Source organism: Phocoena sinus, chromosome 6 (assembly GCF_008692025.1).
Source record: "Phocoena sinus isolate mPhoSin1 chromosome 6, mPhoSin1.pri, whole genome shotgun sequence".
In the NCBI taxonomy this organism is placed as follows: domain Eukaryota; kingdom Metazoa; phylum Chordata; class Mammalia; order Artiodactyla; family Phocoenidae; genus Phocoena; species Phocoena sinus.
Genome location: NC_045768.1, coordinates 47,921,203 through 48,065,381, shown reverse-complemented (window position 1 = coordinate 48,065,381; position 144,179 = coordinate 47,921,203). Strand labels below are relative to the sequence as shown.

Sequence of the window (144,179 nt, the reverse complement as noted above, 5' to 3'; positions counted from 1 at the left end):
TAGTTGTGGCATGCATGTGGGATCTAGTTCCCTGACCAGGGATCAAACCCCGGCCCGCTGCATTGGGAGTGCAGGGTCTTATCCACTGCACCACCAGGGGAGTCCCTTAATCAGTTAATTTAAATAAACAAAGCTGGCTAGCCCTGCCCTACCAACACAGCTGTGTCAAAACAGGTTGGACTCTGTTTAACCTCATGATGAATCAACAAATCAGTCAGTTATTTCCTGATACAAGAGATTTCACTTTTCACCATGAGATAATAAACATGGATTATTTGGTGGTTAGTGTTTATTTTTATTTTCCAAGTTAGAATGATGTAACAACTTGGTAAAATTTTCTGTTGTTGACTTACAAGATTTTAAATGAGATTCAAATGAAAGAGAAAGAGAGGAAAGTGAAGGAATAAAGGGAGAAATAAGAGGTAAAATTAAAAATAAGACATTTTTTCATGTGTTTCAAGGGGAATGTTGGAAAGAAAACAGCTATAAAGAATAATATAGTACCTAAGTCAAAACTTTTTTGATACAAATGTAGTGTTTTTAGCAGCAAAAATATGTTTCTCTTTTATTCTGATTAAAAAGTATCAATGAATCTTTCTTAACATGCATTTGAAATAGCTGAATAATCCAAATACAAAACAAATCAACACACTTGCTTGTAACATAGAGGTGAAAACATTAAAAAGGCTATCTGCAAAATAATTTGTAAAAGCCCCATTCCTTCCTGCTTCCTCTCCAATCATGATGTAAACTAGGTTCTGTAAACACCTATCTCTGTCTCTAAAACAGAGGGAGTGATTTTGGGCAAAAGCTTTTTTTTCAGATTTGCATCTGCATTTCTTGCATGATTTATGGTAGAGATTTGACTATTTTCTTGTAAACTTTGAGAATGAACTCTTTAGGAGAAATTCAATCTTCTCCGAATTACCCACTTTGGGGTAATTACTCAAGACTACCCTTGTCTGGATTATTCCCACTTTTTCTATGGATGTCCTGTAGCGGATGATAAATCAGATCATTGTTTTCCTGCCTTCATGTGTAATTAGATGCTATGTCCTCATGGTGCACTATCAGCCTCAAGTGAAGTGGCATTAGGAAGGTAAATCATTTGCCCAATTTATATCTTTATAGTTTTAATTTTCTTCTCATTTTACTTGTTTTCCTTTAAATTCTTGAACATATTTACAGTAACTTTTATATCCCTTGTTAGCTATTTCCATCATTTCTGTTATTTTTGGCTTATGATTTTTCTCCTGGTAATGGGCCAGATTTTTTTTTACATGTCTAGTAATGTTTGATTGGATGCTGGACATTATAAATGTTATATTGTTGCTGTTGAGATTGTGTTGTTCTTTTTAAAAAACGTATAAATTTGTTCTGGCTGGTAGTTAATTTACTAGCAGCTCACCTTGATTCTATTGAGACTTGGTTTAAAGCTTTGTTACAGTGGGTCTAGCACTGCCTTTATTCTGGGGCCACTGTAGCCTTACTACTAAGGTGTGACCCTTCTCAGCTTTACTTTGATGGCCCCAGATGTTCAAAAAAGTCTCTCTGGACAGCCCTCAGAATGGGAGAAAATATTTTCAAATGAAGCAACTGACAAAGGATTAATCTCCAAAATATACAAAGAGCTCATGCAACTCACTATCAAAAAAACAAACAACTCAATCAAAAAATGGGCAGAAGACCTAAATAGACATTTCTCCAAAGAAGATGTACAGATGTCCAACAAACACATGAAAAAATGCTCAATGTCACTAATTATTAGAGAAATGCAAATAAAAACTACAATGAGATATCACTTCACACTGGTGAGAATGGCCACCATCACAAAACCTACAAACAATAAATGCTGGAGAGGGTGTGGAGAAAAGGGAACCCTCTTGCACTGTTGGTAGGAATGTAAATAATATAGCCACTATGGAGAACAGTATGTAGGTTCCTTCAAAAACTAAAAATAAAATTACCATATGACCCAGCAATCCCACTACTGGGCATATACCCAGAGAAAACCATAATTCAAAAAGACACATGCACCCTAATGTTCATTGCAGCATTATTTACAATAGCCAAGCCATGGGAGCAACCTAAATGCCCACTGACAGACAAATGGATAAAGAAAATGTGGTACATATATACAATGGAATATTACTCGGCCATAAAAAGGAATGAAATTGGGTCATTTGTAGAGATACGGATGGATCTAGAGACTGTCATACAGAGTGAAGTAAGTCAGAAAGAGAAAAACAAATATCGTATATTAACACATATATGTGGAACCTAGAAAAATGGTACAGATGAACTGGTTTGCAGGGTAGAAATAGAGACACAGATGTAGAGAACAAATGCATGGACACCAACGGGGGAAAGTGGCGGGGGGGTGGTGGTGGTGGTATGAATTGGGATATTGGGATTGACATGTATACACTGCTGTGTATAAAATGGATAACTAATAAGAACCTACCGTATAAAAAAATAAAGAAAATAAAATTCAAAACTTAAAAAAAAAAAAAAAGATACATGCGCTGCAATGTTCACCACAGCACTATTTACAATAGCCAGGACATGGAAGCAACCTAAATGTCGATCAACAGAGGAATGGATAAAGAATATGTGGTACATATATACAGTGGAATATTACTCAGCCATAATAAGGAACAAAACTGGGTCATTTGTAGAGACGTGGATGGACCTAGAGACTGTCATACAGAGTGAAGTAAGAAAGAGAAAAATGAATATCATATATTTTTATGTATTTATTTTTAATTTTTAAAATTTTATTTATTTTTGGCTGCGTTGGCTCTTCATTGCTGTGCATGCGCTTTCTCTAGTTGCGGTGAGTGGGGGCTACTCTTCATTGTGGTGCGCAGGCTTCTCATTGCGGTGGCTTCTCTTGTTGTGGAGCATGGGCTCTAGGTGTGCAGGCTTCAGTAGTTGTGGCATGCGGGCTCAGTAGTTGTGGCCCATGGGCTTAGTTGCTCTGCAGCATGTGGGATCTTCCTGGACCAGGGCTTGAACCCGTATCCCCTGCATTGGCAGGCGGATTTTTAACTACTGTGCCACCAGGGAAGCCCCGAATATCATATATTAATACATGCATGTAGAATCTGGAAAAACTTGTATAGATGATCTTATTTACAAAGCAGAAATAGAGACACAGACGTAGAGAACAAAGGTATGGATATCAAGGGGGAAGAGGGGGTGGGCTGAACTGGGAGATTGGGATTAACATATACACTATTGATACTATGTATAAAATAGATAACTAAGGAGAACCTACTGTGCTACTGTATAGCACAGGGAACTCTACTCAATGCTCTGTGGTAACCTAAATGGGAAGGAAATCCAAAAAAAGGGGATATATGTATACCTATACCTGATTCACTTTGCTGTACAGTAGAAACACACAACATTGTAAAGCAACTATACTCCAACAAAAATTAAAAAAAAAAAAAAAGTCTCTCTGACCTGGATGGTTGGAATTCCAATGTTCCCAAGTCCTGTGTTAACTCCTCAGTCTGTTCTTCGCCTGGCCTTGTAGAATTTCGCTCTATGCGTACAAAGAGTAGTTAGTATTCAGCCAAGGAACCCAGGGAACCCTTGTGAAAATGCCTGGGGCGCTTTCCTTGTGCAGTTTGCTTCCCTACACTATTCTGCCCTGCAAATTCCAGCCTCCTCAGCCTCACCAAACTAGATTTCTGTCTCCTCATTCTCGTGAAATTAGCATGCTCCACTTGAGTTTTCTCCCTCTTTATTGTGGTTTAAAAATTGCCTCCAGGAGACTTCCCTGGTGGTCCAGTGGTTAAGACTCCTTGCTTCCACCACACGGGGCACGGGTCAGATCCATGGTCCAGGAACTAAGATCCCATGCGTGGCGTGCCAAAATGTAAAAAAAAAAAAAAAAAAATTGCCTCCAGGTAGGGCTGCTGGATTTAACAAATAAAATCCAATTTAACTAGACAGTCCATATTTTATCTGGCAACCTTACATCCAGGCAGAAAGCCAGGAGAATTGAGGGCTCACTTCAATTGTTTCTCTTCTCTTGGAACCATAATCTTGAGTACACTGTGGTCCCAATGTCTGAAAACAGTTGTTTCATATATGTTGTCCAGTCTTCTAGCTGTTTACAGTGGGAGGGCCATTCTGTACCAGTTACTCAATTCTTGGCGAGAAATGGACACTCATAGTGCATCTTTAAGCAAGCAGGCAAACAAACAAATAGGACGGCTGCCCTATCTGGAATTGTTCAAGGAAATCATTAAGAAACAGTAATAGAATCTAAACAACAACAACAACAAAATAACAAAAAAAAATGGTCATGAAGAACCTAGGGGCAAGATGGGAATAAAGACGCAGACCTACTAGAGAATGGACTTGAGGATATGGGGAGGGGGAAGGGTAAACTGGGACAAAGTGAAAGAGTGGCATGGACATATATACACTACCAAACGTAAAATAGATAGCTAGTGGGAAGCAGCCGCGTAGCACAGGGAGATCAGCTCGGTGCTTTGCGACCACCTAGAGGGGTGGGATAGGGAGGGTGGGAGGGAGGGAGACGCAAGAGGAAAGAGGTATGGGGACATGTATGTGTATAACTGATTCACTTTGTTATAAAGCAGAAACTAACACACCATTGTAAAGCAGTTATACTCCGATAAAGATGTTAAAAAAAAAAAAAAAGAAAGAAACAGTAAATAAACGTGTCACTTTTACCCATCCTGGAGTATGTTACAAAGAGTTGCTTATGTGAGGAAGAACTCAATTATAATTCAGAGCATCTGCCTTTCATTCAAGATTCTTATTTGAAATTCCCATTTCTCTTCTGCTTTATGGTCTCCACAGGCTTTTTTTTTTTTTTTTAATATTTATTTTTTTGGTTGCACCAGGTAGCACATGGACCCCTTACTCGTGACATGTGAACGCTTAGTTGCGGCATGTGAACACTTAGTTGCGGCATGCATGTGGGATCTAGTTCCCTGACCAGGGATCGAACTCAGGCTCCCTGCATTAGGACCAGGGAGTCTCATCCACAGCGCCACCAGGGAAGTCCCCCCACAGGCTTTAAATTTACCTCAGTCTTAGCTGCTCCAGACCACGTCAACGTATCCCTTTGGGACATCAAAAGGGTCCTGTAAGGTGAATTCTGGGCACTTCACACATTCTGTATTCTTAGAAAGACCATTTCAAATATAGCCTCAAAAGCAGTGAGATGCTATGCAGCCATCATCATATGAGAGAGTTCATTTTATTTACACAGATTACAATGACTGTCATTTCTTGGGAAGTTCAAAGAGATAGTGTTCATGAAACCGTAGTTACACAGATAGTAGAAGGAACTTGTGCCTTGTGAGGATGAGAGGTCAACTAATACTTATTGAGTGTCTATTATATGCCAAGTGTTCCGTATTCAGTGGTTTGCTGGAGCCAGCCTGTGACAGCTCATATGCGCTTGTGAGAGGCAATTGTTAAATATTCAGGAATCTTGCCAGCCAGTTTTTAAACTGTTGAAATCTTGAGATTGACAACAGGAGGAATATTTATAACATGGAAATCATCAAATGCTACAAATTCTGGCTCCTCCATCAACTCCAAGAGTTAACTGTTACGCATTTACCAGCACATCACTGTAATCTCATTTTTCATTTCATCTTATCTTCGGAACAACTCTGTAAGGTATTTATTAGAATGTGAAGTTTAAAGATGGAAAGAAGACTGAGGTTACATAAATAATATGTCCCAATTTTCCCAGAAAACAAGTACAAAACCAATTCTGCATAACTTTACGTCCTCTGCTTACAGCTCCACAGCTCTGAGCCAGGAGACCTAAACAGAGTTGTTGCCTTTACACTAATTGATTTTATGATCTTGGACCAGTACCTGACCTCTCTGGATTACCACTTGTTCATCTGTGAGGTTGGGAGCAAGGTCTCTTTTGGATGTAATTGTGCCTGTTGTCTACTAATTCTACCCCTGCCCAATTGTGTCAGAAACACTAAAAACTCCTACCAAATGGCTGCCAGAAAAAAAAAAAAAAAAAACGCTTGTATCACTAGGGGCTTCCTGAGACTTAAAGCTATGATACTACCACATTTTCTTTGCTCAAATGTCTACCATCAAGGAGATGTAATCAAGAAAATGTGTTTAGCAAGTTCATTTATTAAAAATTTGGTAGGGCAAAGTAACCTACTGTAAAAGTACCTGTCTTGTTTTTCTTAGCCTTTGATTATTACCCACCAGTGTCACTGGCAAAGCCCATTAACAATTCCTGGAAAATATTGAATCTGGGTGATAAAATAAAGTCCTACCTTTTTTTTCCTTTGTGCTTAGTCTAGTTTCACTTGCTCATAGGATACTGTGTGCAGAAGCCTTGCACCTGGCACTTCAGACCAGAGCTCCTAGTGCAAAATGGCTGCACTCATCCCCCTTCCCTGCTGACAAGAACCCTAAAAAGCAGCCCCACCAATGGCCTGTAGGATAGAGTGTGTACTCTAGAGCGCAAGCTTGCACCTCTCCATTCATTGCTCAAAGAATAAAGATTTCCTTTGCTTGTGAACTGAACTTGGTCTTGTTCTATTGGCTCAAAAGATACCAGGCAGAAGGACCCTTGTTGAGGACCGACTCAGGAGGGTCGGTAGCAAAATTTGGTGACTACAAAAGGGTGGACCTTCTGCCTGCACCCACCCACAGGGCTCCAGGCTCACTCTGGCTCCAGGGGGAGGACACCAGAAGGTTAGGGAAGTTTGAAGGTTAGGTGAGAATGACTGACTCTCACCTTTGAGTACACTCTGATGGGGTAGAACGGCAGCAGCTTTGATCCAAATCCAAAGCAATTCTGCCCAGCAACATGAAGACCCTGTGTGGTGCACACACAGCATAGCCCCCAGAGTAATCTGGACTGCGCCCCATTGAAGGAATTACTGTGACATCATTGGAGATCGAAGGCTGTAACTAACACATCTCTACCCACTGCCTCCGGCTGGCCTTCTTGCAGTACTGGATACCCGAGGATGGTGGCGTACTGTGGACAAGACAGAGCCAGTACCATCCTCTTGACCCCTGTACAAGGCAGTAACAGCTGCACCAGGGCTTTTTGCCTTCCTCCCCGACCAACAGTAGCATTCTCCATAGTCACTTTCGGTTTAGTAAAGGAAGGTGGCCAGCCCCGTGGGCCAAGAGGCAAGACCAGGAAAAAACCCAAGTAATAAGGACCTCCTTGACAAAACGGAATGAGGATACTCAATCCAAGTTCAGGAAAAGGCACTGGGGAAGCCCAAGTGCAGAAGGATCCCAAGGTAGGTACGCAACTGGTGACCTGACCTCTTCCAGTCAGCGCTAGTTGTTCTGAAGTGTTACAGGGGGCCGTGCGAGCCACTCACAAGACCAGGAACCTGAGTGGCAGGGAGATGTGTGAGCTGTTGGCAAGAACAGGCAACACCCACTGCCTGATCCTTCCTCCTTCCTCTGCTTGTGCGGTGAAGCCTGGGTGAGTCTTCATCGACTGAGATTCCACGGGCTCTCCACAGCAAACTGGTGAGTATCCCATGGGGATCCCTCATGCTTTTAGCTCTCACCCACCAAGAAATCCAAAAACTTCTCCTTTTTGGCCAAAAGGAGGAAAGAGAAGATTCCCACCTCACACAGCTGTGCCTCTCCCTAACGGACCAAGTTGGTTAGGAACTAACGTGGCTAAGCTGCTCTCGCCCGGAGGTGGTCCTGTCCAACCTCCTGTGGGATGGTCTGACTGAGGAGAGACTGTCTCAAGCATGGCTGTTACAATTCAAGGGGACCCCCCCCAGTTATATCAGAGCCCACGCCATTTGGACACCTCCTATTTTGGTCTTTTGAGGAATCCATTAACACTTTAGTGCTGGTTCCAAATTTCCAGAACAGGAAACCTTATTTGGGTAAAATCTTGTGCATTTGCATGCCAATAAATCACTCCAATCACCCCCCTCAGTAGTTTGAAACAAATCCAAAACAGAACATCTAAGGTATGGGAAATCAAACATTCACCATACCGAAGGAGCCCATTAGGGTACATTCTGCAGAACCGGAAGTTTTTCAGGTATCACCTCCAACCCTAAAACATTTAATCTTCCTAAGTAATACAGCCTAGCTCCAATACCAGCGGGGACATTGGGAAAGTTGGCCAGTTAATGGGTCTCTAAATTAAAACACCATTTTACAATTGGGCCTGCTATGCCGGAGACAAAAGAAATGGGATGAAATTCCCTCTGTTCAGTTTTTTGTGGCATTACATTAGAACAAAGGCCTTCAAAATGGTTGTGGTAATCCAAGGACCCCCCAGGAAAAGTACTCCCTTTGAGGCAGGTCCCTGGATAAAGGAGGGCTCATCCAGGTACATGTCCCATTTGCACTTCTGATCTATATAACTGGAAAAATCATGGTAAGGGGTTGAGGGAAGATCCAAAGGGGTTCCTGAATTAGGGGAACATTTCAGACCCATGACCCCACCTGGGCTGACATCCAGAGCCTCCTCGATGTACACTTAACAGGGGAGGAAAAGTCAAAAGCCTGGGAGGAAGCAGACAAAGAGAACAGAAACAATGCAGGTCATGCTATTTTCAGAATAAGGAATCAAGTGGTCCCAGATTACAAACCCAACTGGGATCACCAGGACCATGGGTAAGGGGTGGGAAGACAGAGGCTGACCAATTATAAAAATATCATCCTAAAGGGAATCCAGGCAGCAGGAAAGAAACCTGCCAATTGTCATAAGATAAAGGAAATCTATCAGAAGCCAACAGAAAACTGTTCAGCATTCCTACAGCCTCAGGGAATGCCTCCAAATCTATATTAGCCCTGACCCTGAGTCACTGGAAGGGAATGCAGTCCTGAGTTCATTTTCAATTCCTAAAGTGCTCCCGACATTAGGCATAAACTCAGAAACTGGAAATAAAACCAGATACCCCTACCTATCTCTTGCCTGGTCAAGGTTGTCTACTGGTGTTTAATAACCGAGATATAGAGGAAAAGTCAGAGGATAAAATGGCCCAGAGGCAAACCTACCTACTAGCTGTTGCCCTCCAATGTCAACCAGTTGGCAAAGGGATCTGTACTAACTGCCCACAGAGACTCGCTTCATTCTCACAGTCAGAGAAACCTACCCCAGGAAAGGGAAGAAGCCATTTGCAGCCTCACCCCTCCTAAAACTGCAAGACAGCTTAGGGGGTTTCCCGGGGATGGCTGGGTTTTGCCACTTCTGGATGCCTACCTATGGTCTAATAGGTAGGCCCCTAAATGAAAAGTTGAAAGGAAACGATGATGATCCTTTTGAATGGAATTCAGAATGCAAAGGGGCCTTTCAAGAATTGAAAAAGCAATTACTTCAGGTTCCTGCCCTGGCCCCCCCAGATCTAGCTAAACCCTTTGATCTTTACATTCAGGAGAGAAGGGGAATTGCCCTTGGGATATTAGCTCAAAAGCTGAGACCACTTACTCAGGTGATTGCTTATTTCTCTAAACAATTAGATCAAACTGCTAAGCGGTTGGCTTCTTGCCTGCAAGCAGTAGCAGCTACTGCAGCCCTGCTAAAAGAGGCTGAACAGACAACATTAGGTCAATCACTATATGGACTCCACACCAGGTTCAGGCTTTAGTAAGTTCTAATAGATATCAGAATAACTATCCCCTGGAAGGTCGATTCAAGTTTAGGCTATGCTGTTAGACAACCCAGTGGCTTCCATAAAAACCTGCCATATGCTAAATCCTACCACCCTGCTCCCTACAGAAATGGGGTCCCTGGAGCATGACTGTATAGAAACCACAGACATGATCTATTCCAGTCGCCCTGACCTAGGAAGTGAGCCTCTCCCAAATGCTGAAGAGGAATGGTTCACAGATGGGAGAGGGGAAAAGGCTAGTGGGATACATAGTGACATCTCAGACTCAAGTCACTGAAGCAAGAAGCCTACCCCCAGGGACTTCTTCCCCAAAGATGAAACTGATAGCCTTGAAGGTCAGGGAAGATCTTAAATGTTTGCACAGATTCCTGGTATGCATATGCCCTCCTACATGCAGAGAGAGGTATGCTGACTGCAGAGAATAAACAGGTGAAACATGGCTTAAACATGTTGAAGCTCTTAGGAACAGTACAGCTTCCAAAAAGAGTGGCAGTGATTCATTGTAAGGGTCACCAAAAGGGGGATGCAGAGGAAATAAAGGGAAACAACAAGGTGGACACAACTGCCAAAAGGACGTGGCCTTAGAACAAGTAACTTGGATACTACTCCTCATAGCCTGAAGGCAGATCCATCTAATAATTCTCCAATATACACAAAGGAAGAATTAGACAAAGCCCCAAAATGGGGCTTCAGTAGAGATCTAGGAGGCCATGGGTGGCTAGTTGATGAACAATATTTTCCCCAAACTTCAGCTTGTTAAGCCCATCAGGGAGGCTCATTAAGGAACTCACTACAGGAGAGAAGCCCTATATAACTGATTAGTTGAGGTCATGGTAACTCCTGGCATGAAAAGTGTAATCAGTCGGGTAGTTGAGACATGCCCCAACTGCACAATGAACAACCCCCAAACCAGACCCTTCAGAGGTCCCCAGAGAAGGCCCATTTAGACCAGAGAGATATATCCTGGAGAAGACTGTTAGACTGATTTCACTGTCCTACCGAAAGTACCGGGCAATTTCAGATATCTCTTGGTACTAGTAGACACATTTTCTGGGTGGATAGAAGCATTCCCAGCTAGAACTGAAATAGCAGCTGAAATAGCTAAGGCATTACTAAAAGAAATAATCCCCAGGTTTGAGCTCCCAGGATCCATACAAAGCGTTAATGGTCCAGCATTTGTGTCTCAAGTGATAAAGGGGATAACAAGTACCCTGGGCATAAAACGGACCTTGCTCTCAGCCTAGAGACCTCAACCGTCCATCGGGGAAAGTGGAGAGATCCAATCAGACCTTGAAATGGGCCTTAGCCAAGCTATGTCAGGAAACTCAAGAAAATTGGATTAAGTTGCTTCTGACTGCCCTTTTCTGCAAGCGGGTAGCCCTAAGGATAAGTTAAAGTTAAGTGCATTTGAACTCGTGTATGGTAGACCCATTCCCCAAGCCTAAGAAAAGGGACACCTTAACCCACTTGAAATGGAACAACTCAAGTATGCCCTCCAGGCAGGAGAAACGTTGAAAGCTCTCACGGAACATGGTGACCAGGTGCTGCCTGCACCCACCACCTGGCCCTATACCCCTTCTGGCCAGGAGACTGAGTGAACCTAAAAACATGGAAAACTGGCAGCCCGAAAGACCAGCGCATCCCTAAGTGGAATGGAACAGAAGTAGTAACAGAAGACGGACCTGAGCCCCTCAGTGCCCTTCAACAATGAGGAGCAACACAGAGGAGGGATTTGTCTCTGGCAAAGCCCATTAACAATTCCAGGGGAATAAAAATAGAATATGGGTAATAAAGTCTAACCTTTTTTTTCTTTTCCTTTGTGCTTAGTCTAGTTTCAGTTGCTCACAGGGTGCTGCATACAGAGGCCTCACACTTGGCACTTCAGACCAGAGCTCCTAGTGCAAAACGGCTGCGCCCAACACCTCAGCTCAGCCGACCGTGCGCAGAAGTGCTGCGCACGCCACTGCAATTCAACATGGCGGCGGCAGGCCAGGAGTCACGCCGATGCAGCCTCTGGCATCGCGATAGCCTGAGCCGCACAAATGTGCCTGCCCAGGGAGAACTCGGCCCCCTCCCCTCCCCACTGAGGAGATCCCTATAAAGGAGCCCCGCCCACAGCCTGTGGTGGTGGGGAGGCGTGTGCTCTAGAGTGAGAACTCCTACCTCTCCATTCTTTGATCAGAGAATAACGCTTTCCTTTGCTTCTGAACTGAATTCGATCTCGAAGGACACCAGGCAGGAGGACGCTTGTTGGGGACTGACTCAGGAGGGTCCGTAACACCAGCACCCTCTGATTCCAGAAGGACAGCCAAGCCTTTGTGCCATTGATGGGCTTATCCCTGAGGACAGCTACATGGATCTTTGTTTTTAAAGAATTCATTAAGGAGACTAAAAGTGGGAGAAAATGAAGGAAGTGTACTTCAAAGGTAGAAGAGGAAAATAATCTTATTTTAGAAGATGGATATATTCCTAAAAACTGGGAGAAGAATTGCAGGTTTGTAAGGTTCAGAAGACTAAGTTTATGGGTTGTTTATGGGAAGGACTGCTGGGTTGTCCATAGGAGCTAGGCACTAAGAACCTTGGCCTAAGGGCTCCAGCAAAGTTTCTAATAATTGGGCACCAGCAGAGTGAGCCTCTAGAACCACCACTAGCTCTTTTTTTTTTTTTTTAAATTATTTATCTGTTTACTTTTGGCCGTGCCGCATGGCATGTGGGATCTTAGTTCCCTGATCAGGGATCGAACCTTTGCCCCCTGCAGTGGAAGTGTGGAGTCTTAACCACTGGACCACCAGGGAAGTCCCAAGAACCACCACTAGCTTTGCATGGCCCGAAAAACTACTTCTGAAGCAAGTATAGACAGAAGCTGCTAATTTAGCTTCGGAGAGAGGAGTAAGGTCTGAAGATTGGCTGTTACTTGACTGGTGATTGGGCATTAAACTGGGTTTAATCTGGTTGTCATGAACAAATGAAATCTGTTATATACAAATACATATAATTCATAATATCTAAATATCATCAGCTGTTGGAGGATGTCATCAAGAAAGTGTGACTGCCAGTTTGACCTGATTGGTCGACTTTACCCCCTTCCATGTCCTTGGAACGTGTACTCTGATTGCCTTCCCCATCCTAGAAGCTGCTCAAGGACACAGCCTTACAAAAATGATGTGGTATTGAAACCATCAGGACTCGGTCCATGACTGAATACAGTTAAAGTTTCTACAGAAACTTTCAAGATTTGGAGGGCGGGTGCAGAGATCTCATCTTTCAGTGGCCCAAGACAGGCCTGGTAAATAAGTTCCCTTGCTTATTGAACCTGCCGCCTTCCAATCAAGAGTGGTCGGCCTCTTTCTTCAGTCTCTTCCTGCCCTCTGCATATGGGGGGTGGTTTCAGATTTTACCCAGGAAGCTCTGGAGGGGGTTCATGAACCAACATCAGCAAAGAGATTCCAGGATTATACCTATGTAGCAGAATGGAGAAAAATGATGATCTTAAATGCTGGTACCATAATTCTTTTTAAGGAGTATCTTAGTTCAGGTCTTCCAAGAAGCAGATGAAATTACATGTGCAATAGATTTACTGGGGAGAAAGACATGAAGTATAAGGGGGAGATGGGCAGAGTAGGCAAGGAGAACCTTCAGACTGTGATGATCTGATAACTGTGAGAGGAGACCAGAAGGAATAATTTGTAGGATGAGCCTCCTACTGCAGCACAGTTCTGAGAAAGTCTTGGCCAGGTCAACGGGGGCATCCCTTAGCAAATTTCATGGGAATTGAGAAGTCCCATGTCAGGCAAGAATGGCTCGCTCTAATAGCCTCACTGTGCACTCACTGGCTGGAGGCATCTTAGGGGAAGCATAGCCTCAGTGTGTGTAGGGTGTCTGTGTGTGTGTGTGTGTGTGTAAATCAAGGAAAAAAGCTTCCATTTCTGGATCAACAAGATATGAAACAGAGGTGCTGTGCATGGCAAAGAAAGACAATCTATAACTGAGTCAATTCTGAAGAAAGAGGAGTTCAGAGCCAGGGTGGTCACTAGAGAGCATAATCTCCCAGAATTCACAGAAACCTTGAGGCAAGCATTGGAAATTCCACAGATTGTGCAGTGAGAGCACTGGATGAATATTGTCTAGCTCTGCCAGGGTCAAGGAACATTGACTGCAAAGGTAAGGTCCTCATGCTTAGCCACTGCCAGAACAAGTATGAGATGTGAAAGACTGGTAAGATTAAAGAAGAGAAGCCAGGACTTCCCTGGTGGCCCAGTGGTTAAGAATGCACGTGCCAATGCAGGGGACATGGGTTCAAGCCCTGGTCCGGGAATATCCCACATGCAGTGGAGCAACTAAGCCTGTGCGCCACAACTACTGAGCCTGTACTCTAGAGCCCGTGAGCCACAACTACTGAGCCCACGTGCCACAACTATTGAAGCCTGTACACCTAGAGCCCGTGCTCCGCACGCACCTAGAGCCTGTGCTCTGCACGCAACAAGAGAAGCCACCGCAATGAGAAGCCTGTGCACTGCAACAAAGAGTAGCCCCCACTCGCCGCAACTAGAGCAAGCCCGTGCGCAGCAATGAAGATCCAGTGCGGCCAAAAATGAATAAATAAAATAAATTTATTAAAAAAAATAAAGTACTGTACATTATTTTTCCCAGTCTGCCAACAAGTTCTTTGTTTTAAATCTAGCTGGTCTGTTAGCACTATCCCACAACGAACCATCTGCCACAGACCTGGATTGCCTTCTTTTCTCACTTATTCCAATTTCAACTGGTGTTTTGAAGTTTTCCTGAATTAAAAATTACAACAATAATAATCTTTGTATGAATATCTATCTATCTATCTATCTATCCTTTCATGTGTATTATCTTACTAGATTCTTGAGAAGACCCAGTAAAGAAAGCTGGTCAGCAGTTATGTTGCAACCACTTACAGATGAGGACATTGAGGTTTAGAGAGGATTGCACAAAGTCACACAGCTAGTAAAATCATTTTAATGTGGATATTTCTTGGTCCAAAGTCCTCCTCCTTTCCATCGTACAACTTTTCTATAGTTCGTTCCATGTAGGGGATTTCCAAGATTCAGTGACTCTAGGAGCTACAAGTATATTTTGAGCAATGGCAGTATCTTTTTAGGAATACCTAAAAGTAGAAGTAGACTCTGAGACAAAAAATTGAGTGCAAGTAGTTTATTTTGGGGGATGAAGGAGACCCTGGAGGGGAATGAGGAAGTGAGACAGGGGGAAAATGTAGCCAATAAAGTCTATGAAATCATGCCAGCTAGGACTGTGGTGACTGGAGTTTAATCCCTTAATCCCTCTGTGGAAATTCTGGGAGCCTGTGTAGGACACACAGCTCAGAGTTATCCTACCTGGGAGGCAAGGCAACTGGAGTGTGCCCAAGCTCTGGTTAGTCTTTGGTTGAGGGCTGCTTCTAGCCAATTGGATAGCAACCTTGGCTCAGGTAGCAAGAGAAAGCCCTCAAGGAAATAAATACAAGTGCTGGCAGTTGGCAATTGAGCCTGTGTGCACTGAAGTGGTAGGGTGAGGTCATATGGGTGAGGCATCAACAGCATCTTATTGGAAGCATCAATGGAGTATTTTATACACAGTCATCATACTCACTTTTCTCTAATCATCATTATCAGAATGGATATAGCACAATAAACTTAAAAGCTCTTTCACATATTATCAAATACTTCTTTGATCTAAGCAGCATTGTGCAGATGGAAAATCTAGGTATAAAAAGTAACTTTGTCAATTGTATTGAACACCTTAGGATGAATACATTTTATCTCCTTCGTGAGAATTTCTCATAATTTAAAAAATGCTTCTTTTCTTATACCGAGTTGATTATTCCAAGTTCCAGTTTTCCTTATTTTGTGAATTTGCACAGCTTTTTTTGATGGGACAGGCATGGAAGCAGGAAAATTCAGGAGGTGTGGGGGATGGAGAACATTTTTGGACCCCCCCCAGTCTAAAAACCTCTGAGAAATAAGCTAGAACAGCATATTAGAACCTCATTTAAAACAAACATAAACAAAAAAAGATATCAATTGTAATTGGAAAAGATAAGCCATGTATAGATAGAGTTTAAATCAAATAAAATTTGTTCATTTATGCTATGTCACATTATGTAATAGAAGAAATATTTGCTTCATTAAATAGTTTAAATCAAAGTGTTCCTCCTTCCCCCTTCTACAAGTTCTGGTGAGATGAGCTTATTTCAAAGAAGTCACCACTGTGAAGCATTGGGAGAACTCTAGGACAGCCGAAAGAAGATTTTGTATTTATTAGCTTGTGTTTCAGGGTAGCTAAGTGAACAGTAACACTGCCTGGACAACCCTTTTAATGGGATTGTCACTTCTGGGTTGAACTGCTCTTTCAAAAAATTCTTGCATCCAAATCCACTTGTTCTTGGATAATGCAAAGGAGTGACCCTGCTGTCAACACATTATAATGAGAAGGCAAAGGACACAGATTATAAGAACTTGCAGGGACTTCCCTGGTGGCACAGTGGTTAAGAACCCGCCTGCCAATGCAGGGAACACGAGTTCGAGCCCTGGGTCCGGGAAGATCCCACATGCCACGGAGCAACTAAGCCCGTTCACCACAACTACTGAGCCTGCGCTCTACAGCCCATGAGCCACAACTACTGAGCCTCTGTTCTGCAACTACTGAAGCCCGTGCACCTAGAGCCCGTGCTCCACAGCAAGAGAAGGCACCGCAATGAGAAGCCCGCGCACTGCAATGAAAAGTAGCCCCCGCTTGCAGCAACTAGAGAAAGCCCGCGTGCAGCAAGACCCAACGCAGACAAAAATAAATAAGTAAATAAATTAAAAAAAAAAAGAACTTGCAGAGTTTCTTGTAAGTCATATTTTTGTTTCCTTATAAAGGGAAATATATTATGTTTAGAAATTAGAGGGTTTATATTTCAATCCTCCATAAAAGAGATTAAATCTTATTGTTTATTAACATGCTAGTAATTTATTAAATCTTTAAAGTTAAACATCAAACCACTAACAAATTAAATTTGAATAATTTTTATATCAGTGGAGAAGCACTGTGATTAAAAAGATGTATCAGGATTTTTTTTTTTTTTTTAAGTGAGCACTAAGAATTTACCATTATGGAGTAAATCTTTTCCAAAATCATGAGATTTCTATTTCAGCTGACCCAGTGTTATTTGTCTTGCCTCCAGCCTTTCTAGTTTAACTCTCAAAACTAAGAACACAAAGGCAGCATGTTTGGGGACAATAGGACACTTTGGAGCCAAAGTGTCACAAGAGCAGGGAAGGACTGGAGGAGACAAAAGGTGCATTTGCTCCCGTTTGCTATGGTTTATCCAGCTGTTGCTGCCTTCCTGGTAGGACCATTATTTTAAGGCGCAACAGACAGTAATTCCGGTTGCTTTAGATTCTGTCAGTCATATAAATATGACCAAAGTAAGACATGAGCCAGCTTTTATCACAGAGTTGCACAGACTCAGATTGCTCGCTGCAAATTCATTTGTAAATTGGCATATTGTCAAGAATAAAAACTCCCTAAAAATTATCTAAAAGTAGTTCATGGCCTGACCCTCTTCATTTCTAGATAGAGATCCACTTTTAGAACATAACCTTTTATATTTTTATATTCCTCTAGAGCACTAAAAATATTCCCACTTAGGATTCTCATTTAATCTTCATAGTAAACCTGCAAGGTCAACAGAGTGAATACTATTAATATCCCCTTTAACTGATGATGAAACTGTGGCTACAAGAGATTCATTAGTATGTCTGAGTTTTCAAAACCTACCTACCCTCTCTTCTCCCCTTGTACTGTTAATTTTGCTATTTTCTTCTCTAATATAATAATTTAAAGAAACGGAAAATATGAAGTCACAGCTCTGAATTATGAGGCTATTCTATAAAACTTTCAAATGAAGAAAAGGAAAAGTCTTACCTCCTTGGAACATTTTCTTCCCTTATATTAATTTAGGTGTCGGGGAGCTTTTAGTTACCAAGAAAGGTAAAGATATATAAAGAGGGGAAGATACATTCTCTGCCTTTCAGAGGTTTTCAATCTAACAGATAAGAAGGTAGCAGATAGCTTCTTGGAAGGCAGATCTGTCTCTCTGGGAATCTTTTTTTTTTTTTTTTTTTATGCGGTACGCGGGCCTCTCACTGTTGTGGCCTCTCCCGTTGCGGAGCACAGGCTCCGGACGCGCAGGCCCAGCGGCCATGGCTCACGGGCCCAGCCGCTCTGTGGCATGTGGGATCTTCCTTGACCGGGGCACGAACCCATGTCCCCTGCATCGGCAGGCACACCCTCAACCACTGCGCCACCAGGGAAGCCCAATCTTCTTTTTTTTAAAACAATGCTCTGCATAACACCCCGTTTAGAGAACTACCTAGAACTGGTAGGATCAAAAGGGATAGTACAGTGTCCAATAGCTCTTCTGTCTTACTCTAAGCGTTCTTGGAGGGGGGGCTTCGAGTAGATGACTTCTGGGAAACATTGGAAAGGATCTGAAACAATGGTGCAGCCACACAGCTACTGTTAGCTTTCCTTACGAGTCCTTTTACATTCTTTTAATCATTATTTTTGCTTATTTCTCTTAGGCTCTGAAGCACAAAAATACAGAGACAAAATGTGACCAAAATAAGGGCTTAATGAGTGCTAAAGAGGCAAAACGAATTCCTAATCACACTCCCCCCCCATTTTAGCCTGTTTCCAGCATCTTGAAACCAGTTCTACACTGTTTACTCATATTCAAATTAACTTTTTTTTTTTTTTTAAATTCAAGACCCATTTATTCTCTAGTTCTGCCCACATGGAGACACCCTCCTTGAAAAGGCGTTGAATCCTTCCGTTCACTTTAACACCTTGTGCTGAAAACATGTGTTCCGAGGTTTCACCTATGAGATCCACATTCTTAAAGCACTAATTCTTAAACCTCATCTAGATTTCTCCCCTTGGATGGGGGGAGATGACCCAAACACAGAGAAGAACAGCTCAGGACTGTGGGCTCTGCTCACCCAGAAGACTTTGCAGCTCCCCTGACCACCCGGCTGGAGCCAGGATTAGGGCCCTGAGACAAGGGGCACCTGGTGGGCTGCCACCTGCTGGGCTGCTGCCACTGCCACCAGCCCCCTAACTCCTGTCCTCTTCACTAGGCTGGCTGTCACCTCTAGTTTCCCTGGAGTTTGGGGATTCCAGAGGGTCTCTGCTCACACTTCTGTATCACGCCTGCTGCCTCAGAACTGCCGATCCACACCAAGGGGGAAAAGCACACAGAACTGCTTTTCAGCACACCAACGTTCCACACAAAAGTTATTCTATAAGCCTGCAGGTTCTTTTTCATCAGAGGACATTCCCAAGGCCATGACTTCCCTCGGCTCCCCACTGCCCTTACCAGCAGACTGGACTTGTGTGGCCGCCGTGCTGAGTCAGGCACACCCCCCTACCCCCACCCCCCGGCTCCACTCCAGCACACTCTCCTGGAGAACTGAGGACGGTGCCCTGGCCTCATCAGCAGGATCTGTCCCGAAGCCGGTCCTAGAGTGACAAGAGCCACACCTGCAGGTCTATTCCACTGACCAGCCGCACAGGACCGAGCTGGGCCCACGGACCTTGGTCTGGGTTGTGTTGGATGGTCGTTCTTGCCTAGGTTCACAGGCCAACAGCCGCCGTCCTTCCTTCCCTGCTCATCACCGCACCAACGGCTCACTCCTACCTGCTGTCGTCACACGCCTGGCAACCTCGTGTTCGGGGCCAGCCAAGAGCTGAGACCCCAGCAGGCCCCTAGTTCCCAGCAGGCAAACTCCCCATTAAACTACTGCTGCCTAGCCGTGTTCTGGAGGCTTCAGAGCCGGGAAGGTGCGGAGAGCATAGCAGGCCGCGGCGCCCCTGCCCCGGACCCGTGATGCTCCGTGAAGGCGCCGGATCCACGCCGAACCACCACACGCAACACAAGCGACTTCTGCGCCCGCCTGTCCCGCGGCCCCGGGCGCACCTCTGGCCACCGCGACCCTGGACGGGGGCGCGGGCGCAGGGCTCGGACGGCGGCGGGCGCTGCGTTGGGCGGGGACCGGGGCAACGGCCCCGAGGCCGCGCGGACCCGCCAGGCCCTCCTCCGTCCCCGCCGCCCGGAAAAACTCAAATTAACTATTAACCAAGTCTTTTTCTTTCTTTTTTTAACGTTGTTCTTTAAGTATCTCATGAATTGCAAAATATACCTTAATTGGCAAGGTGTTTGGACTCATACTTACCCTGCCTTGCTCTGATTATGTAGCTTTGTTTGGAAGGATACCGGACTCTTAGTAGCCCTACCCACCATGTTGCGCTGCTTACGAAATTCCTGAGCCCACTTGGGCGACGCCCACCTGGGCCATGGGACCTGTCCCAAACTAGGAAAGGCATCTGGCCAGTCCCACTCCCACCCTATAGAAGGAAGGAATATGTGCCTCCACTAATCAGAAAACGAAATTTTCACCTCGGACCATTCCTTTGTTTTCTGGCTATAAAAACTGATCAATAGCACATGTTTGGGCTCGACTCTCCCAGACTACTAGAAGTCTGCCCACAGTTCTGGCAGCGACCTTTCCCTCTAATAAATTCTATCTTCTTTACATTCTGCCTTGTGTCTGGAAATTCTTTTCCAACTCGCGTTAGGACCACGACAGTTCTATTCCATGTTCGTTGATGTTTTCAATAGCTCAACCTTTTGTCTTCATGATTCTAAAGAGAGCACTTTCAAATCCATCATTCCAGTCAATGATGGCTATTAATTAGTGCTAAGCTCAAGGCTGGTTGATGCATGCTACCACTTCATATGTTCTCTTCGGTTTCTCAGATTGGTAGTAAGTCATTTAGAAGCTACTGTTTCAACATTGGCAAAAGTTGGAAATGGTATGTTGCTCTGTTTCTTGAAAAGTCATGACTTTAAAAAAAAAAGAAACATAGAAGGTAACAGCAGTAACATTCACCAGAGAGCAAGCTCCTAGCAGCCAGCCCTAGAAATCCAGATCTTCTGGATAGAATCCGATCCGCTGGGCAGCCAGAAACTAATTCTTATCTCAGGGTGGGGGTAGCTTTGGTCTTGGCTGTCTGGCTGTAGCTCATAGCAGAGTCAGGGCCTTAAGCGGAACCATGTTGCTCTTAATTTAGACATAATTTAATAAGTTCAGTTTTCTGATATCCTAGATCATCTGAATAGAAACACAGAAACAGCAAGTTAGAGCAGAAAAAACAAGCTCACAGTAGCATGTAGTGACAGTTAAGACAGTGAAAGGACAACAGAGGAAATTGGAAAGCAAACAAAAATCTAAAAAGTAAAGCCTGGAAACGTTACAGCTTTTTCCATAACGAGCCTGGGGCTCGTTAACATAAGAGCAGATGACTAATTCTGTAATCTTTGCAGTCCTGGAACTGAGAGTACCAGGAGAGGACAGAAAGAAAAAGAACTTTTGAAAAATGGCAAAAACTTCTCAAATTTATTGAAGAACAATAACCTACACATCCAGGAAACTCAACAAGCTCCAAGTATAAATGCAAAGAGATCACAAATAGACACATCATAGTACAAAACACTAAATGGCAAAGACAAGGAGAACATCTTGAAAAAACCTAGAGAAAAACATCGCATCACTTAAAAGGAAACAGCTCACTTCTGGCTTATTAAGAAAACCATAAGGAAGAGAAAATACATGTACAGTACTGTACTGTCTTTATTGATACCACAGGTTTATATTGTCAGTTTACAAGATGAATCATCTCTCTGCCAATACCTATATCAGTATTGTCTTATATGACACAAAACACTGTAGATGTTATATGTATTACTAACACTAAATATCAAAACTGAAAAGATAATGTGAAAAAGAAATTCATATTTATTTACAGGTATAATGATTCATGCATTGATAACAAAGAAGCAGCAATATGTTTGCTTTATGGTAGCCTAGTGTAACCGCTACAATTGCTTCAAGGTAGACTAGTCTATACACAAATGAATGAACTGTTATAAAAATTGTTATGGTATACAGTATTATGGTCCTATTCATAATACAGTATTGGAAACAGTTATATTAAAAAAACTCCACTTAACCTGTGATGATAAGCTGATATGTATTTTCTCCAAATATGAGAGAGAAGCATACTGTACAGTAGTGTAATTCTTTGAAAGCAGTCATAAAACAGTAAGAAAACTAACATTATTAATTTTATATTAAATATTACTCACCTTATGCCTACGTAAGGATAGGCTATCCACTTCAATACAAGTCTTGCACACGATGTTCTATATGACGGATACTTAGGCAATGATAATGATGACACAAAAATGTCTCATACAGTTCTTGTCGTACAGTTATTAGACTTTCACATGAAGACACTCATACACAACAGATAAGTTTATTAACTATATGGCGTAATGATTATTTACTATTCACTAAGAGGAAGTGAATCATCATAAAGGTCTTCATCTGCATCTTCTTCATTTTGGGTAGGCTGAGGAGGAAGAGGAGAGGTTGGTCGTTTTTTCAGGGGTGACAGAGGCAAAAGAGGTGGAGGAGGTGTGAGCGGAGGCAGGAAAGGGAGGTGCACTTGGTGTAACTTTCTGCAAATACACAGTAATTTCTTTCTGATTTTTGCTTTTTCATTTCTTTAATGAAAAAAATGGTACCAATCCTTCCTCCACCATTTGCTTTAGTTTCAGTGCCCATATCATAGAAGGCCCATGTCATAAAAGAAGTCAAAAGCAGTCATGAATAATCAGAACCCTTCTGCCAGTTGTCTAGTGTCAGTTTGTTTTATGGCACTGCTTCCTCTACATCTTCTTCCTCATTGTCTGCTACTGGTTCGGAAGCACTCTGCCTGCCCCATCAAATTGTCTTCTGTTAATTCCCCGGGTGTGGTGTCTATTAGCTCTTGAATTTTTCTAATATCCATATCTTGAAATTCTTCACCCCCACTTTTTTGCCATATTCAGTGTCTTTCATGATTTCCTTGACTGGTTCTGTCGTAAATTCTGTGAAGTCATGCACAACATCCGAACAGTTTTCTCCAGCAGGAACTTATTGTTTGGCTTGATGACGTTTACAGCTTTTTCCATAATGATGGCATCTTTAATGGTGTAATCTTTCCAGACTTCCATGATGCGCTCTCTATCAGGGTTCTCTTCCGTAGTGTTGACAATCCTTTTCCATAGAGTACCATGTGTAATGAGTATTAAAAGTCCTTACAACTCTCTGATCTAAAGGCTGAATAAGACATTGTGTTTGGGGGCAAGTAGATCACTTTGACACCTTCAAGCATTGAAATTATTGGGTTCTGGATGGCCAGGGGCATTGCCCAATATCAAAAGAATTTTAAAAGGCAGTTCCTTACTGGCAAGGTACTTCCTGAATTCAGGGACGAAGCATCAATAAAACCAGTCCAGAAAAACAGTTCTCATTGTGCAGGCTTTCTTGTAGTGCAATCGAAGGACTGGCAGCTGGTATCTATATTTTCCCTTCAAGGCTTGGGGGTTAGCAGCTTTATAGACAAGGGCAGTCTGGAACATAAACCCAACTGCATTTGCACAAAACAGTAACCTATCCCTCCTTGTCTTAAATCCTGGTGCTCATTTTTCTTCCTTACTAATAAATGTCCTTTGTGGCATTTTTTCTTTCTCCTCAATGATAATTGGTATTCTTTCTCCTCAGTGATTTTCTTAATGGCATCTGGGAACTTGTTTGCTGCCTCTTGGTTGGGAGGAGCTGCTTCTCCTGTTATCTTGGCATTTTTAAAGCCAAACTTCTTTCTAAAAATTATCAAACGATCCCTGGTGGTGCAGTGGTTGAGAGTCCACCTGCCGATGCAGGGGACACGGGTTCGTGCCCCGGCCCAGGAAGACCCCACATGCCGCGGGGCGGCTGGGCCCGTGAGCCCCGCATACCGCAAACAAACAAACAAACAAACAAAAACATAGCAACATAAAAAGTTACCTTTCTAAGGAAAGGAAAAAACTCACCCACAATCCTATTACCTCAACACAATAATTTTTCTTTGTATTTATTCTCTTCTGGTTTTATTCCAGAGGAATTTACATTTTATTTTATGGAGGTATAACCATTTATATTTTTATTTTTTCAGTTGATATTACACTGGATACTTCAGCAAGTTTAATTATCATTTTTGAGAGCATCACATATATTCAGAGATATATAAGCTATTTTCTCATGTCTCACTCCCATCTGCCCATTCTATTTTCTATTGGTGGACTTAGAAGGCTCAAGATTTTCAGATTCAAACCAGCTAGGAAAAAATAGCAAAATGTAAAAACTTCGGTGAAGTAATATAGCCTCTTACTTTACCAAAGCTTTAAAACTGAACTTACACAATTTGAAATTGTTTAAATATAAATACAAGTTTCATCTGAATAAGATGTTTTTTTCCATCTAATATTTACAATGTAAAATGCTATTAGAAGTTAAAAGTTTTGATTTATAGTCTATGAATCCACCATACTCTGCAGGTAATCTGAAAAAGAACAGTACATTTAAAATGTTTGATTCAGATAGCCCTATATTCATAAAGCTACCTGCTACCTTTATTACCTCAACTAATATACTGCATTAAGCAGTAAATTTGGAAAAAGAAAGTTCAACTCTGAATTAATCAAGTAGTACAATAGTTGAAATTTGCATTTTTATCAGCACGTACAAAATATCACGAAGTATTTTAAAACAGCTTTTCTCCCAATTTTTCTAATATAAGTATGTCATTTCTTAAAGCATACTATTAAATTTTTTTTCTAGGAGTGTTATAGTTGTATTATGCAAGTTCAGTACGTGGCCTACAGGAGGAAATAAAAGAGGGAGAAAAATAATTTAAGGTCCAGCAGGCTTCTAATGTGATAACCAGTTTAACAGACTTTAGCTCACTGATATTTATAAAGACTCTATGCTTTACTTCCTGTTCTCCCCCCATCCCACCCCGGCCAAACTCTGTCAAGTGGGTCACTTCCAGGATAGAGGTATTTGCTTCCTTCCTTAGCATTACTCAACCAATTCAGCCAGAGGCATAACCATTTATAGATGCAGTAGACACCTCTCCGTTCTGCAAATTATAACTCAATTCCAGCTATCATATGCATAATTCCTTTTTTGGTTACTGGACATTTGGGATACACATTATTGTTAGAACGCAACATGCTGTCATGTATTTAAACATACTGCCTGTTTTAAACCAAAACAACACACTTAAAGCCCATCCATCACCAACTAGTAACAACCGCTTTGATGTTTTCAACATAACTGCTTATTCTTGGCATGCTATAATTTGTAGTAAATGTGCTGCTGAAGTAAACATTTGATTGTTTATTCATGTGACTATAGTTACCATCTTCACTAGGTTTTAACACACCAAATAGCTGTTACTGAGCCTTGTGAAATGGATTAGTGTTAAATACTTTAAATATAGAAATAATTAATTTGAGAAATGTTAAAGATACAACCTATCAATTTACTATTCAATGAATAACTAGCTGATATGGAGAACTCTAGGAGCCATTTAAAAATACTTATGATTAATGTTGGAGAGCAAATAAGTTTATGCTGTATTATAGCTCAAAATGATCATTGACATATTAGTCCAGATAAATTTGGTTAAGAGAAGATAATGAGAGATAGTACAATTCTTGACAATTAGATTGTAGACCTTGGCAAAGTAACTTCTCTTGTTTGGGCTTCCTCACTTGTAAAATGAAGGGATTAGGCTTTATTATGTCTAAAGTTTTTAAGATTTAAGAGTTTATCTGACTTCCCATAATAGCTGTTCTTGAAGTTAAGTTCTTGCCATATAGCATGTCTGCTTGCACCAAGAACACCCTATTTACATGACAATTAATCTCAGTTTACAATTAAAAATTCATTTTCATTTATTAAGCTTTCTTAAAGTGAGCAAAACCCATATATTTATAGAAATCACCAAGAAAAAAACTACTGTGGAATATATTCTTAGCTGGAATATAGAACTGGTGATTTTTATTAAGTTAGAAGTCTGGGGAAAGTGTGAAGATGATAAATCAATTTATTTAAGTTCTTATTCTGCTCATTGTAAGATATTGTAGGAGTTATGTACACTGCTGACCCTTATCCCAGGATTAACATTGCTATTCAAATTGCACAATGATGGTATGCACAAAAGCCACATATTGAAATATATTATTGGGGCTACTCTAGTCAAGGAAGGTTAAAAACTGATATGAGTCATTACATATGAATGGGGCTGAGATTTTCACGTTACATTAAAAATGTAAGGGATTAATCAGTTCCATCTTTTCATTTCTAGTAGGAAGTCGTGGTCCAAAGAAGTGACTTGCCAAGGTCACAGATCTAATTACTGTCAGTTGAGAAGAGTGCCCAGATCTGATTGCCAATTCTACATCATACTGTCCTTCTCCTAGATGCCAGAGCAGGCAATCCTTTGATTAGGTATAACTCCAAATGGAATATAAAATCTTAAAGGCACTTTAAAGGCAGTCCATGTAGCTCAACTTCTCATTTAAATCTGAAATTTCTTCTGTAACACCATGTCAGATGTCATTCAGCTTCTACTCCAGTGGTTAACATACTCATTTATCCTTCAGAGGCGATCCCTTTCCTTGATGGACAAAGAGCCATAAATTCTCTTACCCTGAGCTCTAATCTGCCATTTTGCAACTTTCACCTAGTTCCACCAAGCCAAAAAGGGTAAATTGTACATACCTGTCAAATATGTGAAGACAAAAAGGGTAAATTGTACATACCTGTCAAATATGTGAAAACAGCTATCATTCCTTAGTGATAATAATCCTTCAGTTATTCTTTGGGTTTCAGTTTATGGGATTCTTCCCAACTTGGTAAAACACCCCAGGATTTGCTCTAATTTGTGAATATCCTGTCACTGCATCCTGAAATTATTGCAGATGTGGTTTGACCAGCACTTTGTATATAAGATTTATTTCCCCATGATCAATTTTTCATCACCATCATCTTACTTCAGGTTGTAAACAATTGGCTCAAATATTATTTCCAGCAAGTTAAAATCTCTAGATATTTTCCTTTTTTTCTTAAATTGTTTTTGCTCCATAGTTTTTTTTTAAAAAATTGATTACTTTATTTTTGGCTGTGTTGGGTCTTCATTGCTGCGTGCAGGTTTTCTCTAGTTGTAGCAAGCGGGGTCTACTCTTCCTTGTGCTGGGCGGGCTTCTCATTGCAATGGCTTCTCTTGTTGCAGAGAACAGGCTCTAGGCGCACAGGCTTCAGTAGTTGTGGCTCATGGGCTTAGTTGCTCCACGGTATGTGGGACCTTCCCGGACCAGGTATCGAACCTGTGTCCCCTGCATTGCAGGCGGATTCTTAACCCCTGCACCACCAGTGAAGTCCCCAGATATTTTTCATCTATAAGCTCTTGACAAGTGTAGTTTCATATTTTTTTCAATGGTTTTCTACTATTTCTAGAATGATGATACCATATGTGATTGTGCCGCTAACTAGCTTGTCAGCCGCCACCCTCATCCCTCTGCCATCATTTCCCCTTGACCTCTGACCGGTGTTCTTAATTTCAAACGCACCATCCTTCCTCTAGGCTTCCACATATTGTTCCCCTCGGACCACCCAGGCCCAGTGTTTTCTTAGTCATCCTTCAAAGCTCAGTTCAAATACCACTTCTTTGTGGGACTCCTCCTTGCCCTTCTTCCCACGTTCCCTCAAAAGCACCTTTTACCTATTATAATACCCTACAAAGCTCCTTCAGCCTTATACAAACAGTAATAATACTTGTGCAATAAGGTGTCTGTCTCAGTTACACTGTGAAGGCTGCGAGGACAAGGTTGATGTCTTTTTTTTTTTTGATGTCTATCTTTATCTGGCATAGGGTTTTGAATGATTTAAACATTCAATAAGTATCTGTTGGATGAATGAGTGAATACTGAATTAGTGTGATCAATATTTTGATTTTCCCAGGTGATCAAAGAAAACAGTTAAACTCTAGGGTGTATGTTGTACAAAGAAGGAAACGTATAGGCTTTAAGACAATCTTGAGAAGGAAAAACCTCTCTAAAAGAAAGAAGGAATAATAAAATTTAGGAAACTATAGATCTATGTACTATAAAGATGAATGGTATTTTTTTTTTAGTCCCTGTACTAAGTAAGGAGTGAGGAGCATGGAAGAACAAAAACAAGCACAGCTGAGTGGCATATTTTTGTTTTACTGTTAATTTGACACATCTGAACCAAAGCATTCACAATACTTGATATACTTTGAAGAGAGTCATACACTATAGTCTTAGACATAACCACAGAACAAGCAGAACAATTAAAACTACATAAGGCCTTAAAATATATCCACAGTGTGTATTATTTCAATATTCACTCATTTACAAATTAGACTACATACCATTAATTTTATTTTTATTTTTCTTTCATTGTTTTATTCAAGCAGGATTCATTCAAGGAAAGGCAACTTAGTTTTTGTGTGAGCTTTATTTTTTTCACTACATTCGTTAATATAAAAGTTATGACGTTTTCTTATCTCCTGCATCCAGGAGTAAATCCATGAAATTCTCAGATAGTAATCCAAAACAACAGGTCCTATTCTTAAAAATAGTCAAAGTGAAAAGGGATCAAATAGCCAGTCTGTTTGTGGTCTTAAAGAACATCTAATGGACTTTCAGGTTTTCTAACAGTGACAGTATTGCATTTCTACGAGATTAGTCAAAATTTAAAACAACATTGCGTACAAAATTATTCTTGAAGCTCTAAATGCCTTTTAAATTACTAAAATGAAAATTTTAAGTAGTTGCCTCACAGTACCAAACTTATAAATCAAAACTAGTTAAAATTCAGTGCTATTGTGACTTTATCATTTACAAGGTAACTAGTGGGCAAATTAACAAATGGCATAAAAATTAAGACTTACATCATTTTTTTTAAAGGAGAAAATGTATGATAATCAGGGAATACAGAAAATTCAATGTATTTTACAATAAAATAACCTTTAAATCTCTATCCCTGTACAACAGGGTTTAGGTCATCTTTAGTGAACTTGCATGTTTTCATACGGTTTATTCTGAGTACTTTAATTGTTTAAGATATACAGCTTTCTATTGAAAGAATATTACATTTGTATACCAGGATAAGACTTAGTACATTGAGATGTTTTAAAAATATTTATAAATTTGTTTCTGATATGCAAAAGCATTTGGCAATACTTTCATAGCGTGTGATCTTATAGAATTAAAATTTCATACAGTACTCATCTTGATGTTTAAAAAAAAAATTCACAGAAAAAATATAAATTACATAGCCTGACTGCATGATACTTTTATTTCCAGTTTCTAGTTTGGTAATTAAAACCTTCATTAAGTCTGTTAACAAATCATTACCTGTACATTTATGAAGGCAACTGACATGATTTGCAAACAAAACCTTCAGGTTTTATGTTATTTACCAAAGAGTGCAGTTCAGCAAGAAAGAAAACCCAGTATGCAAATTTTCAGAATATTTTACAAATTTACCAGTTCCTGTGACACAAACTGTTTCAATCTTTCAAGATACTGTCCATAAAGTTCCACATCATTGTGACCTGCCCCTTCAACCCACAGAGGCTCCACAGGTCTTTGGCAACGCTCAAACAATGCGAGGCCGTGTGAGAAGTCAATGACTTCATCTTCAGTCCCATGAATTATTAATACTGGAGAGGTAATCTTAGAGATTTTGTCAATGCTGTAGGGAAAGAGGAGGAAAGAAGTCAACAAATTAAGTATGAAAAGGAAACAAAAAAAATTTTCTTGTGCTATATTAGATAATTTAAATATCAGAACCATCTTTGAATCAATTCAGAAGGGATAGATACCTCTTGGATTTCAAATATGATTCAAAAGTCATCTTTACATTACTCCCTACCTTAAGATTATCTGAGGACGTTAACTTCATGCACTTCTGTTTTGAGGGAATCACTCAATCGTTATAGTCATCCTACTTCGCCTTTCTACAATGTTGATATTTTAGCACAGAAACTTAGGTTGCAAGGAGAGGAAGAAACCAAGGACCATTTCAGCTATGTGCTAACTTCATACCTCTCTGCATTCACAATTTTTTCTCCCTCCCAATATCCTACTAAAATGATAAGCAAAATATTTTTTTTTGTTTTGGGTATTTACTACAAAATTAGGGAGAATATAATAAAACATAACATTTTGGAGCTGGAAAGCAGATGAATATGTGAGATAACAGATTAAAAGTATAGGAGAAAACATAATTTTTAAGAGGACAGAAGGGTAAAGTTAAGAACCAATCCAATTTATATCATGGAATACCCCCAGAAGGCTAGGAACTGACACGCAGATAAAGGCGGGTGATTCAAATCTACAGAATTTGTTCAAAGTCTGTTTAAGAAATAGTGTCCTGAACCCCTGCCCCCGCCACCCCAGTTCTTTTCTTTCCTCCTCCTTTTGCAGCTGGGTAAATGCCCTCTACCTAAAACTGGAAGGTCTGTGGACTAGGGGATTGCCGGACACAGTTTAAAGCAGAGGTACCAAATAGCAAGTAAACATATACATGTTGTTTGCTATGAACCCATTTTCCCTACTGGGCTCCCAGAATGCTGGCAGCCAAGCCTCCACCTTTTAAGAGATAGTTGTAGGGAGAGTCTTCTTTGGAGACTATATATCTGCCTTAAGAGGAAAAATAAATACTGACATCGGGGTGGGATCCCCAACTAACTGGCTTGGCCAGATCACCGGATAGTGAAACTCTCAGTCAACAAGTCTTAATTCCCCACACTTCAGCTCAGCTCTTTAGTTCCTTACTCTTCCATATGAGCACACAAGAATTATCAGACATCAGAGGAGATGTCACTTTACATATAAGACAAGGATCAAAATAAACAGTAAGAAAGGGCAACTTGGAAGAGACAAACAATACAAAGAAAAAACCTTACAAAGAACAATCTTTAAAAATTTTCTAAGAGAAAGAGGCGCAAGGCATAACTATAAAATGAGGACAGAATCTTGAAAAAGAAGAAAATCATCAATGAAATAATTCAAGGCAGCATTTGGTAAGGAAAAAATGCTTGGGTATATTATTTGGTATCAACTCTTCAATAGTAGAAGAATTAAATAAAAAAGGAAACGTATGATCTTTTTCAAACAGTTTACTGTTAGTGCTGCATATTCTGTTGGTGCAGCTGAAATGAAAGAGGGAGCTAAACAGAGATGTAACTTGGCAATAGTTTACCCCAATTGTCTCCCTATCATTTCTACCATTCAGCTACAAAGTATAATGCACATACCTTCCAATCTACCATTTTCTAAAACAAAAACAAACCCCCAATAAATGTAAAAACCAAAAACCTCCCACAGCCTGCTCTGGTGATAATATCATATGCTCCCATATGCTTCCCTACCAAAGTAACCCCTTACTGGCTAATGAAGAAAAAATTTGTTTTTGAAATGACCCTTGCTGTTCTTATAAAGAATCAAGTGGTGACTTGGCCTTTGGCCTATCTATCATTCACAAAGAATCTTTGTATTGCTACCAATTTGGGAAAGGAAATAAGACTGAAATTTGCTAGCCTGTCACTTCTTCCCTTCCTTTCTTTGAGAAAAATAGGCCGTCAATTTTTTGTAACAATGAAGAAGAGCTAGTGGGAACTACCATCCTATGTTGAGAAGCATGAGGATAAGTAGCCCTTCTTTTAAATTTGTCTAACACTTACGTTTGCAGACTTTGTGGGGGCAGTAATTATTCTGGCTCATTTAAGACTCAATATTTTCACAATTCACTTCCTTTGTAAATCAGATATCACTAATTAGACATCATTCATTCATTTTTTTACAGAAGATTTTTAAAACATTTTTATTTATTTTATTTTTGGCTGTGTTGGGTCTTCGTTGTTGAGCGCGGGCTTTTCTCTGGTTGCCGCGAGTGGGGACTACTCTTTGTTGCTGTGTACAGGCTTCTCACTGCGGTGGCTTTTCTTGTTGTGGAGCACAGGCTCTAGGCACACAGGCTTCAGTAGCTGTGGCACGCGGGCTCAGCACTTGTGGCTTGCAGGCTCTAGAGCACAGGGTCAGTAGTTGTGGCACACGGGCTTAGTTGCTGCACGGCATGTGGGATCTTCCCAGACTAGGGCTCGAACCCGTGTCCCCTGCATTGGCAGGCGGATTCTTAACCACTGCGCCACCAGGGAAGCCCCGTTCATTCATATTTTATGCACATGTGTCTCATTTTCCCTCTACTTGTTCCTCTCCTCCAGTATTATGCACCTCACTGGATGGTACTATCGTCCATTAGCAGCTCAAGTCAGAAACCTGGGAATTATATTCAAATTCTTTTGTTTAGCATCCTATATACAGTCTGACATTCAGTTCTATCAATTTTTTCTCAAATTCACTCTCTTATCTCCAATACTAGTGCCACCATCTGGGGTATAAGGCTCTCAGCACTCTTCACTTGGGTTACTATTGCTCAAACACTTCAGCCTTCTGACAGATGTCCTGCCACCACCTTCCTCACAAAGTAATTTTTCCACAATTGCTAAAATATATGTAAAATAGGAGCTCATGGCTGAGTGAACTATATCATGAATACCTTAAGTGATGGAAAAAAATTCCCTCAAAAGTTTCTTCAAATTAAACTATAGGAATATTAATACTTACTTTGGGAATGCATCAAAACAGTAGGTCTTCTTGGTATCAGGAAAAGCGACTCGCATTCCTGAGGTCAAAGGAGAATGAAGAATAACAGCAGCACTCTCATACCGAGCAGCAAGATCCACAGATGGTACTGTCCCTATACTTTGGCCATATATAATCACATTTTCAGGGCGAATGCCATATCTACAGAGTCCAGAAGTTTAAAAAAAAAAAAAGAGTTGGAGAGTCAGACTGGTATGAAGTGTTCAATCACTACTAAGGACTTACTCTTAAAAAAGAATGACAGAATGAGACAATGTCAATAAATTTATATTTAAAACTTAAGTTTCTTAGTCATCACTAACATATTTAATGCCACAATAAAATCTATATTATTTCATCTGTTTCAAGTCTATCTTTTGGAAAAATAATGGCTGAGGTCTCTTAAAATTTTAATCTTTTTTTTTTTTTTTTTTTAAATTATTTGCTTATTTGGCTGCGTCGGGTCTTAGTTGCGTCGTGCAGGCTTAGTTGCTCTGCGGCATGCGGGATCCTAAGTTCCCTGACCAGGGCTCGAACCCACGTCCCCTGCATTGGAAGGCAGACTCTTAACCACTGGACCACCAGGGAAGGCCCCTAAAATTTTAATCTTAAGGAATGAATTTATTAAATCATTTAGGCAGTTCAATGTAGCATATTATTGACTATATTTGGAACATACTATGTCACTAATATTTTAATGGACTGATATTTAATGGAGATTTAGTGTTTATTTTCCATTCAATGTAAAAAAGGTTCTTTATTTCTCTAGGCATTAAAAGTGGTTCATTTTATTTTCTGAAGTTGGTGGTCATAGTGATGAAAATGCAACATATAGTTACAGTATGGAATGATGAATAAAATGTATGTATTGTTTTAGCCAAGAGCAAATTACTTATTTTTCTTGAGATTTGCATTTATTTACCCATAGAAATGGACTAATGATTGGAAAGATCAATAGATGAATGAGAATTCCAAAAGCCACATGGGTCAGTGATTTATGAATACTTCCTTAAAAATGATTCAGATTTAAATATATGAACTCACTAACTCAATTATATTGGGTATATACTATGTTCCAGGCATTGTTACTTGTGTACAGTATAACTGTCCTAACTATAAACTACTGCAAGTGTAAGTGAGGTACTATAGGAGCTAATTACCTCTCCATAGTTTCTTCAAATCAGTCCTACAGAAGAATTTGGACCATGTCCCAAAGATTGGGTTCCATCTACTACAGACTGACTCTAAATGTAACTAAACTCAGAAAAACTTTTTTTGCACTTCCCTGGTGATGCACTGTTTTAAGAATACGCCTGCCAACACAGGGGACATAGGTTTGATCCCTGGTCTGGGAAGATCCCACATGCCGCAGAGCAACTAAGCCCATGTGCCACAACTACTGAGGCTGCACTCTAGAGCCTGTGAGCCACAACTACTGAAGCCTGTGCGCCTAGAACCCATGCTCCGCAATGAGAAGCCACCACAATGAGAAGCCCACGCACCACAATATAAGAGTAGACCCTGCTCGCCGCAACTAGAGAAGGCCCGCGCGCAGCAATGAAGACCCAATGCAGCCAAAATATATAAATAAATAAATAATTTCTCTACACAGAATCTTAAAAAAAAAATTTAAAAAAGAAAAGGTTTTTTCTTTGCAACAGACCTAGCTTCATAGGAATGAAGCAATTAGGAAAATGAACATTTGCAGCATCGCATCAGCATAACGCTTGGGGCTGCATGGATGCTGTTTAGCTGAACAGCAGAACTGTGGGTGGCAACGATGGGTTTTAGGCTAAAGCTAGCAATGGCAAGGCTCCAGAGTAGCTGAAGCAGCTGCCAATTTACTATCAGAGGACTCAAAGCAGTAACAGAATTTTAGAATAGTACACGTTACAAAGGACTTCAGAGACCATCTAATCTAGGTTGGCTGCTTACTGAGCAGATGTTCAAAGTCAGAGTAAGTTAATGACAGACCAGTAATTAGAACCCAGGTATTCTGACTCCAGGTCCAGTGCCTTTTCTATTATAGCACACAGATAATGAGCTCAAATACTGTGGGGGAAAGGCTGCATAGTGAATATTCATACTTTATTTTCTGTTGATCCATCAGAAGTTCAGAAACATGGTTACTATAGATATTCAATTATCCTTAAAGGGAGGTTATTCAAATAATAATTATTTAAGTTCATTATTTTTTCCCTTCCTGGTTACTTAAGCTCTTTTTTACTTTAATCAAGTAAACGAAATGAAAGGCATGAATTCTAATTACACACATTTTATTAGATGACAGAATTCAAGAACTGGAAAGAATCTTGGAGATCATTTAACTTAAGCTCTTCATTAAATAGACTAAGAAACAGAGGCTCAGAAAAATTAAATAAAATTTCCCCTTACTAACTCTTCCAACCATATTTAGAGTTCAACATAAGAGAAATTTTAAGTCTGAAATTCTATGCTAAACTAGTATGTGGGACTAGGTAGCAATCTATCTCTTCTATTCCTAGTCTTCATTCATACTGGTCGAGTGTATAAAAACATTAATTAACCCAGACTAGAAATCACTTAAGAAAGGTTCCTGTAAATTGATATCTGATAAGATTTAAAAAAAAATAATAAAGCTGACCACTTACAAGAGGGGATTCTTTTACATAAACATAGAAAGAACACTTAACTGGATACTAACATGTTTTGCTTGAATAATTTATACTTTTGTGCTACTTGGAAGCACTAATAATGAAGGCTATCTGCTTTTAGCACCTTTAAAAGCTATACTAATTCACTGAAGTTGAATTATAGTATGTGAAGTATATTGCAATAAATCTGTTATTAAAAAATTATCATATTTTCCTGACAGGTATTATATATACTATATTCAACTGGTTGAATCTGAAAGGGGGAACTCAGTTTTGTTTGCGGGTTTGAGGGGACTGGCATGAGTATAACCGAAGCTTTTTTTTTTTCTTTTTCGAAGCATATTTTGACTGTGGTCATTTAAGGTAGTTTTTTTTTTGTTTTTTTTTTGCGGTACGCGGGCCTCTCACTGTTGTGGCCTCTCCCGCTGCAGAGCACAGGCTCCGGACGCGCAGGCCCAGCGGCCATGGCTCACGGGCCCAGCCGCTCCGCGGCACGTGGGATCTTCCCGGACCGGGGCACGAACCCGCGTCCCCTGCATCGGCAGGTGGACTCCCAACCACTGCGCCACCAGGGAAGCCCTAAGGTAGTTTTTAAGTTTATAAATTTTTACTGCTCTGTGCCTGCCTTCCTCCCACTCCTAAACTCCATAATTACTACTTACCATCTATTTTTTTTCTTACTTGTCAGAAATATGTTTTCATATCATTTCAATTGACTTAAGAATCCCTTTTATACAGAACTCTGCTATGAGACTATAGTTTTACTATACATCTTGGAGGGGTAAATGTTTCTAAAGATTTTTCTAAAAAAGGTTATATCTACTAATGAAATTGAGAAAGTTCTTCCCAACTAACTGAAACCATTAATATTTAAACATTAAATTAGGAATGGTAGATTTTCTTTATGTACTCTAGCTTCAGTCTAAAATACTCTGGAGGGATTTCCCTGGTGGTGCAGTGGTTAAGAATCTGCCTGCCAATGCAGGGGACACGGGTTTGAGCCTTGGTCCAGGAAGATCCCACATGCTGCGGAGCAACTAAACCCGTGCACCACAACTACCGAGCCTGCTCTCTAGAGCTGGAGAGCCACAACTACTGAGCCCGTGTGCCACAACTACTGAAGCTTGTGTGCCTAGAGCCCGTGCTCTGCAACAAGAGAAGCCACCGCAGTGAGAAGCCCGCGCACTGCAACGAAGAGTAGCCTCTGCTCACCGCAACTAGAGAAAGCCCGCGCACAGCAACGAAGACCCAACGCAGGCAAAAAACAAACAAACAAACAAAAAAAACCTCTGGAAGTCAGGCAGCTTATTAATGTACAATGAAGAATAATTTGTACTAAGGTATCTTTCTGTTTAGTGTACATTAACTGATGAGAAAATACACTGAAGTATACAAAACTGCAATCTTTTTCAAGAAAAATTTATAAGTATTTTTGTGACTAGCAAAGATAAATGTTATTTCTATTTATTAATTTTTAATTATTAATTATATAAAATGATGCAAACCCTGCCTTAGGATTTTAACAATCTAGCCTCTTACTCTGTTAATGACAGATCAAGAGAATGATTAGCTAAATCACTTTTCTCTCATTCCCTTGAAATGTTGCAACTTTGAATAAACATTTTTATACCACAATCCAATAAGTTTCTAAAACTAAACATTTTTCACTGGCTTACATTTTTAGGAAAATCACACACACACACACAAGCTGTCAAACTCTTTTATGCTATTATACAAAATTTAAAATTACAATCTAAAAGTGTAACTCTTCATAGGTTTATACTGGTAAATATAATCTTTATTTAGTACTTCAAGATGTGTTACAAAAACAGATTTTATTCTATTCTTATACAAGACAATTTTATCAGCCATCACAAATGTGGAAAACAATTCCCAATCACCATTTACCTTGTCCTAAGAGCAAGCCAAGCAGCTTCTATGTCTGCATAGAGGTTCTTCTCTGTCGGTTTACCAGAACTTGCACCATATCCAGAATAATCATATGAAAATATATTACAATTAATCCGTGATCCCAGTCCTATGTAAAAACTGCTCATCTGACCAAGATCAACAGCATTTCCGTGTGAAAAGAGTAAAGTGTATTTGGCATTGGGTGAGCAACGCACAAACATGCAGGCAATTCTGTTGCCTTTACTGGTTCTAGTCATGAAACACTCAATAGCATCTTTTTCTCTAGAAGAATATTGCCAGTCTGCTCGCTCTGATAGGTGTAACGTCCAGCGACTTCCACTTTCATCACACATCAGCGTGTAAGTTGGATCAGGTGGCAAAAATGCTAATTTTGAAGCAATTTTCCCTGGACAAGGTGGACAGCAGAAGAGGCAACATAGCTCACTAAATGAAAGATTATTCATCTTCTGAAAAAGAAAAGAATAGTCATGTTTTAATCACTGAATGTCCATTCTGCATTTGCATACAATAAAAGTTAAAACAAAGACACCAGTAAATTCTTCTACTGGACAGTGTCTACTACTATTATATGAAGTATGCTTTCCCAAATAGATTTTTGGCATCTTTCTAGAAACACTTGAAATCATGAGGTGAGACAAATATTCCTGATCAGGAAATGGACTCAAATACTATGTGACATGTTGCAAATAGTAGTTGAATTTTTTTTTTTTTTTTTTTTTGCGGTACGCGGGCCTCTCACTGTTGTGGCCTCTCCCATTGCGGAGCACAGGTTCCGGACGCGCAGGCTCAGCAGCCATGGCTCACGGGCCCAGCCGCTCCACGGCATGTGGGATCTTCCTGGACCAGGGCACGAACCCGTGTCCCGTGCGTCGGCAGGCGGACTCTCAACCACTGCGCCACCAGGGAAGCCCAGTAGTTGATATTTTATAATACTTTACCAAAATATGAAAAATGATACTCTTACCAGAGAGTAGAGGTATAAATTTGTTATTTCTCTACAAATAACAACATAGTAGGTATGAAATATCTTTAGTTAGCTTTTAATTTCTGTGTAACTCAGTGAAAATTCTCAGAATCTTGTGAGAAGCTAGGGATTTAACCTAATATAGTAAATATATAATAATAGCACTTACTATTTGTCAGGCATTGTGCTAAGGGTTCTATGCATATCAGCATGTTTAATCCTCTAAGCAACCCTGTATGGTAGTCTGAGAAAAGAAACCTGCACAAGGTGAGGAAGTGAGGGAGCCAGGATTTGACACCAGGCTCAGTCATCGTCCTACATCACTGGGCTACATACACTGCTTCAAGGGCTCAAAACACTATTTGTCTCAGAAGCTTATTATTTTAGCCATATTTGTCTCAGAAGCCTATTATGTTAGCCATAGTGCCAACGGCCTAAATAACCTGTAAAACATTAAAATGTATATATGAAATTATTGCCCAAATTAAGAAGGCATTATTATGGAAAAAAGATCTGCTCAAGGAAAATTTCCTAAATGGTTAGATGGAAATGAACATAAGGTTTGAAGTCAGAGAGTTGTGGTAGCACTTACTAGCCGTGTGCCCTTGGGCAAATTATTTACCTTTTTGACCCTCACTGTCTTCATAAGTAAATGAGGCCAATGCCTACAATGAACACAGTGGTTGTGAAGAACAAATATAATGATATCGTTAAGGCACTTAACATAGTAATGGCCGTAGAGCTGACACACTCAGAAATGGTCCACTTTCTCCTATGCCTTTTTCATCAATATTTTAAAAGTATCCACAGCTCATATTAACTCAGAAACAAAATAAAGTACTACTTGTTTGCCCTACCAGCATTTCCTTCTAATTATCCTTTCTCAAATTCCTATCTCTTTTTAGCAGTAGACCATTGCTTAGGTTCCAGGAAGAAGGCATTCAAAACAAACACCTTCCAGAGGTTTGGTGGCACCTAATTTTCTCCCAAAAAATCTAAATAAAAGGATAGGGGAAAAAAAAGAACTTCATCCTACCAAAAATTGAGAAACTATCACCTCAGAAGAGTGACTGAAGTGTTGAGTACATATGGAAAGAAATGAATGCCTTTTTCATTAATTACTGATTCAAAATCTAGTTTGTTTTGCTTAATACAAATGTGTTAATTTCCCAGTGTAAACTAATTAGGTAGAAAGAAGCAGAAACAGCAGAGAGAAGAGTAGGAGTGACATGAAAGGCTTTAAAAGATGAGTAAGGGAAGGACAGAAAAATGTCTCTTGGCTAATGGGAAGCACCTTTACTTGTTATTCTATTTTTATTCCCTTTCGGCCTTCAAAATGAATATAGCCTGAATAAGTTAATGTCTTACTCTGGTTGGAACAAGAGTCAGATAGAACAAAAATGACAACTAGCTGTCATCCTTAGTGCTAACTCTAACTGGCTCCATGACATGTTGTACTGAGGATTCTGAGAGCATGTCCAGGGCTTAGCAGGCAAAGAATGTGTGATAAATTAGCAAAGTCTACTACAGAATTTGGCTACAAATCTATTATCCTGGTCAGGAGGATAAAGGATCTGGTGAAGATGGCAGAGAAGGGAGTTCAAAGGGTCAGTTCCAAAGGAGATGATCCCCAAACAAAAATACCTAAAATCAAAGGAGATAACCTGGAAAAAGAAGATGAGGTAGAAGGTACAATATATCAGTGCTATCCGTTTAATAATCTACCTATGGTCATTTCTTACCCCCAATTACCTTACACGCCATCAACTGCTGACCCTGAAGAGCATATTAAAAGCTTGATTAAGTAAACTGTATATAGCTATACTATATTATGTTCCTGTAAATTACCACTTGAACGTGAAGACTTTTATGTACTATATAATACAGTAATTTTGAAATAAACTGGCTGACCGAACAAATATAATGCTGCAGAGACGATTCTGAAGATGAACACCAAAGGAAAAAATTAGACGAGAAAAAGGTGCAGTGCCAGGGTCAAGTCAAATGAAAGACAATCTGACCTTCTTAATGGTGGCAGAAGAAATCATTCCCACCTCCACTGCCTCAAACCCAGACAACTGGTATCCACTTAATAACATAAACTTGGAAATTATCACTTTCCTAATGATAGGTCTGATATAGGGCAGCAACATAGACTTGCTTAAAAAAGTTATTCTCTCCTTTTCTATAAATGTGAAAATTTTCACAATAGAAAATAAAATAAATAAACCTATGTTTTAGTATGATCAGAGCAGAGCTGGGCAAACTACTGAGGGAGAATATCTTATTCTTGATAAATCACTGAAATATCTTGTTAAATTTAGATAATTTAAATCCAATTTGTTTCATATAACTCACCTGAATATAAACATTTTATTTACTAGTTATTTCTTGACAACAAAATCTTGAGGAGACAAGGCAGTGAGTAATCACAGATGGAAAACAGAGTTATGAGAGTACACAAAGGTCATACAACAAATTTAATAATTTGTAGCTGAATTTTTGGACCAGACAAAACAAGGATTTAAACTAAGTTATAATAAACCTATTTAAAAAGAGAGAGAGGGGGGCTTCCCAGGTGGTTGAGAGTCCGCCTGCCAATGCAGGGGACACGGGTTCGTGCCCCGGTCCAGGAAGATCCCACATGCCGCGGAGCGGCTGGGCCCGTGAGCCATGGCCGCTGAGCCTGCGCGTCTGGAGCCTGTGCTCCGCAACGGGAGAGGCCACAACAGTGAGAGGCCCATGTACCGCAGAAAAAAAAAAAAAAAAAAAAAGAGAGAGAGAGAAAGAGAGAAGGAGGGAGTGAGAGAGAGAGAAAACTTAAAGATGAAGCAGAAAAAAGTGTCAGAAAGAAAAGTTCAACTGGAATCCCTGGTATAAAAAAATCAGTATCTGAAATAAAGAATTAAACTGATGGGTTGGGTACAAATATTGATAACAGTTGAAGAACACATTAGTGAGCTGGAAAATCGGGTTGAAGAATTCCCAGGTATGGAATTTTTCAGGGGGACGAAGAGATGGAAAATATAAAAGAAAATTTAAGGAGGATTTCAGTAGAAATACCAATATCACTATAGGAGTCCCCTCCAAAAAAAGAGGAGAAAATAAAGACAATCTAATAATTTTTCAGAATTAAGAGAAAATTCAGATGGAAATAGCTCAGAATGCCAAATAGGTATTTAAGAAAACTTTTACAGCTAGACAAATTACAGTAAATATTAAAACTGCCAGGAACAAAAATCTGAACGTTTCCAAAAGGGAAGAACAAATTACTTACAAAGGAACAAGAATCAGATGAACATCTAACTTTTGAATAGCAACACTAGAAACCAGAAGACACTGAAGGGATAAGTTTAAAGTAAGGAAAAAGCTTTGAAGCTAGAATTTCACACAGATAAAATACCAATTTAGGGCTTCCCTGGTGGCGCAGTGGTTGAGAGTCCACCTCCCAATGCAGGGGACACGGGTTCACGCCCCGGTCCAGGAAGATCCCACATGCCGTGGAGCGGCTGGACCCGTGAGCCATGGCCGCTGAGCCTGCGTTCCCTGACCAGGTAATGCACCCATGCCCCCTGCAGTGGAAGCATGAAGTCCTAATCACTGGGTCGCCAGGGAATTCTCATTCTGACTCTTAATAAGTCAGACATAACCAGCATAAAAATGATACTTCGATACACCTGAGAGTAGTTATAGTTTTCATTACAAATGTCTAGCCTTGAGTATTTATCAACATGTTAAAACTCAAGAAGGAGTGTAAACACAAAGAAATAAGAAATTAATGGTAGATATCAACAAAATAGAGAACAAAATGCAACAGAAAAAGAGGTCATTCTGGACCTCTAGTGCCATGCAGAGCATCTAACACATAATGAGGTTTCTAATTATTTTTTAGATGAATGAGTTAGTAAATTATTAAGATTAATTCAACCCTCTGCACCTCAGAAGCCCCCACAAAAGAAGGAAAAAAGTTTACAAATCACATGTTAAGAAAGAAATCCAACATATTTTGTGATAATTACTTAGGTTTCTTGTATGGGTCAGAATAGAAGCAATCAAATAAAAATGTATGAACCTGAATGAGGGAGGGTTCACGCAGGAAAAGCATTGCTAGTTACTGAAATCATTCAGTGTGTTATAAAGCACAGAACAGAACAGTCTTCCAGGGAGAAGGAAATCAATTCACAAAATGAAAGGTCAGTTCAATATTAAACAGATGGCCCATTGTGAAAATTAAGGTTTTCCTTTTGGCAGGGGACTCAGAGTTACTTCACTTATATAGCAGGAGGAAGTTCCTAAAATTGCATGAAATAATAATTTAAGAACTTGCTTCTCCTGGTAACTTTTTCCTGCTCAATGACAAAGGAAAAGAGATGAACACCTGAGTCCTTTCTCAGCAAAACAGGAAGACTACTGTTAAATAATGTCCTTAAATAAAATGACATACTATAATCTCCCTTCCTTTTTTTTTTTTTTTGCGGTACGCGGGCCTCTCGCTGTTGTGGCCTCTCCCGTTGCAGAGCACAGGCTCCGGATGCGCAGGCTCAGCGGCCATAGCTCACGGGCCCAGCCACTCCGCAGCATGTGGGATCTTCCCGGACCGGGGCACGAGCCTGTGTCCCCTGCATCAGCAGGCGGACTCTCAACCACTGCGCCACCAGGGAAGCCCCTCCTCTCTCTCTCTTTTTTTTTTTTTTAAATTTATTTATTTTTGGCTGAGTTGGGTCTTCGTTGCTGCGCGTGGGCTTTCTCTAGTTGCGGTGAGCGGTGGGGGGGGGGGGGCTACTCTTTTTTGTGGTGCACAGGCTTCTCATTGCGATGGCTTCTCTTGTTGCGGAGCACAGGCCCTAGGCACATGGGCTTCAGTAGTTGCGGCATGCAGGCTCAGTAGCTGTGGCTCACGGGCTCTAGAGCGCAGGCTCAGCAGTTGTAGCACACGGGTTTAGTTGCTCTGCAGCATCTTCCCGGACCGGGGATCGTACCCGTGTCCCCTGTATGGCAGGTGGATTCTCAACCACTGCACCACCAGGGAAGCCCCTCCTTCCTCTCTTCTGACAGAAGAAATTACTGAAACGACTTCTATTAATTCCTGATGTAATAACATTTACTGAAAAAAAAATCTCCCTTTCAACTCTTTTGTAATAATTTCTTGGTAATGCAGATTGACTCATATTACTACCATCTACAAAGGACAATTGATTGATTCTTTTAGGGTTCAAGATTTTGTCATAATGAACAGTACTAGTACTCAATACTTTTTTTTTTTTAATACTCTTTTTAAAAAGGTTTTAGAGAAAAAATTTTAAAAGTATCAATACTTATAACTTTTCTTTATTTTGTGTGGTATTTTGACAATTTCACTCTAAATAGTATCTGAGCTGATTTAAAGTCTTACCCAATTTAGAGTGTAGTCAGTAAACTGCCTAAATTTTGATATACTAGATTTCATGTTAAGAACTACATTCTAAAATCCAAGATGAATTTCTTTGAATTTGGCTTCATGCATGGAAATCTGGGGAAGTAATATTACATATTCTGTTTTGTAGAACGTCAGAATTTGTTACCTAGAGAATCTGCAATTACTACTTTCAGTTAGTTATACATCTATCTATTTAGCAATCAGGCTTCAAGAAGTCCCAGTGATTCAGAATAACAGCAACACTTCCCAGAGATTAATTTTTTAAGATAAACAAATATCTGAGCATTCAAAGACAAAAAATAAATAAAAAAGGGAAGACTGCACAAAATGTAAAGACTGGTCTGTTTGCTACTGTAAAAACAACCCATTTTTGATGCTTATCTTTGGTTATAAAAATTAAAGCTTGATGTTTTTTAAACTGACAGAAGAACCCAGAAAAAATAAAAATAGATTTATAGCAAAGCCTGCTTAATACGAGAAATGGATAAACGAGGTAGATGTTTGATTATTAAGAGCAAGAGGTAGCAAAGATCAGAATGAAGTTCGAAGCGATGGCACAGAAGATACTCAACTATGAAAAAGCAGGAAAAAAAAAATCAGATTTTAGGTTAGTTCTGTAAAAGGGGGCCATGAGCGCAACACAACCCCAGTTGACTAATCCAAAGGAAATCACCATAATACTACTATATAAAGGGGGTCAATCACATACAGCTCAGTAGCCTAGGGGTGTATCTAAATCAAATTAAGCTCAGTTCAGTATCCTTGGAGGGCACCAAGGGAGTTAGGTACTGCCACCCTAATATCCAGCATGTAATCTGTAGTAGCATTTACCAAAGTACAGCAACAAGTGAAACCACATGTGTTACTGTTTTTAGAGAGCTATATATATTACAGAGTTTAACGTACACAGAGAAGCTGAATAATCACCATTAAAGAAGTTTGGCACCAGCCTTATTTTTCACTCAAGACAGAGTATCCAAAATACTCATAATGATCAAAATTTCTGCTAAATGTTACTTAGAAACTAGGTGTTTAGTACATGTCGCTTTAACACATTTTCTTATTTGTATATGTCTTATGTAGAAATACAGCTTATGTAGCCCTTATCTCTTTGGGGTAGGTTGTATTTATTTCTTTTAGATCATTATAAGAATCAGCAGCAGAAGTACTCCACTGTCTGTGAGATCAAAGGATTTGATTGGGTGATTTTGCTAGGAAAACTTGGAAGACAGAATGCATGGGTTATGTTACATAGGAATGGAAACTTAAAAACTTAGGAAAAGTTCTTTTAAAAGCACTATATTTTTTGTATTTCAAATGGGAAGGAGAAATTTGGCAAAACTATTTTCTTTTAAAGAGTCATGTCAGTTACTTTTAAAGATAGTTATAAGTTTTAAATACTAATAAGATTCTAGAGATACTTAGTACCTGGGCCAATGTATCACTTGAAAACACCTATGAAATGTGGTTTTTGTTGGTAAATTGAACAGATGCCTTAATAATTGTGAGTTTTATAAAATTTAGAGGAGTTTCTCAAATAGGCAAAACATAATGGGTATGTCAAAATAAGTTTCCTTTCCCGCTGGTGAGAAAAGTTGGGGTTAGACACACAAAGAAAGTTGAGGTCTACCAGAGGTACCAAAATAGTCCCAATCCTAGTGTTAGTATGAAGTTATTTATTTATTTTTTCTTCAGTAAAAGAAAGTTAAACAGTAAGAATCAGAATTGAGGAAACTGGATTTATGACAAGATTATACAAGATGGAAATTAAGGCTGAAGAGCCTATACGCTAGGCCAAGCAAACTAATTTGGCTCGGCACTCCTACATAGGTCAATGTAGCCATTTCTACAGTACTTATGTTTTCCCCTAGTTTCTTAATTCTTACTGCACTAATACAGGAGGCACTAACCACATATAGCTACTTAAAGTAATTAAAATTAAATATTCAGTTCCTCAGCCACACTAGCCATATGTTGACTAGTGGCTACCATATTGCACAGTGTAGAAGAAGCATTTCCATCACTGCAGAAAGTCCTAATTGGGCAGCGCTGAACTAAAAGCTTTTAAACCCAGGCAATGCAGAACTAAAACTTACATGCTTCATACCCATACTAGATTTAAATGTTGGAGCTCCTTCCTCTCCAGTCTTTCCATCATAGTACATATAAGCTATTTTTATAGGTCCTGTTGAACAATGTAACCACCCAGAACTAAATGAGTTTACCTAGATACTGTTTTAGAAGATTACTATCTTGACAAAAATATTACATCAAGCCCAACCTTAATGTAAAAGACATTTTATTTAAAACGAGGAATGCAAATCAGACTATCCATATATTTTAATGCATGGTTTTAAGTGTCAAAGGAATTCAATATTCCTTTTTGCGGTACGCGGGCCTCTCACTGTTGTGGCCTCTCCCGTTGCGGAGCACAGGCTCGGACACACAGGCTCAGCGGCCATGGCTCACGGGGCCCAGCCGCTCCGTGGCATGTGGGATCTTCCCAGACCAGGGCACGAGCCCGTGTCCCCTGCATTGGCAGGCGGACTCTCAACCACTGCGCCACCAGGGAAGCCCAGGAATCAATATTCTTGAAAGGTTCCTTGTATGCTGGAGTTGCAAGTAAACCATAAGAAGTTATTACTAGTTAACTAATTTCTGAACACAGCCCATACAGTATTCTAAACACTTAAAATCCTGATGATCCACTTAAGCAATGCCTGAACAAAGTGAATCAAGTTTTCCTGATTAAGTAGGACAGGCTGTTGACTTTTGCATATGCTAATATCACAGATTCCCATAAAACTCTTGGTGACTGGACAGTGTGTAATTTCAAAGTCACACCTATACATGTTGCTAAGCATAAGCTAAAACAGGCACACATTTCCCTACCCATAATCATCAATTTTTGGCACTTCTACTGAAAAACTTTCCAAAACATGCTTATTCTCAAAGTTCACAGAAAAGCTGTCAACGTACGTTGGTGAAGATATTCCACAAATATACATTATTTTCTCCACATTTATAATAAGTAAAATCTGTTTCTGGGACATTTTCCAGGTGAAAACACACTACACACCTTAAAATACCCATCTATAGCACAATATAATTAAAGTAGTCACAAGTTATAGAAAATTTAAGGACTATTGATGATTATAAATTATGAACACAATCTTCTTCAAAAAGAGGGCTTAGGGCTTCCCTGGTGGCGCAGGGGTTGAGAGTCCGCCTGCCGATGCAGGGGACACGGGTTCGTGCCCTGGTCTGGGAAGATCCCACATGCCGAAGAGCGGCTGGGCCCATGAGCCATGGCCGCTGAGCCTGCGCGTCCGGAGCCTGTGCTCTGCGGCGGGAGGGGCCGCAACAGTGAGAGGCCCATGTACCGCAAAAAAAAAAAAAAAAAAAAAAAGAAAAAAAAAAAAAAGAGGGCTTATATTACTGGTATCCCAATTCAAATTCCAAAGAGTTATAAAAGAGATTACAAAACCATTTACCATCAACAACGAACAAGTACCCAATCAGCCATTCCTTACCAAGTAGTAAATAAAATAAGCTGTTCCAATAAAGTAAGAAACTACTTAGCAACGGCAAAGTGTCTGTTCTCAGGCAATTGAATTGCTGTAAAATATCCTGTACCCAGAGTCAAAAGACAGAAATGTAAATGGTGATAACACTACTACTATATTCAAATAATTATTAAACAGGCTGCATAATTAAAATTACTAAAATACTAAAAAGTAACATTGTAATTATAAAAGTATTACAAGACATGGTTTTAAAAAAGTCAAAACACAAGTGGTTAAAAAATAAAAAGTTAAGTCTTCCTGCCAGGCTAAAATAAGTACTGGTTAAAAGTCAATTTAAGAATTCAGTTCCCTAGATACTCTTGCCAACTCAGAAGACCAGAGGTTTACATTGGAAGAATGTTTTCTGAGGAATCAGACTAATCTGAAAGAAAGATCGAACAATACTTATATGGCAGAGGTTACATGGGGAAGTTTTGGGAATGAGAAGGATGCGTGTTACACTAGGGGGCCTTCTGTAAGTGGGATGTCAACACATAAGAAGTAGCAATATAATACTGTTATCTAGCAGACATTGAGAATGGACGTGAGGACACAGTGGGGAAGGGGAGGCTAGGACTAGTGAGAGAGTAGCACTGATATACATACGCTACCAAATGTAAAATGGATGGCTGGTGGGAAGCTGCTGCATAGCATGGGGAGATCAGCTTGGTGCTCTGTGACCACCTAGAGGGGTGGGAGGGAGACGCAAGAGGGAGCAGATATGTGGATATGTGTGTGCATATAGCTGATTAACTTTGTTGTACGGCAGAAACTAACACAACATTGGGAAGCAATTATACTCCAATAATGATGTATAAAAAAATACTGTTATCTAGAGATATGGAGGTAAATATAAAAAGAATCCTTCAAAAAGTTAATACTCCTTGGGAAAGGATATATCAAGGAGACAGACAGGGCCCTGGCTTGCTAATTTTCACAACAAACTTTGTAGAATCATTTGGCTCCGTAACCATATGCTTGTACGAATTTAATAAAAATAAAGATTTAAAACAAAAGTCTCTTCCCTAATCCCACCCTAAACTCAAACCAAACCAGGTTCAATCCCAGAAATTATGACGTTGGGTCATTTGCTTTTAGATCTGATGTTTAATACAACACTCATGTATTTATCCTCCACTATCATAATGTTTCATTATTATGAAAGATTAGAGAATTTACCCTACTTTTTCCCTTCTCTGCTCATTCTGTTATTTTTAAGTTTTTATAGGTTATTTTTATAACTTTCAACACTATACTTGAATCTCCATTTCTTTTTTTTTTCTTTTTTTTTTTGTGGTACGCGGGCCTCTCACTGCTGTAGCCTCTCCTGACGCGGAGCACAGGCTCTGGATGCACAGGCCCAGTGGCCATGGCTCACGGGCCCAGCTGCTCGATCCTCCCGGACCGGAGCACGAACCCGCGTCCCCTGCATTGGCAGGAGGACTCTCAACCACTGCGCCACCAGGAAAGCCCTCCATTTCTTGTTCCATCAACTTTAGGATGTTTCCACTGGTTTCCTATGTAATCAAATACCATTATAATTGGCTATACAATTACCTTCACATTAAGTTTTATATCATTTGCAGTTTGTTTTGTAATTGTAAAATTTTTTCTGTTTTATCTATAGGTTGATTTTTTAAAACTGGGTAGCAAAAAGTATTTACAATGTTATCCACTGCCATCCAAGTAGTGGGATATTTTATGTCCCTAAATTCCAAGTGTGAAGGTGTTTATAACTCTGATAACTGCTCAAAAATAAGGCACATTTCAGTTTGTTTCATATTTGACTTTCTGAAGGCCTTTAATTTTCCTAGAGCTGCTGCCTTTTTAAACTTTTCATCAAGTTCATAAACTTTTATCACATTTAATATATTCCAACTTCTTATTCTTAGAATTTGTGCAACAGAATCTGTGTTGTTTCTGAAGATGTTCTTAGTCCCCAGTGAGTTATTTTGAACTGAAACAATTAAGTTCTGGGACAGTTCAAAGCCCAGGGGTCTGTCTAGCTAGGATTTCTTTTCATCATCCTTCTGTTGTTTCTTAATCTCATGTTTTAATTCTTCTGTGGGATTATTTTTTGTTTGGTTTTGCTAGAATACATCTCCAAGCATTTGCCCTCCCTCCCTCATAAGGGCCTAGGGGAAATAAAGCATATTTTAATGTACAATTTTAAAAAGTTCTTACTTCGGACTTCCCTAGTGGCGCAGTGGTTAAGATCCCACATGCCTCAGCGCAACTACTGAGCCTACGCTCTGGAGCCCGTGAGCCACAACTACTGAGGCCCGTGCGCCTAGAGCCCGTGCTCCGCAACGAGAGAAGCCACTGCAACGAGAAGCCCGCGCACCTCCACGAAGAGTAACCCCCCTCACCTCAACTAGAGAAAGCCCACGCACAGCAACCAAGACCCAACGCAGCCAAAAATATTTACTTAAAAACGAAGTTCTGGGCTTCCCTGGTGGCGCAGTGGTTGAGAGTCCGCCTGCCGATGCAGGGGACACGGGTTCGTGCCCCGGACCGGGAAGATCCCACATGCCGCGGAGCGGCTAGGCCCGTGAGCCATGGCCGCTGAGCCTGCGCGTCCGGAGCCTGTGCTCCGCAACGGGAGAGGCCCGCGTAACGCAAAAAAAAAAAAAAAAAAAAAAAAAAAAAAAAAACGAAGTTCTTACTTAGATTTCACAAATGGCAAACTAGGCATGCTTTAGAATTACAAGTTTTTAAAGAAATTTCCACCCCAGTTTAAATCATTGGCCCACATCTTCTAGCATACAATGTTGATTCCTAATACCAATCTGATTTTTGTTTTTTAAAGTAATTCCCATCTCTCTTCCACAAAAAAAACAAAAGATTTTTCTTTATCCTGAGCTCTGAAATTTTATGAAACTATATCTAAATGTGTTTTCATTCATTCTGTTGTGTATTTAACAAGTCATTTTGATCTAAAGCCTCAAGACTTTTCTTTAGCTCAAAGAATTTTTCTTCTGTTTTTTAATTCCCTCTCCACCTCTTTCTCTTTCTATCAGGAATTCCTATTATACGTACAAACTTTTCTTTCCTGTTCCCTTCTCTTTCTGCTCTATTTCCTAGGTAATTTCTTCTAGTTTATCTCACAGATCGCTACTTTGGTATTCGAGTATAATATCAATTTTAGCATTAAAACTTTTTGGTTGGGCTTCCCTGGTTGTGCAGTGGTTAGAATCTGCCTGTCGATGCAGGGAACACAGGTTCAAGCTCTGGTCCAGGAAGATCCCACATGCCGCGGAGCAACTAAGCCCGTGCGCCACAACTACTGAGCCTGTGCTCTAGAGCCCAAGAGCCACAACTACTGAGCCCACGAGACACATCTACTGAAGCCCACCCGCCTAGAGCCTGTGCTCGGCAACAAGAGAAGCCACCGCAATGAGAAGCCCGCGCACCACAGCGGAGAAGCCCGCGCACCACAGCGGAGAAGCCCGCGCACCACAGCGAAGAGTAGTTGCTGCTTGCTGCAACTAGAGAAAGCCTGTGCACAGCAATGAAGACCCAACACAGCCAAAAAAAACCAACCCCCCCCAAAAACCAAAAAAACCCCCAACTTTTTGGTTTATGGGTGCAATATCCTCTGAAATCTCTTAGAATACTAAGTGAGCCAAATTTTTGTTGTTCTGTCCATCTGTGTTTTTCAGATGTTTGTTCCTTCTGTTTGTTCATCTTTGATTTTCATGCTGTTAAGACTGCTTCTTCACTGACTGTTCACATTTATGAGCAAAGAATTAAATTGAGTATCCTTTATATTTGTGTAAGCATGCTGTCCCAGCAGACTTCTAGTCTGAATAGGACTGACTGGCTGCAGTCTCAGAACTCCTATAACTATGAAAATAAAGAGGATTTCTGGGGATAGGGTACTTTACTTGAGTCAGTCTCAAGTCTATCAATCTCTCCCATATACATCCATCCACCTCTGCCTATGGGAAAAAAAAAGTGTGTTCTATTTACTGTTTTCAATGGGAACAGAAGATACCTTACAAATATTCAAGAACATGGTACAGCTTTAATTATTTGGTCCAGTAATGCAATTAGGGATTCTACCCAGTAAATTATTCAAATGAGTACAGTATAGTCCAGAAACTATAAAGTGGGTGACTTTAGGGAAGTCAATCCCTTTAAATCTAATTCTCCTTTTAAATAAAATGAGAAGTTTGAACTAGATATTAAGATTTCTTCTAGTTCTAAAACTTTACAATTAAGCTTCATTTACAGTCAAAAGCTTCAATTCACTCAATCTTCCATAGCATGTAAAAGAGTGAAGAAATACATAATTTGAAAAACTTCAGAGATTTTCAAAGTTTCCCCCACCACTAAAAAAGTACCTAAACAAGCATGTTAACTTATGTTTTGCAAATTATAGTTAATGAGTTGTAATTTGGGGGAGGGGGATAGGCTAGTGACAATGTGGGGAGGGGAGTGCAGGCATTCCCGAGGGGGGTGAAAGATTCCTATTTCACACAGTTGCTTTTCAAAATGAGTGATCTCTGTGTCTCCTGGCCATTCCGGGGGAAACAATGTGCTTTTTAAAATTGTGGTAAAATATACATAACATAAAATTGATCATTTAAAGCATTTTTAAGTGTACAATTCTGTGGCACTAGGTACATTTATACTGTTAGGCAATCACCACTACCAGTCTTCTTCAGAACTTTTTCATCTTACCCAACTGTAAGTTTGTACTACTAAGCAATGATTCCCTTATTCCCTCCTTCCCCCAGCCCCTCCCAATCACCATCCTACTTTTTGTCTCTATGAATTTGACTACTCTAGTGGAATCATATAGTATTTGTCCTTTTGTGACTGGCTTATTCCACTTAGCACATCTTCAAGGTTCATCATGTTGCAGTATGTGTCAGACTTTCCTTCCTTTTAAAGGCTGAATAATAGTCCCATTTTATGTACATATCACATTTAATTTATCCATTAATCAATCTGCTGGACACTTTTGGCTACTGTGAATAATGCTTCTATGAACATGGGTGAACAAACATCTGTTCAAGTCCTTGCTTTCATTTCTTTTGGGGGAGAAACAATGTTTCAAAAAGTATAAAAATATTTTTAGTTTCATTCTAATGTAGATTTATTTTGTTTGAATTATTTCTCACTTCCCATCTATCAGAAACAAAATAAAGAAATGCTGTATCTAGCAAGCTGTATATTTAAATAAAATAAAACAAAACTAGGTTAACAATTCAAAGTTAATTTTTAAAATATGGGTTAAATATACTTTAAATTTTAATATGTTGAATATGAAAATTATACAGTCAAATATTTAAAATATTTTACAGTCCTAAAATAAAACTTATTTCAATTTTTCAAGAAATTTAAATTTTAGTATATACTCTGCAAACTCCTAAACTTCAAAATTTTTAGACATTTTATATCTGTACTACTCAGTGAGTTATCACTACAAAATTAAATTCCAGTCTGTATAGATTATTAAAAGGTATCTTCTAAAAGCATGGAAATGTATATGAGGGGCCCATGAAGTTCTATTCCAAAAGGAGCCAGACTTTTTGGGCTTAAAAATGTTTTTTCTTTATTGTACAATTCATCAGCTGAACCACTTTGTAAATTACCAACTATTTACTAACCACAAGGACATTTCTGTTTTGAACCATATCTCACACATACCCTTCATTGCATACACTCAACATTCAAGTATACCTACTTCTAGCAATGGCTGCCACACAGAAGTCACTCAAAAAAGCCAATGATAGCTGAGCTAGTTTGTAAAACAAAATAAATCAAACATTAGTATCACTTTTGACATTCAGAAATCTAAACCTGCAGGTATGATATTTTGCTAGGTTACAAAAGCCAAGCTAGTGTTTATTTATCAAAATACTTATATAGCTAGATCTTGTTAAAAAAAAAAACAAACAACTTCAGAAATAATCCCTATAACAACCCTATGAAAGAGATGCCATTATCCTCCCCACCAGCCCAATTTACAGATGAGAAAACCGAGAACTTTAGTTTCCCCCGGATCACTGTAGTGAAGCCAGGATTGATACTTAGCAGTTTGACCCAGAGTCCATGCTTTTAATCACTGAGTTAAGATTAGTATTGGGAATGAAATGTTTCGCTATGGTGTGGATGTGGAGAGAGTGTAACGAGTCCAGTGGAGAAAGAAGAACAAGGATGAAAGACCTTCCCATTTCATACACAAGAACAAACTAAAGCCAAACCAAATAAAATTTAAAAATCTAAGACTACGTGGAAAAAAAAAAAACGTTTGTTTGGGTGTTCAGAATATGAGACGATGTACCTGGGGCAAGAGGAAGAAAGTGGTCTTGGCCACCAGGTGGCAAAAAAGTAAGTAAAACCTAGACTGGCATTTATAAATTCACAGCTTTGATGTTCTTTTCTGAAGATTATGAAGTCACTGTTTAAAACAGGCAAATTGTACTTGTTACATGGAAGAAAGTGATATATTTCAGTGGCCTTCAAGTACGCAAGGATTTTAGGAAGTCTTTGGATATATGCTTTAATATTGTCAAATTTCTATTTCTTAAAATGTATCCAGGGGCTTCCCTGGTGGCGCAGCGGTTGGGAGTCCGCCTGCCAATGCAGGGTATGAGGGTTCGTGCCCCGGTCCGGGAAGATCCCACATGCCGCAGAGCGCGGCTGGGCCCGTGAGCCATGGCCGCTGAGCCTGAGCATTCGGAGCCTGTGCTCCACAGCGGGAGAGGCCGCAGCGGTGGGAGGCTCGCGTACCGCAAAAAAAAAAAAAAAAAAAAATGTATCCAAAATGGACTGCCAAACTGCTCTCAAAGGTGGCATCAGTTTCCAGTAACAACTATATAACCACCCAATGGGGATTTGTCATTTGGATTAACTTTGATACCTGATATTCTCTGGGATGTTGATGAGTGGCAATGAATCTAGAAATCAATTTGGGAAGAACTGAAATCTCTGAGTGTTTGTATTCCTGTATTCTCTATTTAACCCTTTTAAAAATACCATGTTCTAATTCTTTGTTAATGTATAGAAATGTAATATGTTTTTGTGTACTGACAGTATACAACAACAAGCTAGGAATATTCCTTAATGCCCAGGTTGAAGGCATATTCCAAGGTCAGGAAGTTATTACCAAAATTGTAATCTGGATTGTGTGCACTGCCAAAAGGGAAAAAGGAAATTGAAGTCAGGAGAATATAGAGCTGAGAATATTAACCATACAGAAGTGAAGTTTGGGACAAAATGAGCATTTACAGAATCAAAGTATAGGTAGGTTAGTGAATAAGACTCACAAAGCATAAAATGACTATGTAACAGAAATTCTAACTCAAGAACCACCAGATTTTTTAGAACAGAGTTTTCAGGTCACTCTGCTATTAAATGTTTTGGATCCTTTTTTCTATGTTGCATATAGTTTCAGGGTTCATAGAACCACACATATCCTTAATAGTGCTGTTGGTATCTAAGGTAATTTTCAGGTTTGACACCCAAGCTGATAGCACAGTAACTGCTTTTGCATGGAATTGATTAAATAGTACCTAGCTCTGAACCATCCTGCTAAGTGTTTGTCCAATGTCAATTCTTGAGAGAAATACATTATTATGTTATCCTGATACACTGCCATTTTGGGGTAGAAGATGTTAATAAGAAACAATTCTAAGCATTAGAACACTGACAAGGTGGCATTCCCATTGAAAATGGAAGTAGTCCAAACTTGCATATATATATATTAAACATCAATTCTCAAAATAACAGGCTCTTCCACTAGACCAGCTCTGAGATTTAACCTCTTAAAAATGTTTATTTGATGAAGGAGTGAAATTTAGGTTATTTAAATTAAGTCAGTTTTATCCTACCATTATTTAATAAAGCAGTACAGAGAAGTGAAACATACAAATCTGTTTAAGCAGGCAACAAAAAAACACAAAACCACATGGCTTCAGGGTGGATCAGGGTACAATTTCAAGTGTTCCTATAGATACGATTTTTTTTTTTTTTTTTTTTTGCAGTACGTGGGTCTCTCACTGCTGTGGCCTCTCCCGTTGCGGAGCACAGGCTCCGGACGCGCAGGCTCAGCGGCCATGGCTCACGGGCCTAGCGGCTCCGCGGCATGTGGGATCCTCCCGGACCGGGGCACGAACCCGTGTCCCCTGCATCGGCAGGCAGACTCCCAACCACTGCACCACCAGGGAAGCCCCCTAGATACGATTTTGAAAGAGGTATTTTCATTAAGCATTGGGACAAAAGAACCACAGAACTGCACAAGCAGCATACAAGTATATTCCTCATATCAATCCCTTCTCCATATTTTTAGTAGGGATACGGGGGGAATGCTGGCACTTATGAGGCCTTAATATAAGTACAACATTCCTTAACAAGTATCATTACCTCTCATATAGATTGTGTAACAAGCCAATCAATTCTTACTAATATGGCCTTCAGTTTGTCTATCAACACAACATAAACTGCCATCTCCACCGCTTCCTTTTTCTCATGGTTGCCAGCTGCTTTTCCTTAGCTATTCACCTGTTAAGTAAAGGTCTGAAGAAATACTACCACGCCTAGAAAGTGTGTAATAAATCCTCATGACTGTAACTTGTGCTTAATACCTTTACTGGCCTCAACAAATCAACATTTTGCCATCATTTCTTCAAACATGGAAGTTTTGTGCAAATTTTCTTCAGGAGTGCCTGATAAGAACTAGAATAACTATTTCAAAGAAGAAAGGTTTAAATGCCCAATTAAAGAAAATAAGAACAACGTATTTAACAGACTAAAAGTCAGTTTTAATTCTTTAAGACCTCGGGCAAGTAATTTAACTCTTATGTTTCTTCATTTGAAAAAATAAGGTAATTGGCCTAACATTCATTCAAGTCTCTTTTAATTCTTAAATTCATGTGTTCTTTTGTAAATTGGCTGTCAGTATTTTAAATGTATTATAATGAATGAATATATATATTATTAATAAATTAATGCTCTACAGGCTCTTTTCATCTTATAAAAAATTAAATGCTATGTAATACAGGGTAGACTTTAAGTTTCAGAAATCAGACGAAAGTAGGCAACACTTAGGAAAGACCTTATGAAGGAGTTAGAACTAAAAAGTCAGTAAATACAACTTCCAAAAGCAGAGGGAAAACCCTCCAGGCTAGGAGAATAATACATGTAAAAGTATGACAGTTGAGAAAGAACTAAGGCAAAGGTACATGGTAGAAAGGAAGAAAAAAAAACAGGGAAAGGGGAGGATTAGATAAATGAGAAATTTAAAAATAAATCTGTTTAACAATGTATAGAAAACCACTGTAGTTCTTTACACATGGAATAAAGAATGATGCAGTCATTTAGGCAACTGCATATAAGCCTGCACTGACTTGGAATTACATTAGAATCTGATAGTACTGATGATTTTAGAGCACAGTAACTTGGTAACTTGTGTACTACTGAAGAACTTTATTTATTTAAATCTTAAGCTTTCAAAAACAAACCTCAAACAGGCATACTCTTCAACCTGCTACATGGAGGTACATCAAACACACATTATTTAGAAAGCAGAAGATTTAACAAATGGCTATATGGTACACAATGTATAAACCACATCCTTTAATTAAATATCAACACATGACTACATTTAAAGGTAATTGTTTCTCCAAATTAGTAACACATAAAACTTTCTCCCACACAAAATAAACTAAAGGTATTCTTGATTTACTGGATATTTTAGTTAATAAAAATTGTCTTAAATTTTCCTTTTAATGAGGCAAGTAGCAAACAAAGTAAATACTGCAGCCATTTTTTTGTTTGTTTGTTTTCTTTTAGAGACAATTTCTAGAATAGGTCTGAAAAGTATTTTAGTAAAAGCTGATACAGAACAATGATGTTTCTGATGCTGTATGCCCAGTGATGCAACTGGAGAAAAGTGGGATGGTGGGAAGGGGAACAGAAGATTGCAAAAACAGTTGAGGCAAATCCTTGATACTTGATTTGAGAAGAATCTGAGAGCTAGTTTTAGATACATGTCTTGTGTATCTCTGGTGTAAATACTTGTTTGGGAGGAGGAAGAAAGCAAGCATTAAAGATGGGTAGTCCACTCATCCTTTCAAATGTCATCAACTGGGTTACTAAATATCATCTTAGGCATGAAATATTAAACTCATCTAATGATTTTTGGTATTGCATACAATTTTTACCTTTTGAAGAAGTCTTGTTTCACATTATATGTACCTCATTTTTATAAAGTAAAGGAATGGTAGAAACAGCACCAGCTGAGGAGTTAGGGGACTCAGGTTCTAGTTACAACTCTATTTAAATGAGCTCTTATGCCCCCAACTACCTCAATTTTAATGTGAGAAGATTCAATTATAACATCTAGAGCTTTTCCAGCAAGAATATTTTATTATGCTAAATCCTAATTCTCCTCTGTAATCTGCCTGGATTTGGGGAGCATTGTATCCTATGTTCACAATGTTGCTCTTTATACAACTGGATATAATTCCCTTCCTCTCCTTGACCCTATAGAAATTTGATTGCTTATTCTATTAAAAATACCAAGAATATAAAAATAGCCTCTGAAGTATAACATTTTTAAAGAGAACAAAAATTGTGAAACCTGTGGGAACATTATTGAAATTAAGTTAAAACAGTATCAAACAGGTAGTTTTCAATGACCTCGACCTCAATATTGTAAAGTCTAAATAAATACTAAACAGAGAGTTCAATTTGGAAAAACAATTTCTTTCATCCTTTATTGCAGATGAGAACACATGCAATTCCTTTGATTTACTGAGGTTACCTTTTCCACTTTTATAGTAATTCCTGGCTTTTACAAATAAAGGATTGACCAGGGTTATGTAGAATAACACAGCAGAAGGAACAACGTAGAATGTGTGAGTAAACAAACAAATGGAAAATATTTGAGAGTAAATGTGAATTTCTTCCATTCATATGTTCTCCTAACCTACAATTTCTTTTCTACATAGCCTACAAGGTAATCTGCTCAAGAACTCCTTGATAGCTTCCCGCTGTACCTGTAATAAAATCTAATTTCTCCACAGGCCCTTAAAGGCCTTGTGTGATCTGGCCTTTGCCCTCCAAACTTATCTTGATACTTTCACCTCTATGATTGCAGACTCCCTCACTCACCCTCTTTCAGTTTCTTGAAAGCTGTTTCCAAGTCAGGATTTGCACACTTGCCTCATTTGCTCCCTCTGACCTCTCAATATTCCAGTCTCAAATGCCACTTTTCCCAGACGTCTTAAAAGCCTCAAATCTAAATTGTTATTCTTCCTCATAGCACCCAGTTCTTTTCGTTTACAGTTGAATATTGTGATTCCCTGCCATGTGTGCTTAATTGATTAATGCCTACTGTCTTTACTATGACGTTAGTGACCATGTGTTTTCTTCAGTAGTATACAGGCAGCACCTGATCAATAATTTACTAATGAAATGAAAGAGAGTAAAGAAAATAAGAACTTTCAGTTATACCTAAAGACCTGACAGAACATAAACTGAGATAGATAATGCTAAATATAATTAAAATAGGTTTTGTTTTGTTATTCTGAACCAGGATTCACAACACTAATGTGTGTAATTTATGGCTTGAATCTTTCTGGAAACCATAATAATTAACAAATTATGCTTCTATTTACATTGCACTCTATGCATTAAAAAAAACACCTTCTGATATACTTAAAATCCTTAAGAAAGGTAGATAAATAAGCAGACCAGTAAGTTAAGGATAATTACCACATGTACATTTTACTAATGTGCTAATTGGGGATGTTTTATCTGGCTAATACCCATTAACTGCAATAGCAAATCTATTTTCCTGATTATAAAGCTATAAAACTATATTTTTCTATATTAAGTTATATCACGAGTATCTTCTGACAAGGCTAGAAAATCCTTTTTTAAAAGTTATTTGAATGGTGGCAAAAAGAAAAAAGTTGAAATGCTTCCAAGTTGATTAATTTGGGAACCATTTTAGCGAGCCTAGTTCTCATGAGTTACTTTGAAGAGTTAATTTAAATTTTGTATTGGCAAAAACTGAACATTCTCTGCTACTGACAGTTTCTTTTGGGATGAAATGTGTGCTAGTGGGAAGAATTTATATTCTTAAAGCATTCACTTTTAAATAATTTGGGCACTTAAAATAACTGAGTGATTCACTCCTGCAGCTCTCAGGTGGAGCATATTGTCCCTAAGTGATAAGTTATCAGTCAGTGAGTGCCCCACTGTAAGCCCCTGAACAGTGATTTTTTCCCCCCTGTATTACTAGTACTACTTTCCAGTGCCATCACAGGCAGAAGCAGAACTTCAAACTTAAAGAGAAGAAGATGGAACTAAGTCAGTTCTTCACTTTGATAGGAACTCTAAAAAAATAAGATACACATGTGTTGATTAAAGATGTACTGTTATAGCTGGTTAGGCAATATTTACACTTCTATAAGCAAATAAGTTTATACATCCAGGATAATATTCCCAAAGTGGGACAAGGTAGGGTAGTAAGCAATGGTACAAAATATCTGTTAGAGCAATTTGATTTTCTATTTCTGAAAGTATTTAGATATACAGCGGCTTTCAGCAATTTAAAAAATAAGCCAAAATACACAAAACCCAGAAGTATCTAAGAAATTTACAAAAGCAAACAGTTTGTGAATTAATGCTTTGAATTTCTAGGAGTTGCTTTTGTTTATCATTTTATTAATTTCTTACAAGTTTGGTAATGAGAACCCTTAGAAATCAATTTGCAGCAAAACAAAATATGAAAGAAGTTTCTAATATGGGGGAAATACAATATTAAGTTTTTTGAACACAATAAAATATTCAGCTATAACAACTGAAGTTTGTTATACAATGGTAACAATGTACTATATTTTTGTATATATATGTTTCATTTCATGAGTCTTTGTTGGCATGGGTGGTTTGAGGGCTGGTACTAGCCTATAATCAAGTTTTTACCATTCTTCAGCAAAATGAGAAAAGTTATGGACAAAAGTAGTGAGCTAATAAATTTAAAGGTTTGCCCTGTATTTGGAGATTATATCCTTTCAACAGTTTTCTAACATTAAAATATATCTTTTTTTTGTGAAAAATGAAACTCTTGTAAGAAACTAAGAAATGGTAATAGGTACTAAGTTTTTATTTTTGAAGTGATTGTACTGAGCAAAATTTCAATTGGTAGCCTCTCATTATCCTTCCCCCTTTTTGGGAATTTCACTGTTCCCCTCAAAAATAAAAATTTTTAGAACTACTGGGCTCAGTTACCTTCTAAGTTGTGTCGGCTTTAGACAAATCACAGTACTTCTCTGAGCCTCAATCTTACTTGTAAACTGTGCAGTTACTGGGAACATGAAATGAGACATCTAAATTCCTGCCATACTAGATGCAGAAAAGATGTTCTTTTTACTTGGAAAATGCAGGCATGTATTTTATAATCCCTTTCTGGACCCTCGAAATCAATCAAATCCTGACTGTGCGAAGTGTCACTCCCTCAGGACCGACTCCTCCACACATATTCTGGAGGGTTCCAATGCCTCTAGCATCTTCAGAGACCCTGCCTAATCAGTTATCCTCTCTGATGTTTCCTGTATCTTCAGCCTCTCCTGCTCTTCTGATCCATCTCTGCTGTTTATAAACATATTCAAGAGTCTCCTCTTTAAAAAAAAAAAAAAAGTGTATATATCTAGATTCTACTAAAAAAGTGTATATATCTAGATTCTACTACCTTCTCTGACTATCTTTCAAAATCAAACTTCTTTACTTCTCATTTTCCACTGTTCCCCATGAGGGCCAAAATGAATTGTGATCTAACATCTATCATGAAGTTGTTGATCCATTTAGGATTACCGGTAACCTCATAATTTCAAGTGCATTGGGTATTTCTTAGTCTTCCTTTTACACAATCACTTGTGGAATTAAACACCATCGTCCTCTCCTTTCCTTCTTGAAACTAACTTCCAATCTAGGTTTTTCTGGTGATCTTTTCAAAGGTTATACTATTATTAACAAATTGCCTTTTATTGTCCTCTTATCTTTTAACTCGCCCAAACCTATGCTTTAGCTACAACTTTGGTCTTTTGCCTTCCTGTCTTTTGTTCTCAGCCATACCCCTGGCTTTAACTACCATTTATACACTGATGGTGTCTAAATCTAAAAAACTAAACCTAAATCTCTAGCACAGACCTCTCCCTTAAGCTATAGACCCTGAATATCTAAATCTGTATTTCCTTCCCTCTTCCTCCCTCCCTCTCTCTTCAGTTTTCTCATTCATTCAAGGCCTAACTCCTAGGTACCTCTCCATCCCCTCAGCCACATCTTAGCTCGACCACTTTTCAACTTAATATTAAAAAGTCACTCAGTAGTATCTATCTCATACCCCTCTAATGCACATTCTACACTGTTGCCAAGTGATTTCATTTTTTTGTTTAAAATCTTTCAATAGGTCTTATACCCCTCTTGGATTAATCTAAACTCTTTAACATGTCATACATGATTCCCCCACCCTCCTCCCTTCCTGGCATCTATCCTTATTTCTGAGTACTTCCTTTTCCATTCATTCTACTGAGCATTTAGATAATCTTAGGTGCAACATTATTTTGTGTGTGCATATGCATGTATTAGGTCATGAAAGCAAAACTTCTTATGGATTTTAACAAATGAAAAATTGAAAGCAACTACCCTAGGGAATTCTATCAGAATGTCTTCCATGCATAATTTTTAAAGGTCTTCCTCACTCCCATTAACTTAACTGCCCTAAATCTTCATTAATAAAAGTGACAGTGAGGTCTGTTAAAAAGCTGTGAATGAAATGTAAGCTTGCCAAACCAAGTTACCGAATGGCATTATTTTCTCGCTAATAGCTGATGTGTGGAGAATAATTTTTACTTTTTAGGGGTGGAGATGGCAAAGCTAAAGAGTGAAAAATTATCAGTACACCAAGCAGGATACTAATCAGAAACAAAAAATCTAGGCTACAGTTTGCTGATGGAATTTGGGGGGGGGGGGGAGTTTATTACAGGAATTATTTCAACTGCTTTTAATTTTCAAAACACATTTAAGAATAATGTAAATTCAGAAGCCAAACAAATTTGTTGCATTAGATAAACTGATAATGTCTTCTACTTTTGTTCCTGGAGGCGTTTTCTTTTATTTCAGGTTTGTTGGGATTGGAATGGAGACTTGCCTACACCAAGTTAATGAGGTTATTTCAACGTCTTTCTTCTTCATCCTGACCTACATCAAGCATATACTTATTCTCTTAATCCTATTCTTTCACTGTGGCTACATTCTAAAAATAAATCTTAGTTAAATATGCTAAGACAGACATAATGAAAAGAATTTCTTTAGCAGTATGTATTTTTAAGGGTAAAGACCCCTATCTCTATTGCTATAAAAATAAAGTACAGAGTGCTACATGAAACTACATGGCAGGGGGCTGGGGCAGGGAGGGAAGGAGGTAGGGGCTTTTACTTGTTATCTCCTTTAATCTTAATAATACTTTTCTCAGGTTATCATCCCTTTACATATGAAGAAATCAAGGCTTCAGGTTAAGTCAATCAACTTGTCCAAGTTCACACAACTTATTAAATGGGAGAGCCAGGAACACAGTTTTAACTTAACTATATTCTGTCCACTCTTCCAAGACTGTCCACATGGTTAATGCCCTCACTGCACATTGTGCTCATTCTCCCCTTCTCAAAGGGGAGACCTATTTAATAGGTCAAAACTTCCTCATTTGATTTCCTCCTTACCATTCTCTACCTTTTCTTTAGAAGTTATTTATCGCTTTCTAACATATTAGATATTTATTGTGCATATTGTGTATGGTCCTCTGCTAGGTGGTAAGCTCTAGAAAGTTAGGGATCTTTATTTTGTTTACAGATGCACCCCTCAAACCTAGAAGAGTGACTGATAGTAGACACCGGCCCATTCTTCCTTTCCCACTTTTCATCTTTAACTGTACAAGGACTTGTTTAACCATTTTCACCTTTAATTCCTGGGAAAACAAAACAGGACCTACATCTGAGCCAAATTAACATTAAAATATTTGAATTTAGTCTGAAATTCTGTTAAAAAATTAGGATAAGTATCATTTAAAAAATTCTAGCCAGAATAAAAAGTGATGACAAGACACATAAAACAAACTGTAAAATGCGGATATGCAAATGATGAAAGATTAGTACCTTAGAGTACCTGCTCACTTTCTGTGATGTTTTAGAGGCCAAATGTGAGACACAGATGAAAAAAGGAATCAGAGTACTCTAAAAGCAGTGGTTCCCAAACCTTTTATTAAAAAAGTCAAACTGGGGACTTCCCTGGTGGGCCAGTGATTAAGACTTTGCCTTTCAATGCAGGGCGTGTGTGTTCGATCCAATTAAAAAAAAAAAATTGGAATGACAAAAGTTAACAAGTTTTAATTTTGCCACAAAGGGGTGTTACAAACTAAATATAATATACTATCACTATAATTTCATAAGCACACATTAACATAAAAATAATTTCAGTATAAAGGGTAGTCATTTTTACTGAGTAAATTTAGATTCACAAACACCTCATTTATAAAAGTAGCTCCATGTGTATTTAAGATTTACATGTGAAAAAGTAAAACTTTTAAAACAAACTATAACAGAATCTTTATAATCTCAAGATAGAGATTTCCTTTAAAGAGAAAAAGCATAATCATAAAAGAATTTGACATTAAAATTAAGAACATCTAGTTACCAAAAGATACCATACTTAAAGTGAAAAGGCATGCAAATGACTAGAAAATATCTGTAAAGCCTACCAAGCATTGCTATCCAGAATACATAAAAAGCATTTACAAATCAATAAAATAAACCCATAGAAAAACAGAATAGGCAATTCATAGAAGGAACATGAATAGCCAAAAAATAAATCCAAGTGTTCTCAACAGTGTGACTAACTGGGGAAGATACAAAAGAAACCTACAATGAAGTAACATTTCATACTCCTCATAATGTCAAAACTTAACAAGTCTAAAGTATCTGGAAGGTGAGAAAACAGACCCTTTAATCCATTACTGATACAAACACTCTGGAGAGAAAACTGGTAGTTATCAAATCAAGTTGAAGCAGCAGCTCCTACCCTGTGTTCTAGCAATCTACTACTGGATATGTATCCCAGTGCAATCTTTCTCAATAATGGCTTTTTAGTTGTTGTAACGAATGGGGGTACTACTGTATAAGATACCAGGGACACGAGGCACACTTGATGTGTAAAGATAATGCTGTGACACGTCCCATGACTTTTGAACATTCTGCTGGACAATCATTTAAGGGAACAGAAGGAAAAAATAAGGTCAAATATTAATAAATAGGATTTAACACAAAGTATATTTGTATTGTTTTAATATAGGTGAAGATTTTAAAGAATACAACCCTTGTGTAAAGAGAGAAAACTGCACTTTTATTTTTGTTCCAACTTTACTGAAATTAGTTATTTCAGAAACTCCCTTATCAGTATCAGTGCCTCTGTTGGTATTTGAATGGCCAATTCAACACACCTGTTTAATCTGCTTTAACAGCTGTCCTATTCATGGTGATCCTATCCGTGCAAAGTATCTGACTACTACTATTTCTTCTAGCAGTGCTTCTTAGACTTTAAGGTGCACTCAACTCACCTGGGAATCTTGTTAATATTCAGCACCTGAATCACTAGGGTAGGGCCTGAGGTTCTGATTTCTAACAAGCTCCCAGAATTCTAATGTTACTGGTCTACTATCACACTTGGTAGCAAGATTACAGTGTGGTTGAGCCTGAGCACTGACACAGTGCAATACATTACTTTGTTATAAATTACTTCTTTATTTTAGTCAGGGCATTACTTTATTTAAAATATGAATGTAAGTTTATTATTATGAATTTCATTTTAACAGTAATGAGGCAGTTGTAAAATATTTCTTTAAAAATGGGATATAGGAAAAAAAAATAAAAAAATAAAAATGGGATATAGGTTCAAGAACCACTACTCTAGAGGAAGCCTTGCACATGCACCTAAGTAAACATATACCAGAATATTCCCTACGCACTGTTTAATAAGCAAACAATTGGAAACAACTAAAATGACCAACAGAAACCTGATACAGTCACATAATGAAACACACACCATATGACAGTAAAAATAAACTAGAGCTACCTGAATAAACATAGATAAATCTTGGCCTGATCAGTGAAGAAAGCAAGCTACAGATACAAAATTCATAAATAGTCTTAAAACCAATCAAAGAAAAACTATATAGGGTTCATGGATACAAAGGAATGTAGTAAAGTATAAACGGAAGGATGCATGTTAGCGGTTGGGAGTGGGGAAAAGAGGGAATAGGATTTAAGAGCGGTACCAAGTACAGAGGAAGCTTTGTTTTGTAGTTTTAACTTTCCAACTGGGTAATGAGTGCATGAATATTCATTATATTGTATATTATCAATACTTACATTGCTACGTTATTTCTCATTTCACCTCAGTTGGCGAAAACTGTTGGGCCTAGACAGCTGTTTGGAAAATACTGCTCCAAAGCAAAGATTCAGGACTAGAAGTCAGAAGACCCAGATTCAAGTCTCAGTTCTGGTTCTTACACATTGTGTAGCTTTAGGCAATTCAAATAACGAACTTCTCTAGGCTTTATTTCATCTGTAATAAAGTCATAAAGCACCACCTTTCCTCTCCAACTCACAAGGCTGGGTTTGAGAGCCATATTGCTATGTGAGAAATCTGTAATAGGATAGGAAAGGTAGGAGTAGGTAGGAGTAATTTTTGAGAATTAAGAGCAAAACCTTGGGTATATTAGAAACAAAATCTATCAGTAAACAAACCAAGCAAGTCAATCTGTCACTCTATATTTTCTTGTCATCACTGATTCTAAAGATATGACACCAAATTATATTTTCTTAACAATGGAGAAATTTTGAGTTTATCACTTCCTAAGTGATGGCATATGGATAGACAGTCTCCTATTATAACTATGTTTCTTTATCGTAATTCTTCACCAAGGAACTGAAATTCATGATACCAAAACAAAATTGCATTAAAAAGTACTCTTATTAACTAAAACAATCAATGTCACATAACCAGAGGAACTGTTGGTTCTCACTGCCCTTTCTACATAGTGAGCAGATGCACATTTTATTAGTCCTATATTACAGATGGAGAAACTGACTCAGATGTGGGATAGCTTGCCTGGAGCTGTACACCAATTCAGCGACAAAACTTGGAACAGACACTAACTGCCTAGTTCTTCTGTGTTCATTAAACTACCAAAAACATTACTTTGCCATAATGCTTTATGGCAATTCTGTATGTCACAGGAAATAGAAAATTCTTTGTCAGATGTCATGCACGTTTCAAAATGGGCAAAGATACTCAAGGAAACAAGCCACTTATCAACTACAGTACTGCACAGCAAGTGACAAGATTAAAACTGCCTACGCCTGCTAAAACTCTAATCCTATCCTTGACAATTAACCTTATTAATTCTACAGCAGGAGAAAAGAGAGATCAAAATATAGGTGAGGGTTTCCTCCTAGATCTCAAGTAATATAGCAATTATTGCACAACAGGGACCTTATTTCTTTTATAAGGTGAAACATGTCTATCTCCACTGCTCTTCTTTAAGTAAGCCTCCACCCCTACTCCCAACCAAAGAGTTGGGCACCCAAATTAGAACACTGGCAATTATGATAATTATCAAAATATTGGCTCTGATTAGATATTAGATAAATCACCCAAATGAGTTTATGCTATAAACATGAGACAAACTCTTTATAGAGAAAAGTTCATTTTATTTTAAGTCTTCTTGTTAATGTAAACAGATGAATGCTCTTACAACATGTACCTTTTTACTCAGACTCATTACCTAACGACTAGTAGTTTTAAATGACGCGAGATTTCCAAACTTTTTATTTATTGGATCCTTAAAAAATATCAATGAATTATCTTACGGATCAAGTACTGCATATTACAGAAAAGTTTTAAACATGAATACCTTTTTGTAAGCTAACAGCCAAAATTTAAAGGTCACCCTCCCTGTATTCCGTTACTCATCCTTCTGCTTAACAAATCCACTTCACGCTGACTTAAATCTATGAGTCATTTAAAAAAGTTATATCTTGGCGTTGGCAGAAATCTCCATGGATCAAAGCTCTGAACATTTCTTTCTTTTTTTTTTTTTGAATAAGAAGCCAGGGTTAAACTCTCTTCTTTACAAAAGCCCTTCACAACAGTACAATCTAACTTGACAGTACAATCTAACTTGACAATCTAACTTTTCGTTTCAGGGTTAAAAAAAATTCCAAAGAAAAACTCTAATTTTTCAATTCAAAAACAATTCCTGATGAGCCTACCCTAGAGTACGAAAACAGGTAGAGTTCAACCATCGAGAGAAAACCACACTACGGCGGCGGACCAAAATACACAAATCAAGCACGGTGCAGATTCGAGCTAAAGTCTAGGCTGGCACACACGAGGACATCCAGGAGACAGCCTTCAGGCCTCGCGACTCTCACAATGAGCCAGGGAGCGAAATGTGAACCTGGACCCATCTTTCCGTCCACAGGGAGAATAGCAAAGGAATGAAATGAGGCCCTTCTTTGCAAGGAGGACCCAAGACCTTTGCCAGTCCGTCTGTCCGTCCCTCTCCCGCCCCCAGACTCCCGCAGCCTTACCCACTACGAAGACTTTCCTACCTCTCCCCTTCACCGAACCAACAGAGAATCTTCTCAAAAACCCAGACGCGGTCGGGAGTGGCTTCTCCGCCTTTGCCGGCGCCGAGAGGCATCCCAGTCGCCAACAACAAAGACGCCTCCCGCTCCCCTCCCCCCGCCCGGCCCGGGCTCGTCCCTCCCGCGCTGCTGCTCCGGGCCTAGCGCCCCCTCCCCGAGCCCAGCCGCAGCGCCCCGGCCGCCCGTGGCCCCACGCACCTGCACCTGAGGGCCGCAGGCAAGGCGTCAGGTAGAAAGGGCCAGGAGAGAACCTCTGCCGCCGCGCTGTCCTCTACGAGGCGCGATCCGCGCTGCTGCCGCCGCCCGACTCTCCCGGCCTGCGGGCGGACCCGGCCAAAGAGTTGGGACGAGGCCGGCAGCCCCCGGCGCCGGGACGATCAAGAACGGCGGCGCCCGAGGGGGCCGGCTCGCGCTCCCGAGTCTCGCCTCGCGCCGGCCCTGCTCCTCCACACGGGTTCGCGTTCTGCTGACTAACGGCCTCGGCACGAGGCGCTGGAGCGGCCGCCTCCGCCGCCGCCGTCGGCTGCTGTTGAGCCTCACGTCCCGCGCGGCCGTGGTCGCTGCTGCCGCAGCCGCCGCCACCTCCCTTTCTGGCACTGTAGATACCACCCAGACCCAGCCAGGTCTTTCTTCTTTTTAATCCTCCTTTCTTTGCTCCCCTTCGGCCTGCCGGCAGCGGGGTTCGCTCTCGTGGCGGGAAGGAGGCTGGAAGGGAACCCAGGCTCTAGCAGAGAGCTCACTAAGCTAGGAGTTGGTCACTGACTGAAGGAAAGTGCCAAGGCTGACCCGGACTCCAGCCTGAGAGCGGGCCGGGTGTTGGACGCAGTCCAGTTTAGTCCGACTTCCACCAATCACAAGCCGCCCAGAGGAGTAGGGCGCCCGGAGAGGCCGAGCTGAGTCGGCAGGAGGCGGGGATTGCGGAAAAGAAGAGCCAATAGGAGCAAAGTTTTCCCTCCCCTTCACTTGGGCGGACTGCCACATTCGGACCAATGGGGGAATTCTCGCTTCGAAGAAAGTGGGATTTATCGCCGGGTTTGAGAAAGGCTTCGCGGATGGGGAGGGGTAGAGACTGGGCTGAGTAAAAGACCCTTGCTGGAGCTGAAGGGCCGAAAGGTGTCCTTTGACCTCCGCGAGGAGTCACGTGGGATTCCGGAGGCGGAGGCAGAAATGCTGGTTAAGTTCCTTCCGGGTCAGAGACAGAAGCGTGAACTCCGTGGAGATAGTTCCTGGTATCCTAGGCTTGTGTGCATCTTCCTTGTCCCAGCTCGAGGTGGTTGTGGTTTCGGCGATGAGCTCCCAGAAAGGGAACGTGGCTCGTTCCAGGCCTCAGAGGCACCAGAATACGTTTAGCTTCAAAAATGACAAGTTTGATAAGAGTGTTCAGACCAAGGTAGGAACCTGCCTATTACACTAAATCTGACTCCTGGGAGGAATGGTTCAGTGGAAGTGAGAGGAGTTGGCTCTCAGGAAGTGAGAGGAGTTGGCCAGGGCAAAAGTGGACCGCAGCCCAGAGTTAGTTTTGGCTGCAGTGTAGCCTTTTCTTTGACCTGGATGTGTTGTCTCCTTGTAAATATATTTGGCGGTCAACATTTGACTAATTGTACTGAATGAACGGGACCCTCATCAAACCTAAAATGCAAAGGGAAAATTGAGTCGTTGAACGCTCCCATTTGGATTACATATTTGCAGTAGGGAAACGAAGATTATGACGCTAGTGTCTTTTTCAAATGTTGCACCAGGTTTATGCAGTCACTGTTTCTTTTTGGAAAATCCCAGGCCCATAGGTTTGTAGGGAGAATGTGAAAGCTCTTAAGCCCTCTTAGCCCCAGTGTCCACACCAACATAATGGGCATTTCTCTCTCGTTTGTAAGATTGTTTTGAGAATCAAATTATTTGATGAATGCAAAACTGCTTGTTTTGCTGTTTATATTTCTTTAGCAGATTTCTTTAAGCTGGAAGGAAATTCAGACTGTATAGATAGCCAGAGGTCTTGGGTTGTATACAGCTACTAATTTGCTGTTAGGTATTTCTCCCTCCTCACTTAGCTGTATGGAGGGGAGATAATTGAAGACAAGAGCAGCTTGGGGGCAGCCGCCATCATATCAGATAAACCTGACGTTAACGTAAACTGGAGCTCAAATTTTCTAGGTGTGTGGCTTAAGCAAGTTATTAAATATTTAATTTCTCTGAGTCTTACTTTGGTCTCAAATGAGAAACCCGCCTGTATTGTTGAGAGGTTAAGTGATATATATAAATGATCTGGATCATTAGTGTCCAACAAGTGATAAATTTCCCAACATTGGCTACGCAAGAAAAGTAACTTCTTTTTTTTTGGCTGCGTTGGGTCTTTGTTGCTGAGTACGGGCTTTCTCTAGTTGCAGCGAGCCGGGCTACGCTTCGTTGCGGTGCGTGGGCTTCTCATTGCGGAGCAAGGGCTGTAGGCGCGTGGGCTCAGTAGTTGTGGCTTGCGGGCCCTAGAGCGCAGGCTCAGTAGTTGTGGCGCATGGGCTTAGTTGCTCGGCGGCATGTGGGATCTTCCAGGTCTGACGATCGAACCCGTGTCCCCTGCATTGGCAGGCGGATTCTTAACCACTGCATCACCAGGGAAGTCCCAAAGTGACAGTTCATGGTAACCAGTGACTTCCTTTTTCTTTCCTTTCTGTCTTCACTATACAGATATATAATGAGCATCTTTCATGTACAGAGTCCCATGTGCATGTGTATACAGTGTTCAAAAGAGTTGACTCTGCCTTCAAGGAACTTATGGTTTTCTGGGTCATGGGACAATAAGCACAGAGATATATAATTATAAATTATGATGAAGGGAACCACAGTTGAGTAAAGAAGAATAAGGAGGGATATTTTCAATTGGGTGCTCAGAGGACCTCTCTTTTCCCTTAATTAGGTTCAGATTCAGAAGGAAAACCTGGAGCAACGTTTGGGAGGACTTTCCCAAGTTTGTACCTGTCATCAATAGGTAAACCAGAGTAAAAAAGCTGTGCTATTCCAAATAGATGTCTATCTTGCCCTGTATTCTTACTCTAAGTTTTTTCACAAGCATTTACTGCTGATTGTTTTTCATCAGGTGATAAAAAGCAGTTTTAATAAGTATTTAGCTACAGTGTCGCTTACTGTGCTTGTTGTCCTTTTAAGTACAGGACTTCTTGAACTTGTACTTCTTGTTCTAGTACTTCGTCCTAGACTTCCTGTACTTTTCATCGTGTATTTTCTGGTGTTATCTAACAACCATGTCATTATGGTCTGAAACGTTTTCATGAGTCTCAAGTTCAGTCCCTGAGTTTCATTTTTTTTATCATTAATTCCTTTGTCTCTTTTAAATAGTGAGGAAGTCTCATTCGTCCATTGGTAGAACCACCAGGTGCTTTGTTATTGGAGGTTCTAACAAAAACAGCAAGAAATATTTTACTGAGGAAGATCATTAGGTTGATTGTTCATCTGTCTGATGGAGGACTAATAATTGGCTGCATTCATGGCAAATTCTTGAACCAGCTATGTGTAGCTGTCTAAAGCCAAGATTTTGTCAGAAGCATCTGACCCTGTCTTCATTCCTGTGCTTTATACCAGAAAGATGTTTTATTTAGCAACATCTAATAAAGGAGTGGTAAGATGTGCATGATTCTCTGTAACTCTCCTTGAAGGATTGTAGTAACAATTGACTACTTGTACCTCATTATTTTGACATAGTCTTGCATGATGGTTCTCCGTCTCCTCGTCTGCCAAGCAGTTTGTCAGGACTGAAATTAGAAGTTGGATAATGACAGCTGTTCTATTGGAAAGTTTATCTAAGTAAAGCACCCGCTCCCAAAAAGACACAGGTGATAACTGTCTTCATATACTTGAATATATTCCAGAAGAGGAGAGAAGCTTCGCATTCCAAATGGCCAAACTTGAACCAAAGGGTCAAAGTAAAAGAGATAGGTTTCAGCTCAATATAAGGGAATTGTCGTAATAGTGAGGAGCATGCACTAGAATTTTGTAACCTCCCCGTCACTGGGGTTATTAAAAGAAGCCTCTATGGCCATTGGCCTGCAGTGCCCTCTCATGACTTGCAGAGGTGAGGTGGAGATGGGAGTAGGTTTAAATCTCTTCTAGTCATTTGGTACTAAAATATTGATTGTATCAATATCAGGCTTGTGTCCCTTATTGGAAAGGCAATAATGTGTAGTGGAAGGAACACTGGACCAAGAAAAAAGAGCCACATTTTAGCCCCAGTTCTGTTGGTTTTTTTTGCTTTGTGGAAGCATAAAGCATATGATAATTTATGTGGACTTGCAGTTGCTCAAAGCTTAAAAAATTAATTAGAAAAGAAATACATGTTTGTTGAAGAATATTGAAACAACAGAGAAATGTATAAAGTATAAAAGTGAAAGTACCTTTTTCCAGGCCTGTTCCTCTTCAGATGTAGTCACCGTTAAGAGATGTGTATGTTTTTAGACATCTAAGCACAATATAGTACCTATGAAATAAAATGCATTTTCCCTTTCTCATTTAGAAAAGTGAGTATGTCAGAACATAGAGATTAAGCTCATTCTTTTTAATGGGTGTATAATATTCTACAATATATATGTAGAGTAGCTTATTTAATTACTTTCCTATTAAACATTTGAGTTGTTTTCAATTTTTTACTATGACAAATAAAGTTGCAGTGAATTCTTGTATTCACATATTTGTTCCATATCAGTTATTTGGTACCAGACATTGTGGTAGATACTAGGGGTATAAGGTTGAGCATAATATATAGCCATGCCTTTAATTGAAGCTTATAGTTTGGTGGGCAAGGTGACGGGCATTAATCAAATAATCTTTTTGAGTATGTTAATACAAATGGCAGTAAGAGCTAGGAAGGAAAAGTCTAAGGGAACCTTGAGAGTGTCTAGCAGGAAGTCTTGAGTAAGTTTGGAGGGTTTAAGAAGGCTTCCCTGAGGTCTGAAGGATGGATAGCATTTAACTAAATGAAATGGGAAGAGCATATATTATCTTCTTAAGGATGCTGTTTGTTTCATATGTGTAGTCAGCATTGTTTTTACTAGCATGTCTGAAAGTGTTAGAGCCCCAGGATCACATGATTTTTTTAGGGCAGAAGTCAATTTCGTGGTCAATACTAGATCTCACTTTTAGGGGGTCATAGTGTACATTAGCATAAAACACTTAGATGTTTTGCAGTTTAAAAAAAAATTATTTAGCCAAAACTTCCCTGGTTGTAGACTTTGGTTTACATAATACCAGTTAAATGTGAATTAATTTTGGGGGGAACACACTCATTTTGGGAAACTCTTGTTACTACCTTGAAATGGAAAAGGAAAAGGAAAATCTGAGGTTATACTCTCTAAATAGTTTTGGAAATAAAGTTTTGTTAATAATAGCTAATGCTATGTACTTAAGTATGTTAGCATCTGTGAATACTTGATATGTATTATCTAATTTGATCTTCAAAAATAACCCTAAGACAGGTGCTACAGTTATCCCATTTTGCATCTTGGGAAATTAGGACTCAGAGGTGAATGATGTGCCCAAAGTTACATTAATAGCATGTGGCTGGCTATCCATTGATTAGGTGTAACCTGTGCTGGGAGACCTTAAAGAACAGGTAAATTAAAAGTCCCTTTTTGTGTCTGTGCGTTGGTTGTTATTTTTGAATACTGTGTTTTTGTCTATAATAGAAGCAATGTGATACCAGATTAGGGTTGGAACAGAGATGAGCTTTATTGACACTACCCCTAAACACTACCTGTTTGAAATGTTCGGGGGAAAGAGTCTCTTCTCATAAAGTGTGGCCCCCTGGAGTGTCACATATCACAGATATGGGCTGGTTGGAGCAGGTCCCATCTAATCAGCCAGGGCTCTGGAGCAGGGGTGGGGCTCCTCACTCATTTTGTGTGAAAGCAGATGCTAATTCCGTCAAGACCCTCAGCTCCTAGTTTAGGCAGAAAGCTGTCTTAAGTTTAAGGTGATATGATTACATTTATACAGCAGAACAGGATTCTGTGTTTACAAGCACCTTTATTCACAATAGCCAAAAAAAAAACCAAAACAAAAAACAAACAAAACCCCCCACAAATATCCTTCAACAAGAGAATAGATAAACAGATTGTGTCAATCATATAATGAAATACTCTGCTATTTTAAAAAAAAAGCTACTGATACATGCAAGCATGTAGGTAAATCTCAAAAATACTGTGTGGAAGGAAAGAAGTCAGGTGTTTCTCACATCTATAGAAATCTGAACAGTAGTTGCCTTGGGTGGTGGGGGAATTGACTGGAAGGGGTTCAGGACAACTTTCTGGAGTGACGGAAACATGAAGGTCACAAGCATTTATTGAAACTCATTGAATTGAGCATTTAAGGTCTGTGTATGACACTGATATAAATTTTACCTCAATTATAAACAGATATGACAGCAGAATGACTGATTAACTACTCAGATGTCATGAAGTTCTGTTTTTGTTGTTTGCTTTTTGTTTGGGGAAGTTGTAGAAATACTACCTATTATCAGTATGTTTTAAAAAGAAAACTATTTTTTTAACTTCTCCAGAAAGAAAACAAATGACAGGTTGACATTCTGTCATATTGAATATGTTAGCTAACCATAAGTCAAATTAATTCTAATAGTTGTCTTCTAATATTTTCCCATTTTTTAAGCTTTTATCTACAAACTCCAGTCATGACCCTTAAGTTAAATATTGTCTCTCTGTAGGAGAAATACAGACGGTCGTTACAAAGTGGATCTTGGGAACTCCTTGGTGGTCCAGTGGTTAGGACTCTGCTTTCACCGCTGAGGGCGTGGGTTCGATCCCTGGTTAGGGAACTAAGATACCACAAGCCACGTGGTGTGGCAAAAGATAAAAAACAAACAAAAAACAAAAACAAAGTGGATCTTGTTCATAAGATTACTGAGCCTGGGGCTTCCCTGGTGGCGCAGTGGTTGAGAGTCCGCCTGCCGATGCAGGGGACACGGGTTTGTGTCCCGCTCCGGGAGGATCCCATGCCGCGAAGCGGCTGGGCCCGTGAGCCATGGCCTCTGAGCCCGCGCGTCTGGAGCCTGTGCTCCGCAACGGGAGAGGCCACAACAGTGAGAGGCCCATGTAGAGAAAAAAAAAAAAAAAAAAATTACTGAGCCTGGATTTTATTTTTCCTAGATTGACTCCAGGATAGAGTCATAATAATTTAGTTGGCCATGATGCCTGACACTGTAAGATGAATGAATAAAACCTTGCTATGGAAAAGATACTATTGGTAAGGCTCATTTTGTTCAGGTAGCTTGGAATCAAGTCATATGGGATCTTTGTCCTATCTCCTCTAGCCCAAAGATGTTGTAATTTAGGAAATGGTCTCAGATTGGTTTAGGTTATCTCTGATGTGAGTAATTTTGGTATGAGTTATGAAGTGCCAGTCATGGGAATAAGTGTTATTTCTTAATGGATTTCAACAATTAAGTTTTAAATGAGTGAGTAGCCATTAAACAAATCTGCAGCTGGGCAGAAATAGATTCCACTGTAGTTTCAAGGTAACCATCTTTGGCATTCTGGAGATCACCTGGGACCCCCTTTGATCTTTTTTCCAGATTGGGAAGTGCTTTGATATATTTCACCAAGGCTGTCTATTACATGGATTGAAATTAAATGTATCCTCCCCGCAATTGACTTATTAAATTCAACATACTTTTTCAGTTGACAAGGTGATTTAATCTATGGTGTGCTGGGCATTATGATACATAAGAGTATTGTACTAAATAAGAGTCATAGTGCTAGTGAATATTCACTGTTTTGAATGTTTTGAAGTATAGTATTCCCTATCTTTTACACAAAATAATCTCATCCATGTTTTGGGATATTTCATTATACCTACATTCCCAAGGTGCTTCCACTTGAAGCCAATAAATTGATTTTGCATGTTTCTTATTTTTGATGCCTGCTACAGTTGTTTTTTTGTACATCAACCATATGTTGTAGACATTTCATTTTATGGACAATGAATGACAACTGAAATTAATTTGTCTTGATTTGGTCTATGTGTTAAGGAATACTACCATACTCACTGTTGGATTATAAAATTTTATAATTACATTGTCAACACTTGTTTCTACATAAAGTTAAATACTACCCTGTTAGAAATAAAGTATTCTCAGAATTCTTCATCTAGGTAAATTAGTTCACCTGAGAGAGAGAAAGTTGTAATGTATATTAACTCTTCCCCAAATGGGTCATTTTCCGTTTGGAGAAACACTGTGTAGTACTGGGTGGCGCAGTTGGACAAGAAACCTCAGGGATGACAGTTACAGACTGCTGCGGCATTTGTTATTTTAAGCTATAGGACTCTCCACACCTGCACAAGTGTTATTGTGAGGTCACAGGCAGGTGTACAGAGAATTGTGTTTGTCCTCAGAGCAGCCCTGCTGCCCGCTCACTCCAGCCTAATTCTTATTGATCTTTTTCTCACCATTGACTTTTGTGAAAGGAAGAAATGAAATGAGAAAAGGGGATAAACGGATAGCTAACATGCCTAAGATTCCTTTCTGAGATTTTCCTTATCACTCCAGGCCAAATAGCACTTAAATATACTGAATGAATTGAATAAACGTTCCTCTTCTGAACTTGTCTATGTATGCAAGGCCCTCTACATGCAGGTGATTATCATTAGGATTCTTTAGTTGCTAACTTAAGCAAAAAGGGAATTTATTGTAAAGATACTGAACTGCTCTCATGAAGCTTAGAAAAGGTGTTTGTTAATTTGTTTCGGTTGCATTTTTAGTGTCGAGGATTCCCAAGTTGGCCATTTTTGCTGGGAAATTTTATACTCATTTGCTTTATGTAGATCCTAATTGATACAATCCTTGAACTTTTCAATGTCCCCTCCCCTAACCCTTCCAATTTGCCTCCTGGAACTGATAGTTTACTATCATCAAACAGACATAGTGTTGAAAATAAAATTGCGTTCACTTTCTTGCCCTGACTATTCTTGGGAACTCTGTTTCCCTATAGTCTTTAAGTAATGATGTTTTTTTCACCCCACATCTTCAACCCCTCATTTAGAACCCTTTCTCCCATTTGTTGCTTCAGTCCATTTTTTCCTTGCTCAGAACCCCAGCTCTTCTGAAATGCATGCCATCAGACTATTTTCCCCTCCAGATCCATCCTTACCTCCTCGTTAGTACCCGGCTCACTGCTTTTCCAGTTTTCCTGTCATTAGACTTGGTGATTGCTACAGCCACATGGATAATCAAACATCTGATCTCACAGCTTTTAGATCCCCCCACCTCACAAATCTATTCCCATGGTCAAATGTTAAACCTCATTGCTGGTAACTGCTCCTCTTATAAACTTAAAACAAGGAAACAAACAAAAAGAACAACAAAAAAACCCACTGTCTACTTACGTGGCTTCCTTATTCCTCAAATAATTTTTTTTAACTCCACTGGGTGCTCATGTGCATTAAGTTTTCCACTTTCCACTGCACCTCATTCATGTCCTTTTTTCCCTCATCTAGCTTGGAGACCATGTTCTATCAGTACAACTGCTCTTTTGCATGTGCTTCAAATCCCTTATCCTTCTTTCCTTCTGTGGTACTTACCTGACAGAATCCTAACCTTGCTTAGATCCAGCTTTCTATCCACCATCATATCTACCAAACTACCTGCATCTGTACCCATTGTAAGGTCGGATCTTAACAAACGGCACCGCGAAACAGAGGAAAGCTTCCAGTGAGCTTTTATTAGGGAGCGCTCCCGGGTGAAGTTCACTGGTCCGAGAGAAAGGGGCCAGAGAAGTCGCACCCGGGCGAGGGTTGGGCAAGATTTTATAGGGGAAGAAGGGAAAGGGGTGTGGTGAATCTGGGAGGGCGCAGGGTATTCCTTATTTGGTGGTCTTTTCGGGTATCCTAGGGGACCGTTAGTCCCAGCCCTCGAAAGGCGGGAAGACTGGGCCGGGTGCAAAGTCCGCAGGTCAGTTCCTGGAACTGGGTGGTCCGGAATGTCTCCAGGGCAGTTTCTGGAACTGGGTGGTCCGGAGAATTTCGGTCTGATGAAACCTGTGAATCTGATTGTGTTCCCCTGCCTCGGGCCAGTTGGCCTTACACCCATACACTCTCCTTCCTGTTACAGTGGATGAAGTGCCTGTCTCTGCCTAAGACTGGTCCCTTTCCTTGCACCCTAGAGCTCATTTCTTCTTGCCTACCTTAGGACTTAAAGACTTAAGACTTCTCAATTGTCCGTGTTCTGTTGCATCATCAATCTTTCCATCTGTAATGGGTTATTTCAATTAAAAAAAAATCCTCCTTAGATAAAACCCATGTACTTTTCTGGCCCCACCGTACTTCTTCCTTCTTTATAGAAAAGCTCCTGGATCTCCCATTTCTTTACCTCCCATTTTGTTCTATCCCTGTTTAAATAATTTTTGTACATACCATTCCACTAAAAGCACCCTTGTCAAGGTCATCGATCTCTGTGTTGCCAAATCTTTGTTAATGCTCAGTACTCATCTCACTCAGTTGATCAGCAGCATTTGCCTCTCCAGCACTGTCTTGAAATAATTTTTTTCATTCAGCTCAGTCCATGACTTTAAATACCACCTTTATGATGATACCTTCCAAATCTGGAAGTCCAGGCCAACCTCTCTCCTAAGCTGCAAAGTTGTATATTTAACTACCTACTTGACCTCTATTCTTAAATATCAAAAAGGTTTCTTAAGCTTAACATGGCAAAGAAAGAACTCTTAATTTTTCTCTTTCAAACCTTTTCCTCCTCCTGTGCTTCCCAACTCTGTAAACAGCTCCACTATTTACCCAGTTCCTCAAACCAAAATGTAAGAATTACCCTTGATTCTTGGCCTTTTCTCACATTCTGTATTTCAGTTTGTCAGCAAGACTGTCAACTGTTAAATTATCTTAATTTTCATAACCTCATTATTTTGGTAGTCGGCTTTTTGTTAGAAGACTATGGTTGACTGAGATCTTTTTACCAAAAAGGATAGTCGAATAGGTTGATCTCAAGCTGTGAATTAGAATTCCAAAACTGTCGCTTTAGGCCATCATTCCTATACATAGATGTGGTCTGTTTTGTTTTGGTTTTGATCTGGTTATTTTGAAGAATAAAAATATTTTGAAGTGCATTCATTGGGTAGGAAAAAATTTTTTTGTCAGTTTTTGTCAGATTTCAGATTTGGATTTTTGGCCACAGATATCAAGCTCTTATTCAAGACAGTGGCAGCATGGTGTGGTAGAAAGACATTGATCTTGGAGTGAAAAGGTCTAGGTCAAATTCTCTAGTATGTACTGGCTCTGTGATCTTAGATAAATTTCTTACCTAATCAAGATCTTAGTGGGTTTAGCTATATTGTGAAAGTTCAGTAAGGTTTATGAAAATGCTCACATGGTACCTGGCATGCAGTGTTAAGTATTCTGTAAATGCTGGTCCATTCCTTCATCTTACTAAGACGTTCATCATGCTTGTACTACGCCCTCAGTAATGCCCTTCCTGGTTAATCCCACTGGAATGTCTCATTCCTTCCCTGTGGCATTTATTGCTCTCACCACACATACAGTGCATGTCTTATTAGTTATTAGTATATATGTCTTGGCTTCTTTCTCTTTCTCTTACGCGTACATACACAAATGCCATCTACCTCTGGCGGGAGGGGCTCAAGCATTTTTTTTTAACTACTCATGGTGTACTACGTAAAATGTAGCAGCAGTTCAGTGCTCTGGAATGAAGGAATGCAAATCAAGTAGTTCTTATTGACATTGTACAATTGATTGTTGGTCTCTGTTAATTCATCTGTCTTTATTGACATAGCATCTGTCTTATTGTTATGTATCAAGCATTTGCAAAAGATGAGTATGTTATGAATCCTTCATTCAGGAATCTCAGACTAGTAACTACTCTAAAAAGTGAAAAAAGGTAAATATGGAGCATTTTCATTTATTAAACTTTTGTTGAAGTATAACATACAACATATAGAAAGTGCAAAAATCATAATAGAGTTCAATGAAGTTTCACAAACTGAACCCAGTCAACTTAGATCAAGAGAATGTCACTGACCTCTCCTATTCACCACCACTCTCTCCTCTAATAACCATTATCTTGATGAATATGAAGTATTTTTAAATAACCTTAAAGTCACGGCTTTTGGAGTCAAAGGAGAGAGAGTTATAGGTGCCTGGATGACCAGCCTTTCTTTACAGAAATAGTATTAGTGGATGTAGGCAAGCATCCTGATGGATCATCTTAACTGCTTAAATGTACAACACGACTTGATATAATCCTTCTTTGGGATGAAAGAAATTGGTGTGATTTGATTTTCCAAGTGATTGATTTGGTCCCTGTAGGATTTTTGACTTCTAAAACTATCAAGAGTAAATTTGAACTTTCCTTTAGCTTTGGAGTTGATTATTTCAACCTCAGTCCTAAATGTCTTCCAATTTATCTACTTATGAGGTTGAAATACATTTTTAGAACTTTATGGTGCATATTTTCTTAGATATTTTATCAAGTTCATTTCTAATTGGAATAGTTAGATTTATATTCTAAAGTTAATGTAATTATTCAAATTGTCCTTACGGAACGGAGTTGTATGACACATTTTCTTTTTTGTTTTTGCTTTGGCAGAGTTATATGTTATTAACAAAGAAGTATTTCTTCTTGTAGGTGATAGAAGTATACATGTATAATAATTTTCAGTGATGGCCCATCAGCATTAGAATTCTGTTGTAGCTTTATATTAATTGCACCTGGTTTTGAAGGCCGTTTACAACATGCATATGAAATACCAAGCTAAATTAGGGATTATTTTAAATGCTTTGTTGTTCTGTAAAGATTTATATATTATTAAATGCTCAGCCCTGTCTTACCAGGTGGCTGACTTGTTTGTTTTGAAATTACTTATGTCCCTGAAGCCATCAAATTGAATAATATACTTGACATCATAGTATATACTTGTATTTGTGAATGTTCTATATACCATCATTAGCCCTTATCACAAGACATTATAGTGATATGATATCATGTTTCCTGTAAACGTGAATGCTTGTAGGACATAATGCTAGATCTAATTTTTAATAAAGTTAGAATAGTCATATGGGATAAGTTGTCATTTATCATCCATATGAAAGAATATTATGGTTACTTTTACATATGTGATGCTGTTGCTCTAATTTAAACTCCTTATTATCGATCCATGGATGGTTCTTTGACCCTCATACGATGATTTCGTTGGCTGTTCCCTGGTATATTTAAATAAAAATCCTGGTTTATCTTGGTAGTTAACACTCATCTTAGGGATTCTCTAGAGACACCTTTATTAATGCCTACTTTTTGCTACCCAGTAAGAAAAAATCAGTCAAATTTTACTAAGGCTTCTTCTTTTTTTTTTAAATCGTTTCCTACAATTATTATTATTATTTAATATAAATTTATTTATTTATGGCTGTGTTGGGTCTTCATTGCTGCGCGCAAGCTTTCTCTGGTTGCAGCAAGCAGGGGCTAATCTTTGTTGCAGTGCGTGGGCATCTCATTGCGTTGGCTTCTATTGTTGCGGAGCACAGGCTCTAGGTGCGTGGGCTTAAGTAGTTGCGGCACGCCGGCTGAGTAGCTGTGGCTGGCGGGCCCTAGAGCGCAGGCTCAGTAGTTGTGGCGCATGGGCTTAGTTGCTCCGCGGCATGCGGGATCTTCCCGGAGAAGAACTCGAACTCGTGTCTCCTTCATTGGCAGGTGGATTCTTAACCACTGTGCCACCAGGAAGTCCCCATCATTAAAGTTTTAAAGTCTAAGTGCCCATTATTTAGTGCCTGTGCTAAGCAATATGGAGATGAAAATAAGACCTTGTTCTGGCCTTCATGGTGTTGTAGTATAGCTGGGGAGTTAAGACCAGTGTACAAGAAGTAATAGTGAGCAAACTAGAAATTTTATTGACACCTTCAGGAAAGGCCGAAAAATATGGGCTGTGTGACCATCTGTACATAGTCTCTCCTGCTTCTACTTGTGGATAAATCCCACTTCTGGTTTTAACACTTGACTGGTAGAAGTACAAAGAAGGTATGAAAGAAGATGAATTGCTGCTGTTTTAAATTAAACCCGTGTGTCACGTTAGGCTTTGATCTGCAACCTTTTAAGGACTTATTTTACAAGATTAACAACGGTCTTTGAAAACATAAGATGTCTTCCCCATTCTGTGACACCTTTGCAAATTTGTCATTGAGTAGTAGAGATAGATAACTCCCTCTCTTTGTCCCATTGGGTTGGGACTTGCAGTTTTTAAATCTGCGAGGCTACCAGTCAGCCTTGAATCTCCAGTGACTCCCCTACCCCTCAATCCAAATCCTTCCAAAAGCCCAGTTTGAAGAAGCTAACAGTTAATCTATCGTTTTAAACACTGTTTTAACTCTTAACAATACTATTGCTTACTATTCAGATTTCCTTCATGCCCATTACTTTTGTCTCAACTAGATGTGAAGCACTGTGAGGAAAGAACTGTATATTGTAAATCTTCTGAATCCTTGCGATGCCTAGCATAGTACTGAGTACACACTAGCTTGTACTTTTTTCGAATTGTTCCTGTAGACAGCAGAGAGATGGTCACGGTACATGGTGTACTTACTTCTAACCTGTGATACATTTTATAATTTGACTGTTGGAAGGAGTCCTAAACTGGGAGTCAGGGCAAAGCAGGAGTAGACTCTTCAGATTCCTTCCTGTATGGCTACTGAGTCACTCTCTGTAACCATGGGTAAGTTATATCAATTCTCTACAAATTAGAATAACAATAAATAACAATACTACTTTCTTCCTTCCACACAGGGCTGATGTGAGAATAAAATAAGAACTATAGGACAACTTCAGATTTTAAAAAAACTATGGAAATAAAACGTAGTAGTGTTTTGTTACAGGTGATTTGCATCCTTCACTTCAGAACACACCTTAATTTTATCCCTTAGTTTTTTTATATTCTTGTCATCAAAAATATCTTTCTTTTTTAAGAATGAGAAAATGCTCTCAACTGAAGTTAGGTAAGTCACATGTGAATACTGTGCTCTAGACTAAACGAATCATGGCACAAACCTAATTTTTTGTGACTTGACTCCTCAATCAACTGTCAGCATATACAGGCTATTCTTATGATATAGTAATGTGACCAGAACAAGGCAACTATCTTTGAAGAAATTAACTAGCTTCAGTATGGCAATTGTCCTTGTATACCTGTACCCAAGGAAATGACATACAATGCTGATTTATTTTAAAAGATAAAATCATTTGGTTTGTGGACATTGCCAATTATTATGCTTGGAAGAGTTAAATCCATAAATTCCTAAAATATGCTATTAGAAGGAAATGAATATCATTGTTCTTTTTTGTTTAATACATGCTAAACAATGGTTGGTCAGTAGTTTGTCTCTTAAGATCACTAACTTGGGGCATACCATACTGGTTGGACAGGATCTCAAATTGTGACTAACTTTTAATGAGTGCTTATAAAAACACGTGTAGCCTCATGACACTACATAATTGCTGCTTGAGTAGGGCTTTTGGCATTCCAATTGGATTGTACATAGTTGGCCTATGTAGCTCACTACTTTAGTTTACACTTTATTTTTTAGGTGTCAGTGTGTTGAAAATCTGTGAAGAACATGGTAGAAAATTAAATCCTCCTCTTTTAGAACATTGCTTAGCAAATGTAATATTTTCTTTCTTAAATGAATTTTTCTAACTTTCGAATTTTGTTTTGTGCCTTTTAAGCAAATAACATATAATACTACTAAGTTACCTTAGGAACAAGCCAGCAGGTTTGGCCCTATTTGCAAAACAATTAATATACCAGTGTTAGAATTTGAGTCAAAACATAGGACAAAAACATAGAATTTTACTCTGCAAAATTTTGTGCTTTTCTTTTTTCCTTTACTATTTAGAAAACCTTGAAAGCTATAGTGGAACACTTTCTACTTGTAACTTTAATAGAATGCCCTAAACTAAAAGGCATCTTTTTATGGGTTCTGCCTCTGCTGTCCTGATTAATTGTGTGACCTCAGGCAAATCTCTTAATTCTCTGAGCCTCAGGTTTCTCATCTGCAAAATGAAGATAATTATGCCTGCCTCTAGCCACAGGAATGTGGCTAAGAATAGCAGCAGGGAGAATTTTTATAAAGGATTAGGCATGTGGTTTATAGATTTATGATAGCAGTCTTTTACATAAAAATTATTTAGTTTGCTATTATTTTTATAGTGAAAACCAAAAGACCTGTTTTATAATAAACCGTGTAAATAAATAACCTTTCCCTAAGCATGCTTTTGTCTAGACACCTGATCAAAGAAAGTACAGACATGTCCCATAGATATGAAATCACTCAAGGACTTGCATAAGCAAAAGAACATTGACCAGAACTGTAAACAACCGAGCAGGGAGTTAAATGATAACTACAGTAGAAGATTTCTCGAGAAGCTAGAAATACATGTATTTAGCTCTATCTCCTCTAGTTTTGATAGACATCCTCTGTTGGAAAAGAATGTATCAGGACCTCTCTTCCCTGTGCTTCCCCCAAATACTCATTAACTCTCCTGTTAATTAAGTTGTACTATTTTCTGTATTTGATGATGAGAGTAACATGGGGTTGTGAACAGTAGAGGGAGAAACAAAGGTTGAGAATCACTGATCTGGAAATTACCCAGATTTCCTAGCATGTTCCTAATCTTAGATTCCATAGCTAATTGAGATTTGGTCTGACGTTTGACCTTTTAACTAAGGCAGGGTTAAAACATAGGGAAGAGTGAAGAAGTAATTTCCCAGCTTTCAGAGTGTTTAGATTTGGCCTAAATTCCAGGAATAGGAATAAAGGCTATAAACTATTTCTATAAATTCTATTTTTCCTGACCATGAGAAAGTCAGAGTAGAAAACAGATGGTTTCTATACAGTGCAATACCACTGTGAACCATGTCTGAATTAAGGGACTTTAGACATACAGACTGAGAATCTAGGATTAATTACATTTAGGGGTGATATCTTTTGATATTAAACTTTGGAAAAGCTTCTTAAGTAATAGCTCTTCTGGACTCTTGACCTATGTCTCTAACATAGGTTTTCCTGTCAGTTCTGAGGTTATTCTGGACAACACTGTACGTTTCCACAAACACTGTATGTTTCAAAGATTTCTCTAAGTTACTCGATTGGAAATCAAAGTGCATCTTCCCAAGTAATGATGCTTTCAATGGGGAAACTAGAAATCAGACTGAGATTTAGTTTCTTTTTCTTTTAAATTTATTTATTTATTATTTTTGGCTGTGATGGATATTCGTTGCTGCACGTGGGCTTTCTCTAGTTGTGGCAAGCAGGGGCTACTCTTTGTTGCGGTGCGCGGGCCTCTCATTATGTTGGCTTCTCTTGTTGTGGAGCACGGGCTCTAGAGTGCGGGGGCTTCAGTAGATGCGGCACGTGGGTTCAGTAGTTGTGGCTCATGGGCTCTAGAGCACAGGCTCAGTAGTTGTGGCACACGGGCTTAGTTGCTTTGCGGCGTGTGGGATCTTCCCGGACCAGGGTTTGAACCCGTGTCCCCTGCATTGGTAGGCAGATTCTTAACCACTGTGCCACCAGGGAAGCCCTGAGATTTAGTTTCTAAAAGAGAGACAGTATGGAATGGTGGGGCAAAATATGGAATTTGGAGTCAGCATGCTCTTGAGCCCTGGTTGTATGACTTTGTAGTTGTGTGATTGTAGGCAGATTGTTAAACCTGTCTGGATTTGTTCCTTCATCTGTAAAATAGGAATAATACTATTTATCCCTAAGATAGGCATGAGGAAATGATATGATTAACTGTGAATATTGATTTTTAAGATGATACTATATAAATGTCATTATTATCATTACCATTATTGTTATTATTTCTTCTCACACTAACCAGTGGTGTTTCAACTATAGTAATCAACTTTCTAAGGAAAAGTGTATCACCTCCTTGGTAGACATCTAAGTTGAAGGAGAGACAAAGACAGAGAGAGAGTGGGCAGGTGAGTGAGTGAGTTGATGACTAAATATTGAGGAATGTATAATTTTAAGGGGTAATCAGAGGAAGAAGTATTAGCAAAGGATCTTAAGAAGGAGCAAATGGAGTTTGGGGTACAATCCTACATTGTAAGGCGGGTCTTTTTTCAGGAACAACACAGATTATTCCTAGCTAAAATCATTGATATTTTGACCATTTACAGCAAAATTTTGAGGGAGAAAAAACTTACTTCCCGTAAAACTGCTCTGACAATAATGCTATTTCCTCTTAGAGAAGTTATTCTTGGGTTATTTATTTACTAAAAACGTCCCATAGTTAATAATGAAGATGGCTTAAATATAATTGAAAGCACATTATCTTAAAATACTAAGTTCCCAATGTTTTAATTGTTGTAAGGCAAAATTTCTCTTGTCCTCAGGAGATTATTCTATGTTCTGCTTATAATTTGTTCTTAGCGTTGCATTTTGGGTCCTTCTATGGAAGTATTTTTTAACATTCATAACATGTCCTCCTGAACTGTTCCTTTTAGAACAAGATGGAGAGAATTAAAAATCTTCATACCAGAGTGCTCTTTGTTCCAACTGACCACACCTTTTAAAGATGTGATTGGTTTATCAGTGCAGTGATTTGGTTGTTAGAATCCTTCAGAAATATTTGCTTGTTAAAATTTACAGCGCCAATTTATTTTAATTTTTCCTTAAAAGTAAATGAGTGAAATATACTTTGGAAAAAAAATTGCTTTCTTAATAGGTTTTGCTACTGCCAGAAGATATTGCAACAGCATGTTTCTGCCTGTAGGCAGGTGTGGCTTCTTTTAAGTGTCTGTCTGCATTCAGCTTGTCAGTGAAAATCTGAGTAGTTTGCATGGCTGCTGAAATAAATCAGTAGGTAGTTTGTACATAGACCCTCTCTGTATAATTGCAACTGACAATAGCTCTACCCACTTTTTGAGAGAATAGTCCTCTGTTTAGGATGATCAGAACCCATTTTATATTCAGTCTTTGGATGAAAATGCAATTGTTTATTTTTGCAGATGTCGTTTGTTAAACATTTCAGCAGTAAAAAAAAAAAGTGGGAGAGGGAATCCAATATTATTTCGTGACTAGAAAAGCTAGTATTGTAAATATGTTGAACGGGAGGAGAATTTTGAGTATTTCTAGTATATATTTTCACTTTCCTCTGCTTGGTATTGGTGTTTTAAGGACTTAAGATGAATACAGAGTGAATGAGAGGAAGATGGACAAGACTTCAGGGAGTAAAATTAATTATTTTAACTTACAGTAGAAAGATACCTCATTTTATGCCTTAGGTATCTTTTAATTAGAATTTTATATAGTGAAAAATCAAATATTGGTAACTGAAATGTTTATGTATTTGATGTATGTCAAGTATTTTAGAACACTAAGGTAATATTTCGCTTATAAATGTTGAGAGCTAATTTCTAATTAGCTACATTAAACCAATGTAGTTTCCTAAAAAGAAGTAAGTGTATAGTAACTTTGGTCTTCTATTTATCCTTAAATGACAATAAAACCAATTTTATTAGGAGAACTCACTTCAAAAGTATTTCTGGTCTATTTATATAACTAGCATATTTTGTGAAATAAAAAAATACATAAAAATAGTAAGACTCAGTAACTTATCCAAATAAGGTATTTCTGAGAGTAATAGACATTCAGACTATTACTTCTTATTACATTAAAAAAGAGTTTAGCAAAAAAATAAAAATAAAAAAAAAAGAGTTTGTACGTTTGAAAGTTTTAAGAGACTAGAACTCAGTATTAATATTCTGGATCATGTAATAGTGGTGTTCTATCTATAGTAATTGTGATATTGTTGATTATAGCAAGAATGCTTTTTTTTTTTTGCGGGGGGGGCGCGCTGTCCTGAGAGGCTTGCGGGATCATAGTTCCTTGACCAGGGATTGAACCTGCGCCCTTGGCAGTGAAAGATCCGAGTCCTAACCACTGGACCGCCAGGGAATTCCCAGCAAGAATGATTTTTAATTCCCTTTTTGAAAAGGAAAGTGTCTTCTATTCTTTTTAACTTTTTAACTGCCAGGATAAAAAAACAAAGCAAATTTTTGTAGACAATATTAGGAAACATTTGCTTTAAGGTCCAAATAATTATGTACTTGATTTAAGAAAGGGACAGTTATTCTTTACGATGAGTTTTTACTTCTGATAAAATTCCTGTTATTTTTACTCTTTTGTTGAAATGAGATAAGAACTTGTTTTGTGTAAATGAGAATTTGCATGTTCATTAAAAGTTTTCTGATATTTATAACATAGTACATTTAAAAATACACGTATTCAGTCAGAAGTTGGAAACAAGCAAACTCTCAGAGAATAGGTTAAGTAAATGAAAGTATTACTCTGAGAGAATATAATACAGCCAATGAAAACATGTTTTTAAAGTATATACTCTTATGAAAAAAATTGATAAGTTATAAAGCAATGCATACATTAAAAAGTGCAAATTTCTATAAATATATATGCTTGAAATGCTGGAAAGTATAGAATCTCTGAGTGATAAGACTTGTCTTTTTCTCTTTATCTGTATTTTTATAAAAATTTCTACAATGTGAATATTTATATATAAGTGCTCATATTGTTTTAAATCTATAAAATTGATCAGTAAAGTTATTTTTCATTTACAAAAGTAATAAATTCTTGTCATAAGAAAATTATACAATATAGTATACCATTGTTAATACACAGTGGGAAAAAAAAGCATTAAAAGGAAAGAACTAGTTGTAAAACCAAATGAGGTGGTAGGAGATGAACAAAATTTACAGACTACTGGACAGAATACAAAAGAGATTTCTATGTGAAGCTTGAACTCTGTTTTTTCCCCTTCCCTGTACATATTTATTGAATGATAAATTTGATTTCCTAAAGTGTTATATAATATGATAAACCAAAGGCTAGCTATAAGAAATTGAACTCCATCTAGTTAGGATAAACTTTTTCTTGGTTTGTAACCAAAAACACACTTTTAACGTATAAACGTACTTTTAAACGTTTAAAAATAAGGACTTGAGCTTATTCTACAAGACTTTTAATATTCTAGTGTTCTTCTAAGATATATAAAATCTTTACTTCTATTTTAAGTCCTTTTAACCCTTTTATATGAATCCTCTAGCAGCTGAACTAAACACCAAAACCAGAGACGTTATTAAAACAAATGAACAGGGCTTCCCTGGTGGCGCAGTGGTTGAGAGTCCGCCTGCCGATGCAGAGGACGCGGGTTCGTGCCCCGGTCCGGGAAGATCCCATGTGCAGCGGAGCGGCTGGGCCCGTGAGCCGTGGCCGCTGAGCCTGCGCGTCCGGAGCCTGTGCTCAGCAATGGGGGAGGTCACAGCAGTGAGAGGCCCACATAACGCAAAACACAACAACAACAAAAAAAGACAACTGAACAAATAACTATGGACCAATATCCCTCATTGAACATAAACACAAAAATCTTCAGTGAAATATTAGCATATTGTATTCACCAATAAGAAGGATAATATACCTCAGACAAATGAGGTTTATCCCAGGAATGCAATGGTGATGTATTGGAATAGTCAGTATTGTTAAGATGTCAGTTCTCCCTCAAATTTATTTATTTATAGTTTCAATGTAATCCTAATTGCAATCATAGCAGGCTTTTTTTAAAACAATTTTTTAACATGTTTATTATAGTATAATTGCTTTACAATGGTATGTCAGTTTCTGCTTTATAACAAAGTGAATCAGTTATACATATACATATGTCCCCATATCTCTTCCATCTTGCATCTCCTTCCCTCCCACCCTCCCTATCCCACCCCTCTAGGTGGCCACAAAGCACTGAGCTGATCTCCCTGTGCTATGAGGCTGCTTCCCACTAGCTATCTATTTTATGTTTCGTAATATATATATGTCCATGCCACTCTCTCACTTTGTCCCAGCTTACCCTTCCCCCTCCCCGTATCCTCAAGTCCATTCTCTAGTAGGTCCACAGCAGGCTTTTTTTATTACAATTAAGAAATTGATCCTAAAATGTATACAGAAAAGCAGAGGAACTAGAATAGCCAAAACAATTTTGAAAGAGAACAGATTTGGAGGAGACACAGTACTGACTTCAAGACCTTAAAGCTCCAGTAATCAAGACAGGGTGATACTGAAGAAAGAGTAGACACAGATTAATGTGATGGAATATTGAGTCCAAAATAGACTCACACATACTTAACTTTTGACAAAGATACAAACACAATTCAGTGATGCTAGAACTTGGATGCCCATAGATAATTTATAAATTTATTTATTTATTTACTTATTTTTGGCTGCATTGGGTCTTCGTTGCTGCGCACGGGCTTTCTCTAGTTAAGGGGGCTACTCTTCTTTGCGGTGTGCGGGCTTCTCATTGCGGTGGCTTCTCTTGTTGCGGAGCATGGGCTCTAGGTGCACGGGCTTCAGTAGTTGTGGCTAGCGGGCTCCAGAGCACAGGCTTAGTAGTTGTGGCGCACAGGCTTAGCTGCTCTGCGGCATGTGGGATTTTCCTGGACCAGGGATTGAGCCTATGGTCCCTGCATTGGCAGGCGTATTCTTAACCACTGCACCACCAGGAAGTCCCACCCATAGATAATTTAAAAAGAACCTCCTACCAGTATTTTGCACCATGTACAAAAATGAGCTCAAAATAGATCATAGACTAAATGTAAGGCCTAAAATTACTGAACTTCCAGAAGAAAACGTAGGTAAAAATCATGATTCTTCAAAGACTTCTTAGATTTGACACTAAAAGCATGGTCCGTAAAAGAAAAAATCGAAACATTGTTCTTTGAAATTTAAAACATTTTATCTTAGAAAAACGCTGTTAAGATAATGAAAATAAAAGCACAGATTGGGGGCTTCCCTGGTGGTGCAGTGATTGAGAGTCCACCTGCCGATGCAGGGGACACGGGTTAGTGCCCTGGTCCGGGAAGATCCCACATGCCGCAGAGCGGCTGGGCCCGTGAGCCATGGCTGCTGAGCCTGCGCGTGTATATTTGCAAAGTATGTATCAGTAAAGGCCAGGTATCTAGAATATATACAGAACCTCACATCAAAATAATGAGAAAACAAACAAAACAGTACAATTAAAAGAAAAAAAACGGCAAAAGATTTGAACAGACACTTCACTAAAGAAAATACATGATAGCGTGTAAGTGCATGAAAAGACATTCAACATTATCAGTTATTAAGGAGATGCAAATTAAAAGCATAAATAGATAATTCTATCCACCTATTCAAATGGCTAAAATAAAAAAATATTTACAATTTCAAGCACTGGAGAGGTTGTGGAAAAACTGGATCTTCATGCATGGCTAGTGGAAATGCAAAATGGTATAGCCACTTTGAAAAATTGTTAGTTTCTTACAAAGTTAAGCATAAAATTATCATACAACCCAACAATACCATTCTTAGATAGTAAATCAAGAGAAATAAAAACATTTCCACACAGAAATTTGTATGTAAATATTCATTAGCACCCCAAACTAGAAGCAACTCAAAATGTCCTTCAAGGGCTTCCCTGGTGGCGCAGTGGTTGAGAGTCCGCCTGCCGATGCAGGGGACACGGGTTCGTGCCCCAGACCGGGAAGATCCCACATATCGCGGAGCGGCTGGGCCCGTGAGCCATGGCCACTGAGCCTGCGTGTCAGGAGCCTGTGCTCCGCAACGGGAGAGGCCACAGCAGTGAGAGGCCCGCGTTCCGCAAAAAAAAAAAAAAAAAAAATGTCCTTCAAATGGTGAATGAATAAACATTATAGCACATCTATGCAGTGGAATACCATTCACCAATAAAAAGGAATGAGCTCCTCAAATAGTTATATACTTGATCATTTCATTTATATGACATTCTGGAAAAGGCAACACTATAGGAGCAGACTGAAAATTAGTGTTGTCTGGGGGTTGACAACAAAGGGGCATGAGGGAACTTTTTAGAAGGATGGAAATGTTCTATATTTTGATTGTCAGATTCATGGAACTATACACCTAAATTGGGTGAATTTTACTCTATATGTATTATACCTCAAAACTGACTTAAGCTGTCAACCTTTTTTAAAAAAAATTAATTAATGTAGAAAGAATGATAGAGTTAGCATTTAAAATGATTGATTCATACAAAGAACCTTGAATGGATGCTAAAACCATGAAGCGAAATGTTATTGTGGAACAGCATATTGACATGACCCCTATACATTATTGCTAATCTTTGTAATTTGAAGAGATCTGGACAGTCACTACCTTAACCAAGTGATCAGTCAAATTTCTCATCATTGACTAGGTGAGAACTGGACATCTTGTGCCTCCTGACTTGGAGTAATATGGAGTACATAGCAGCAGCACAAATGAACTATTCTTGTCAAAAAAATCTTAAACCTGGATCTAATCAAGGCTTTAAACCTAACTTCCACCTTGCAGAACTATAGGACATAAAGCAATGAGTTAAATTACACCAAGAGAAAACAATCTTACAAATACAGAATGTGGAATATTCTCAAAGACAACTTGCCGGGTATTTTCAAAAACATCAGTATATATGTATAACTGATTCACTTTGCTGTATACCTGAAATTAACACAACATTGTAAATCAACAATACTCCAATAAAAATTTTTTTTTTTTTTTTTTTTTTTTTCCGCGGTACGCGGGCCTCTCACTGTTGCGGAGCACAGGCTCCGGACGCGCAGGCTCAGCCGCTCCGCGGTATGTGGGATCCTCCCAGACCGGGGCACGAACCCGTGTCCCCAGCATCGGCAGGCAGACTCTCAACCACTGTGCCACCAGGGAAGCCCCCAATAAAAATTTTTTAAAAAATAATTGAAAAAAAATCAGTGTAATAGAGGGTAAAAGAGGAAAACCCTTCTAGATCAAAAGAGAGATAACAAACTGAACTTGAATACTGATTTGGGGGGGCAGGGGAGCAGTTGAGGACATTTCAGTGTAGACGGGCTACATTCAATGATATTAGAGAATTATTTTTCATTTTTCTGAGGTGTGGTAATGGTATTGCGGTTAAGTAGGAGAAAGTCTATTTCCAGGATATGTATGATTGACAGGTGAAGTGTCTCCATGTTTGCAACTTATTTTAAGTGTACACACACATAAAATGTTAACAGTTGTCTCTAGATAGTGTATATGGCTATCCGTTAGTATTATTGTTTTAACTTTTTTCTGCATGTTTGAATTTTTCGTAATAGAGGTGAATGTTTTTAGAACTCATTTGGGAGAAAGTATTTATTGAAGATGGCCTTATGATTTGCAGTGCATTTCTATAGATCTTATGAATATCAGGCCTCTGTATCTACTTTGCACACCCGAAAATAACTTTTTTACTACATTGTGTTTGGCATGCTATAACACCTGCCTACTTTGAGAACTAGGGTAGAAAACAACTCTGTGAAATACTTTGAATTGTAAGGATTTTTTTTTTTTTTTTTTTTTGTGGTACGCGGGCCTCTCACTGTTGTGGCCTCTCCTATCGCGGAGCACAGGCTCCAGACGCGCAGGCTCAGCGGCCATGGCTCACGGGCCCAGCAGCTCCGCGGCATGTGGGATCTTCCCGGACCGGGGCACAAACCCGCGTCCCCTGCATTGGCAGGCGGACTCTCAACCACTGCGCCACCAGGGAAGCCCTGTAAGGATGTTTTTGAGAGCATTGTTTACTGTATTATATGGTGTCCTTTTTGGGAAAATGAAACTTCGGGTTTCAATGACAAGAATAGTTGTGCTGCTTCTGAGAAACTGGATTTTTGGCATGTTACAGACATTGAATCAGGTAGGTGAGCAGAGCTCATGTTTTTTTGACTGCTAGAAAACTCACATCTCACTTGTGGCCGATTTCTAGCAAGTGCACTTCCCAGCTGTACTCCTGACTGCTTTGTAATTTTCGCTACCAACTCTCATTATTCCCTCAATCTGACTCCCTCATCTATTTTTGGTTGTATTTATTTTATAAGATACTTTATGCCCAACAATCTTCTAGCCATATTAAAAGGATTTAAAATAATACAGTTTATGATTTGAAAGTCACAACCTAAAATACAGATTTTCACATTATTATTATTAGTCATATAATATCTTACTCCTAAATTCAGAGATCCTTTATCCTCTAACCAAATTTAGAATAAAGGAGTGTTACTAGAAAATTTTAAAATATATACTTTTAAATATAGTTAAAATATAAAATTCCTGTTTTCTGAAATAACACTGTTGTAGCTATATTGGCAGCAAATACCTTATTTTGGTGTAAGGCAGGGGAGAGAACAAGGCCATTCCATTCCATTCCATGGAAATTAAGCTGCCATTAGAATTGGCATTTTTCTTGAGAATTTGATTTTTTTTTTCCATTAATGAAGGGAAGTAAAATATGCCATTGTTTTACCTTTAGCATTTCTGAAAGAATTTTGATGTACAGAAAATCCTAATGAAAGATTATATTAGTTGCTCTTGAATGTTATTCAGATTCTTGCCCCCCAACACAGTAGTGCCTTCCTTCTGTTAAATGATACTTTATATTTTATAAAATATTTTTCAGCATCAGCACATTGATACAGATGTTATATTTACAATTTGCTCTTGCTGCCTTCTTGGGGTTGTAGTCCTCACCCAGTTTTCTTTTGGGGATTGCTGTATTATTTTACCACTGATGCATTGTGGTATAACAACGTTTAACAGGGATAACAGCACTTACTATAAAATGTGTTGTATGAATTAATAATGGCTTAGACAGTTTTTAAGACTATGTGTATGTGAAGTAGGAGTGTCTTCTGATACATCTTAAGTCTATTCTAATTTTTAAAAGAAGGATTCATTGATAAAGAAGGTTTTCTTTTTTTAGCTAAGATTCTTAAGTCCAGTGGAATCTTCCACTGATGATTTTTTTCCTTTAGATATCTGGATAGTAGCTTGTTAAACTAAATGATCTTTAAAGGCTTTTGTACTTATAAAACTAAGTTTTGATTTTATATTTGAACATGCTTAAATCTTAACCTTAAATAACCTATTATCTTCTACCATGAGGGGACATGCTAAAATTAACTGCCAAAACAGGGTTGGTTGTAAACATAGGTGTAAGGTAAGATTGCCATCTCCTTTGCTCCAGGCAGAGTGATTCCTAGAACTAGGATTTGGCTTTCTTTGCTCAGTTGTCTGGAATTCACTTTTTCTAGTTTGCCAAAAGACAGTAAAACAAGGTACACAGTTTTCTTTCTGCAATTATTTTTAAGTGAAAGTACTGTTCATTCTCATTCATTCATTTATTTTCTCATTCATTTCTTAACACATGAAAATCAAGTTTAATTTTGTAGTAGTGCCTGCTGGTCATGTGGATGCTGTACAACGTCTCCATTTACACTGCTTCACACATCACATACAGGACAAGTTCCCACAGAGACCTGTTTTGTTCTACTCTCGATCCACCCTAAAGAAACCAGTTTCCAAACTATGCACAGCTTTGTAAATCAAGATGAAATGGTCGGAAATTGGAACAGAAACAAGCAAAAAACCAAATAATCCTTCCTAGTTAACAAGTAGCGTGTGTTGTATATAATAAAATTGCAGGTAACAAAATGGTGTGCATTCTAAGAACATTCTAATTTGAAAGTTTATATCCCATTCATATTATAATCATAGATCAAGTCATTAATTTGTTTCTATTATTGTTAGAGTTAGGAAGATATAAGCAATGCTTTCGGTAAGATATTCTAGGCAACAGAGGGCAGTGAGAATCAAAGATGAAACGTGAACTTTAGTTCTGGATATTTCTTAGCAAGCCCTGTATGCAATAACTAAGTGCCAAGGTTGATAAGAAGAGGAGTTTGGTGTTAGGCACAGATTTCCTTCTTTCTGGCAACAGTCAGTGGACCACAGAAAAGAGGGAATATAGTGGCATGCAGAATTTATCTTCCCAGGGACTCTCCTTCTAGGTCAGGAAGAAAAGAATCCCCACACACAATTCATAAGTAATAGAATATGTTTTTCACCACAGCGTTAAATTCACACATAATGTATTCACAGCTTAATTTATGGTTTTTGAAAATACCCTCGAAATATCTCTTTGAATAAACATTTTGTCATTATTTTACCTTCTTGTTTAGAACTTTAAAGAATATCAAATGCTGTTTAGAAGTTTTGTTTTCTTTCAGATGATTTCTAAATATTGTGATTTTAACTCAGTATCAAATAACCTTCCAAAGAATCTGCATCTTTTGGGATGCTTTCTTTTTCTCCTTTTGAGAAATTAAAAAAGGAAACAAAGGAAGCGAACTTAAAATGTCCTTTCTTCATTATTCCAACAATAGGCAAAGACCAGGCTTCCACAAACAAAGTAAGTTAGAGGATTCCCAGAGTGCTTAGTGAAAATATATAGTCTAGGTCCTGAGTCAAATAAATGTGTTATAAAATATAAAGCGGTTGTGAGAACACATGACACATTTAAAAATTTCCCTTCCTCATTTCCCAACACATTTTGAGACTAATATTATGATAAAAATGTTTATTTTCTTCATAAAGCCCCTTTTCTACCACAGTCACATGCACATATTTATTTTCTGTTTTGAAGAAACCAGGTTAGCAAGGTAACTTTTCTAAGACATCTTTACATGAGAATACAAAAGGTTTAAATTGAATAAATACCTTCTTGCTTCCAGCTGCTTCTCCCTGGCTCTCCTTTCTCAAGTTTCTTAGTCTCTGCTGTCCCCTGCAGACTGACAGTTCAGGACTGTCTAATTTCTCAGTTTAATTTCTCATTTCTCAGTGGTAAGATTTGAATTGTCAAAACAGTAGTCTTAAAATATGAATTAGACTTTCTTTTTTATTACTACCTTTTTTTGAGATATAACGTACATACAGTAAAATGCATATATCTTAACTATACAGTTTGAGTTGTAAAATAAATATGCATCAGAATCAATGGGGATGTGCTTAAAATACTCCTTCCAGGAAATTAAAAAGCTCCCTAGATGATTCTGAGCTACAGGCAGTTAAGGATCTTTGCCTTTGTAAAGAGCCAAATTGATAATGTACATAAAAATACATAGTATACCATAAAATGTTAACCCAGGTTGAAGTTAGGTTGCTATTTAAAAAAACACTTAGGCCTTCTCTAGTGGCGCAGTGGTTAAGAATCCGCCTGCCAATGCAGGGGACATGGGTTTGAGCCTTGGTCTGGGAAGATCCCACATGCCATGAAGCAACTAAGCCCACGTGCCACAACTACTGAGGCTGTGCTCTAGAGCCCGCGAGCTGCAACTACTGAGCCCGCGTGCCACAGCTGCTGAAACCCACACGCCTAAAGCCCGTGCTCTGCAACAAGAGTAGCCACCGCAATGAGAAGCCCATGCACCACAACAAGGAGTGGCCCCCATTCACTGCAACTAGAGAAAGGCCGCGCAGCAACGAAGATCCAACGCGGCCAAAAGTACATAAATTTATAAAAATAAATAAATAAAATTAAAATTAAAAAAACCTTAAATTTCTCATATACCTTTTGGGGTTTGTAATGCTGGCTCACAAGTGAAATTCTCAATTTATTTTTCTGTTTCTTTTTAAGAAAATTAATGCAAAACTTCATGATGGAGTATGTCAGCGTTGTAAAGAAGTTCTTGAGTGGCGTGTAAAATACAGCAAGTACAAACCCTTATCAAAGCCTAAAAAATGGTAAGTTAAGTTTCTTAATTACCTCACCAGTACTATCAGTATCATAGTATATGACTTCATTCCCTGATTTTCAAAATCGTGTCCAGATAAATATTAAGGTGAATAGAGAAAAAATTTCCATTCCCTGCAGAATAGAATTTCATCTTACATGCTGAATCCTAGCTTGTGAAGGCAAATAGATTGAAAGGGTGGATTCACCATTCCCCTCTCCCCATTCTCCCCTAAATAAATAATGCACCATTTTTATAGCATCTCGTTCATAAAATGAGACTAGGCTTAAGGCAGAGAAGGGAAAGTTTGTTTTGCAAAATTCTATCTCCCACTGATGAGATAATAATATTTACTATTTAATTTACTAAATTAAATAATATTTTTTACCAAAGGGGGTCTTAAAAAGGGTCTGACCTTTTAATTTGACCCATGAAGATTACTGAAATGCCTTAGATTATCATAAATAAATCACTAGATTGATAATTTATAATTTCATTCCTTTGAAGTTTTGGGTCTACATGAAAAGACACTGGACTGTTTCTCACCTCTCTCTCCTTTACCCTTCCTCTGTAATTTTGGCATTCTGTTTAATCAGCTTTATGTACATGCTGGTGCAGCTCCCTTACATTCTTTGGCTCAGCTGAGTAAGGGCCATATTGGAGGGTAATTGCTGCCTAAAAGAGAAAACTGATTATTTTACATATAAAAATTAGCATTAATATGTACAATATTATTTTTACAATTATGAGTTTTAATTTGGTAGTCTATATAGTAGCTATTTAGAATACATTTGTTCATTGTTGCTTTATTTTACTTTTAGCTATTCAGTAGTAGCAACTTCCTTATATGTATTCCCTCTCCCTTTTTGGGAGGAAATTTTAATTGAAGTTTGGATGTCCGTCTAAATAATAAATATGGGGCTTCCCTGGTGGCGCAGTGGTTGAGAGTCCGCCTGCCGATGCAGGGGATGCGGGTTCGTGCCCCGGTCCGGGAAGATCCCACATGCAACGGAGCAGCTGGGCCCGTGAGCCATGGCCGCTGAGCCTGCGCGTCCGGAGCCTGTGTTCCACAACGGGAGAGGCCACGGCAGTGAGAGGCCTGCGTACCACACACACAAAAAAAATAATAATAATAACAATAATAATAAATGAATATGATATAACCTTTGCTGTTTATTTCTATTGAAAAATTATGTCAGCTTTTTTGTGGATCTTTAACTCAAGCTATGGGGTAATTTATTTGAGAATTTTAACAGCTTTGAATGTTTGGGCATTTTAGTTTGCTTAAGATGCTTCTTTTTAATGCTGAAAGGTTAAAAACCTCAAGTAAAGATAGACTAACTTCAGCTTTTTATTTCTGTATTGCTTTTTCAGAGCAAATTTTTAGTATTTATTACAGGTACAGCTGACCCCCTTTTAAATAGCTATATAAGTTTCTGTCTCCTGTCTTCCAGTCTTTTCTTTGTATTCTCTAGCATTTCCTCCCCAAAGAAAACACTTATAATGAAAAATTTAAAGTTTTATGCTCATTGGCCCAAATTAGCAGTAGGGAAATTTGGCAACTGTTTGTACTGTTCAGTGCTGGATTTCCATGAATGGATTAACTCTGTTTCCTACCACAGAAATTAGATGCTGATTCACTATAAACTGTGTAGTTTTAGTTAATAGGCCTAATACAAGATTTGTAGTTTTTTGAGTATTTTCAACAGGTCTTTCTTTTTATAAAGGTATTTTGAGATTTCATCACCAGTCTCCATTTTTCTCTTGGTAGTGCTAGTTCCTAAAAGAATTTTTATAGGTAGTAAATATTTATGTAGCTGTAGAGTTTTAGTAGATTCATGATATAACAAAGGAAATAATTTAAAAACATTTGTGCCTTATCCATTATCTGCATTTTAATCTCTTATCTTTAATTTGTGCTGCATCCTTTATGTTTATCTTCATTGAATGTGCCAGTATATAAAAGATCATATCAATTATTATACATTTTCCAGATGCTGTGATTTGCTATAGAATTTCTTTTTTTTTTTTAAGTTTTTATTGAATTTGTTACAATGTTGCTTCTGCTTTATGTTTTGGTTTTTTGGTCCCAAAGCGTGTGGGATCTTAGCTCCCCAACCAGGGATCAAACCCACACCCCCCACGTTGGAAGGCAAAGTCTTAACCACTGGACCGCCAGGGAAGTCCCATGCCATAGAATTTCTGAACTTAGTTATTTTAGACAGCTCTTGAATTTTTATTCTTTTTGTGTATTACTTATGGCCTTAATATTTTTATGGCTCCAGAAGAACTTGTATACTATAATTCCTAGAAGAACAGATATTTTATTCAGATAGAAAGACTCCATTCAAAACAAAAGGAAACAGTAACAAATCTTATGTTTAGTTCCAGAAAACTTGTAACACAACAACCTAAGAATGGTTGAATGTGGACACACGGACCCAAAGGTCAGCAACTCTGTCCTGTCTTGGAGTCATTGAAGTCCTTGGAGTCAGGGAAGCTCATGGTGATGTTGCCAATACCCGGTAGTATGTGACTCAGAGGTCTTCGACATGAGAGCTAGAAGAGGACCTCAGGAGCTGCTATTCTATATCACCCTGAAGCAGATGAGGTTAGCCATAGAATAGCTCCCACTGAATGCAAAATGAAGGAAATATATTATACAAATACCGAAGTACAGGTAACGACGTTAAAGCCTAAAGGAAGATCTCTAGTAATAAAGAAGCCCAAGCTAATACAAAAATGGTAGCTTATGAGAGACTAAGAAACTACTAGTTAAAACAAGCCTGAACACGTTATTTAGGAGGTCAACTTGCCTGGCCTAGAATATCATGAATTTCAGGCTACGTTAGAATTTTAGATTACATTAGGCATTTTAGAAAGCCTAGCTTTCAAACTCCAAACCAAGATTGAGTGTTATAGAAAGCATAAATCACCTAGGTACACTTTGCTGTCTCTGCATATCAAAACTTGACCAATACTATAAGGTTTTTAAATCCATTGATGAACAGTGCTTAAAGTAGCGTAACTTGTTTTGAAATTTTAAATGTTTTGTTCAAGCTAATCACTTATAAATTAAATTTGTCCTTTGTTAGGATTTGTATAAGTAGTTTACTTTGACACTAGATGTGTCTTTTGTGTAAAGATTCGTTTTCCAGCGCCCTGAATATTACTTTTGGTTAAAATGCTGAGCATTGTTTCATTTGTCTGTCTCATGCCACAAATTATGTAACCAAATGATATACATAAAGAAAAGTTCAGCAGAACATAAAATGGAGGAGGAGGTACTGTTTATAAGTGACATTTCTTTTGGAATGAGATAATATTCTGAATATTGGGAAAAGTAATGCCTTTTCTCCCATTTGTTTGGCGTGTGAATCACCAAAAACCACACACATCTAGCAAATTTCCATTGTCCATGGGATCTGATACCAAACAGTTAGATCCAAGAAACAGGTTGACATCTAAACTCTTCAAACTTCTTCATTCAACCATGGGAAGCAAAAATTGTACGGTGTTTGTAAGTGGCAGAAAATATTTTCATGTTTCTCTTTTTCCTTCAGTAAGGTGATGTGCTACAGGACTTTTATAAGCATGTTCTTTATGACAATTTCTCCCAATAACTGAAAACAACTGTGGACCATTCCCAGAGACTTTTAAGAAAAGAATAGATGTCCTAACTTTAGCTGAAAGAGGGAAGAGTTGAGAACTGTTTTTGCTAGAGAGGGATGGGATGATGGCTGTGAGGGGAAGGGGATAAAATGCATGTCACGTATTAGTGATGTGTGAACAATGAGATTCTGATATGATACTACCCTTTGATATGATCAGATAATTTAAATGTCATTGAGTGTGCAAAGCTGTAGGTCTTTATAGAAATAAAATGAAAGGCTCATAAACATAATGCTTAGTTTTTTTTTACAGCTTCTCATCTCTGTAAAAGTGCTAAGATGAGCTGCCATCCTTATTTTCCACTGTCACTTAATCAGAGGTCAGCGTAGTTGTACCAGGATTTCCCCATCATTTTGGCTTGTGTTTTTTTATTTGAAGGCGAGAAATCGCTACTCCCTGGTGGAGGGCTGTTGTGGTGCTATGACAGACATCTCCCCTGACCCCTGAATGGTATAATCATTATTAAGATTACTGCTAGATGTAGAATTGTGGTTCAGGACGAGTCTAAATCTTTTTGTATAAAACCTCATTTTTCAAGGGGAATTACCTGGTGGTCCAGTGGTTAGGACTCCGCACTTTCAGCGCTTTCACTGTGAAGGGTGGGGTTCGGTCCCTGGTTGGGGAACTAAGATCCCTGCAAGTCACGCAGTGAGGCCAAAAAAACCCCCCGAAACCCCTCATTTTTAAGTGCCTTGTTTTTTAACATCTTTATTGGAGTATAATTGCTTTACAATGGTGTGTTAGTTTCTGTCAAGTGTCTTATTTTTGACTTTTTGGGGAAAAAAAAAAAACCAAAGATAAATTAAAAGCATTCGTTACCATTCCTGGTCAATCACAAGCCATTCATGAACACTGTAAATAATTTTAGGTGTGGAGCTGAAAATTATTGGAAAAGCAAGAAATCTTAAAAATATAAAGTGATTTGTATAACTCTTAAAAGAAGAAAGGAATCTTGATATTTTTCACTTAAAACTCATTTATAGACATTTATATTATTTTCTGGGTACTAGAAATACAGATGGTTAAAAGACTGTCCCCTTCCTCAAGCAATGTAAGGAAATGAAATGGGCTCTTTTCTTTCTTTCTTTTTTTTTATTCTGGGCTCAGAGGGATTAAATGTCTTACCAAGATAAGAAAGTAAAGCAAATGGAGTTAAGATTCAGATGCAAATTGTCTTATTGCAAAGCTCTGTTTTTCCACTTTCCCACAGTGATTTCAGTGTTTTATTATTCATTCAAAAAGTCCTTTTTCCTTCTTCACCTGAGCCTAATACTATATTAATTTTTATAAGTCACCTATCTTGTTTATGGAAGTTTCCTACTGCTGAGTAGTATATATAGTCCTGCTTTTTTTTTTTTTTTTTTGAAGTGCCTGTATCTAGACAAATTTTACTTTACTTTTAGGTCTAAGGCATAGAAACTTCATATGCCTTGTGTTTCAGGTAACCAAGCAACATTTTTCTCCTGTCAATTTTGAAATGTGGTAGGCAAATACCCACATATCTGTTAGAGTCTCTAGCCTGTTTGTTTTCTCTTCCTACCCATTAAAAAGAAATCACCAATAATATAGTGTTAGCTCATGTTTAACATAACCATTAGAAGAGAAAGGAGAAGCTAGTAGAAAATAGCAACAGACCACAAACAGATTAGAGTCTGGGAGGGGAGGATTTTGCCTCCCAGGGGATATTTGGCAGTGTCTGGAGACTTTTTGATTGTCATGACTAGAGAATTTGGGAGGGATGCTACTGGCATCTAGGAGGTAGAGGCCCAAGTGTAGGCTAAACATTCCACAGTGCCCAGGACAGCCCTTACAACGAAGCTATAGCTGCCTGACCTGGCAGTGGTGTCATGGTTGAGGAACCGTGTTGCATACAAAATAGGTGGATACCCACAGGGTCAAGCCACTGAAATGTCATACGTATTTGGTTCAGTGGTTTTCAAACTTTGCAGCTGTAGAGTTTTTGAATAAAACAAAAGGTTACCCAGGAGTCCACTGAATGCTACAGACCAAAATGGAGCTGCCCTGAATGGAGAGAAGACCTTAAATGCCAAAGGAAGAATGTTGATTGAAAGTAGATTTCATCTGAAACATATTTCAAGTGAAGAGGAGAAGAACTGGTGTACCATGCCTTGGAACCACATTGCTCTAGGGATGTCTGGCCAGTTTCATGACTTGTGGGTGCTTTATGCCTAAAACAATGTTTGCTTTTCATTAAACAAAGTCACTCCCCCTGGTCCTCACATCCAGGTATTCACTTTTTTAATTTATTTATTTATTTTTGGCTGCGTTGGGTCTTCATTGCTGCGCACGGGCTTTATCTAGTTGCAGCGAGCTGGGGCTATTCTCAGTTGCGGTGCGCGGGCTTCTCATTGCAGTGACTTTTCTTGTTGCAGAGCATGGACTCTAGGCACGCGGGCTTCCGTAGTTGTGGCCCGCGTGCTCAGTAGTTGTGGCCTGCGGGCTGTAGAGCGCAGGCTCAGTAGTTGTGGAGTACGGGCTTAGTTGCTTTGCAGCACGTGGGATCTTCCTGGACCAGGGGTCGAACCCATGTCTCCTGCATTGGCAGGCAGATTCTTAACCACTGCGCCACCAGGGAAGTCCCCGGGTATTGCACTTCTTACTTGACAATTTTAAAACGTATTGCCTCTTAATTTTTATCTCCACTGACTGCCCTGGTACAACCCTTATCTCTTCACACGTCATTGCATTAAATAAATTCTCCTCTATCTCATCTCTACTCCCTTGGCTCGGATGAATAAAATAGTGTTTTAAAAAAGGCTTATTTCACATGTATGTTTCAAGTGCACTTGTGGGGAAGAGTTGGGTCTCCAGCAGCAGGAAGCTAAGTGGAACTTTGTCCCCCCAGAAGTTTTGCTTTTGTATGTTTACTGTAGTGTGCTGGGGGAATGGATGGGGGTGGTCTTCTAAACTGTGGGAGAAAACAAAACGTAGTACTATTGGGGAGAAAGTGAGGTGTTGCTCAACAGGTCATGCTACCCTATTGCTTGCCTCTCTAACCAGATGTTTGCTCCATCTTTACTAAAAGCTTTTTTTTTTAATTAGCCAAACTAAATCCTTAAAGATAATCTTTTATAGACCAACTGTGTTCTTTTTTTAAGTTGTCTATCTATCTATCTATCTATTTTTGTTGTGGTGGTGAAAAACACATAACATAAAATTTGCCATCTCAGCCATTTAAAAGTGTACAGTTCGGTAGTGTTATGTATAATCACATGTGCAGTAGATCTCCAGAGCTTTTTCATCTTGCAAGTTTGAAGCTGTATAACCCATTTAACAACAACTCCCCTCTTCTTCTTTCCTCAGTTCTTGGTAAACACCATTCTACTTTCTGTTTTGAATCTGACTACTTTAAATACCTCATATAAATGCAATCATACAGTGTATGTCTTTTTTTTGACTTTCATTTCACTTACCATGATGTCTTCAAGAATCATTTGTGCTGCAGCATGTGACAGAATTTCCTTCCATTTTAAACCTGAATAATAATTGTGTGTGTGTGCGTGTGTGTGTGTGTGTGTATGTATCACATTTTGTTTATCCACTCATCCATTGATGGACCTTTAGGTGGCTCCCACCTCTTGGCTATTTTGAATACTGCTATGAACATTGTTGGGCAGTTATCTCTTCGAGACTCTGTTTTCAGTTCTTTGCATGTATGCCCAGAAGAGGGATTGGTGGATCATATGGTAGTTATGTTTTCATGAGGCTTCTCCATACTTTTTTCTATAGTGATCACACTATTTTATAATCCTATCAGTGGTGCACAAGGGTTCAAATTTCTCTACATACTTGCCAAAATACGTTAACTCCCTTTTTTTTTAAAGGGAAAAAGTATTGTACTCTTAAAATTCTGCCTAATAAAGAGCACCACTGCCCTCACTTTTCAAAGAAAGCAAATTAAGGCACAGAAAGCTCCAGGTATATCCACCAGCTAATGGTTAAATCATGATAGTACCTTGCACTCATTCCTTGGTGCTGAATTATTTTATTTGTCCATGAGTTGGCATTCATTACTTATATTTGTTCATTGCTCAAACACTGTAACATGAATCTCCTTGAACGAGTTATAATCACATTTTAGATAGATAGATTCTATTCATAAGTATCCAAGGTGTACTTGCTTTCAGTGCTTAGGAACTGAGCATACTACTTACTTCACTGTGAGATACCTGAAAAATAATGTTTGCAATATGCTGTGACCAGTCCAAATTGAGCCCTTATTCCTCCATATAATCTGAGTTTATAGCGTCTGAGTGAAGACCCATTGTTTAGGTGGCTAATTCTACAATCCACATGTTTTGAACATTTTGACTTGCCTCCCTTTTGATGTATTGTAAAACTGAGCACATTTATCAGCTCTTTGCATTCTAGAAATACAGCTTCTGTTATTAAAATACACCTTTGAGGGGTCCCTGAGCCATTATGGGCCTAAAGCTATATTGCATGCATGGGAAAGATAAACAGATTCAAGTGAAAAGGAAAAATAAATGGATTTTTAAATAAATTATTAGAGAAAGAATTTTTCCTTTTTTAAATTTGAAGAAAATACTTATGTCAGGACATCTGAAAATTAAATGCTTTGTTTATTGTAGACTCTTCTAATAGAAAAGTTGTCTCAGTGCTAATAAACATTGGTGCTTAACGAAATTAATTGGGATGGAAATGCAAAAGCTTTATATTTTATAAATATTATATTTCATAGCCAGAGAAGGCTGTTGACTTGGTGATATTTTATATAGTGAAATGGCTACAGATTAACAAACAAAGTTGAATTCCTTAAAAACTGGTAAAAATTGGGGACTTCCCTGGCCATCCAGTGGTTAAGACTTGGCCTTCCAATGCAGGGGGCGCAGGTTGGATCCCTGGTGCGGGAGCTAGGATTCCCACATGCCTCTCGGCCAAAAAACCAAAACATAAAACAGAAGCAATATTGTAACAAATTCAATGAAGACTTTAAAAATGGTCCACATCAACCCATGATGCGCGCACCATCCACTACCCTGATCCCCTCATCAAGGTGAATGACACCATTCAAATTGATTTGGAGACTGGCAAGATTACTGGTTTCTTCAAATCTGACACTGGTAACCTGTGCATTGTGGCTGGAGGTGCTAACCTGGGAAGAATTGGTATGATCACTCACCAGGAGAGACATCCTGGTTCTTTTGATGTAGTTTATGTGAAAGATACCAACGGCAATAGCTTTGCCACCCGGCTCTCCAACATTTTCGTTATCGGCAAAGGCAACAAACCATGGCTCTCTGTTCCTCGTGGAAAGGGTATCCGCCTTACCATTTCTGAGGAGAGAGACAAGAGACTGGCAGCCAAACAGAGCAGTGGTTAAAATGATCTCTAAGTGACGTGATTGGGAAAGTCTTTGTACTTGTAGATAATACTACATACTTAATAGCCTCTTTAGTGTTTAAAAAAAAAAAAAGGTCCACATCAAAAAAAATCTTAAAAAAAAAAACTGGTAAAAATTGGATGCTTAATTTATGGGTTTATTGCCTGACAACTGGCTTTTATTCCCTTCCTTCCTTCCTGTTTTTCTATTTTTCTTTTTTTCTTTCTTTCGCTGGCACCATGTATTATATATATTGTATATACCTATATATAGCATATATATATTATTGTGGTAAATAAAGACTGGCTTTCTGTACATTCTTTTATTTTTACCATTTAAAATAAACATAGCAGTTGGATTGTTTATCTGGTTTATAGATTTTTAGGCTCTTTCTAATCTTACCTCCCAAACCCCATCATTTTTATTATTAACTTAGGATATTAGACTGGGTGGAAATAGAAGGTGAAGTTTATACCAGTTGTGTTCATTACATTTTACAAATTTTATTGGTTTGGCAAAAAGGGTTGGAATTTATTTTTTATTTTGCGGTACACGGGCCTCTCACTGTTGTGGCCTCTCCCGTTGCGGAGCACAGGCTCAGCGGCCATGGCGCACGAGCCCAGCCGCTCCGCGGCATGTGGGATCTTCGTGGACCGGGGCACGAACCCGTGTCCCCTGCATCGGCAGGTGGACTCTCAACCACTGCGCCACCAGGGAAGCACAAAGGGTTGGAATTTTTAAGTGGTGAATTAAATTTTACACCAGGTCTAGGCAACATCCCAATCAATTTCATTGAAATAAATACATTATTAAATATCACGTTTCCAGACCAGTGAAAAATTGATTACTTACTGTTGCAAAGAATGTAATAAATTAGGAAGAAAAATTGTTCTAAAATAAAATAGGAGAAAAGGATATTTAATGATTAAACCTTCATTGTCAGTCAGGTCCTCTCTCTAGATGTGTGTGTACCTATATGCAGTTTATTTGGAAATTCAAGTAAGTTTGTGATGGCAGAGGTGATTGGGATGAAGATAGTTTAACAGTGTATGCTATCTGCCAGAATCCAAGCAGAATTAAAAGATAGTAAAGACTCAACTGTAGTTTGACTCTTTCTTTTCCTTCCCCTTCCTGCCTTCATCCCCCATCAACCTGGGAAAGGTGTATTGTAAATAACTGGGGAAACCCCTGCAGTTGAGTGCCTTTTTCCTTTCAGACAGCATGACTTCCATGAATAGGAACTGGGAGTGGCATTGCAGAGACTATGTCTTAGATCAGTAAAGTACTTTTAGTATTCTGGGATGCAGAAATAGCTTTGTTATTATAGAACCTTCTCCTTTACTGGTATTTTAGACATCCAATTTTACTTTTTTGTTTGTTTGTTTGTTTGTTTGCGGTACGCGGGCCTCTCACTGTTGTGGCCTCTCCCGTTGCGGAGCACAGGCTCCGGACGCGCAGGCTCAGCGGCCATGGCTCACGGGCCTAGCTGCTCTGCGGCATGTGGGATCTTTCCAGACCGGGGCACGAACCCGTGTACCCTGCATCGGCAGGCAGACTCTCAACCACTGCGCCACCAGCGAAGCCCCGAATTTTACTTTTACTGTTTGGGCACTGAAATGATGTATTCTTTCTGATTTGGATCTTAATTGTAAAAGGTAGAAGCCAGAAAGCTAAGAAGTCCCTTAAAAGTAGAAATTATATTCTGTTGGTGAGACTTGGGAGAATTTATTGCTGGAATTCTTCAGAGAATTATCAGGAACTTGATACTGTTTGAGGAATCATGGTAAAAGGAAAGGAAAAGATCTCAAATACTTAGAGCTGGCCTAAGATCACATAAAGCTAGATTTCACTTTAACCCTAGTACTATATGTTTTTCCATTTTTCTTATAGCGTCTTAAGTGAGTAGATAATTAAGATATTTGTACTGAACTTTGCATGTCTTCAAAGCTTTGTTACATATTTTGGCTTCTAGTAAGAACCCTATGGAGGTAGGAGCAGCAGATGAAAAAGTGGCCTTAGAAAAAATTAGGCGGCTTACCGTAGGCACAGCTAGTAAACAGCAGATTCAAAATTAGAATGCAAAGTTTTTTTTGTTTGTTTTTTCATAATCTCTCATTCCTGGCTTTCATTTTAATATCAGATCCCTAAGGTTTGACTCAAAGTCATCCACTATGACTTGAACCATTTCTATACCTTATATTAACGAACACAAAATTTTCCCTTGTAGAATGAAAACATATCTGTTAAAAAACTTTATTTTGTATAACCAGATTTTCCTTACTTGACCTACAAGAACCAAGAAACCTGCCCTGTATTTGAAAGATAATTTAGTGTAATCTACATGTTTTGTTAGGAACAAAATTGTCTCTAGGAAGAGTCCAGGGTAGTGATGGAGGATATTATCCCAAACATAGATATTTTCTGACAAAGAAATGGGATTGCTAGGGATAACAGATAAAAAATTTGGTTCAGTTTGCAATTATTTTTTTAAAAATAAATTTATTTATTTGTTTTTATTATTGACTGTGTTGGGGTCTTTGTTGCTGCACGTGGGCTTTCTCTAGTTGCGGGAGCAGGGGCTACTCTTCATTGGGGTGTGTGGGCTTCTCATTGCGGTGGCTTCTCTTGTGGAGCACGGGCTCCAGTTGTGCGGGCTTCAGTAGTTGCGGCATGCGGACTCATTAGTTGTGGTTCGTGGGCTCTCTAGAGTGCAGGTTCAGTAGTTGTGGCACACGGGCTTAGTTGCTCCACGGCGTGTGGGATCTTTCCGGACCAGGGCTTGAACCCATGTCCCCTGCCTTGGCAGGCGGATTCTTAACCACTGTGCCACCAGGGAAGCCCTGCAATTATTTTACTAGACAGGCGCTTTAACCAGCTAATCCATGGTGCCGTTTGCAATTATTTTAAATAGCATCTTCAATGTACAAGATACTGTGCTATGTATTATAGAAGATACCAAAATGACTCTGTGACACCAAGGAATTTACAATCTGTTAGGAGAGGTGGGCCCACAGGTAACTCTGTTGGCAGGCCGCAAGAAGTGCTAGTTGTAAGTAAAAGGAGACAGAGACCCAAAGGGCACAAGTTAAGACTGCAGAGGAATAATAAGATGAAGATAGGAAAGACATCTAGAAAATGTAGTAGACTGCTGTAAACAGTGTTTACAGGAAACTTTATGAGGAAGGCACCAGGGAATGGAGGGAAAATGAACAAGAATCCCCTGTTCTCTTTTTTTTTTTTTTTTGCGGTACGCGGGCCTCTCACTGTTGTGGCCTCTCCCGTTGCTGAGCACAGGCTCCGGACGCGCAGGCTCAACGGCCATGGCTCACGGGCCCAGCCGCTCCGCAGCATGTGGGATCTTCCCCGACCGGGGCACGAACCTGTGTCCCCTGCATCGGCAGGCGGACTCTTCAACCACTGCGCCACCAGGGAAGCCCCCCCTGTTCTCTTTGATGGACAATGCAGGCACTCTCAAACTGTCTCTATATGTCTTGTCTTTGGGTTCTACATAAGTTGTCATTTGTTCATTCATTTGCTCTTATTTTTTCTTTCCTCTTGTTACAGAATCTTGGTGATTCATAAACATTAATCAATGTTCCTTATCAAAAAGATCTGCTTTGAGGGGCTTCCCTGGTGGCGCAGTGGTTGGGAGTCCGCCTGCCGATGCGGGGGACGCGGGTTCGTGCCCCAGTTCGGGAGGATCCCACATACCGTGGAGCCGGTGGGCCCGTGGGCCGTGGCCGCTGGGCCTGCGCGTCCGGGGCCTGTGCTCCGCGGTGGGAGGGGCCGCGGCGGTGAGAGGCCTGCATACCGCAAAAAAAAAAAAAAAAAAAAAAGATCTGCTTTGAGTATATATTTAACAAAGAGAAAACAAGACAGAATTTTGGTTTAGCGGTTAGATTTCTAGCCTTAAAAAAAGTGTATTGATCACTAATTTTTTTTGATCTTTTATCAAACAAAAGTAAACATTGTTATATACTACAGTATGGTCAGTCCTTCCATGTATACCAGTGTGTGACAATAAACTATATATAAGAGAAAGACAGTGAGTGTCAGTTTGGCCTCTTTGGTTTAGCTCTTCAACTCCAGCATTTCTTAGAATAGTTTGAGGCTCTGATGGTTAATCAGTGATATGAGAGTCACGTCACCACATTCCAGGAGTATTAAAATGTCCTAGAGTGGAGTTTTAGTCACAGGCCACTCTGCATCATATTATAGTATGCAGTGACTGTAAACCCTGACCTTATTCTTGCCCAGAACTTTGGTCTTTAATACTTAAAGGTAAAAGTGGAGAGTTTTCATTACTATCATCACTTGTGCACCTGTGCATAAAGCCTACTTTTTGACATTAGTATTGATTGATACAGCAAGCTTTGATTTTAAATTACCTGCTCCAAGTAATAGTTTTGAGCAGTAGTTTCCATTTTCTCTTTTTTTTTTCTAAACTACTCTTGGTCAAAGGTGAATATTTTGTAATCTTTTAAGAATTATTCTAATCAAATTTACTGCAATAAGAAGAGGTAAAATCTCTCCACATATTTTCAAATACATCATTTAGGGACACAGGGAAGTGAATTAAACTTCTACTCAAAGTTCTTGGAATTTGGGGACATTGTTTCCTTAAAAACATTTCCTAAGTAGCATATGATATAATTCCTTAGTATGGATTCTGGATCTTTCTGTGTTAGCACAGGTTACTTGGAGCCACTGTAGAAAATGTCACTTTATAGAACTCTGTCAATGTGAGTTTCTATTATTTGTACACCAAGGGTGGAGTATCACAACTCACTGTTTACAAAGGCACCTAGCTGTCACCTGTGAGAATATTACAAGTGGAGCTGAACTATGATAAAGGTTAAAGTGTAATAATATAACCAGGAAATGAAGGCAGTACCAGAAAAGTTGTGGCAGAGTAAAATGAGTCTTTTACTTATAGAAGTTACTAAAAATATCAGATCAGTTCTTTTCCCATTGCTATTTATTGTCCAGATCAGTACTTCTCAGAGCTTTTGTTTCAGGACCTCTTTATACTGTTAAAAATTACTGAGGGGCTTCCCTGGTGGCGCAGTGGTTGAGAGGCCGCCTGCCGATGCAGGGGACCAGGGGTTCGTGCCCTGGTCTGGGAAGATCCCACATGCCGCGGAGCGGCTAGGCCCATGAGCCATGGCCGCTGAGCCTGCGTGTCCGGAGCCTGTGCTCCGCCGCGGGAGAGGCCACAACAGTGAGAGGCCCGCGTACCGCAAAAAAAAAAAAAATTACTGAGGACCTCAGATAGCTTGTTTTTTGTTGTTTTTTAAAAATTAATTATTTTTGGCTGCGTTGGGTCTTCGTTGCTGCGCACAGGCTTTCTCTACTTGTGGTGAGCAGAGGCTACTCTTCGTTGCGGTGCACAGGCTTCTTACTGCGGTGGCTTCTCTTGTTGCAGAGCACGGGCTCTAGGTGGATGGGCTTCAGTAGTTGTGGCTCGCGGGCTCTAGAGTGCAGGCTCAGTAGTTGTGGCGCGTGGGCTTAGTTGCTCCGCGACATGTGGGATCTTCCCAGACCAGGGATCGAACCCGTGTCGTCTGCATTGGCAGGCGGATTCTTAACCACTGCGCCACAAGGGAAGCCCCAATAGCTTGGTTTATATTGGCTTTTATGGGTTATATCTAATGATATTTATTAGATATAATGGTATTTATTGTATTAGATATGAAAACTGAGACATTTTTAAAATAATTATTTAATAAATAATATGAATGTAAGCAACATGCCCATTAAGTGTTAATACTAATAACTTTTTATGAAAAAATAACTTTTGAAACAAAAATATTAGTGAGACAAGTGGCATTGTTTTATATTTCTATGAATTTCATTAGTGTCTGACTAGTAGAAGGAAAATGAAACAGTACATTTCAAAAAGAGTATGAGTAAATTTTAGTAACCTTTTCCAGATAATTGCAGAAATTCATCTTTGATACCATACCAGATCTCAGAAGGGTAACTTCCTAAAGGTTTGTTATGGTATAGAATCTGAAACCACATCAGAGAACACTTTGTTATACTAAAATCCATTGGTCTGTCTTGCAATTGAATGGATCTTTCACTCATGCATGTTTTTGTAACATCATGCATTTGCTCATTTGGAAAATATTAGTTCATTGAATTATACAGATCTTCCAAATGTTGCTATGTTTTATTATACAATAGAAAATGTGTTAATACTACAAGAATGTCATTAGAAAGTCTGTGGGTTTTTCATTTTTGTTATTTAGCTATGAATTTGTGGAGGTGACAAATACAGTGGTTACTAGTACAATTTGGTGCTGCTGTCTTTGTTCATGCTAAGTTGTCAGCACTTTTAGTACCCATTGTAAGGAATGAGACTCAAAGAAGTTAAAGTGCCTTTCAATGATTATGTGGCAAGGATATGTCAAAGTTGGGCTAGATCTAGGTCTCTTGCTTCCCAAATCAGTGCTATTTTCAAAATACATAATATTTTCTAGTATTTACAGTGGTCCTCAAAATCAAATTTTGTCTCTGATTTTTATCCTTAAATAGGTAGTGAACATTTTTTAGCTTTTAATTACTTTTTCTTTCCTTTTGTGTTTTTCATTATAAAAAAAGTAAATATAATAACATTTTTAAAAAGTGTATTACTGGGCTTCCCTGGTGGCGCAGTGGTTGAGAGTCCGCCTGCCGATGCAGGGGACGCGGGTTCGTGCCCTGGTCCGGGAAGATCCCACATGCCGCGGAGCGGCTGGGCCCATGAGCCATGGCCGCTGAGCCTGCGCGTCCGGAGCCTGTGCTCCGCAACGGGAGAGGCCACAGCAGTGAGAGGCCCGCGTACCACAAAAAAAAAAAAAAAAAAAAAAAAAAAAAAAAAGTGTATTACTGTCTCCTTTGTTAGTAAACATGGTTCATAGGAGTAACCTGTGCTTTTTTTTGAGCACAGTTTCCACTAAAATGATTAGTTGTGGTATATGCATGGTCAAGATTATTTCTGGGAATTGTATTTCATGGAGCAATGAAAAGAAGGCAAAATCACCATTATTTTAACATCTCTGGAGTTCGCTTGGTAATGAACTCACAATATTCAAAATGTAGCTATTTTCAGGGGAAATTAGGTAAAATTTATATTTAGGTGAATTTCAAGTTTTTCCTTACTACACATTTTGCAAGAAAAAAATACTCAGGAGTGATTAAATAATTTACAGCTATTTTAAAAGATATTTCAAGATACTGCACAAGTCTTATTATAACTTGGAATGTATATCTCTTATCATTAAAATAATGTCTAAACCATTTCATGCTTAAGATCAAGATTCTTTGGCTAGACGAATGTGATGTATTTAGGTGAAAAAAAGAGGCTGAAACTCAATTACTTTTAGGTCTTCTCTCACTGTACTCCCCATGAAGACATAAAGCCTAGGTTAAGAGATTTGAAATTGAAGGCGCACAAAGATCTCACTTCTGTAACAGAGAAACTGGAAGGATGTAAACGTCTAAAAATGTATATAATTTAACTTTTCACAAACATTTCACATTTATAAAAAGCAAACGTGTCATTTGAAAAATGTGTATGTGTGTGTATCTCCTTATAAGATAGGTATATTTATACTCAGAGCTCCTAGCCTAATACAACCTGTTTTTCTGAGTGGATTTAAATTTGGAAAGAGCATAATTGCTTTCAGCAAAAAAATTCCTTCTCTTCTCAACCACATTGAAGGATATTGGAAGACCCCCGTATCTAGGTAGTAGTACTTTGATCTGCTCAAGACTTCTCAAGTGGTAATGTGCTTAAGAATTTCTTGAAGAGTTTATTAACAGACAGATTCTTGGAACCCATCCCCAAGATTCTGATTATGTAAATAATGGGTGGAGGCCAGAGATCTGCATTTTAATAAGCTATGCTGGTGTTTGAGCCAGTGATAAAAGTCACTGTTTTGAGGATTAGATGTGCTAGAAAATGTAGAATCTGGTATCTTTTAACTCTGCATTCCAAAACAGGATATCCCATTTTTGAGCCTATTTTACATGTAAATTTTAACATTAAGAGTTCTACAAATACAGTTTTATCCCCGAATTAGCAATTTGAATACTTAAGGATTAGTTTACTCCAGGAGTCCCTGTTATAAAACAACATATTAATAGAAATGAATTTCTTTGAAGCCTCAGGAATCTAACCAAAATAGACTTCCTTTAAAATTATTTAAAAAAAAGAAATTGAAGCCAAAAAACACTGAAATTTTTCCTAGTCCATTTGTATTATTAGAATTTTGTGTGTATTCTAATGGCATAAAATTTTAATCTAATTTTTATTGTAAAGTAATTAAGTAAAGCTTTTTGGAAAGTCAAAACACAAAACATACCAAATTATTTTAAAAAATTTTTCATAATTATTTTCACTTCGATTGTGAAGTTTTTTTTAAAAATTCTGATTCATTTTTCCTAGTCAGGTCTCTTACATGCAGTAAAATGTACCCTTTGTAGTGTACAGTGTTAAAAAAAACAAAATTCAACTGAGTGAATTTTAGAGATCTTATTGACTTTATCCAATTTAGCAGATGGAAAGGAGGTCTGAGGAACTGTAGAAAATGAAAGATTTTTGTAGGCAGAAGGGTGTGGGAACAAGAAAGTCACACTAGACAAAAAAGCAGATTGGTTACCGCAAGGTCACTTTCCTTTAGGGGGTGGCAAGGGCCGATCAGGCAGAGTACTTATTAGCTTGTGCTGATTAGATGAGTCCTGATTGGTTTAAAATTCCATTTCTGGGAAAGCCAAAACTGAAATTGTCTCAATTTGGTGATTTGGGGCTTAGCTTAAGTGACTCTATTTTGGGGGCAGTTGTTTTGTTTTTAACAACAGTTTTATAAGTTTTGACAAATGAATACAGTTGTGAGACAAACACCACAATTAAGATATAGGACAGTTCTATTACCCACAAACATTCCTTTATGCCACTTTGTAGTTCCTCCTACCTCACTCCCAGTCCCTGGCAAACACTGATCTGTTTTCTTTCCCCATACTTTTACCTTATTGCAGAATGTCATATTTATGGAGTCACGCAGTATATGGTCTTTTGAGGCTGACTTCTTTAACTTAACATAGTGGATTTGAGATTCATCTGCACTGTTGTGTGGATCAGTGGTTAGGTCGGTTTTATTGCTGAGTAGTATTCAATCAGGATGTATCACCGACTGTTCATCCTTCACCGGTTGATAGACATTTAGGTTTGCTAGTTTTTGGTGACTGTGAACTATGCTGCCCTAAACATTTCATGTACAGAGTTTTGTGTGAATGTATGGTGAAGATCTGTTTAATTTATCAGGATTTATTGATGATGGTTTTGTTGTAGTTAAGAAATCTTTGCCTAGGGTTACAAATATTTTTTCCTTTGTTTTCCTCTAGAAGTTATGTAATTCTTGGTTTTATATTGGGTTTATGATCCATTTCCTGTTAATTTTATGGATATCCAACTGTTCCATGGTTATTTGTTGAAAACTCTGTACTTTCTCCATTGAATTCCCTTTGTGTACTGTGTTGAAAATCAGTTGATTTATGTGTAAGAGTCTATTCTGTCCCGTTGATGTATGTACCTATCTTTCACCAATACCATACTGCCTTCCTTGATTACTATAGCTTTAAGATAAGTCTTGAAATCCAGTCTTAAGAAAGTCTTCCAACCTTGTTTTTCTTTGAAAATAGTTTTGGCTAATACATTTACTTTGCTTTTTTTTTTATAACTTTTAGAATCAGCTTGTCAATTTTATTTTTATTTTTTAAAATTTATTTTTTTATACAGCAGGTTCTTATTAGTTATCCGTTTTATACATATTAGTGTATATATATGTCAATCCTAATCTCCCAATTCATCCCACCACCACCCCCACCACCACTTTCCCCCCTTGGTGTCCATACGTTTGTTCTCTACATCTGTGTCTCAATTTCTGCCCTGCAAACCAGTTCATCTGTAGCATGTTTCTAGGTTCCACATATATGCGTTAATATATGATATTTGTTTTTCTCTTTCTGACTTACGTCACTCTGTATGACAGTCTCTAGATCCATCCATCTCTACAAATGACCCAATTTCGTTCCTTCTTATGGCTGAGTAATATTCCATTGTATATACGTACCACATCTTCTTTATCCATTTGTCTGTCGATGGGCATTTAGGTTGCTTCCATGTCCTGGCTATTGTAAATAGTGCTGCGATGAACATTGGGGTGCATGTGTCTTTTTAAATTATGGTTTTCTCTGGGTATATGCCCAGTAGTGGGATTGCTGGGTCATATGGTAATTCTATTTTTAGTTTTTTAAGGAACCTCCATACTGTTCTCCATAGTGGCTGTATTAATTTACATTCCCACCAACAGTGCAAGAGGGTTCCCTTTTCCCCACACCCTCTCCAGCATTTGTTGTTTCTAGATTTTCTGATGATGCCCATTCTGACTGGTGTGAGGTGATACCTCGTTGTAGTTTTGATTTGTATTTCTCTAATAATTAGTGATGTTGAGCAACTTTTCATGTGCTTCTTGGCCATCTGTATGTCTTCTTTGGAGAAATGTCTATTAAGGTCTTCTGCCCATTTTTGGATTGGGTTGTTTGCTTTTTTAATATTGAGTTGTATGAACTGTTTATTTATTTTGGAGATTAATCCTTTGTCCGTTGATTCATTTGCAAATATTCTCTCCCATTCTGAGGGTTGTCTTTTCGTCTTGTTTGTAGTTTCCTTTGCTGTGCAAAAACTTTTAAGTTTCATTAGACCCCATTTGTTTATTTTTTGTTTTTTATTTCCATTACTCTAGGAGGTGGATGAAAAAAGATCTTAACTGTGATTTATGTCAAAGAGTGTTCTTTCTATGTTTTTCTCTAAGAATTTTATAGTGTCTGGTCTTACGTTTAGGTTTCTAATTCATTTTGAGTCTATTTTTGTGTATGGTGTTAGGGAGTGTTCTAATTTCATTCTTTTACATATAGCTGTCCAGTTTTCCCAACACCACTTATTGAAGAGACTGTCTTTTCTCCGTTGTATATCCTTGCCTCCTTTGTCATAGATTAGTTGACCATAGGTGCGTGGGTTTATCGCTGGGCTTTCTATCTTGTTCCATTGATCTATTTCCGTTTTTGTGCCAGTACCATATTGTCTTGATTACTGTAGCTTTCTAGTATAGTCTGAAGTCAGGGACTCTAATTCCTCTAGCTCCGTTTTTTTCCCTCAAGACCGCTTTGGCTATTTGGGGTCTTTTGTGTCTCCATTACAAATTTTAAGATTTTTTGTTCTAGTTCCATGAAAAACGCCATTGGTAATTTGATAGGAATTGCATTGAATCTGTAGATTGCTTTGGGTAGTATAGTCATTTTCGCAATATTGATTCTTGCAATCCAACAACATGGTATATCTCTCCATCTATGTGTATCATCTTTAATTTCTTTCACCAGTGTCTTATAGTTTTCTGCATACAGGTCTTTTGTCTCCTTAGGAAGACTTATTCCTAGGTATTTTATTCTTTTTGTTGCAGTGGTAAATAGTGTTTCCTTAATTTTGCTTTCAGATTTTTCATCAGTAGTGTATAGGAATACAAGAGATTTCTGTGCATTAATTTTGTATCTTGCTACTTTACCAAATTCATTGATTAGGTCTAGTAGTTTTCTGGTAGCATCTTTAGGATTCTCTATGTATAGTATCATGTCACATGCAAACAGTGACAGATTGACTTCTTTTCCAGTTTGGATTCCTTTTATTTCTTTTTCTTCTTTGATTCCTGTGGCTAAAAGTTCCAAAACTATGTTGAATACCAGTGGTGACAGTGGACAACCTTGTCTTGTTCCTGATCTTAGAGGAAAAGGTTTCAGTTTTTCACTGTTGAGAACGATGTTGGCTGTGGGTTTGTCATATATGGCCTGTATTATGTTGAAGTAAGTTCCCTCTATGCCTACTTTCTGGAGGGTTGTTATCATAAATTGGTGTTGAATTTTGTCGAAAGCTTTTTCTGCATCTATTCAGATGATCCTATGGTTTCTCTTCTGCAATTTGTTAATATGGTGTATCACATTGATTGATTTGTGTATATTGAAGAAACCTTGCATCCCTGGGATAAATCCCAGTTGATCATGGTGCATGATCCTTTTAATGTGTTATTAGCTTCTCTTTGCTAGTATTTTGTTGAGGATTTTTGCATCTATGTTCATCAGTGATATTGGTCTGTCATTTTCTTTTCTTGTAGTATCTTTGTCTGTTTTTGGTATCAGGGTGATGGTGGCCTCATAGAATGAGTTTGGGAGTGTTCCTTCCTCTGCAATTTCTTGAGTTTGAGAAGAATGGGTGTTATCTATTCTTTAAATGTTTGATAGAATTCACCTGTGAAGCCATCTGGTCCTAGGCTTTTGTTTGTTGGAAGATTTTTAATCACAGTTTCAATTTCATTATTTCTGATTGGTATGTTCGTATTTTCTGTTTCTTCCTGGTTCAGTCTTGGAAGGTTATACCTTTCTAAGAATTTGTCCATTTCTTCCAGGTTGTCCATTTTATTGGCATAGAGTTGCTTTTAGTAGTCTCTTAGGGTGCTTTGTATTTCTGCAGTGTCTGTTGTAGCTTCTCCTTTTTCATTTCTAATTTTATTGATTTGAGTCCTCTCCCTCTTTTTCTTGATGAGTGTGGCAAGTGGTTTATCAATTTTGTTTATCTTCTCAAAGAACCACCTTTTAGTTTTATTGATCTTTGCTATTGTTTTCTTTGTTTCTGTTTCATGTATCTGTATGATTTTTTTCCTCTACTAACTTTGGGTTTTGTGTGTTCTTCTTTCTCTAGTTCCTTTAGGTATAAGGTTAGATTGTTTATTTGAGATGTTTGTTGTTTCTTGAGGAAGGATTGTATTGCGATAAACTTCCCTCTTAGAACTGCTTTTGCTGCATCCCATAGGTTTTGGATTGTTGTGTTTTCATTGTCATTTGTCTCTAAGTATTTTTTGATGCCTTCTTTGATTTCTTCAGTGATCTCTTGGTTATTGAGTAAGGTATTGTTTAGCCTCCATGTGTTTGTGCTTTTTACGTTTTTTCCCCTCTAATTGATTTCTAATCTCATAGCATTGTGGTCAGAAAAGATGCTTGATATGATTTCAATTTTCTTAAATTTACAGAGACTTGATTTGTGACCCAAGATGTGATCTATCCTGGAGAATGTTCCGTGCACACTTGAGAAGAAAGAGTAATCTGCTGTTTTTGTATGGAATGTCCTATAAATATCAATTAAATGTATCTTGTCTACTTTGTCATTTAAAGCTTGTGTTTCCTTATTAATTTTCTGTTTGGATGATCTGTCCATTGGTGTAAGTGAGGTGTTAAAGTCCCCCACTATTATTGTGTCACTGTCAATTTCCTCTTTTATAGCAGTTAGCAGTTGCCTTATGTATTGAGGAGCTCCTATGTTGGGTGCATGCATATTTATACTTGTTCTGTTACTTCTTGAATTGATCCCTTGATCATTATGTAGTGTCCTTCCTTGTCTCTTATAACATTCTTTATTTTAAAGTCTATTTTATCTGATATGAGTATTGCTACTCCAGCTTTCTTTTGATTTCCATTTGCATGAATATCTTTTTCCATCCCCTCGCTTTCATCTGTATGTGTCCCTAGGTCTGAAGTGGGTCTCTTGTAGACAGCATATATATGGGTCTAGTTTTTGTATCCATTCAGCGAGCCTGTGTCTTTTGGTTGGAATGTTTAATCCATTCACATTTAAGGTAATTATTGATATGTATGTTCTTATTACCGTTTTCTTAATTGATTTAGGTTTGTTTTTGTAGGTCCTTTTCTTCTCTTGAGTTTCCCACTTAGAGAAGCTCCTTTAGCATTTGTTGTAGAGCTGGTTTGGTGGTGCTGAATTCTTTTAGCTTTTGCTAGTCTGTAAAGCTTTTGATTTCTCCATTGAGTCTGAATGAGACCCTTGCTGGGTAGAGTAATCTTGGTTTTAGTTTCTTCCCTTTCATCACTTTAAATATGTCATGCCACTCCCTTCTGGCTTATAGAATTTCTGCTGAGAAATCAGCTATTAACCTTATGGTAGTTCCCTTGTATGTTATTTGTCATTTTTCCGTTGCTGCTTTCAATAATTTTTCTTTGTCTTTACTTTTTGCCAATTTGATTACTATGTGTCTCGGCGTGTTTCTCCTTGGGTTTATCCTGCCTGGGACTCTCTGTGCTTCCTGGACTTGGGTGGCTATTTCCTCTCCCATGTTAGGGAAGTTTTCGTGTATAATCTCTTCAAATATTTTCTCGGGTCCTTTCTCTTTCTTCTTCTGGGACCGCTATAATGCGAATGTTGTTGCATTTAATGTTGTCCCAGAGGTCTCTTAGGCTGTCTTCATTTCTTTTCATTCTTTTTTCTTTATTCTGTTCCACAGCAGTGAATTCCACCATTCTGTCTTCCAGGTCACTTATCCGTTCTTCTGCCTCAGTTATTCTGCTGTTGATTCCTTCTAGTGTATTTTTCATTTCAGTTATTGTATTGTTCATCTCCATTTGTTCTTTAATCCTTCTAGGTGTTGTTAAACATTTCTTACATCTTCTCGATCTTTGCCTCCATTCTTTTTCCTAGGTCCTGGATCATCTTCACTATCATTATTCTGAATTCCTTTTCTGGAAGGTTGCCTGTCTCCACTGCATTTAGTTGTTTTTCTGGGGTTTTATCTTGTTCCTTCATCTGGTACATAGCCCTCTGCCTTTTCATCTTGTCTGTCTTTCTGTGGATGTGGTTTTTGTTCCACAGGCTGCAGGATTGTAGTTCTTCTCACTTCTGATGCACACGTGCCTGCCACACGGCATTGATGTCATTGTAGAGGCTCTTCTCAGAGGGCTTGCCCAAGCTGATGCCATGGCCCGAGTAGTCGTAGAAGATGTTGCAGTTGATGCGTGAGCCGAGGCCGATGTAGAAGCTGCACATCTGGCCCAGGTCCATGGCGTTGCCATGGAGAAGATCAGTGTGTAGTGGCTGGAGGGTGCACAGCGCACGAACATGCAGCCGAGCCCCAATTTTATTTCTAACACTTTTTTTGTATATTCTGTGATATTTTCTACATAGACAATGATTTTTTTTTTTTTTTTTTGCAGTACGCGGGCCTCTCACTGTTGTGGCCTCTCCCATTGCAGAGCACAGGCTCCGGACGCGCAGGCTCAGCGGGCATGGCTCACGGGCCCAGCCGCTCCGCGGCATGTGGGATCTTCCCGGACCAGGGCATGAACCCGTGTCCCCTGCATCAGCAGGTGGACTCTCAACCACTGCGCCACCAGGGAAGCCTGACAATGAATTTTTTTTTACATGAAGACATGGGAATTCCCTGGCGGTCCAGTGGTTAGGACTTGGTGCTTTCATTACCATGGTCATAGAACTAAGATCCCGCAAGCTGTGCGGTGGGGGAAAAAATTAAAAAGATAAAAAATGAAGACAGTTTTATTTCTTGCTTTCCAGTCTGTATGACTTTTATTTCTATTTTGGCTTTATTGTACTGCCTAGGGCCTCCAGTATGTTTTTGAAAAGGAGTGATGAGGGCAGATATTCTTACCCTGTTCCTGATCTTATGGGGAACATACACAGTCTTTTATCATTAAGTATGATATTAGCTGTAGCTTCTTTTTAGATGCATTTTACTGGGTTGGGGAAGTTTCAATTCATAGTTTGCTGAGAGCTTATTTCATGAATAGATGTTAAATTTTGTCAAATAACTATTTCTGCATCTAGATGATCATATGGTTTTTCTTCCTTAGAACAATTGATTTGATGAGTTATGTTTATAATATTGAATCAGCCTTTCATGTCCCTAGATAAACCCCACTTGATCATGATGTGTAACCTTTTTACATATTGCTAGATTTGATTTGCTAACATTTTGTTACATTTTCTTGCATGTGTTCATTACCAATACTCGTTTGTAATTTTGTCTTTTTTTTATCTTGATGTTAGGGCCTCATCAAATGAGTTGGGAACTGTTTCTTTCTATTTTATTTTCTGGAAAGATTTGTGTAAAAATAGTATTTTGGTAGAGTTCACCAATTCTAAAGCCATTTTGGCCTGGAGTTTTTTTTATTGGGAGAGTTTTTAACCATAACTAAATTTTTCTTTAATGGGTAGAGGAGTTTTTAGATTATCTACTTTATCTTAAGCAAGTTTTTATACTGTGTCTTTCCAGAAATTTGTCCATTTCAATGAAGTGGTTGGATTTATAGGCATAGATTTTTTAGTATATTTTTCTTATTATTCTTTAATATCTGTTGCATCTCTAGTATTGTTCCCTCTTTCTTTCCTGAAATTGATTATTTGTGGTCTCTCTTTTTTTATCTTGATCAGTCTGGCTATATGTTTATGAATTATATTAATCTTTGCAAAGAGCCTGCTTTGGATTTTATTGGTTTTCTCTTTTTCTGTTTTTCAGTTTCATCAATTTCTGTTCATATTGCTTCCTTCCTTTTGTTTACTTTGAGTTTAATTTACTCTTCTTTTTTTTTTTTTTTTTTTTTTTACTCTTCTTTTTCTTGTTTCTTAAGATGGACGTTCAGATAGTTCTTTTTGCTTAATATAAGCATTTAATTATATAAATTTCCCAAGAACACCTTTAGCTCCATTCCATAAATTTTGGTGCTGTGTTTTCATTATCATTCAATCAAAGTATTCTAATGGCCTATGTGACTTCCTCTTTAACCTGTAGGTTATTTAGAATTGTTTTGCTTAATTTTTGAATATTTAGACATTTTCCAGATGTTTTTCTGTTACTGATTTCTGGTTAATTTCATTGTGGTAAGAGAACATACTTTATATAAATTTTAGGCTTTTGTTTTTAATTTGTTAAGGTTGGTTTTATAGCTCAGAATATGGTTTATATTAGATTCTGTTCCATGTGTGCTTGAAGAGAATATATTGCTCTTGTTGGGTGGAGTGTTCTGTAAATGTCAGTTTGATTGATAGGCTTCTATCAATCAGCTGTTCTATCTCTTTACTGATTTTTGTCTGCTTGTTTCTTCACTTACAGAGAGAGAAGTGTTGAAGTCCCCAGTTGTAATTGTGGATTTGTCTATTTCTCTTTTTAGTTCAATGCTTTTGCATCATTTATTTCAACACACTTTTTTGGTGCATAAATATTTAGGATTATTTCATGCTTTTGGAAAATTGATTCCTTCATTGTCATGTAACATCCTTTCTTTAAACCTGACAGTTTTCTTTGCTTTGAAGTCTATTTCAATAATAATGTAGCTTTCTTCTGATTAGTGTTTGCATTTGTTTTTTTTTGCGGTACGCGGGCCACTCACTGTTGTGGCCTCTTCCGTTGCGGAGCACAGGCTCCAGACACGCAGGCTCAGCGGCCATGGTTCATGGGTCCAGCCGCCCCACGTCACATGGGATCTTCTTGGACTGGGGCATGAACCCATGTCCCCTGCATTGGCAGGCGGACTCTCAACCACTGCACCACCAGGGAAGCCCTGCCCATTTTTTAATCAGATTTTTTTTTTTTTTTTTTTTTGCCTTTGGGGTATATGAGTTCTTTGTATATTTGAGTTATTAACCCCTTAACAGATACATGATTTGCAAATATTTTCTCTCATTCTGTAGGTTGCCTTTTCATTTTGTTGGCCTTTTCCTTTGCTGTGAAGAAGCTTTTTAGTATGTTATAGTCCCACTTGTTTATTTTTTTTTTGACTTTATTTCCAAAATGATTTCCAGAAAATTGCCAAGACTGATGTCAAGAGCTTACTGCCAGTTTTCTTCTAGGAGTTTTATGGCTTTAGGTCTTACATTCAAGTCTGTAACCCATTTTGAGTTAATTTTTTTGTATGGTGTAAGATAGTGGTCTAGTTCCATTCTTTTGCATGTGGCTGTCCAGTTTTTCCAATACCATTTATAGAAGAGACTGTTCTTTCCTTATTGTATATTCTTGGCTCCTTTTTATAAATTAATTGACCATATATGAATGGGTTTATTTCTGGGCTCTCTATTCTGTTCCATCAATCTATGTGTCTATTTTTATGCCAGTACCACTGTTTTGATTACTGTGGCTTTGTAACATAGTTTGAAATCAGGAAGTGTGCTGCCGCTACCTTTTTTCTTCTTTCTCAGGACTGCTTTGCTATTTGGGGCCTTTTGTGGTTCCATACAAATTTAGGATTGTTTTATTTCTGTGAAAAATGCCACTGAAATTTTGATAAGGACTGAATTGAATCTGTAGATTGCTTTTGGTAGTATGGCCTTTTAAACAATATTATATGGGTACATGTGGAATATTCCAACCAAAAGCAACAAAATACGCACACTTCTCAAGTGTCCACGGAGCATTCTCCAGGATATATTTTATGTTAACCCACAAAACAGTTCTGAGAGGGAAGTTCCTAGCAGTAAATTCTTACGTCAAGAAACAAAAAAAATCTTAAACAACCTAACTTTATTTATTTATTTTTACATCTTTATTGGAGTATAATTGCTTTACAATGGTGTGTTAGTTTCTGCTTTGTAACAAAGTGAATCAGTTATACATATACATATGTTCCCATATCTCTTCCCTGTTGCGTCGTCTCCTTCCCTCCTACCCTCCCTATCCCACCCCTCCAGGCGGTCACAAAGCACCGAGCTGATCTCCCTGTGCTATGCAGCTGCTTCCCACTAGCTATCTACCTTACATTTGGTAGTGTATATATGTCCATGCCTCTCTCTTGCTTTGTCCCAGCTTACCCTTCCCCCTCCCCATATCCTCAAGTCCATTCTCTAGTAGGTCTGTGTCTTTATTCCTGTCTTACCCCTAGGTTCTTCATGACATTTTTTTTTCTTAAATTCCATATATATGTTAAACAACCTAACTTTGTTCCTAAAGGAACTAGAAAAATAGATAAAGTCCAAAGTTAGAAGAAGGAAGGAAATAACAGAGTTCAGATTGGAAATAATTGAAATAGGAACTGAAAAGACAACAGGCAAGATCAATGAATCTCAGAACTGGTTATTTGTAAAGATAAACAAAATTGTCAGACCTTTAGCTAGAATCACCAAGAAAAAAGAGAACTCAAATAAATCAAATCAGAAATGAAAAAGGAGACTTGCAACAGATACCACAGAAATACAAAGGATTTTAAGAGACTTTGATGGACAATTGTATGCCAACACGTTTGACAACCTATAAGAAATGGGTAAATTCCTAGAAACATACACCCTACAAAGATTGAATCATGAAGAAGTAAAAATCTGAAAGTTCACTTACTAGTAAGGAGATTGAATTAGAAATCAAAAATCTCCCAACAAACAAAAGTCCAGGACCAGACAGCATTCAAAGAAGAACTAATACCAATCCTTCTCAAACTCTTCCAAAAAAAAAAAAAAAAACGAATACCAATCCTTCTCAGACTCTTCAAGAGGAGGGAATGCTTCCAAACTCATTTTATGAGGCCAGCATTACTCTGCTACCAAACCAGACAGGGATACCACAAGAAAAGAAAATTACAGGCCATTATCCCTGATGAACATAGATGCAAAAGTCCTCAACAAAATATTGGTAAACTGAATTCAACAATACATCAAAAGGACCATTCACCATGATCAAGTGGGGTTTATTCCAGGCATGCAAGAATGGTTCAATTTCCTCAAATCAATCAATATGATACAACACATTAATAAAATGAAGGATAAAAATCATATGACCATCTCAATAGATGCAGAAAAAGCATTTCACACAATGATATGATAAAAACTCTCAACAAAGTGGGTATAGAGGGAAAGTTTCTCAACATAATAAAGGCCATATATGATAAATCCACAGCTAACATTATACTCAGTGGTGAAAACTGAAAGCTTTCCCTCTAAGATCAGGATCAATACAAGGATGCCCACTGTTGCCACTTTTATTCAACATAGTGTTGGAAGTCCTAGCCAGAGCAATCAGATAAGGAAAAGAAATAAAAGGAATCCAAACTGAAAAAGAAGAAGTAAAACTGTTAATATTTACAGATGACATTCCTTAAAAGCTTTAAGAATCTACTATTATTCTGAGCTGTACACTGTTCTCTAGAAATGCTATGTAATTAATCTAAATAACATATGAGAGTAATATCTGAGGTTGAGGCTTATCAGCTATACACTTAGCCACACACCCCCTTATTTCATTAAATAAACCTTAGATAATGAGTAAAAAATTAAGATTTTCTTTTCTTTTCTACTTTCAGTGTTAAATGTTCACAAAAGACAGTGAAGGATTCTTATCACATAATGTGTAGACCATGTGCCTGTGATCTTGAAGTTTGTGCCAAATGTGGAAAGAGAGAAGATGTTATTCCGTGAGTATTTCTTTTTATGTTTGGGATTTACTCTTTTAATTAATATGTGAATTTTCTTTTAAGGAAACATTCAGTTGCTCTGAGAGTCTTAAGATGCAGAATGTCACACTAATGTAGACGTTGTTCCACCCAACAGGAAGAACATCTTAATTAATTGTTAAATATTTCTATCATTATAATAAAAGTGAAACATCACTTTTAGAAAGTTAAAATATTTATGAGGTTCACACTTATTACACATTACAAAAGAATTACTTATTATATAACTTCTTTTCTTTAATGGACATCATGTGTTAATTTCTTTGATCATACTTTATTGACAACTGTATTATAATTGGTTGGCTCTTGAGTTAAGTTAATCTTCAAGGATCTTTTCCTCTTTATTTCATTAGACTCCTATTAATCAAGAAATGTAGTGTAAAAGTCTTTTCAGTCTACACAGTTAAACAATGAAATCCTGAGAAATAAAGTTTTTTTCTTCCATCTTTAGGTTTAATATAGAACCAGAAAAGACAGAAAATGTTGAAAATAATCAATGTTCCAGCCACAGAAGAAGCTGCAGAAGAAATGAAGAAAGTGATGATTTAGATTTTGATATTGATTTAGATGACACAGAAGAAGACAATCAGATGGGTTGATATAACTATATTAAAAGACAGTTTGGAAGCATGAAATTCTGAACAACTTTGAGGGTTTAAAAAAAAATACTGTGGAATACTAGTAAGGACATTGGAAAAACATAGAGAAAATACATGGACAATATGAATTGTGTGTGATATTTGAATAGTGATAAAGCTTTCATCCAGAGTTTTCTTATAATACATTTTTAAGTAGCATATGCTAGTATATCTGCCAAAATGAGTATTGGAGTATCGTATTGCAGTTCATGGGAATTATTTAGAAGAATATACTATCTATTATCAAATTAAGCAAGATTCAGAATTGATGCTTATATAGAAACTATCTCATGGAAAAGTCAGATGACATTATTATGTTGCTAGCCTCAAAAATTGGTTCTCAGGAGGTACCTTTTGATAGATTGATCTCAGGTTAATGTCCCACATAACGAAAGCCCTCTTGCTTACGCTTGCTTGTTGTAAAGCAAAAAGTTTGTTTTTTAATAATAATGTTTAACAAGTATATAGCAGTTTTTCTTTGAAAATGTTTTTATGTATCTTATCACATTTTTAACTTTTTTCGCTTATGAAATTTACATACAGAAAAAAATGCATAAAATCTATATGTATAGTTTAACACATAAAGAAAAATCATACATTTATCACCCACGTGAATAAAATACTCCTAAACAATATAAGTTAGCTTTGTCTGATTTTTGAACATTTTTTCTATCTTTTTGTTTTGAAAAATCTCAAACCTAAAGAAAAGTAGCAGTGTAGTACAATGAACCTTTGTATGCTCTTCACTTAGATTCACAATTGTTAACATTTTGCCACATTTTCTTTATATTTGAATAGATATATGGATATATTTTTTATTTGCTGAACCATTTGAAAATAAGTGGCAGGCATTGGTTTCAAACTTTATATGAACAGACTTATACTATGCATGTTAATTTGTATCTCTTCTTATTTCATTATTATGAAACTTGTGAAATTGATCCGTGTTGTTGCAAGAGCTCTAATTTGTTAAGATTACATTTTTATTTTACATTTTTCCTCTCTAATACTGAGGGACATTTGAGTTATTTCAGAATTTTCCTATAACAAACAATACTAAGTGTTTCTTGGTATAAGTGTCTTATTTCTTGGTACATTTTCTGTTAGGTATGTAATAGAAGAAGTTTGAAATGTTTCCTGGTGTACTTGTCTTGTTTCTTGCTACAGTTTCTGTTAGGTGTGTCTAGCAGTGGTAGAGGGCATCAGGTATATATGCATCTTCACTATTACTATGTACTATGTAATGCTGTCTTTCCAGAAGGATTGTTATCTCCCTTCCCCATAGCAATGTATTAGAGTTCCTGTGCTCTGCATCCTTTCCAACACTTGGTATCATCCTTTTAAATTTGTCAGATATGTGTGCAACATACGTCTTTGTCTTATTAATTTGTATTTCTCTAATTACTAATGAGCTTGAGCCCCCTTTAATGTTTATTGACCATTGGTTTTTGGGTAATAGATGATATTAAGGAATCATTTTGCTTAGGTGTAATAATGTTATTTGAGAGATACATATTGAAATATTAAAGGGTGTATAGTCAACTTACTTTAAAATATTTTAAGCATAAAAAAGTAGAGATACAGGGCTTCCCTGGTGGCGCAGTGGTTGAGAGTCCGCCTGCCGATGCAGGGGACGCAGGTTCGTGCCCCGGTCTGGGAAGATCCCACATGCTGCGGAGCGGCTAGGCCCGTGAGCCATGGCCGCTGAGCCTGCGCGTCCGGAGCCTGTACTCCGCAACGGGAGAGGCCACAACAGTGAGAGGCCTGCGTACCGCAAAAAATAAATAAATAAAAATAAATTAATAAATGGAGAGAGATATCATGTTTATGATATAGAAACCTCTAAGTTTACAGTCTACAGAAAGTTTTTCTACCGTAAATTTGTGTGGCTTACCTTTTTGTTTGTAAATTTGTTTTCTGAACTATGTAACCTTTGTGGTTAATGAGCCAGCTTAATTATTATTAGACCTAGCATAAATTCTTCCCCATCTGAGTGAGTTATAATTCCTCAGGTTACCTTACTAGGAGAGAAATTTAATGAAGAGCATCACCTAGTGACATGTACTAATATCTGCATTTCATTCTTTAGTGCTAAGAGAGATTTTGTTTTTTCAACAGACTGAACTTTAATTGTTATATTTAGTTCATTTACATATCTTTAGGTCTTATCCTTTCTAATCTAAAAATTATTTTTATTGGAACTTGGCATGGATCTAAGTCCTGGCTCTGCCAGTTACTAGCTGTGTGACTTGGTACAAATTAATTAATATTTCTGTGCCAACTATGAGTGCACTAAATAACTGATATTATTATTGCTACTGTGATTTTGTGTGTATATATATATTAGTAATGAGTTAGTAATTATTAACTGGAAATGAAGTAATTAGTAATTATTAGTAATGAAGATGTCAATTTGGTTGTTTGCCTATGTTCTTCAGAAGAACATATATATGTGTTTATATATGGAATGCAGAATGTTAGAAGGTGAAAGGTTCTGTGGGAAAAAAAATAAGGCATGGTAGGGTGATTGGGAGTCTAAGGGTATGGATGGGGTAGGAATGAGGGTGCACAAGGGGATGGGAAGTGGTCTTTTTAAATAAGGTGCCTAGAGAGACATGGTGGGGAAGAATGTTCCAGGCAGAGGAGACAGCCACTACAAGGCCTCTAAAGCAAGACTGTGCCAGGTGTGTTCAAGGGACAGCAAGGAAGGGAGTGATTAAGTTGGAGAGTTGAAAGAGATAAGATCAGGAAGGTAATGGAAGGTCAGATGATGTGAAACCTGCTTTTAAGATGTTTTTTGTTTATCTTTGGTTTTCAGCCATTTGACTGATTTCTAAGGTATGAATTTCTTATTTATGCTACTTAAGGTTTTCTGAGTTTCTCATATCTGTTGGTCAATGTCCTTGAACAGATTTGGAAAGTCGTTAGCCATTATTTCTTCAAATATGCTTTTTCCTATTCTTTCCTCTCCTTCTAGCACTCCCATTCTATATACATAGGAGTGTGTCCCACATCTTTCTCATGCTCTGCTTTCTTTTTTCTATATGTTTTTTCCTTTTTGTGTTTGCTTGTTTGTATGTTTTCTATTGGCCTTTCTTTGCATTCATAATTCTGTCTTCTATATAAAGAGGAGTAATGTGTTCAGTATGCTTTTATTTTTTAAATTTTATTGAAGTGTAGTTGATTTACACTGTTAATTTATGCTGTACAGCAAAGTGACTCAGTTATACATATATATATTCTTTTTCATATTCTTTTCCATTATAGTTTACTACAGGATATTGAGTATAATTCCCTGTGAAAAGGGCGTGTATTTATTTATATATTTATATTTATTTGTTTATTTTGGCCATGAGGCTCATGGGATCCCAGTTCCCCAACCAGTGATCAAACCTGTGCCCCCTGCTGTGGAAGCACGGAGTCTCAACCACTGGACCACCAGCCAGGCAATTCCTACTAGTATGCTTTTAAACCCATCTAACACATTCTTAATTTCAGATACTGAATTTTGCAGTTCTAAAATGTTCATTTGATTCTTTTTTTAAAATAGATTTATCTCTGTTGAAATATTCTGTTCTACCTATCTTGTACATTTTTTCTCTATGTTTTTAATGTATTCATTACAGTTATTTTGAAGTTCTTGTTCACTTTTGTTTGCTTTTACTAATTATTTTCTCTCTTGATTGTTGGTCACTACCCCCAGCTTTGCGTATCTAATAACCTTTATTGTATGCTAGATATTGTGGATGATACATTATAGAGACTTCCTCTGAAAAATAAATTACTGCAGATCACTTTGATCCTGTCAAAACTTGGGTTTAGGCTTGGGGTGGTCTATTTCAGTTTCACACTTATTCCTGGCTCTTACTCCTTGAGTATTGTTTTTATTCCTAAGCATGTATTTTCTGAGGTCTTAATGCCACTGGTGTTCACCAAGGAATCTCCCCTCTGGGTAAGCCCAAACTGCAACACTGGGTGACCTCTGAAGTCTCTGCCTACCTCTCAGCTTCACAGCAGCTGTTCTCTGCTAGGACTCCTGGAGTTGTGCCCTGCATGTATGCAGTTTAGGAGACTAAGGAGTGACCAGAGAAGTAGAAGGAGAACCAAGAAAGGGTGTCCTGAAAGGCAGCAGGCACACATATTGAGTGCTTACTGTATTCTGACAGTGCTCTAAACTAAGCCCTTTACATGATAAACTCCTTGAATGTATATCATGGCCCTGCATAGTGATAACTATTATCCACATTTACAGATGAGAAACTGAGATTAAATAAATTGACATACATCCACAAAGTGTTTAGGTCCAGGTTTTGAACCTACATGATCATCTGATCCCAAACCCCATTCTGCCTATTAGTATGCTTAAGAAAAATATGTGAGTTGCTGACTGGATAACTCCACTATTTTTCATACTACTATTCCAGGGCTCTGTTGACAGTCATTTCCACTGCCACACTTTCATATTCCTTTATTTGAGAAAATTTAGAGCTTTTCTCTCTTTTTTTCTGAAGAACTGTCCCAGGCATCACTGGAGAGAGCTTAAGTTTTTAGCCACTGCTGATATACCTGAATTCAAGTCACTTTTTTTGTACTCTCCTCCATGATTATTGATTTCCATATATGAATCATAATACCTGTGATCTTCCTAATTAGTGATTTCATGTTATTGTGAGACCTACTTGCATAATGGAAGGAATATAGGTGTTTGTTTGCAAACAATTCTGGATATATCTAGTAGCTGTATTGGGAAGGTAAGTTGTAGTGATTATCTCCTAATATGGTAATAATTATTAGGAGAGTAAAAAGTTGTTATATGTACTTGGTGCTTATATATATTTTTTCATTGTAAAAGATAAACAGCAATATTCTTAGTGTTCTCCATTTTTCAGGTGACTTACCTAAGGCTCGAGGTTAAGTAACTTGCCAAAGTCAAAAAGATAATAAGTAAAAAACCTGAGGTTCAAACCAAGTCTATGTGGCTCCAAAGCCTATATTATTTCAACCACATTTGTGCAAAATTACAAATATTGCATGTTCCTAAACGCTTTTCTTCTTAAGCGAAATGTGTAATAACATTAACCTGAACACACCTCTATCCTTTCCTTATGTCCCTCTTTCTAGGTCTTTTCCCTCTCTCGTAACATTAGTCCTGTACTGAATGATTGCCCTGTTTAAAAGCTACATTTTTTTAAAAAATAAAAAGATTATAGATATCCTCCATATAACTTGTGGCATAGAATTTTTGTCACTCATTATTTTCAAATTTGTCAGTAATGTTAAATGTTGCAAGGTCGTTTTGCACAATTTTTACTGGCAAACTTATGGAGTCAGGGGAGTACGTTGGGATTACTTAGCTTTATGCTAATGAACTGCACAATTTCATCAACAACTGTGGAAAAAATTATGCATCCCCAAATCTCTTAAATAAGACTAATTTTTAAGGAATTAAAGTGCCAGGCTTTCAAAAGATATCATTACATAAAACTACACATAAGGTTACATCAGTTACTTCTATATAATCTTAAAAGTAAAAAATATTTTATAATCTTAAAAATGTTTCCTTTCAAATCAAATAGTTTGCATTATAAAATGTATAGTTGGTACTTGATGCTAATATGGAGGGTTTTTAAAAATATATTGGATATAAAATTACAAACAGTACCTTAGTGTTCAAAAGTTGACTGAGTGATACAATATTCCATCAAAATTTGGTTTAGAAGTTTCTGTAACCTCCAGAAATATTAATTTGTAGTATATAAATTAAATATTCAATATTTAAATTATATTATTTAAATAATATTTTAAAATAACTTTTTTCTATTTTCTAAGGCAAATCAAATGTCTTTGAATTGAACATAAACATTAATTTGTAATTAACATTTTGAAATTATACATTACCCATGGATGGACCTCACAGATAATGATGAACAAAAGAATCCAAACACAAGATTATATATTTTATGATTCCATTTGTATGAAGTTCAGAAATAATCAAAACTGGGAATTCCCTGGTGGTCCGGCGGTTAGGACTCAGAGCTTTCACTGCCAGGGTGCGGGTTCAATCCTTGGTTGGCGAATTAAGATGACACAGGCTGTCCAGCGTGGCCGTAAATAAAAAACCCTAAAATAACAAACAAAACCAAACAGAACAAAAATAGTCAAAACTAATGATGATAGACATCAGAATAGTGGCTACCTTTGAGAGTGTGGTATTGACTAGGAAGGGACACAATGGAAACTTCTGGGGTGCTGGAATTGCCCTTATCCTGATCTAAGGATAGTTACAGAAGTATCTAAAAATATAAAATTTAACAGTTAGGATTTGTTCACTTTATTGTATCTAAATTTTATCTGAATTCAAAAGTAATTATAGTACTTAATTTAAAAAAATTAATAGATACCATTAGCAAATCCATTCCTTGAAATAAAGCAATGTGGATTTTGGTGTCAGGAAGAGTAGCAGGCAGAGAGACTTGGAGGCAGAAGGATCTGTTTGAACCCTAACCCTGCTCCTTCACTAGCTTTGTGACCCTGGGCCAATTTTCTTGTGAAGTTACCTTCTGTGCACTTTACCTAGTTGTAAAATGAAGACTGATTTCTACAGTATAAGATTGCTATTAGTTTAAATACAGTATCTATAAAGCTCCTGGCCCATAGGTGCTCTATTCATAGAGCTTATAAATATTATTTTTAAAATTTTGGCTTAGACATTTTCTTTCAAATTATCCCAAGATGCTTTGTGTGGGTGAGACATAGGTAAACTGAAAATTCTTTGGTGGGGGAGGGAAAAGAAACCTTGATACAGAATTCCTATATGCTGAAAGTAAGAGGCAAACCCTTCCATTTGTAATAAGACATGTCAGGCTTGCTATCGGCTATTTTTAGTATTTGTGAGGGATAGGCCCTTCAATAACAACATCCAGGGACTTCACTGGTGGCACAGTGGTTAAGAGATCACCTGCCAATGCAGGGGACACGGCTTCAAGCCCTGGTCTGGGAAGATCCCACATGCCTCGGAGCAACTAAGTCCGCGAGCCACAACTACTGAGCCCGCGTGCCTGGAGCCCGAGCTCCGCAACAAGAGAAGCCACCGCAATGAGAAGCCCGTGCACTGCAACGAAACGTAGCCCCTGCTCGCTGCAACTAGACAAAGCCCGCACGCAGCTACAAAGGCCCAACGCAGCCGTAAATAAATAAATAAATTTATTTAAAAAAAAATAACATCCATAAATTTGTGAGTACAATAGTGAGCTTTAGAAAAAATATTTCTGACAGTAACAACTTTATAAACTGCCCTTCATTTCTTTGTTAAAACTAAGTAATACCATATTGCCAACTGTAATTAATATCACACAGACACAGGAATTGAGAAACTTTAGTAAATCAAATGATCAAAAAATTTATATTTTTAAAATTAGCTAATGAATTAAAAATACAAAATAAATTAGAAAAGCATATTCCGTTACACTGAACTTTTATTTAAATTATAAGCTTGCATATTTAAATTACAAACAACATTATTTGTGTAGTTGTTTGTAATTGTTATTGTTTATTCTATTTTTTATTTTCACTTATTTAATCTAGTCACAATTTATTTGTGGGGTATATTTTCTTTAATCTGTAAAAGTTATTTTTTTCTCTTAGTGTTATGAAGAAAAATCACAGTAACGTGGAGAACAATGACCTAAATGGCTGATACAGGAAATGAATTGGCCCTGGGGAAATTGCCAGGACCAGCTGAGGTTAGGAAAGATGATCTTCTATGGGACAAAACTGACGTCCCTTAGAAGAGGATATTACAGCATGTCCACGAAGTTCGGAAACATAAACTGACTTAAATTATGTTATTTACACTTTCAAATAGTATACTCAGTACGTTTCCTGATGAAGTGCTCTGAATTTAAAGCAATAGGTCCAATTGTTATTCTAGAAAAATATATAATCGATACACTACAGAGTGTCCAGAACATCTGGAAACACAGGGAGAACAGTGTATTTATTATACTTCATCCAAGAGCATACTGAACATACAATTTGGAAGTACAACTGAATAGTTACACACTGTTTTAAAAAATAAGTTCCTCCGATGTTTCTCGCCTTTGTAACATTTGTGACTACCAGCTGAACAAGGCAGGTGCAGCAAGAGCGGCTGCTAGTGGACAGTGACAAAAACAAGACTTACTGAAACAAACAAGTGTTTCTTATAAATAATTTGGAAACAATTTTGGAATCCATTTCTTGGCAATGAAAATAGTACATTTCAGATTATATTAAGTGATTGATTTATATGTGGGAAGCCCTCAACTGGTAGTTCTGGAAATATTTAATGACATTATGCCACTGTCTGTAAAGTTGAGAGGATATCCTACAGAAAATGAAAATCCCAGAGGAAGGAAGACATGTGGGAGTATGCTGTCTCTGCATGGTCACGATCACCTAATACAAGGTTTGTGCTGGAGAACTGTAGTGACACGACTGGTTACAACTGAAATGGGCCCTGGGGATGGATTGGAGACAAAACAGGAATCCACAAAACAGTTCCATTGTATGTTTGAACAAGCATCCAACCAGCCAAACTTTCTGTATTTTTCCAGTCATACGACTTCTCTTTTTCCATGATCCACTTAAGTACATTTTGCCCCCATGTGGGACTACAGAGATGACTAAAACACCATGGAACTGAACTTAAAGTAGTAAATTTGCTTTTTTTGGTTCAGTGCTGCATTAGGAGATGAAAAAATTTCAAAGAAGTTTCAAGTCAGGGGCTACTGACCCCACCAGTATTCAAGAAGCCTATGAATCCACATGTGCACTCAGCATTGACAGTAGACTGAATAAATAATACATCTTACATATGTATCTACTATTTTTATGTGTAGATGTGATTAGTTAAATGCAAATTCAATTAAAATTATTACTGAGTTCACAGTATTCTTGAAATTATGTTTCCTTAATTTATACCAGATGTTCAATGCATATATATATAAATATGCAGGGCTGTCACTATTTTTGCTGTTAAAAAAGGATTCTAGTCCTGGAAATGGTTGAGAATCACTGCTAAAAGTATCAGTCTTCACTGTGCTATAAATTCTGTAAAATTCTATAAAAGCTTTTCATACAACATAGTGATAATTACATCTCTATACTTTTTAAATGCTTTATTGAGGTATAATTTATATGCCATAAAATTTACTTAAGTGTTTAATTTTATGATTTGGTAAGTTTACAGTGTTGTACAATTATCACCACAATCTAGTTTTTGTCCATTCCCATCACCTCAGAAGGATCCATCGTGCCCAGTGTTTAGTCACTCCCCATTCCTATTCCCAGCCCCAGGCAACTAATCTCCTTTCTGTGTCTATAAAATTGCTTTTTATGAACATTTCAGATAAGTGAAATCACAAAATATGTAGTCGGTAAGTCTGGGTTTTTTCATCGAACATAACATTTTTGAGATAGATTCATGTTGTAACATGTATCAGTAGTTCATCATTCTCTTTTTCCTTTTTGCTAAATAATATCCCATTATATGACCATACTAATTTTGTTTACCCACTCCAATCTTTATTGGTTCCACTTTATGGCTATTATGAGTAATGCTGTTGTGAACATCTGCATTGTGTTTGTGTGGACATATGTTTTCATTTTTCTTGAGTGTATGTATACCTAGGAGTGAGATTGATGGATCCTATGGTAAATTTACATTTAATTTTTAAGAAGCTACCAAGTTTTTTCTGTTTTTCAGGGTGGCTGCACCATTTATAATCCTGCCATCGGTGTTGAGGGGTTCTCATTGAGGAGGTTCCACATCCTCACCAATACTGTAATTGTTGATCCATTTTGATGATCACCATTCTAGTGGGTGTGAAGTTTATTATGGTTTTAATTTGTATATTCCTAATGAATAATGATGTTGACTTAGCATCTCTTCATGTGCTTATCAGCCAATGGTATATCTTCTTAGGTAATATGTCTATTCAGATATTTTGCCTACTTTTATTTATTTATTTTTGCGGTACGTGGGCCTCTCACTGCTGTGGCCTCTCCTGTTGCGGAGCACAGACTCCAGATGCGCAGGCTCAGTGGCCATGGCTCACGGGCCCAGCCGCTCCGCGGCATGTGGGATCTTTCTGGACCGGGGCACGAACCCGTGTCCCTGCATGGGCAGGCGGACTCTCAACCACTGCGCCACCAGGGAAGCCCCTGCCTATTTTTAAAATGGGGTTGTTTTCTTACAAATCCTTTATCGAATATAACTTGGAAATATTTTTCTGCCAGTCTGTGGCAGATATATAAATGTAACTCAATTTAAAAATAGTATCCTTCACATTAAGAAATTACCAGTGTAGAGACATAATAACCCCTCTGGTAGCTATGGATGTTTGCAGTCCTGAAGCCTAACTAACTGTCCACTGCCCCTCCCAGCTACATGTTACATCATTTACGAAAATTTTAGAGTAACCATTGTGCACGCAGTCTTGTTTGTTTGGGTAGATTTCTGGAATTGGAAGACAGAGAGCATGTAGTCCAGCACATTGCCCCAGTAAGTTAGTATGAAATTTCCTGTTAGGAATTTTTGTTCTCTTCTGTGGTGGGTATACTGTGGGCATGTCCAGTATGACTAGGGAGTGGGGGCAGGGGGGAGCGGCATCTCTTGAGAATGTGAAGAAATGGCTTTCATTATCTTTAAGTCAAAGTAGTATTTCTGTATTTTAGTATGCGTATAAAGGTATGTGTGTGTGTATGTCTCTGTGTGTAAATAAACAAACATGGTTGGAGGAGGTGGTTCAACCAGGTACTGCAGGAAGGGCACAAAAGAATAACTGGATCTACCTTCAATAATGAAAACTGTGTATACAGCAAACCATAAAAGCCAAATGTAGATTCTCATATTAGCCCCTGGTTCTTCCTAAGAAAATGGTGTATAACCATTGTAGTAGCAGGAATCATTTTGGTCCATCTAGAGCCTCTTTTTTATTTTGTAGTTTTATTTTCAAGGTTGCTCTTTTCCACCACTGGACCGGCAGCCTTTTGCTCCACATCAGAGAGTCATTAAGTCTTTGCTTGTGTTCTCATTCAAAAATGAGTCTGGAAAAAAAAAAAAAAAAAAAAATGAGTCTGGGGCTTCCCTGGTGCCGCAGTGGTTAAGAATCCACCTGCCAATGCAGGAGACACAGGTTTGAGCCTTGGTCCAGGAAGATTCCACATGCCGCGGAGCAACTAAGCCCATGGGCCACAGCTACTGAGCCTGCGCTCTAGACCGTGTGCCACAACTACTGAAGCCCGTGTACCTAGAGCCCGTGCTCCGCAACAAGAGAAGCCACCGCCATGAGAAGCCTGTGCACTGCAAGGAAGAGTAGCCCCCGCTCGCCGCAACTAGAGAAAGCCCGTGCGCAGCAACGAAGACCCAATGCAGCCAAAAATAAATAAGTCAAAAAATAAAATGAGTCTGCATCAGTTTTCTATAAGAAAACATTTTAAAATATCTTATATAAAAATGCCCTGTGGGACTTCCCCGGCAGTCCGGTGGTTAAGACTCCGAGCATCCACTGCATGTGGCTTGGGTTTGATCCCTGGTCAGGGAACTAAGATCCTGCATGCCGCGCAGCATGGCCAAATTAAAAAAAAAAAACAACAAAACAGCCCCTCACTTGCAGTCTCTGCCTGAGGCAGTTTCTTTTCTCTTCTCTCTTCCCATTTGGTGGAACGAATTTGTTCCTGTTTGAAACTGAAAATATTTTCTCCACTGCCCAAAAGTGTGGACACTAAGATCACTGTACAGTGCCATTAACCCCCTTAAAAAACCCCCAGCAACTGAGATATCATATTGGGCAGTGGTCCCCAGACCTGGGTGTACATCAAAATCACCTGTGATGTGCATTTAAACTACTGATCCTCCAGCCCCTTAGGCAAAGCTCTTCTGCAAAGTTGATTCCAGCTAGTATGGGGAGCCAGTAGGGAAGGCTGAAATGGCTCAGCAGGCCAAGGTCCAAGCTGTCGGTGCATTGTGTCGTTACAGTATATTTAGCACAGCTAGAAGGATGGACTCACCCTGCTGGACAGCCTGGTACTACAGACCCTCAGGCACAGGGTTGTCTAAACCTTAGGTGTGGGCCATAACTGATGGGGACAAGCTGGCCATATTTGGAAAAATTCTATTGTAAGGGGCAAATGTGGGTGAGATTTACGAGCCATAGGGAAATATAGCAGGGACAGATTAAATCTTGTGCTATGCGAGAGATGTGGGAGAAACTAACTATTGGCAGAGGAAATATAATCCCTGGTATAAGGCAGCATTGTGATTATTCAGATTATCACTGTGTGGGCATGAGATGAAGTACAGGAAGAGGATAAGGCATTGGGAAATCAAGTAGCTGTGGCAGTCAGTCATTATGCTAATAATAAATGATTATATAGATCATGGAGCCACCTGGCTTCTTTTGACAGCCTTAGAGAGTGTATGAAAGATAAAGGAGAAATGAAACAGTGAGTTTCCAACTGTAAGTGGATAATCCAAAAGCCTTTTGAAGCTTCTGAAGGTTGTCAGATTTTGAAAGATGAGAGCATCTCCTGTAGTTATGGAGCAGATGTCATTGTGGTTACTATTATAGAAAGGGTAAAGTGAAAACGCTGGAGCTACACAGCTCTCCCCATCAAGACAGTAAGCCAAAAGCGATGCTCTGTTTCTAAAGAAATTGCAGAGGTTGGTGCCACCATCAAACACTTGAGAGATGCAGTGGTGTGATTCTATCATATCCCCTTTCGAGTTGCTTGTTTGGCTAGTATAAAAGTCAGATGGTTTATGGAGATGTTACTGAAAACTTAAACAGATGGTGATGACAATCATAACCATGGCCTGACTGGAGTACCATTACTAGAACAAATCAATATAGTCCTACATATCTGTTTACCTGACAATTTACCTACATAGCTGTTGACCTGACAAATGCTTTTTTCCATTCTCATCATTAATAAAAATCAGAAGCATCTTGAAGTAGTTTGCCTTTTCAAGGCAGGGCAATGTATACCTTTCCTGATTTGTCTCTAGGCCATGTGAACCCTCTTGCTCTGTTATAAAACAGTCCGAAGGGAATTTGATCATCTTGATAGTCTACATAGCATCAGTGTAATCCGCTACAATAATGACACAATGCTAATAGGAACCGGGGAACAGGAAGTGGCATGTATCCTAGATGCCTTAGTAAGTCACATTCATCCTAGAAGGTGGGACAAAAGTCTATGAAAGTTCAAGGGCCTTCCACATGTGTGATGTTTTGATGTGTGCAACAGGCTGAGGCATGTCTCTCTAAAGTGGGAGGCAAGTTGCTGCACCTTGCGTTGACTACCACAAAGAAGCACAAAGTATGTTGGGTTTCTTTGGATTTTGGAGGAAACATATGCCACATTTGAGCATAATGTTCCAACCCACTTACCTAGTAAGCTGTGAAGCTGACAGGTTTTTGGGTTTTTTTTTGTGGTACGCGGGCCTCTCACTGTTGTGGCCTCTCCCGTTGCGGAGCACAGGCTCCGGACGCGTAGGCCCAGCGCCATGGCTCATGGGCCTAGCCACTCCGCGGCATGTGGGATCTTCCCGGACTGGGGCACGAACCCGTGTCCCCTGCAACGGCAGGCGGACTCTCAACCACTGCGCCACCAGGGAAGCCCAAGCTGACAGTTTTGAGTGAGCTCCAGCGCAAGAAAGCATTCTGAAACAGGTGCAGGCTGAGGTGCAAGTTGCCCTGCCACTTGAGCCTTATGACCCAGTAGACCCAATCATACCCCAAATATCTGTGACCAACAGAATGTCTTATGAAACCTCTGGCAATCCCCAGTAGGAGATTGTTCATGGCAATCTTCTGCCTATACCGTGCTCTCTTTCTTTCTCACACCAGAAATTGAAATGGGCCTCCTATAACAGGTATAAGTGAAAGTAAAGATTTGGGGAAATAGATTCCAAAAGGTTAGAAGCAACTCTACCAATGGCAGCAGGAACAACTGTGTTTGAAAAACAGTGGGCAGGCTAGTTTGAGAGAGGAAGAGTATCCTTTGGGGAAAGCAAAGGCAGAAGCACTTATAATGGTGAGCAATAGTCAGATTTTTGAAGGCTCTGAACTTCTGCATAGAAAGTTGGGACTTTGTCCCACAGCCTGTGGAACTTAGTGAACAACAGGATTCACTTACCCCTTAAGCAGCAGGCACAGTGCCTAGGACTCATGATATTTTCAGGAACCCACAACAGTGTTTGAATTTTAATTTATCTCAAAATGAGAAAAAAAAGAATATATAAAATGAATCCAGTCTGGATTGTATCCTTCTTTATAACCATACAGTTATAAAATTTTATTATATATATACATATATATGTAGGAGGATGATTCAGGAACGTCTTTTTTAAAAAAATTTATTGAAGTATAGTTGATTTACAATGTTGTGTTAATTTCTGCTGTACAGCAAAGTGATTCAGCTATACATTTATATATATTCTTTTTCATATTCTTTTCCATTATGGTTTATTACAGGATATTGAATATATTTCCCTGTGCTATACAGTAGGACCTTGTTGTTTATCCATCCTATATATAATAGTTTGTATCTGCTAACCCCAAACTCCCAATATTCCCCTCCCCACTCCCTTGGCAACCACAAGTCTGTTCTCTATGTCTGTGAGTCTGTTTCTGGCTCATAGATATGTTCATTTGTGTAGTATTTTAGATTCCACATATAAGTGATTTCAAATGGTATTTGTCTTTTTCTTTCTGACTTACTTCACTTAGTATGATAATCTCTAGGTCCATCCATGTTGCTACAAATGGCATTGTTTCATTCTTTTTAATGGCTCTAATATTCCACTGTATGTGTACATATATGTACCACATCTTCATTCATTCATCTGTTGATGGACATTTAGGTTGTTTCCGTGTCTTGGCTATTGTAAATAGTGCTGCAATGGACATAGGGATGCATGTATCTTTTTGAATTATATTTTTTTCTGGGTATATGCCCAGGAGTGAGATTGCTGGATCATATGACAACTCTATTTTTATTTTTTTGAGGAACCTCCATACTGTTTTCCATAGTGGCTGCACCAATTTACAAGGAATGACTTTAAAGTTTAGAAACTGAAAAGGTTAAACAGAAAGGCTAAATGTGTCATGGCCTGAGATGGCAAAATCAGGAAAAGCTGGTTTATGGGAAATACTGATGCTCTGCTGAGTTGGAAGCTGATGCTGAAATTCTGGTATGAAGTGATAAGGATTTTGATCCAGTGGTGGCTTTGAGAAGAGAACAGTGTCTTTGAATTGGTGTCTAATTGGATTGGGAAGACAGGGTTCAGTATGGGAAACCACCCCTGGAATTTCCCACCTCTCTACCTGCTAGATGACCCCAGGCTTTCCTCTTACTGCCATAACAGGAAGACAGAGGTTGAGAGGTTCCTCTCACCAAAGGCTGTACTGGGTCACAGCCTCCCATGCCATTAACTCTAACCTCTTTCATGTCTCCTGCACCCCACCTTGTTCTCTGTGGTCCTATATACTTATGTAGATTATTGTATCATTTACATTTGAAATTAACTATAATGTGAAGAGCACAACGTCATTGTAATATCAGCAATCACAATTTTTATTTGTAGAATACCTTACAGGTGCAAAAGTGTTTTCTAGGAAGTGCCTTATAGCATACGACACCCCCAAGAGAGAGAAAGGGCAGATTTCCTAGTCTACAAATAAAAGCTTGTCCGGGGTCTCAGTCTTCGACAGAGCTGGGATTAAAAATCATATCCTTTGACTCTAATTCTCTTTCAACTTCACCATTAACAATCAGCCTAGATTGAGTTGAAAAAGTCAGTCTCACCACTTTGCAGGTTTCAGTTCGATTTTAAAATACCAAAAACTTCTTTATGGAAAACCTCAGTCTCCTTGTCCACTCGTCTTGGAGGTGCATTCTAGTCCCCAATAAAAGCCCTTAGTCCTAGGGTGTACTTAGCCTTGATTTATTTCATCTTTCTCCTTGGAGCCATTATTCTCTTGCTATTCTCCCTTCTTTATTCTTTCTGTTCTAACCCTCCCTGTCTTTGCCCCTGTACTCTGTATTCCCTCTCTTCTCTCTCCCTCTCTTCCTCTATCCACTTTCCCTCACTCCCCCTCCTTTTTTCTCTTTATTTTTCCTTTTTATGTTCATATCTTGGTACTATCTCCCCAATATTTGTCTTAGTGACATCATCATTCTGTCTCCTGAAACTAATTTAATTATCCATATCATCATATAGCCTTGTTATATTTCCTTCGTGCTTACAAAATAAACTTGCATTTATAAAGTAAATCCATAAACTTTTTACAAGTGTGTGTTCAAACAATATAATTAGAAAATGAGCAAAGGGCATGAAGAGACATTTCACTGAAGAGGATATATGCATGGCAAATAAAGACATGAAAAGACATTCAACGTCATTAGCCATTAGGGGGATGCAAATGAAAACCACACTGAGCTATCACTACACACCTATTATAACAGCTAAAATTAAAAATAGTGGCAATACCAAATGTTGGCAAGGATAAGGATCTCTCATACATTGCTGGTGGGAAGGTCAAATGATACAGCCACTCTGGAAAATACTTTGGCAGTTTCTTAAAGTACTAAACACACACTTAGCGTATGACTTATAATCACACTCCTGGGCATTTATCCCATAGAAATGAAAATTCATGTTCACACAATCTGTACATGAATGAAAATTCAAATGAAAATGAAATGAAATGAAAATGAAAATGAAAATTCATGTTCACAAAATCTGTACATGAATGTTCATAGAAATTTTACTTGTTATAGCCGCAAACTGAAAACAATCAAAATGCCCCTTTATAGAGGAATGATGAAACAAACTTTTTTATATACACAAGGTTATTATATACACTGTTCTGCAACATGATTCTCTCCTCCCCCAGCTCCTCCCCCAATCATAATTTATCTAACCAGT

The 144,179-nt window shown here is 38.3% G+C and overlaps 2 protein-coding genes across 4 annotated transcripts; one reads left to right on the top strand and one right to left on the bottom strand.

Moving 5' to 3' along the window:
- Window positions 1-27,836: 27,836 nt before the first annotated feature.
- ABHD17B (abhydrolase domain containing 17B, depalmitoylase) lies at window positions 27,837-68,416 on the bottom strand. Of its 3 annotated transcripts, none has more exons than XM_032635869.1 (4): window positions 67,752-68,416; window positions 36,864-37,333; window positions 32,305-32,484; window positions 27,837-29,368 (listed from the first exon to the last, which is right to left on the bottom strand). In XM_032635869.1, exons 2-4 carry the CDS (start codon window positions 37,328-37,330, stop codon window positions 29,149-29,151), a joined length of 867 nt encoding a protein of 288 aa, XP_032491760.1. In that variant the 5' UTR covers window positions 37,331-37,333; window positions 67,752-68,416; the 3' UTR covers window positions 27,837-29,148. The 3 variants fall into 3 exon arrangements, with proteins under 3 accessions (XP_032491760.1, XP_032491761.1, XP_032491762.1); XM_032635870.1 differs by having other exon boundaries at window positions 28,028-29,368; window positions 67,758-68,367; XM_032635871.1 differs by lacking the exon at window positions 67,752-68,416 and adding an exon at window positions 67,518-67,552 and having other exon boundaries at window positions 28,028-29,368.
- Window positions 68,417-68,578: 162 nt separating this feature from the next.
- Window positions 68,579-128,339, top strand: C6H9orf85 (chromosome 6 C9orf85 homolog). Its single transcript, XM_032636450.1, has 4 exons — window positions 68,579-68,943; window positions 97,111-97,217; window positions 126,417-126,527; window positions 127,018-128,339. The coding sequence occupies exons 1-4, from the start codon at window positions 68,842-68,844 to the stop codon at window positions 127,163-127,165; spliced, it is 468 nt and encodes a 155-aa protein (XP_032492341.1). The 5' UTR covers window positions 68,579-68,841; the 3' UTR covers window positions 127,166-128,339.
- The last annotated feature ends 15,840 nt before the right edge of the window (window positions 128,340-144,179 follow it).

Coding starts and splice junctions, on each gene's coding strand:
- C6H9orf85 (XM_032636450.1), top strand. CDS start 68,842: ATGAGCTCCCAGAAAGGGAACGTGGCTCGTTCCAGGCCTCAGAGGCAC. Junction 97,218..126,416: donor TTATCAAAGCCTAAAAAATG/GTAAGTTAAGTT, acceptor TTCTACTTTCAG/TGTTAAATGTTCACAAAAGA. Junction 126,528..127,017: donor AAGAGAGAAGATGTTATTCC/GTGAGTATTTCT, acceptor TTCCATCTTTAG/GTTTAATATAGAACCAGAAA.
- ABHD17B (XM_032635869.1), bottom strand. CDS start 37,330: ATGAATAATCTTTCATTTAGTGAGCTATGTTGCCTCTTCTGCTGTCCA. Junction 32,485..36,863: donor TGGCTTGCTCTTAGGACAAG/GTAAATGGTGAT, acceptor TGGACTCTGTAG/ATATGGCATTCGCCCTGAAA. Junction 29,369..32,304: donor TGTTTTGATGCATTCCCAAA/GTAAGTATTAAT, acceptor CTTTCCCTACAG/CATTGACAAAATCTCTAAGA.